Raw genomic sequence first — 121896 nt, forward strand, 5'->3', positions numbered from 1 at the left:
CAGATAACGAACATTTATGCCCGTTTTAACAACGCATTCCACGTAATCCTGTGTCTGTATCAGATAACACGCCATGAATAACGGGGAAAACATACTGATATATGGTGATCCCTTCCAAGTCCGTGTCTCCAACGCTGTTGCCTCTAGATATACATCATCATATTGTCACAGTGTACATTGTGAATGATTCTAGCGGGCCAGGTAAACAACGGATATCACATTCACACCATAAAGACATTGGCGGCTGTTATTCAGCTGAAACACAATGAAAAAGCATATGATAATCACCTTTAAATCGACATCAGAAAAGATGTGTTTATGTGCTCAAATCCATTTCCAAACACATGGAATGCGATTCGAATCCTAACGACGACATTGTTGTGTTTGATAATTTGGGGCCTAAATATACACCCAGAACAACTAAATTTCACTTTTTGAGCAATTATGCGAAATATTGCCCAAAATCGAACATGCGTTCTCACCGTCACTTCGCCTGTGCGCTGTGGTACCTGAGCGGTAGGTCCGGGGTTCGATCCCCGGCCGCGTCATACCAAATGATTAAAAGATGGTACTTGTTGTTACCCTGCCTGGCGTTGTGCAGCATTAAGGGGACACAACAAGGGGAGATCAAGCATCCTCCCTTCTGGCAGTGTATCATGGAATAATCTGTAACCATGCCTACCAAGGACACGTGTTCTATCGTTCTTTATTAAAGTCGCATACGACCCTAGCGACCTTCCCGGGGTGTCGGTTGACACTATGAGCACCTGGTGCCGCCATGCACTGTATGGGTTGGCCTTTGTTGTTTCTAGACCACGTTAATCTGAGTTTGAATGTTTTGGGGTATTGGCGTTTGAATTGTGTATATTGGAACGGCTTTCCAGTTAAGACCTTGGGTTGATTACATCTATGAAAAAAGAGTAATTTGTCTCCCTGGCGTGACTAACGGTTTACCTTATACACAAGGCAACCAAAATTCCACAAACCTGCAAAAACAATTGAGCCTTTTATCACCCTGATTCCTTTCGAACCGGTTATCATGAGTATTATAACAAGGGGATTTAAACTAATTTCAATAACAAGCAAACCGTCTCAAGATCACAAACCCCCATCACCCTCTCCGTGTGGCAGGGTTCGCAAACTAGAGGAATTCCAAAACCAATATGACTGGTGATGGAAACAAAGCGCGTAGGTTACCAAGAAGGACGATGCTAAATGATGACAAAGAGCCATTGTCTGAGGGCTTTTCCCACAACAAATATGGCGCACTTGGCGAGATACTTCTCTCGCTGCGAGTGCCAGAATCTACTTTGAAGTTCCCCTGGGGCGGAGAAGAGGAAATACCTGTGATTTGACTGGAGAGGAAGCGAAACGGTCATTCCGCTATCATCCTTGGACAACTGGTCAGTGGGTTCCGCGTCGAGGGGGATTTTGTTAGTGGAATATGTTTCCGGAACGGCTTCTTCTGAAGTTTGTTCTTTAATATCGTTGGATTTACAGTAAATACTGAGATCGCCGTTAAGGATAGGCTGTTACTTTGGCTAATGTGTTGTTTACTATTTGTTTATTGCTCAACGATAAATCTGCTGTTTACTGTCATATTTTTTGTACTTTTTTCAGATCAACAGAGCTTATCTCTGTTGCTGGTGCTTTAACGTTAAAAGTTCAACTGTGATTAATTAGTTGGCAAAATCGTTATATCGGGAAACACTTTTATCTGAGAAAAGCCCAAAAGAAATATAAAAACGCATGATCAGTAAACGATCTTTTCTTCAGGGGTATATTTAGGATCTTTAACTGCCTTGCAACCCCAAAGTTGAAAATAAACTGTAAAAAAATTCTTTGGTATTATGTAAGCCAATGTTTCCAGTGTCAGGTGTATTGAATGAATGGACTCCCTTTCATTGTGCCAAGCTATGCTAAACATCATCAGTTTGACTGGCAGCTGTCATTTACATTCTTCTGTCGTTGACCTTGACATTGCCACATCGCTAGACCTTGATCAGCGCAATGTCCAGCTGGCGTCCTACGCTGTTGACCACAGTGTACTGGCCTTGAATTAACGGAATTACTACAGGCCATGTTGACATAGAATAGTAAATCTACACTTCCGACCTGCAGGTTCTATTTCTGATTTTAAAAATGCATCCACAAAATACAAAGTAATTGTCTGGTTTTCTAACGTCAATGTGAAAAGATTGTTTTACATATCATCTTAAAATATGAAGAAAGAAGAGATTTAACGCGCGATTCTTGCTTAAAACTAACTTAACATACATATTCAGGCTTTTTTTCAACTAATTGACTAGATGAGCGTCATTTATCACCGTCATAAAAGTACCTTGCATGGACAGCAATGTCCGTTTGTAACTGAGTTTCAAAATTATATTTTAAAAACCAATGTTGACAAAGAGGTTCAGTTACATTTACTTTTTAACAAAGTTAATATTGGTATAAATATGCAAAACAAAATATTGTTATGATTACGCTAAAACGATAATGGAACTGTATTGGCAAGAAAACAAATTGGTAATACTGTGGAGCCTCTTTAATTCGGAAAACTCTCCTCCCGACCGGCGGATTACTGTTTGTCAAACCACATACAGAAGAACACGGCACTATACACGTGATTCGTACATCCGGTTGCCGACAGGAGATTATAGTCACGTGCTCCATTGTGCGTCAAAAGGCAGTTGCTGTGACAGCTAGAAGATATCTATCTCTGTATATAGTCTATCCCAGGTGATGGAAAGAGCTAAACACCTGCTAATGTCGGTTATTCAGGAGTTGTCTGTCTTCTGATCCTTAGTATATCATCAAATGACGTTACCTTACATTTATCTCCGTAAAGAACGAAGTTGGATATTAAGGGTGAAAATTCGGGCAGAATTAATATTACATGATAAAAGTTTGGCAATGACGAAGCTGGACAGAATGAATATTACATTATAAAAGTTTGGCAATGACGAAGCTGGACAGAATTAATATTACATGATGATAATGTGTTAATGACAATATCGGACAGAATGAATATTACATGATAAAAGTTTGGCAATGACGAAGCTGAACAGAATTAATATTACATGATGATAATGTGTTAATGACAATATCGGACAGAATGAATATTACATGATAAAGGTTTGGCAATGACGAAGCTGAACAGAATTAATATTACATGATGAAAATGTGTTAATGACGATGTCGGGCAGAATGAATATTATATGATAAAAGTTTGGCAATGACGAAGCTGGACAGAATTAATATTACATGATGATAATGTGTTAATGACAATATCGGGCAGAATGAATAGTACGTGATAAAAGCTTGGTAATGACGAAGCTGGACAGAATTAATATCACATGATGAAAATATGTTAATGACAATATCGGACAGAATGAATATTACATGATAAAAGTTTGGCAATGACGAAGCTGAACAGAATTAATATTACATGATGAAAATGTGTTAATGACAATATCGGGCAGAATGAAAAGTACGTGATAAAAGCTTGGCAATGACGAAGCTGGACAGAATTAATATTACATGATGAAAATGTGTTAATGACAATATCGGACAGAATGAATATTACGTGATAAAAGTTTGGCAATGACGAAGCTGGACTGGATTGATATTACATGATAAAAATGTGTTAATGACAATATCGGACAGAATGAATATTACGTGATAAAAGTTTGGCAATGACGAAGCTGGACAGGATTAATATTACATGATGAAAATGTGTTAATGACAATATCGGACAGAATGAATATTACGTGATAAAAGTTTGGCAATGACGAAGCTGAACAGAATTAATATTACATGATGAAAATGTGTTAATGACAATATCGGACAGAAAGAATATTACGTGATAAAAGTTTGGCAATGACGAAGCTGGACAGAATTAATAATATATGACGACACTGTGGTTACAGCCACGTCAAACAGAATGAATATCATATGACATAGAAGTGGGCAGAGTGGACATTACACGGCGAAACTGTAGTAATGACGGAGGTAGACGGTGTGAAACTCGTGTATAATGTCAACCCTTGAGAGAAACCTCACTGAGCAAACCTACAGACTGATGAGACTCACTGTTATCATTTTGTGACGTCATCAACAAAGGATCACGTCGTAGATCAATATACAGTTACACCGCGACGTGGTAGCGACATGTGGGAAAGAGTACAACGTTACGTAGGTTTAGACAATTTACCATTTTGATGAAACCCTTGAGAACGGACATGGTGCTGACAAACCATGGATCACATTGAGGGCACATCTGGAATGGAACCTGCGACTAGGACAGTAGAGTACCCATGCAGCTATTGAACACCCTCAGAGGTGCTGAGTCTTAGACCACGCAGCCCCATGCCCACGTGAATGGACATTGATTGACCTATCTAGTACAAATTATTTCAGGATTGAAAAAGTGTAGCCTTTGTAATGTTGTCATAAGCAGAGATCCATGATGTAATTGATCTTTACAATGTTGTGAGTGAGTGAGTGAGTGAGTGAGTGTGTAAACGTTCTATCAGACATATCGCATCAAGTTCACATTATTTCACACGCAATAATGTTATGGAATGTTTAGTATTTGGGTTTTAATTGTTATATTCTTTATTTATTAAGGTCACGTGGTTTCATGTCCATCAAAACCAAAATCTTGATTAATAAAACGGACACTTTGTGTTTATTAAACCATACACTAAGTGCAGCATCCCTACACATTTCAACTATTACCGTAGATCTATCAATAACATTCATCACTGCAACCATAACAAGATTTTACACGTATGTGACAGGGTTGAATTACCGGTTACTTGTTAAGACGACACTCATGTAAAAAAACTACATCATCATATGAGGAAGGAAACGTTCCCTGTGTTGACAGATAGATGTATCGTTAAGTGTTTAAGAGAATCAGATCTTATCAATATTCTCCAGGTGGCCACAGATCAGGTAAAGATAATAGACATTATGGCTGATGTTTTTGCACTATAGTGATGGATTATCTATACGATTAATGACATTCTGAGTTCGCAGAGTAATATACATGACCCTGAAAATTATGACTCATGAACATAGCTTGTTTTTGTACACTTTCTCCTTTGCATTACAAAAAAAGTATTTCTTCCAAATTAGCTTTTTTAGATCATGTCTGCTACCCTAAATGTTCATTATTAAGACACGATAAAGTATGAAATTAGTCTCTCTGTAAGAACAAAATATATGAGCATTGAATTTTTAAAAAAACATAGCATCACTAATATCTACTAATCACGAATGAAGGAAAAATCAGATTTCGAAAATATGTCCTTTTGACAAAACAAATCAGAACAAATATTTGTTGTCACCCAAAACATGTTATAAAACCTTGTCCTTCTCTTTCAGATATGTATAAATGTTCTCTGTTTACAAATATGTTTATCATGGAATGTCAATGAATCATGAAATTCTTATCTCATTACATTAATAGATACCGAAAGAGCAACCGGATTCTTCGCCCTACCGTACTCCATTCTGAGAGTACATATGGCGTAAACCCGGAAACTACTTCCACCCTTTAACTGCAGGGGATGGAACACATGTTGCTGTCCCAATACTGAACATTGTACACTGATGACCGTGGTTAGATAGCGTGTGGTGTGTACACGGAGGTCATATTGTGACCTGTGACTGGTCCAGGACCTCTAGATCACGTCATCAGCAACAGGTGCAGCAGGGATGTGCTTATTTCCTTATATGTTGATAATGTTTAACGTAATTTCCTTTTGGGTGATGGGACATAGTGTTGTGAACTGTATCAAGACGTTGATCACATGGTGATTTAAGTACATATTGACTCGTTTTCCGGTGTTATGACACAGTTCTCTATTCATAAAATTATACTTCTCCAAAACAGGAAAAACATTTAAAAAACGTATATACCAAGCCATGTTTACATTTCGTATTTACCATTTTGTTTCTCAAAAATAAAGACGAATCTGTAGTTTATCACGTTATCCATGATTATCAAGGGTTGTATATTTCAATTCTGTTAGGGGCGGTAGGGAAGCCTAGTGGTTAAAGCGTTCGCCCGTCGCGCCGAAGACCCGGGTTCCAGAAACCCTTTTCTGGTGTCCCCCGCCATGATATTGCTGGAATATTGCTAAAAGCGGTGTAAATTTATACACACTCACTCACTCTATTCTGTTATTCATAGCTTCATTTCGGAAGTGACGTCACCAACCGTTTTACATCTTCCCGAGGCAAGAGCGTTAACTGACTATAAAAGTCCAGTTTCCACCCTTGCCGAACTAGGCTGGTATTATGGAGTTACGTTTTGGCTGGACTAACGAGTCTATGCATAGCCCAATCAAAATCGTGCAACGAAATCGAATCCGGTAAGTAAACTGCCGTGCAGATTTCGGTCGATTGCAGGATTTGTAAAGCATGTGCACTGCCAACTCGTTGTCAACAGAAATTTTGAAAGTCTTTTCATGATCTAGGTGCTCATGTGATTTTATGTAAGACCCGTTTTATCACAATATAGATCTTGATTATCGATCAGATCGCCTTGACTGGGCTCCGCCATATTGTTTGAAACAAATGTAAGTGATAAGAGATGTGGAATCTGATTGGTCCATAAGAGAGGCTTAGAAGGGACATAACTCGTAATAACCACTCGTGGCGCTACAATCGATCGCAGGAATACCAGCCTAGTTCGGCAAGGGTGGAAACTGGACTTTAAAGTCAGTTAACTCCCTTGCCTCGGGAAGATGACCGTTTTATTATCTTAGCTCAGAATTTCTCTCGCTCTCGCCTAAAAGTGCAATTTGATTGGACGGCTATTTTTAGCGTTGTGTCATTCGGATCGGACGAAGCTATGGTAACACCTGGGTCCAGAGTATTTCAATAATAGAAAAGAGACAAAAGACACTGGAATTGTCTCCCAGTAGGATGGGATGGTGACTGTTAACCTTCTAGCGCCTCACAGGCAGCTTGGTATGTATACTCCCCAGGGAGATGAGAATGAAAATTGCATAATATAAATGGACAAAGTATAAGTGTTTAACATCATATGATCCACATCCATGCCTTAAACTGTTTACAATATATACTACTCAAAAGAAGTTAAAGAATATCTGATTCTTTCTTATTACTATAGTTGATCTGTCATAGCATGACAAATTGACTATAGTAATGTGAAAGAAACGGGTGTTCTATATGACAGAGTAATTAAAGTAATATTAAAGAATCGGATGTTCTTTAACTTTATTTGATTAGTATAACTTTTTTGAGTAAGCGTTCAGATGAATGCTGAGTATTTCATCTGTTTCAGTGTTGCCAATTAACAAATGAATTGTCTCCAAAGTGACCGACTCTCACACATGGAGAAAATAGGGCAAACGCTTAATGTCGTCATTGTGGTATCCTATCACAATACTGCGGCCACCATATTATGAACCGTCATTTAAATTCAGACATTCTCGTCGTCACACGCGGTGATATGTCCGTCGACCTAATTTACGACATCATCAACGCCGCATGATACGACATAGACGGCCCCAGAATATGACCTAAACGTACATTTAACATTTTGTGTGGAATTATTGTGATAAGTTGACAGGAAAGACGCACGACCCTGTGGTCCCTGGTCTATTATCATGAGGATATGTGTGATTGTCAACGATTAACCTACCAATGGGGGGAGCGTTAGAACTGCTTTAGGCTACATGAATCACATGGGATGACTGATAGTAATACGAGGATCTGTCAACTGGGTAAGATCGATTGCAGATTATACATAACACATTCATTCGTATCTGCATTTTAAAGAATTTTATTTCCATTTTTATTCATATTACAACCCATTCCCACATTAATATTGTATAAGCATTACGTATGTTATTTGCATGCATAACATGGCTTCAGCTGTTTATCAACCCTTTGTTTACACCCCATCGTATGTGATGACGACACTTTGTTTATCTTCCCTTCACTCTTGCTTTGAGTTGCAATCATTTATAAACAACACTGGCACATACAACGGGCAGAAATTCCTAAATAACATATTTGGAATGCACGCACACGTGAAACTAAGACTCCAATTGATCTTGACAACGTTATTTACATGTTTATCATCGAGAATAATAACAATAAATATCTGGGGTTAAAATTGTAATATTCAAAAAGTAGAGTTATTTTTGTGTGAAAAATGATTGTATACTGCAAGTGAGTGAGTGAGTGAGTTTGGTATTACGCCGCTTTAAGCAATATTCCCGCAATATCACGACGGGGGACACCAGAAATGGGCTTCACACATTGTACCCATGTCGGGATTCGAAACCGGGTCTTCGGCGTGACGAAAGAACGCTTTAACCACAAGGCTACCCGACCGCCCCGTATACTACAAACAAATAAGCTTGCTATTTGAAGCATTGTATTAACGGTTCTTGTGGAGCGATGTGTGTTGAGTATGACTTTGCAGTTGCACCTACCAGGAAACTTCCTCTTTTTGTTCTCAAACTTTTGTAATTGCATAATCCCGGCAGAATACTTATCGGCACTTCGCTTGTCTCGAACTACGGATAACTCGAGGTCTAATGTTATGGATGTTTTAATGTACAATGGTTACTATTCGGGGAACGTTTACTTCTGAATCTGGTGGTTAAATTAATTATGACAAAGGATATTAAGTTCACTCGCGGTACGCCTCATTGTGATTGGGTTCAAGGCCGCTTTATGCAATGTGTCACAGAAAGCCCGTTCATCCGGACTGATACACTAGAAACTTGGATTAATGAGTCTTGATATCAAATATTTCTTTAATAATACATAGACATTAACAAAGGTAAGTATTCTTAAAGGCGGAGTTTCCGGGCTGACCGTGGGGTGAGAGATGACATGGGGTTTAAAGTCCCGTTAACGAGTATTGCACTCATATAGCTACGTGCATGCACGTGTGTGTGTGTGTGTGTGTGTCCGTGGCTGTGGCTGCTTGTAAGGGCCCACTGAGATACCATGCCGCAGTTTAACATGGATACACGTCCTTGTTTTAGCCCAATTATGTCGAATGCCAGGCAGGGTAACAATACGTACCATCTTTTAACGTGTGTTGGTAAGACGCGGCAAAGGGCTCCAACCATCGACCTTCCTCACTCCGGGCAGACGCTCTGCCCACCAGACCACGGGGTCCTACTGTAGATTTATATCATAATTAAGATATCTTTTAAAACATCCCCTATTGGCAAATCAAATGTCGCTCTCCTTGTAATGTGAAAACGAGTGTATAGGTTGATGATAAAACGGAACTTTCGAGTCACGATTGGTCAGTAAAACCGTAGTTTGTTCTAGAAACAATAATTTGCATAAGAAACGTGAGAAGACGACACTAACTCCCTATAACGTTTTCTCCTCATAAATCATCCTGTAAGGACAGTGTCAGGAGCTGGTGCGGGACAGCTGGGGGCTGTTAGTGTTGATATTTCATCACAAGCCCACGCTATTTGTAGCATGTAATTAAGGCTAACGCTTGTCATGTCCGATTGTGTTGATCGTTAGCTTCATCATCACTGCTAACCTACACACATTAGATGGATCGCTCGGTTCACCTTGCTTCAAAGGTCTGAAGCAAGGTCAGCTCGCGGCGGTGACATTACACTTTTTTGACAGAGCTAACATTTCCAGCGTCACATTTGAGAGAAAGTATGAGAAGATGTAATACAAAGGGCAACATAAGCGCCAAATAAATAGATTACATTAGGATAAATGGCTGCCATTCGGAACATCAAAGTATACAGGCAGAGTCAAGGTCGTCCGCTCAATCCAACAGGTGGCGGGCCCGTGATGGTGCTGGTTTTGCATAAAGCATGCATGTCATGCTCAATATTTTTCATGTGAGTTATGCAAGAAACGTTTGAGTCGTCGTTACTTTGTGTCATGCATTTAGGTTCACTCTGAAAGGTCAACATACATCTGTCTGTGATGGCAAAAACCTACGATGAAGAAAATCGGATCAGCATGCAAACAAGAATTGAAATGACTTTTCACGAGGCGCGATGTCCTCCGTAAATGTTTGCATGGTCGGCATCTTCTCTGGGATCATCATGTCTACGGGACTGAACTCTTGCATTCATGATCACAGCTATTGTGTTATTAAACCTTCAATACCGAATTCCGACCGGATGGATATTTGAGACAAAAAAACAGCCTCAGTGACAGACGTGTTAGTTATGAAATTTATGGTCCATTAATGCATGAATACGTGTGTGAATAACATATATGTCAAAGGGGATTGTCACACATTTCTTCTGAAATAGTCCTGCACCATGACTGGAATATATATATTTTCTGAAAACAAAACCTGTCTAGATATCAATACAAAAGCTCATCTAGCCAGCTCCAGCTAGCTCTATTCCACATATGTACTCAGCAGCAGGAAATTAATTGTATTAATTTTAGAGAAGAGAAGTGTTTTATGTAATATAAGATTTTATAGACTGTATGTCAGTCTACTTCTGAAACAACAGGGTCAGTGACGTGGAACATGAGAGGGACGATCCCTGCAGTCATCATATTTCACCATTAATCCTGAATGGGACTATTGCGGTAAAATTACATAATTTGATAATTAATTTCCCCGAACTGCTCCACATAGTAAGCCACCAGCCAGTGAATCTCAGCAAAGATGTCATGAAACAATGTTCATTCGTTGACATGATAATTTATTTCAAATTATTTAAGATGATTTTGGAAATATTCCACTGTGCAGGAGGACCGTGAATGTATTGGTCGGGCGTACATGTTTATGTCATCTTGATTATATTTTCCATGTGTGATAATAATGTGCATATTTATAATACGCCAAATCCGCTCCCTAGAGCATGCTCAAAGCGCTGTTACCCTGGTCAATGGATCAGTAGGCACTCGATTTGCATTCTCAACTCCCTAAGGAATATACAACCCAAGCAAATTGTGAGGCACTGGAACATCCTACCGGGTACCCATTCACTGCTAGGTGAACAAGCATATTTCGAAAAGGTCAATTATCTGAGAAGACGCCACATGCACCACACGTGTTTTCAGTGTGGGTCCCTGGCGCAGCCCTAGGCATGAGGAAAAAGCAGCTGAGTGAAAGACGATTTGAAAAGTTTGTCATATTGTGTTACAATGTGCTTGTTGGACTACAAATCATGATGTCACCACTGGATTGTCTAGTCCAGACTCGATTATTTACAGACCGCCGTCATATAGCTGGAATAGTGCTGAGTGTGGCGTTAAACAACAAACCAACCAACCTTACAATTCATCAATATGTTGTGGCTTTAATTTCAACCAAGAACTTTAAAAACCCAAGATCAGTCACATTTCTGCTTCAGCCCTGTCAATAACAACTCTGTCATCCCCCATGACAGAAGGGTAATGTACATATCGTGTCAACGTCTCATAAATCAACGGGATATGACACACAACACATGTTATCAATTTCTTGTTTGAGTTGCACAAATATTTCGGGCATTTTTTTGTTTGTGCTTCTCCAAGGAATCATCAATGTTACTTAACCAATAACCAATATTTATAAGTCTGACCAAGGTAGCAATTTGCAAGACATTATGCAATGTAATCCACCTTACCGGGTGGGGTGAGGGGTTTGCTGTCAAAATGCTCAGATTTGTGTCATTTCATATGTTAACGCATGTAATCCACTGACTAAATGAATTATGTCACCAGCCGACACGTGTTACGTTTATGCCGGCCCGAGGCGATGGAAGGCATAACGTGTTTTGTGCGGACTTTGATGTTAAGTGTTTGCTGTTGCTGTGGAATTCTGTGATGGCCATAGGTTGGGAGGGGGTCTGGCTGGGATGAAAGACATATGCTGACGTCATATTATGAGGATTTCGAAATGTGAAGCGGGCTTAGTATAATATATGCAACATTCCTTGTAAGGCTGTAAACACTATTCTCCAGACATATATCTCATTTCCAGGGTGGGAATCAGTATGTCTCACAGTACTAGAACCATATTATTTCCCCTTCTGCACAACCCTTACTGTGACGCAATAACCCTGAACATATAAATGAAGCAAATCAATGTTTTCCACAGGTACCACAGTTTGAATCTCCCATCTGACTGGGGCTCCATTTCAACTTATATGGAGTTGTTTGTTTCCATCAAAATCATAGATCTTTAGTTTTACCCTTACCTTTACTTATACAGTAAACTACGGTTAAAACGAACTCTACGAACGAAGGGACTACTAATTTTAGTTATAAAAGCGTGTTCGTTATAACCGTAATTTACTGTATAGCGAATAAATGCTTTACTATTTGATAAAGTTCGCAGTGTGGAGTTAGAACTGGTTACTGTACTGTTGGTAACATATTCGTATCCCAGGGTTTAGTACAAAGGTATCTGTCTAAGACTTACGGCTGCTTTTACCTTGTATTTGTAGACTTTAGAAAAGCATTTAACTCTGAGACTACAAATAGAAAAATTCTTTGGTATATGGTATCATAGAAATGCACTCATGGTTGGTAAAAAAGTTTTATTGGAATCTGTAAAACACATAATTCTATTTCTCATTACTTTGACACTCCTAGGGGTGTAAAACAGGGTTGTGTTATTAGTCCTTTATCCTCATCCTCTCTTTGTAGTGGAGTGGGGAGCTATGAAAAGGAGGCCTCACACAGGCACCATAAGCTTGCAAACAGGTTGGCAAAGGGTTTTCCAACTTGTGTTTTCACACGACAAATATGTTGTCGTTACTTAGTTCCTCTTCACTTCGGGGGCGGTGGTGTAGCCTAGTGGTTAAAGCCTTAGCTCGTCACGCCAAAGTCCGCGTTCGATTCCCCATATGGGTATAATGTGTGAAGTCCATCTCTGGTGTCCGCCGCCGTGATAGGGCTGGAATATTGCTAAAAGCGGCGTAAAACCATACTCACTCACTCACTCCTCTTCACTTCTCTCAGATGCCTGCGCAATTTCGCATTAGACGTAAGTATAAAACATGTGATATCTTTGCAGTGTCTGAATGGTTGTTAGCGACCAACAACTGTTTGATAAACATTCACATGCCAAGATGAGTTTGAAAACACTATAAACTGTTGACCAAAATATTGGTGAGAATAGGGACCGATTTTATTTCTCGCCAACAATTTGTCAAACTTCACAAACTAGTTTTCGCAATGCGAACACACAAGTTAAGCTCAAGTGAGTTTGGTTCACGCCGTTTTTGACAGTAGTTATATGTGGGATGAAAGCCATGTGCTATGCAGGTCTTTGACGTTTACCAATTTTAAACCCACGAGCGTGGTGCTGACATAAACATAAACATAAAGTTGGGATTCGAACCAACGATCTTAGAATTCTTGCAAGCCCATGGGAAGCAACTCTGTACGGCGGATTTTGTTGCCACCGGAGTCTCTACATTTGAAATGAGATTGTTGCAAGTCACAAACAGTTCCCAACAAGCTTCCGTCGGAACACCATTTGAGTTGGTCCCACGAATAGTCGATCATGACCAACAAAGTAATGTTCGTGTCAATAACGAACTTAGCACATAACGAGCTTGTGGGTTCGACATGTCTCCCGATATCTCGGTGTGTAGGAATATATAAAACCCGTGAACACCCGGGGTAGAATAGGTCTTCAGCAACCCATGCCTACTGCAAAAGGTGACCATGCGTGTCGTAAGAGGCGACTAACGGGATCGGGTGGTCAGGCTCGCTGACATGGTTTATGCATGTCATCGTATCCTAATTGCGCAGAGCGATGCTCATGATGTCAATCACTGGATAATTGTCCGATCCAGACTCGATTATTTACAAAAAGGAATATATAAACTCCCTGGTTATAAGGAATGAGTGGAAGAAACGAATAATAGGAATAGTGAAACTTTAGCTTCAAGTCCTTTATATTCCCATTGAGTTTCTCGAAGTTCGAGACCAGCGTAATTCCGAGACTGTCTATAACGAGATTTCATTACAGTTACAAATAATATCTTCGGGTAAGTGCTTGACCTTACAAGGACGGTATGACGTAAAACAGGACAATTTCATTATCTTCTTGCGTCTTATCACATTTTATTATGATACGTAAGCGTAATCACGTTCATGAAGAAACACGCAATAATATCACCTGGACCGGTTCGTGAGCGTGGCTGTATTAGTCATAAGAAAGGTGGGCAAAATATCCGAAGGCACAACATCCTGGGGCGTTAATGGAGAAAGTATAGGAAAGGCGTGTTATTTATGCGTGTCACTTTACGCCTATCATGCCGTCACTGACATTCTTACCGCCATGGTCAATGCCACACCAGACAGCCCCATGTCGGGCAATGAACGTAACTCAGATACTTCAGACAGACTGAGCTGGGAATGAATCGCAGGATACGCTTACCTTTTCGCGACACCAGTATCATCACTGTTTGGTTGTGATTGTGATATACAGTAGTTGGAATGGTACAATTATCTCTGCTTTTAGTTTAGATTTATTATGATAATGGGAATAGTTTTGTCGTTTTCAATAAAGCAACTGTCAATTATCGATCCTGGACCAGCCAAACCAGAGATCGATAGTGTGATCGATAGGGGCACGATAGTTGACAGTTGTGATATTGCTGAACTTTCAAGTTATATTGCATAATTAAAACGAGTCACGCTACTGATAGTCCGACTAGGTCTCAGATATGGCATTTCTGGGCCCCGTTTCATATTGATTTAAATGTGTAGGATTAACAACCACCAAGTTCCATTGTTGTTTGTTGTTTAACGTCGCGACGAATTATTCGAGCCACTTGACGGCGGCATGTAAATAATCGAGTCTGGACCAGACAGTCCATTGATTGACTTCATGAGCATCAACCTACTTAATTGGAGCACGATAACATGCATCAACCAAGTCAGCGAGCCTGACCACCCGATCCCGTTAGTCGCCTCTTACGACCAAGTCGCGATTTATGGAGAGCATGGATTGCTGAAAACCTTTTCTGAGCCGGGCCCAAGGGCCCAAATCCCACTGACTTACGACAGTCGTGGTGTTAGGATACAGTGAGTAAGTGAATGTTGTAATACGCCACAGTTAGCAATGGTTCAGCTTTAAATGATTGATCCTGGACAAAGCGAACCTGTGATCGACAGTGTGGGCAAGGAGACATGTCGTTGGTTGTATGACGACCTAGTCTCACATTAGATTTGGTATTTCTGATCCTAGGTGAGTGTGTGAGAGAGTAAGTGAGAGTGACTGGGTGTTTTTTACGCCGCATTCAGCAGTATCAGGACGGCCAACAGCCATCTTCAGTCGGCTCCGACGCTAACATGGATACTGGGGAACTAATCTGCTCTGGAATCCTCGCGGGACTTTTTATTCTGATGGTTATCCATTTAAATATTCAAATATCCGAGCGGTTGGGATTGGACATCAATCATCCTGACAACCACGTCCCCAACACGTTACAGTACTGATAGACCAGTGATCCTGAACAGGACATATGGAAAGAAAATTCCTCAAATACTCGTTTACATGGTTTTCTCAAACAGGCCGTGAAATTACTGGGACGTGTTGACATATAACTACCGTATATGACAACAGATAAGCCGAGGTATTAACTTGACCATTGAAATACGAAAGAAAATGATATGACCCGCAGATAAGCCGAACCAGGAAGTGAAAAGCAAAAAACACTGCGAAGTCGGACTGCAAGACATGTGCCGGTACTCGCAGATATTCAATAATATAAGATGAAAAACGTTGTAATTATATTGAAAAAGTCATTATTATTTCTAATAAAGATTTAACAAACCAGTCATCCACTTTCATAATGTGGGAAGCTGTTTCTCTTGTCTTTTTTTAATCTCATAATGATCGTTATATGTTGCCATCAACAACGAAGCGCCATTTTGTGAATCAGTGTATATACAATTATGAACCCGTGAGAAAATATATCGGCTAGAGCGACGACTCGCAGTTTGAATGCTGCATCGTAAGCATGGCGTTTTCGTTTCAAACTCATGATGAGAATGTCAGTCAGTAAAAACATACCAACTTTTATACCCCCCTTTATACGACTATTGTATGTTAATCCAATTGAATTAAATAAACTATGAACACATTGAAAGACCATCACTTACTCACAGGCTTCTCCAGTTTATTAAACTAATCTCTCGAAAACAAAGGAATTAAGACCCTTCTCTCTAAGCACCCACAACTTGAAAGTGTTTGTGTAACCCAGTGATCTTCTTTGAGTGTCATTTAGAAGTTGGTGTGATGAAGTAAGACGAGTTCTATGGATGAACAACTTCTTTATTACAATTGGTGCGACGTTTCGGTGTAGATCCTAACACCTTTATCAAGCAAGTGATGGATAGGGATACTTTACTAAACCAGTGATGTCCCATGTATTGTGAGGGAGCGAAATAGCAGAGTGGTCCCGGGTGCTCTGAACGTACACATCCAATCGTTGTTGTGTACCGCCGCAACCAGCAATATTCGAACTATTTGAGACGGTATGAACATAATCGAATCTTTGACCTATAAACCAGTGATTGATGTTATGAGCAACTGTCCGCGACTTGAGGTTACGATGACACGCAGACCACCAGGTCACCGAATCAGCCCGCTCCATTAGGTAACCTCGCCCGACAAGCGCAACGACCAGTTCTAATCGGGAGTCCCCCCGAGAGATGTGGATGACAGTCACAGAATTTCGGCACTAAAGTGATGTTCTGGCTGTGCTAGTGTGACATCAGACCCATAGGAATTAGCTTTTATCCCATGTCGGGATTCCTGGACATGACAGGATCCCAGTACCTCATGACTGTAGCAGGCGGACTGAAATCTCCGGGAAAGTCCACTGACATGCTTGATTGCGTCAAATGCAGCCCCAAGGCATTAATCGTTGGTCAATCTTTCGTCGCTGGTTTGTCTGATCCTGACTCGATTGCTTGCATGCCACTGTTATACTGGAATACTGCTGTCTGCAGAATTAAACAACTTTCCCTCACTCACTTCTACATCTACTGGCCTCAAGGCCATCTGTCAAATCAAACCACTTCGTAGCGTTTCCTTTTACAGTAACTGTGGAGTCAGTGGTTGGACCAAGGGAGGCTACTCTTACAACATTAGTGTCGAGGTCATTTTCGATAATCTTGAGAGAACTGAAAACCAGGTTCAAATCCACATGAACATTACACAGCATTGTAATACACGCTGTTTGTGTTATTTAACAGCTGTTAACAAAGGACGCACAAACACTAATGTCCCATCAATGAACAACATGGTTAAAAGTATATCTAAAATCAATCATAACAGACAACATTTATCAGGAATATGGTCTATATTTTTTTTTAAAAACTATATATAACATATAACTATATTTGTTGAATAAAACCAAATATATATATAAAACATGTAACTAAAACACTAACAGCAAATGCTGGTAATACAATTGTCACGAGTCTTCTTTGACGGAGACCCCGAGGATGCAGCTGGACAGTTTATTGATGTGAAGAAACAGCATTCTGGTGTAGTATTGCTGCTGTTCATGCGTTTTTGGGGTGAGGTGAGGTGAGGTGAGGTGAGGTGAGGTGAGGTGAGGTGAGGTGAAATGGAGGTCAACATCGCTTTCAAGATTATTAAATAGCAAAGTGTGTGAATGTGTGTGTAGCTGCTTGTACTATTCCGGACTAATGCTGGTTTTATGGTGCTAGCCCACTGATACCATGCACCAGTTCAACATGGATACCCCTAGGGCTTGGACAGGTATCTCGGGTACTCAGGTCCTGAGTAGGACCCGGGTACCCACAGGACACGTGGTTAGTCAAAACTCCATGGCTACACAAGGCCCTTCATGTTCACATTCCTTTCTAACTACGCACACATTCTTCTTTACTTTTATTTCTTTGAGTAAAGATAAAGCTTCTGTCAATTCATTGTATGCATGAGTAGGTTGTTTTATGCGTGTATCTAAGCAGCTTTTGCCAGGATTCCATTAAAACTTGAGACCTACAGCGGGTACCTGGGTAGTGTCGGGTAATAGGGGGTCAGGTACCCGGATGGTAAATTTCGAGTCGTCCCAGCCTAGATACCTGACTCAGACACAGTGTACTGACTCCGAGCCGACCAGCTCGTTTTATCCCCATTGTAGAGGACCAGGCAGAGTAACAACAATTACCATCTGTAAATATCTTTGGGTAGGATGCGGTCAGGATAAAATCAACGACCTTCTCAGAGCTCCAGATAAGCTTTTGGTGCTGTGGGTATTTTGCCCATGCATTTTAAAATCATTGGATATCAGTAATTCTATCTGGGTATTCAAATTTCTGTTACCCACTAGTTTTTACACATGTGGGTACCGGTATTTAAGTTAAATAATTAAAAACACTATTCATCTAGTCCCTGCAAACTGGTGTCTTGTGGGTTCGAGGGCTTTATGGGACTCAAAAATACCACGATACTTCCACAAGAAAGTGTGATGGCAAATGATTGTGATGTAACTGTCATCGTGGAGTTTGACAAGTTTGACGGAATGCCCCTTTATAATTTCAAAATAAGTTGCTGATTTGCTAATCGAATACACAGGGTTACTTCACAATATTTTGTAGAATTTTCCTATTCGGAATATTCTATAAGTAATACGTTACCACTGTTATACCGAGGCTGTTGTCTCCCACAACTGCTGCTATAGCGAAATCTACCACAGAGATCTCAATTACCTCATGCAGCACGTGCGTAGCCACCTAGCTGCCATGTGACACCCTTCACTCTTGTCTCCTGCGAGAGCAAGTGCTCGGGGGACGGACGGGCGGGCAGCAGCCCAGTGGTAACGTATTACTTATAGAATATTCCGAATAGGAAAATTCTACAAATTACATTAAGTAATACGTTACCACTGTTATACCGAGGCTGACTACCACAGTAGGCGGTGGGGAGCACCTACAACCCGAATCCTGACTGCTAGCGTTCCTTCCGACCAGCGGAAGTAAACACCAAGGCGGAAGCACTCGATGCGCATGCACCTAGCTAGGCGTTACCCTATAGGAATACCAAAGCACTGTCAAGCGCATACCGTAAGGCTCAATCGTCATTGCCAAAACGATTGGTGACTCCAAACGGCCCCACTGGATAGGTATTTCATCGCCGCAGCGGATGAGAACACTGTATCCGCGTGAGCTGAATCTTAGATCAGGTTAAACAGTCGAAAAGAGGGAAATTAATTTCCTTCAGACCGTATATCCCAGAGCAAGCCTACTTAAAGTATGCATTAGGCGCGTGACCTAATTCCAGTATTCGTAAGCAGGTATCACAAGGTTGGAATACACGACAGACAATTAAATGAATAATTGTCAAAATACAAATAAGGATAAAACACACAAAAAGCCGCCTCACCTGTGGTGTGAGTGCGCTGGTTTGCAGGACCCCCACTCCTGTACCCACGGCGTGGGAACATTGGAGACGACCCAGATTGACCACCGTGCAAGGACTGACGACTGCGGAGTTTGGAATTGCGCTGGACACACCCCCTAGATGACCGCTTGTGCCGCGATCAGCGGCCCAAGACGGTGCACCCCCTCCACGTCTTCATCAGAAACCTTTCTGAGGTAATGATTGGCAAAAACCGAGTCAGAACGCCAGTAACAACCTCGTAATATTCTGTGAACAGAGATATTCGAGTGTAGGGCAAATGTTGCCGCTAGCGCCCTGATCTCGTGCGGGTTTGACCCCGCTACCGGTAACCCCCGAGACCGGTACGCCAGATTGATGACAGAACGAAGCCACAACGCAATCGAGTTGCGAGTTATGTCAACCGTGCGATTAGGGTTACACGATATGAACAGACGGTCACGCCCTTGTCTACGTTCATTCGAAGCCTTAAGATAATACTTAAGGGCCCTAACCGGACACAGCGCTCTGTCCTCAGTATCAGCAGGATGTAAGATTTCTTTGAGGGATCTTACAGTGAATTCTCTCTCCGTTTGCCCGACTCTCTGATTCTTGGCGACGAAGCCCATGAGCAGGCCCAGGCGGACCGCTCCTTCGTCACCCCTATCGAATCGTACCTTGGCGACATCGAGTGCATGAATTTCGGATACACGTGCCGCCGTGGCAAAGGAGAGGAGAAATGCTGTTTTCCAAGTCACATGCCGGAACGAAGCACTATGCAAGGGTTCATACGGAGCTTCCGTAAGTGATTGCAACACTAGGGAAAGATCCCAGGCCGGTGCCCGAAGGCGGCCCTTCTTAAGATCGTGCTGTTTGAAACCCTTGATAAATATAGAATACTAAACGAGCTCCCGTGTAATACCAATTTTATGAAACGAGTGAATAGTTCTGGTATCTGACGAGCGAAAGCGAGTCAGATACCACAACTATTCACGAGTTTCATAAAATTGGTTTTACACGAGAGCGAGTTTAGTATTTTATTTATTACTTGTCATTTATAATGTTTTTAGAATTATACTGTTGAGTGTAAATAGGCTGACACCTACACGATCCTAATGGCATAATCCAATTGAGTTTAACAGAATAATACTTCAAACACGTCAAAAGTTGAAACGTATGAATTTAATATCATACAATGGTCCACCTTTAGGATTCAGGCGTTCGTCCCACAAACGTATCGTAGCGCTAAGGCTATCACAACTCACATAATTTAACTTAGACCAACGACTGTCGTTGCGCTACCGCACGATCGCCTTGTGGAACGGGGCCTTGCACCTCAAAGTTTACATTGACGTCACAATACCCGATGACGTAATTTGTGGAATTTTGTTGCACGATCCATCGGCGAAACAATGCCATGTGACGTCAGCCTAGCAACAAGGTTGCTGGGGTCATCGAGTGTGCATAAGCTCCTCCCAGTGATCTATCATCTCCACATACAATGTCGTTGAATACGCCAGGGGATGTTGAGAGCTTTCAATATTTGTTCGTGAAACGTGTTCCGAGAGTACATAAGCACGCGTTTTGGTATTACACAATGTGTAATAAAGCTGTATGTTTATTAAACGGGTGATCTCTTCACGGGCAAGTAATAATACCCCGTATCACCGGCTCTTTGGAGAGACTGGTACCCATAGCAACGTCCCGTACCGTAGCAACGGACGAAACATAGTTGGCAATGGAACCCCCGGAGAGTTTCCGGGTCTCTCGCAAGTGAGACATGAAACGAGCAATATCCTGCACAGATACCTTATCTGGCGAATGAATGTGATGTTTACAACACCACTTCGTGAAAATAACCCAACGTGCATTATACACCTTCTGGGTAGAATCACGATGCATACTAACGTATGCCCGAGACGCCCGGCGAGAAAAACCTTTACTCCTCAGACGCTCGGTGACAACATCCACGCGTGCAGATTGAACTGCCCTGCGTTTGGATGAAGCTGACGGGTGTGAGGGTGGATCAAGAGATCCGGTCTCACAGGCAGTGGAAGTGGCGACTGCGTGACCTGGGTCAGCAAGTCGGGGTACCACGATCTGTTCGGCCACATGGGCGCGATCAGTAACATTCGACAGCGAACTCCTCGAAGCCGGCTTAGAATGTGTGGTATCAACGCTGTCGGCGGGTAAGCATAAGCGTCCAAGCCCGTCCAGTCTAACGCGAGAGCATCGTGATCGATGGCCCTCGGGTCCGGGACTGGTGATACAAACAACGGGAGTTGATTGTTGAACCGTGTTGCGAACAGGTCGACCATCGGACGACCCAAACGTTCGCACAGCCACTGAAACACTACTGGGTTCAGCATCCACTCTGTGGGGCTCGGTTCCTGAGGCCTCGATAGAGCATCGGCCAGTACGTTCCGCACACCTGGGATGTGACGGGCGCGTATCTGGCACGGGACACTGTCCACCAGAGCGTAAAACTCGAACGTGAGATCGAGTAGCGAGTGACTGTGGGTTCCCCCCAGTTTGTTCACATAGGACACTACCGTCGTGTTGTCGGTCGCCAGCATGAGCCGGGCGTCGACGAGACGATGCTTCCAGTGATTGACTGCGTTGATCACTGCCTTGAACTCGAGACAATTGATGTGAAGACCTAGTTCGTCTACGCACCACAGCCCCGAGCTCACCTCCCCCTCTAGATGGGCGCCCCAGCCCACTAGAGAGGCGTCTGTATACAGGTTCAACGTGGCCCGGTAGGGCCGCATAGAGACTCCTGATAAGACATTGTAAGGGAGCGTCCACCACTCCAGATGCGGTCGGAGCCGATCCGGGAGGGCGACGGTCGCACTGTTCACCTCCGTTGCTAACAACTGGATTAAAAACCGTTGCAGCGGGCGGAGTTGGAGACGACCCCGTTCGGTGCAGTCCTGGGCTGATACAAGTAGCCCTAACAGCTGTTCCCAAAAGTGAACAGTCTGTTGCACCGCTAAGACTTTGGCAATCATCGCCTGAATTTTGTGCCACCGGTCTGGGGGGACAAATAGGCGATGGGACACCGTGTTGAACCGACCTCCGATGAACTGCAAATTCTGAGAAGGGGTTAACTCGCTCTTGGGGAGATTGACAATCCACCCCAATTGCTCCAAGAGCCGACGTGCGAAAACGAGATGGCGTGACAGGGTGTCCGTCATTCGATTTGCTACTAGCGAGTCGTCCAGGTACGCGAAGTACCGGACACCCCTCCGGTGGAGGAACCCCACTATGGGGGTGGTTAACCGGGTGAACAGCCAGGGAGCGGATGAAAGACCGAATGGGAGTACAACCCACTCGTAGTGCCTGCCTTGAAAGACAAACCTGAGATACTTGTGATGATCCGAGTGAATCGGAACATGTAGATAAGCATCCTTCAGGTCGATCGAAGCTAGCCAGTCGGCCGGCATGATCAGTGCTTTCAGGTCCGTCAAGCTCAACATTCTGAACTTGGGCGGCTTGCGCAGGTAGAACTCGTTGAACGATTTCAAGTTGTGAATCATTCTGAGTTCGGCACTGTCCTTCTTGGGAACGAGAAATATCCTGGAGTAAAACCCCGGTGTTATTTCTGGTAGAGCTAACTCCCGAACTGCCCTCTTCTCCACCAACCTGCCGATGGCATCGGCGAGGAAGGGAAGATCGGTTTCCGAATAGAAACCTGCCGACGGGGCAACGGTGAGCGGCGGATTCGCTTCGAGATCGAGCCGATAGCCGTACCGAATCGTGTTGACCACCCACGGGTCGTCGAACACTTGTTCCCAATTCTCCCAATAAGTCTGGAGTCTGGCTCCCACTGGGGACAGAGAGGGGGGCCGGACGGGCTGCGGCAGGCGCAACTGTCCAGGGCCAAGTGACTCGGGTTCGCCTACGGGCCAACCGAAGTTGGCGCTGTCGGCATACGAACCCCTCCAATGAGAGTCACCTGGAGGGGCCCTTGCCGTCCTTAGACGACTTGGGCTTCCCCCAGTTCCCCTTCTTCCCGCGAAAGGGCTGCTGAGAACCCTTACCGGAGCCCTCAGAGCGGGGCTTCTTCCCGGAGGAAGAAGGACCCGACCCCTTAGGCCTGCCGGACGCAGCATCCTGGGGCGCGCTCCGCTTCGGAGCGGCACCCAGGCGCCTATGCAAGGACCCCACAAGATCCAGTGTGTGCCGAGAGGCCTCGGCAGACACAGCGGCCTGTTGTTCCTTCAGAACCCCAGGGATCTTGTTATTAAACAGGGTCCGAGCAGACCAAGGCTGCGAAAGGAGCACCTCCTGATTGGCAGCGTCCAACCCTGAAGCAGCCAGATACGACTGGCGCCGAAGAAAATGGCACGTGCCGGAAACAAAGGCCGAAGCCCCGGCAACGTACTCCAGGGAAGCATTCAAACCGAGCAAGCAGTTGTAAATGCGCTGGTCTCGGTCCGTGGGAGAACCTTCGACCAGACTGGCCGCTGCAGCCAGGTATGTGTCTCCGTGAGACAATGCCAGCATGGAGTGTCGAGCGAGGGTGTCCAGCTGTTGCAAGGTACCTTGTGGTACCGTGGCAACCGGTGGGGCACGGACCCCCAAACGCTCCACATGGGCTTCCGCAGAAGGACCAGCCTCGGGAAAGGCAAGGTCATGTACTGGGAAAGACCCTTTTCTCCACGACGGGGGAGGTAACGGGAGACCCCGACCGGAGGCAGCCGTGAAGGCCTTCTCCAAAGAAGGCTTAATCCCGCGCAGCAAGGTTGATGCCGGGAAAGCCTTGTCGGACGTCTCGTCGTATACCTCGGAGTAACCCACGGAACCGTGGATTCCCCGCGGTATCGGCAGGGGCTTTGGCATGTCCTCGAAGAGGTCATACACCATGGCCACGCGGTCCTTAACCGATAGCGGAAGCAACGGTTCGGGGGAAGGACCGGTAACCACGGCAGCCGCCGCCGTACCGGTGGACCCCGCGTCCGAACCCGCGGCCACCGAAGAGGCCGGGGACGGAACAGCCAGCGGCCTATCTTGCGATAAGGCCGCCAGCTTGGAGTCCACAAGTTTCGACAACAATGCGGCGACGGAATCCCCAGACAGCCCGAGGGCCGCAAGGGGATCCGCCGCAGCCGAGGAGGTGGTACCCGCACGGGGACCCCGACCGGACGAACCAGCCACCACAGGGGTGGAGACGGACTGTACGTACAGCCGGTACCGCTCAAACTCCGCAGGCCCCAGACCTTCGCACAGGGTGCACCGGGTGTCCCCGCAAGGAACCCTGCACCGCGGGCAACGATCGTGGGGATCCCGGGACGACAAAAACTTTCTGCACACCCCACAACTCCGAGGAGCAGGGGTAGAGGGGGTGGATACTGGGGACATATCCATGTCAGACATTGATTGTTTGCTATAAACAAAGAACAAAACATGGTTACAACGCACGCACCACAATGATTCACAAACGAGCATTTTCACAAGAAAATAAACGAGCAATGTGAACATATAACATACACATATAACTTTTATTAAAGAAATAAGTTATGTTAACCCCCAAAACATACAAGAACAGGGGAAACGTAAAACACAACGTGCATACGCGAACCCCGCATGTATATAGAAAAAAGGGCGGGAAAAATTTTCCGTTTGGCGGGAAAATTATAACCAAGCGTAGCTACCGCAACGCCCCATAAAAGCACAGTTTATTAGAGAATAAACTATAATAAATATCACCAAATCTTCAGGAACGCTTCAGCAGGAGAAAAAACACGTCTTGCTTAGCAGACGAAAGAGACAAGAGTGAAGGGTGTCACATGGCAGCTAGGTGGCTACGCACGTGCTGCATGAGGTAATTGAGATCTCTGTGGTAGATTTCGCTATAGCAGCAGTTGTGGGAGACAACAGCCTCGGTATAACAGTGGTAACGTATTACTTAATGTAATTTGATGATACACACAAGTTTTATTTTTGTAGCTTATCTGTAATGTTCGTTGCGTATTTGATACGCTTGGATTTTATTTTACTGCATATTTCTGCATTTCTGATGCGTATTTGATGCAGATACGCAGCTTATCTGGAGCTCTGCTTCTGCTCTCCATGCAGACTCTTAGTTTTTTGGCTTGAAGAAGGAGTTGATAGACATCTGTTTCTTCTTATCACTTGGATCATCTCCAGAAGATTCCCTTTTCCTCTTGGTAACCTGAATCACATTGGTATTACACATTATGAAATCTAGCAGTCATGAACCTGCTTCCATTTTGTTTTGTCAAATCAGTTTTTAAAATCCTGGCTCAAATACAGGATCTGTGGCTATAATATTGAGTTCAAGTACCGGGGTATAACATCTCTGCCTCCAATCATTGTTTCACCAACTTAATGGATAACTATCAAAATATTGACTGTGGCATGGAGGAGTTACTTCCCTTTATTACAACTTCAGGAACCATTTGTCTTGTTTTGTTAACTTAATGGCCACATGATAATGATGTGTCAACATGTTCAAGTGACTGAAGATTACAGATTATAACGGGGACAACTGTGAAAAATTTAATATCTTTACATTTGGGTAAACAAAGAATTAAAAACTTTATCATCCTAAATATTTCCTCACCTTCTTTTTACTGTCATCTAAGGATTTCTCATATGCTTTGAAAATCTACAACAGAAATAAATAAATGCAATTAGATAGTGAAATATGGCCTTTTCAAGACAACTGCTGGGATTTCACAGCTGACAGTAAGACTGTGTACTTCCAAACAGATTTACGTGAACTTTCTTGGTTTCATTGTCACAACAGCTCCATTTGTTGTCCAAAACATTTTGAAACTATCCAAGTCTACTCTTCAATGTTTAAATATTACTTATGAACTGAGTTAGCAACTAATCCTTTGCTTTCTGTCATCATGAATAATTAGAGAAAACAAATTTAATATGTTCATATATAAGATAGCTATGAGATAAATCGCAAAGAACAGTGAAGAACGAAGCGTGGTTTATTTCACGATAAAACATTGTTCTATCATGACGTCATTTCTGGGGATTTGAACATGCGCTTGCAACTTGATGATGTTGAAAATTGCACGACGTTACTTTTAAGAGGGAAGTGGACTGTGAGTTGTTCCCCATAGTTGTAGCTGGGAGAGATATGACAATCACTATTACTATTAAGAGAAAAAGTACAGATAATCGGCGTGAAAATTGTTAGAATATTTGGGAAATACCATTCTAGTAACCAACTTAAAGCCCTTCCAAGGTAGATACAGTGAAAAGACCATTTCAAGGCCAGACTGCCAAATTCAGGGCCATGTCAAGCCTGTGCAAACCTTGGTAATCTATGGCTAATAATTCAGAACTAATATCACAACAATAAAACATTATCAGTAACAATGTCTGCACCTTCTTCATCGCCGTGGAGACAGCAGCCTCCAGGAACTCCTCCTTGGTCACCCATCTCTTCTCCTCGGACTCCGTCTCCTCCTCCACCTTCTCCTCCAGCACTGTCACAGCCTCCACGCTGTACGTCTGATGGATGTGTGAGAAGATGTGGACCACCTGGGTATGAAGGGGGAGTGTTCATCAAATGGAATCCCTTGTATTATTTTACTTGTTTGTTGCCACAGTCAGCAATATTTCAACTATATCCTGTCAGCCAGCAATAAATGTGTCTGGCTTTATGCCTCTTTGAACAAAATTCCACATACGAGATAGTGACCAAGTTGGGTACGCTTTGAACAGTATTCCAGTTATATCATGGCGTGTCAGTAGGAGTAAGGCCCGAAGTGATACAGGTTTTAGATGCTTACCACTTTGGTGAAACCAACAAGCACGAGTGTGACGTTGACAAACCTAGTAACATATTCAGGGTGATTCCGGGATTCACGTTCATAGGTTTGTGGCCTGGCTAAGGGATAGAAGACTGGACCACCTGTGCCCTCAGTAAATAAATGAATTGGTAAGCCAAAACAGGTCAAGAGCATGATCATGCCATCAAGTATGGCCAAACACAATCAACCAAGTCTCACACCACCTGATCACCATCACGACCGGCTCCTAGACAAGTACCCAGAATTAGAGTCCTGTCAGGATCTGTAAAATTGGTCTTAACCAACCCATGCTTCTCGTAAGCAAACAAACAGGTGGTCAGGCTAACCGACTTGTAGATCGATGCTCACATTCACTGGATTGTCTGGTCCAGACTTGATTATTTACAGACCGCCGTCACATAGCTGGAATATTGTTGAGTGTAGCGTTAAACAACAAACAAACAAACAATACCATGTGCAAGGGGCATGACCCGAAATCCCCACAAGGGGAAACAGCAGTCAAAGAGTCAAGACCAGATATGTTTCAGATCTTAGACTTGTCGTCTCTTCACAGAAAAGTCCCAGAGATTTATTATCTCCATTTTATGTGAACAAATCGGAGACACATCTTTACAAGCTCCAAAAGCGTCAGACTTCAACAGTTCTCGACTTGTAGAAGTAGTGTTAAGTTGATGGAGAGACGAGGCACAAACTCGACATGTCATAACATGAAAGGCTCAGTTCCTGGTGAGCTAACAAAAGTGTTACAGCGTGGAATGGTGTCTCACCTCCCCAACACTGTGTTTCTCCTGCACCGCCTCGATGCTTGTGTTATACTTGGAGTCGATGATGTCCAGCATGTCCGGGGCTTTCATGTCTTCCTCCATCGTCTGACTGGGAAACTCCCACAAGCCGGCAAGTAAACCTGGAAAAGAAATAACATCAAGTTTGTTTGTTTCTTGTTTAAAGCCTCACTCAGCAATACACAATATATATTTTAGCCTCAAACACTTCTATTGCATATCAAATAGACAAACACGAAAATAAGTTCATTTTTTTCGGGAACATGCAACATGCGTCCATGTCTGCTTGGACTAGTCTGAACTACTGCCGGTTTCATAGTGCTAGCAGATACCATGCCACAGTCTAACATGAATACCCCACTAAGACACAGTATACTGATTCCGGGCCGACCAGTCCCTGTTTTATATCCTGAATGCCAAGGGCCAGGCAGGGTAAAAACAAATACTGCCTTTAACGTCTTTAAGTACGACGTGACTGGGAGTCGACGTCTCACACATGTAATCCAATACATCATGAACTCATACGTTGAACACTTTGGTGTTCATTGATATTCTGGGCTGCTGGTCAGGATAATGATTCAATACCTCATACCAGGACCACTTCTGGCGTCCACAGCCATTATGTTGATGGAGTATTGGTAAAATTAGCTTACAACCATACGCACTCCCTCAGTTATTGATACGGCAACGTGGAGTTGCCACACACAAACGGTGTCAAATCTATTGTTAGAAATATGTCGAAGGTTGAAATCCTTGTCACGTAATAAATCAAGAATAACAGTGACCATGATTTCAGATTACAAATTAACCATTGAGCAAGTAAAAGGTTTGATGATATGACAGCCGAGTTATGAATATTACTTTCCCAATTCTAGGAAGTAAGCTGGAAATACACGAGTGTTACCCACCTTTCTTTGGCCTCTGTACTATCAGGAACCTGTGCTTGTCATCAGAACACTTCTTACACAGCACGCACACCCTGGCGTTCTCTTGTCGTGGAGGTTTCTTCTTGCCCTTGCGTGGGTAGTTCATCACACCGAGGCTGACACAATCCGAAGCATACCGGTACTTAGAGATCGACCAGTCAATATTATAGGAGGGCCAGGGACTACAGTAGATATGTATAAGTCACTGCTTCAAGACATACCATTTTATACTTTGAAAGGTGGAGTAATTTTTTAAAATAATTTTACCAAACAATTTGGACATCAAGGATGCCCAGGACAAGCTTCATAAATTTTGTAAAACCTGACACAAAATGTCTTTTTAGGGAACATTCTCATAACAGACCTCTAACAGCACATGTCCTAATTAAGTTGTCCATAATCTTTTGACATTGTCTGAGCATTACGAGGATATAAAATACAATACCTGCTGTCCCAGGGCTCTTCTTTGTCAAAACATAATTTACAGTTATCAGCACCTGTGACAAGACAAGAAGTTTAATACAAGCAACTTGACCATAGAAATAAAGGGAAATCAATAAGAAAATATTTAATTTTCAAATTCAACATATACATACATCATACAAGATAAGATTTTCGTTTTTCTTCTCTTTGTACATTTTCTCAGTCAATATGCCAGGATGTAGGTAATAAACTTAAAAATAAATGTGAGTATTGATTTGAAATTAACTAAAAAAATCCTCTTGAATTAAGTTATGATAAATACAAACAACAGGATGTTCATAATAAGTGTATTTTTAACCAAACAGTATTAAATGGTTGTTTTTAGCTTCTATCTAATTTGGTGAAATAAGCTAATCACTTATCTTGTATCCTAGCAACAAGAGGTGAGGTGAGGTGAAATGGGGTTTAACGTCGCCTCCAAGATTATTGCACTTATATAGCGACGTTCATGCACGTGTGTGTGGCTGCTTGTACTAGTCCGGACTGATGCCGATTTATAATGCTAGCTCACTGAGATACCATGCCGCAGTTTAACATGAATACCCCACTCAGACACAGTATACTGACTCCGAGCCGACCAGTCCTTGTTTTAGCCCCTTAATGCCAAGCGCCAGGCAGGGTAAGAACAAGTACATCTTTTGGTATGACGCGGCCGTGGATCAAACCCCGGACCTTCCTCTCTCCAGGCAGGGACTCTACCACTAGACCAAGGAGGTGGCCCCTAGCAACAAGAAGACTTACAACATTCAATGTCAAGTAGAGTCTCAGTCTCCTCCTTTTTGACCACCTTTTCCACCAGTTTACTTGCCGACATCTGCCTCTCTCGCTCGACCTGCAGCAGTATGTATAAAGAAATGAACCAGTAAAATACAGTGTAGGCCACACTTAGTGTTTTACTTGCTTTATGGATCCGCCGACTGTAAATTTTGATGAATTAGAAAAAAAAAAAATTCAGAATTTGCTTTTTCTTTCCCTGCCAATATGCTGATAGCATATTGCACTCAAAAATATTTTCTAAACAAGGACCCACTGAAGTTGACATATATCTTAAACATGGAAATCAAAATAAAGTTTGTTGTTGTTCCTGAAACTGATAGGATGCATAGATACACAACAGCATTTCCACATGATTCGTCAGGTTTGCATTGCTTAAAACAACAGCTGTGTTGCAGGCTCCCCTCCCACATTAAACCATTTTCACTTTTTTACAACCGCCAACCTGTAGTGGAGCAGAAAAAATTGAATTGCTTCCTCCACCCCATACTGACAGGTATTTTCCTGTGAAAAAACTGTAAAGCAAGTATAAAAAGTGTGGCCTAACTTTAATTATCAGATTTTTGTCACAAAACCCATCATGTTGGAGATCGAAATACCGACAACAATAAATGTCTGAAAAGATTTTTTAAAAGTGATTTCCTACCCAAATGTTTGCAGCGGGATAGAATAAATTAAGAAATGGAGAAATGACAGTTCATTTTTGGTCTATGAAGCCAAACAGTTACTTCTCTTCCAACCTTGATCTACTTTGGAGGATTTTAAAACTGAAGTAATTAAGTTCATATGTTGGGGAGAACTCATTCCACATTTGTGACATTTTGAGTTGGTGGATCTGTAAACCAGGCAAGTTTTACACTGATGTACTGAGCAAGGCAGGCATATTAATGGATGCACATGTAAAATCATGAAGACAACAACCATGTCTCTCGATATCATTAACTTTGTTGTTTTTCTCATGAACACATATCAACATTAACTACAATTAGTTTGATAACATAGATTCCACAATACACAGATGAATTTCAGATCAGAGTGGCTTGAATGTAATGCATTAGTTTTCAAATGTCAGTTCTGTCAAGGGTTCAGTGGCTGACAGTATGGTTGCTGGAGTTACCTCCCCTACCTGACAGAGGGCCCTGCACTGTTGTCGGAGTGGACAGGAAGAACAGTCGGGGGACTTAGGCGTGCACACCGTAGCACCCAGCTCCATCACACTCTGGTTGTAGTCTCCCGGGCGATCTGGGTCCACCAACATGTTTGCATGTGACCTGCACGAGAAACAGCTTCCAGCATCAACTTTACAACAAGAGCGTGGTACACAATCAGCTCCACACACTGATGCAAGGCATCACAGGAACAGCGGTCTTTGGGGTGGTAACCCTCAAGCTTTGAGCAACTAATTGAAAGGGAATAAGATGATAAAAGATAGCAAGGGAGATCATAGCCATTCATTTAATATTATACTCTCCCACAGAAAAGATTACTGGTCAAAATTCAAATGGTAAAGCATATCCAGAGGGCTCTACCCCCCATTTTTGAAAAACCAAACGTAGTATGTTGTCGGCAGTAAAATTATCTGAGAGAAGATTTTGATATTTTGGACCCCTCCCTTTTAAATATGCTTTTAAAATATTTTCTTCGGGATACCAAACAAAATGTGATCACGACAACTGTTTATCACTATTAATCTTGATTTTGTAATAAATTTACCATTCACACATTCTGACATGGTGCTCTCTCTTGTCAATCATATTTTGTCAAAATGTCTGCACAGGATGTTCATTAAAAACATGAAATGGCATAAACATGATAAAAAGTGATTTATCTAAAGTTGAAAAACTGTCATTTCGAAATATTACATCCTCTGGTAAAGAAACTGAATTCTTAATTATCAAAAGCGTTTAAGAACATGTCTTGTGTGAGAAAACGCAGCTCCAATAATTTGTCACATCGCCATATACATAAGCAGATAAGGAGAAATGTTTCAATACTAGGTTGGACACTGGATTTCCACGAGAACATTGAACTGTAGTATTACCAGAAAGTATCCATGGTGTGTTGATTGGTGCTGTCGGCGCCAATCTGTCGGAGTCGAGCCAAGACTCGAATCACATTCCCATCAACCAGTCCAGTAGCCTATAATACAGGGACAATCAAATTTGAAGGCATACAGGCTAATAGAGTGAGTGAGTGAGTTGGGTTTAATACTGCTCTGATGAATATGCCAGTCATATCACAGCATGTCAGCTTGATGTTGGAGGAAAGCCTGAAGTGATGCAGGTTTCAGACGTTTACCACGTGGTGCTGACAAACCTAGAGGCTAATAGAAAATACACATTAACAAGACTAGGCGAAGTTATAACTTCAGAATATTGTCCTTTAAACTTCATGGTCTATGTTATAACTTTGCAATGCCTTATGGACCCTGCAGTGTAACAGCTTATATCACAGTCAAGAATGTCAGCTACCGGTAGCTTAATGCCACTTTGAACAGTATTTTACTTATATCACAGTCTATCTATTTGATGTGCGTAAGTCTTAGACATTTACCATTTTAGTGAAACCCATGAGCACAGGTCTGGTTCTGACAAACCTAGAAATATAATCTTGGTGAACTGGGATTCAAACCCGCAATCATAGGTTTCTGGCACTCCCAAGGGACGCAACTTTGCACAGGAAATGTTGGCGCCTTAGACGACTTGGCCACCCGTGCCCCTTGTCTATTGATGATATACCTTGTTATATGCTATAGTAGCTAATAATAGCCTCTTTCAAGGCCCCAGCAGTGTAGCGGCCTGTACCATGGTCTAAATACTATCTTCACTGTATGCTATAGATGCTATGGCCTACATCATGGTCTGAATACTAACCTCACTGTATGCTATAGATGACATGGCCTACATCATGGTCTGAATACTAACCTCACTGTATGCTATAGATGCCATGGCCTACATCATGGTCTGAATACTAACCTCACTGTATGCCATAGATGTTATGGCCTACATCATGGTCTGAATACTAACCTCACTGTATGCTATAGATGCTATGGCCTACATCATGGTCTGAATACTAACTTCACTGTATGCCATAGATGTTATGGCCTACATCATGGTCTGAATACTAACCTCACTGTATGCTATAGATGACATGGCCTACATCATGGTCTGAATACTAACCTCACTGTATGCTACAGATGTTATGGCCTACATCATGGTCTGAATACTAACTTCACTGTATGCCATAGATGTTATGGCCTACATCATGGTCTGAATACTAACTTCACTGTATGCCATAGATGTTATGGCCTACATCATGGTCTGAATACCAACCTCACTGTATGCTATAGATGTTATGGCCTACATCATGGTCTGAATACTAACCTCACTGTATGCTATAGATGCCATGGCCTACATCATGGTCTGAATACTAACTTCACTGTATGCTATAGATGTTATGGCCTACATCATGGTATGAATACTAACCTCACTGTATGCTATAAATGCCATGGCCTACATCATGGTCTGAATACTAACCTCACTGTATGCTATAGATGCTATGGCCTACACCATGGTCTAAATACTAACTTCACTGTATGCTATAGATGCCATGGCCTACATCATGTTCTAAATACTAACCTCACTGTATGCTATAGATGCTATGGCCTACACCATGGTCTGAATACTAACCTCACTGTATGCTATAGATGCTATGGCCTACACCATGGTCTGAATACTAACCTCACTGTATGCTATAGATGTTATGGCCTACATCATGGTCTGAATACTAACCTAGCTATGCTATAGATGTTATGGCCTACATCATGGTCTAGGAATACTAACCTCACTGTATGCTATAGATGCTATGGCCCCAGCAGTGTAGCGGCCTACACCAGGCAGTTCCTTCAGGAGGGTCGCCGCTGTCTTTGGCATCTCACCATCCAAATCATCTACCACCTGAAAACACAAAAGCAAAAACACTTCAGATGTTGTTACATACTTACACAAAGCCAGGTTATGAACAAAAGTAAGAGGAAGTTTAAGGGTATCTTCTTCATAAATACATCCCAAAAAGTAATTTAACTAATTCAGCAGTAAACACTTTAATCTTATCAATGTTCTGCTAGCAGCAAAAGTTCATAAAAAATAAGTAACATTCTCCTAGAAATAGTGATTATCCAGGGGATGATATCTAGATTCTATTACGGTTAATACCCTGACAACCTAACCACCATAGCTTCAGTTCAACAGTGAGGCCACTACATCTTCTTGTCACTAACTTAGCAAAACACTTCTTCACAAGCATGTTCAGCACAGATCTACATTCAAAAGCACAGTCTGTACTTTAAAAAAATAAAATAAAGTAAACATTTTTGGAGGTTAGTGGCAAATGAAGCAATCTCATTAAAATCAGATCTTAGTTTTCACTACCGCTAAACAAAGATCTCAGGACATCCCATAATGGGTCACATCAGAACGACCTTTCGCGAATTTTGACCTACCAATGAAATGACGACAAGAAATCGACATTAGCCAATCAGAAGGCAGCTTTCTCGTGCTTTACGACACTAGTTTCAAACTGGCGACTACGCTTCGAAACATATTTTGACGCATTCTCGATTAAAAAAAATTAAAACTGATAAGAAGAACATTCTGGAATGGCTAATAGATGGCCTAGGTTGTATGGATATAATCATAAAACCTGTAACTGTCGTTTGGAATATCCCGTGTTAAATATTTTGTGATTGCATGATTAGAAAACACATTCCAACTGTCACTTTCATGATCTAGTAAGCCTCGCTCTGATTGGTTGGATGAAAGGACGATCTGACGTGACGTAATGGGATGTCCTCAGATATTTGTTTAGCGATAGCGAGAACTAAGATCTGATTTTAATGAGATTGCAAATGAAGAGAAAGGAATAAGGTTCTTAAACCTTTCGATGGTTTGTAGCTAAAGAGATGTGCTGTAGATCCTACACATTGACAGACTCTAATAATGTGTTGATCTGCAGTCACCAGTCGTGACATAGAACGAAGAGGGGATAGCAGGTAACCCCACTCCATACTTGTCAGAAGGTTCAGCAAGGCAGCCAGTGCTAGTGTTAGTTACAGTGAAACTGCCTCTCCTGACAACGACACAGTGCATATATACACCTCACCTTCTGTGCTCCCTCGTGGAGTCTGCGACCTCGGGAATAGTACCCCAGACCGGACCACATCTCGTTCACTTCCTGCAACATGACATAACATTACTGAGCTTGCTTTATATCAAAGTCTGGGCCAAAAGAAGTTAAGTCTACAAGCCGTAACTAATAGTTTATTTTTGTAAAGCACAAATGTGTTGGGGTGATAATGTAAATTTGCAGTCAGCGGTATAAGCAATTTTTTGCTTTTCAAACTAGTCATGTATTTTATTTCACTTTTTTAAGAGTTGGTATTAAAAGTTTTCCCATAGTGGTAGAAGTTGAAGCCAGAGAGCCAATTGTCATGTAAACTGTTAGAACATACAAGTTAGAGTGCAACAGTAGAATCACTGGGCGGCTATTTGAACTTACCTCGAGCGTGGCCTTGGCTAAATCTTGAAGAGTTGGCCATTTCTGAAACATCATAAAGTGATTCACTATTAATCTTAATCTAACCCTTATTTGTAACTTGGTAAATACAAAATACCAAAATTCAGATGGGGTGAATAAATTCTGCTCTTACATAGAAATAAGACTGATTACGTTCCAAAAGCTGACCATCATGTGACTGTGAGAGATTATCATATCATGATGTACATGTAGCGGCCATAAAATTTCCGAGTCCCGTGATGGGATTCGAACCACGGACCTTCTGATCCGAGGTCGGACGCCTTGTCCTCATGAACAAAGAGGTTAACCCCGTCAGCAAGCTGACAAGGTAAGGATGTCATCTGTAGGATGACTCCACGCCCTGCTACATACTTCCCCGTCAACAGAAGGCACGTCCCGGGCCACATAGTAAGATACTGAGGCTTATTTTGCTCAAATTTAATATGAACGTGCTCAGCCCCACGTTGGGCGCCAATGTAGCGGCCATAAAATTTCCGAGTCCTGTGATGGGATTCGAACCACGGACCTTCTGATCCGAGGTTGGACGCCTTGTCCACATGACCAAAGAGGTTAACCCTGTCAGCAAGCTGACAAGGTAAGGATGTCATCTGTAGGATGACTCCACGCCCTGCTACATAAAGGATCACAGTGAGAAGTTACAGAGGCAGCGGTTACCTTCATCCACTTGTTGTAGTAGTCGATGACAGTAGCGACTTGTGTCTGTTGTAACATCACCTCCGACACCCACACTACAACAACACAATGGAACGTCCTATACTCTGTCTCATCACTGTTCTCATTGGAATAGGTTTCTCAACAACAATTTGGGAACCCTCAATTTTTTCATCTCTGTATCTGGGAGATATTGCTAGAAATGTACTGGTTTAATGGCTTTTACTGAGGAAAGTTGTCCAACTGTTTCCTATTTCTCGCTTTGCACTGCTTGTATTCTCACATGATTCTGTTTCTTATCCAGAATAGTATTACAGTCAACAACTGTTAGGTCAAATATCAAATTTATCATTCTGTAAATCTTAAAAGTACATAACATGATAGCATTTCATATTTACCTGCATATGCCCTTTGGTTCAAATCTGATCTGGTTGCCTGAAATCAGATGTCAAGAATAGTGTTGATGAAATAAACTATGTTACAAACTAAGCAGCAATCAGTGTACCACAAGCACACAAGCATGAAATGGGATTTAATGTCCCGTTGAAGATTATTACAGTTATATAGCGATGTGCATGCAAATTTGAGCGTTCTAGCCCACCGCCCCCATCAGTCAATAGCCAACATAAAAAATAAAAAATAAACTTACTGGAGGTGAGATTTGCATTTACCGCAATTTCTATTGTCTATGCTCCATTGTGTCTATGGTGTACAGGCCCATAATCTGATAAGAGAAACATTCTGTCACCCACTCAATCTGTGATAGAGCTGGCTTTCAAAGAACTGTTTTGGTATGAGAATCCCATAGCTCTGTACAGCATTATTTGAATACCTACCAGTACAAAAGAGTTTTTTCAGGTAGCTAACAGGACCAGAGTTAAAGAAAAAAGTATACTTCTGGATATCACCTCATGAGGTGAGGTGAGGTGAGGTGAAATGGGGTTTAACGTCGCGTCCAAGATTATTGCACTTATATAGCGACGTGCATGCACGTGTGTGTGTGTGTGTGTGAGTGTCTGCTTGTACTAGTCCGGACAGATGCCGATTTATAGTGCTAGCTCACTGAGATACCATGCCGCAGTTTAACATGAGTACCCCACTCAGACACAGTTTACTGACTCCGAGCCAAACAGTCCTGTTTTAGCCCCTTAATGCCGAGCGCCAGACAGGGTTACAACAAGTACCATCTTTTAACGTCTTTAACGTATGATGCGGTCGGGAATCGAACCCCGGACCTTCCGCTCTCTGGGCGGACACTCTACCATAAGACCACGGAGGCGGTATATCACCTCATGAAGTTTGAAGACAAGATGTGTCTGGTCAAATACAAGCATAAATTACCATTTTCCTCCATGGTAGATCTCTCTTGTTTGCATCATACCAAGACAGAAGATTCTCTCGAACTGCAGAGATCTCTTCCACTTTGAAGTCATGGACAGGTGGGATCTTCATGTCATCTGTTTCACCTAGTGTCATCAACAGGTCACTTAATTCTTTGACCTTGTACATAAGTTATCCTTCAACAAACTGTAAATTAAATGTCTATTTTTGATGTTGAAGACTACTTTGACTACAAAGAACATTATATTCATCAGAATATGAAAGAGGAGAAGAAGATTGGAGGTGGTAGGAGTATGGGATGGGTTGGGGAGGGGTGTGAAAGAGTGGATGGAGACAAAAATAATTGCCATAAATGATGAAACATTACACAGTCAGTTCTCTTGTTCACATGTATTCATCTCTTGGGTATGACACTAAGTCCCCAAATAAGTGGCTAAATTTTTAAAGATCAGGTGATAAAAATGTGTGAACTGTCTGATTGTGTGTCACCATGCCCCAGTGCACAGATTGTGGAGTATGCTATCAACTTTCAAACATTCAAATGCTTGTTTATCTGACCAAGATTTGATTAATAGTACGTAATGTAACCGAAACATTGCTGATTGTGACATAAAACAAAACATTCCCTCAGTCACTCCATCAAATGGCTGGTGATATATTACATTCATTCAAGATATCAAGAGATGTGTTAGGACCACAATGAATATTCATAATTGGCAGCAGAGCAAACTTTTTCAGGGATAAAATATGGCATAGCACAACAGGTGAATGTGTTTTTAAAGTCTTAACAGCTACGAGTATTCAGAATATGTAAAAAATTACAGGAAATAATGTCCACAGAAGCCTGGTAGCAGTCCTCATGAGCATGATGCGAGTGACAGGTGTGTACATTGGGCACAGCCACAGGTAAACTACCTGTCAAACATGACACCCCCTTAAAGAGTACATTTAACAAATGCAAGTATCTATATCTTCAACACATCTAATACCAGTAGTGATTCCACTTCACATATTCAATCATAACTACCACACACATATATCATAATATATGTTTATTGTTCAATATATACCTTTCACTTTGGCATGTTTGGATGAATTTTCTTTTCCTTTTTTTACTGTCTTCTTTCCAGAGAGTGATCGGTTCCTGGCCATCCTGGAGATTATTACAGTTGGTAGTTTTCGAAGTATGATCTATATTGGAGCTGCAAAATTATCCAGAAATAAAATACAAAATGGATGGATGAAAAAAATCCATACGTTCCTCACTGTGCCAGTGATGGAATGAGAGTCAACACAACAGGTTTTAGAATACAACTCTTTGGTTAACGAAGACTTTGAGGAGTTGCACAACCTAGACCCTAGCTCTGTAAGTACATTGTGACCCTAGCCCTGTTAGTACATTGTGACCCTAGCTCTGTTAGTACATTCTAACTGCAACTTTAAGTGAGGCTGATGTGCATCTCGACAACGGACCCCTGAAGCAGGATCGTTGTATTACTGAAACACCTGTGATCTAGGCCTAGACATGATTTCTTTCCGACAATACCCAACTGTCATAAGTATTTTGACACACCATCAGTTAACCTATGTCCCACGGTACAAGGATAACAATAAATCAGTTCCCGATTACGGTTAATGTCATACCTGCTAGCTTCGAAGCACTTCCAAATTGTATAACTCAAATACGGCGGGAAAGCAGACTACACCGGAAGTTAAGGGATCAGTAATTATCTTGTGTTTACACGTACACGTAATCGCCTCTTTTCGAAATATTACGAGTTTTTGAAGGACAGTTATCCCTTCTTTCATTGTTGAATGTTTTAATAATGACACGACTAGCAGGACAAAGGAAACATTTTACTTTACAATCACCATTACTTGGACTGACAATGGCTGCTCTTTGGAGGTGTGGCAAGGTCACGGTCATAAGAATGAGAGAGTTTGGCCGAGAAATTTCGCTGGATGTCTCAGGCCAAACGTTATGTAAACATAAATCCATTTGATCAGGATAATAAGACAGTACTTTTCATTGCATAGTACAGAATAGTTCTGTTAAATGTCACTAACTGACGAAGAGTTTTTGAGAAGTTAAGTGTGCTTAAGGTAAGTAGATCTAGTCCACATCAAACTAAAGGGTCAGGTCAAGATAAGAACTTAAATTAGGCCTTGAACTGTTGAATGGAGTTTGCATTAGGAGTAAGTAAAGATTTAGAGTTTTAAATGAAGTTTACATAAGATGCATAATTCATGATAATGTTCCATTTTATAGCATAGGTTTGTATATCAACATACCATAAAACAAATAGTAAAAGACGATCAACTTATCAGCCACTTGCTATTTTGATTCGTTAAATAGTTCAAGTTTAAAGGACAATTTACGGCAAAATTGAATACAGATCTATTTTGAGATACTGGTACCCCTAATTAATTAAATGTATCTACAATGCTCCTGTCACCTCTTTCTCCAGTATTCAGTGAGTGAGTTATTATGGCTTTGTGCCACTTTTAGCAATATTTCAGCAATATCACAGCAGTGGACACCAGAAATGGGCTTCACACATTGTATCCATGTGGAGAATTGAACCCAGGTCTTCGGCATGACGAGCGATTGCTTAAACCACTAGGCTACCCACTGCCCCTACTGTATTCAGAGGAACATACTGTATATTTTATGTCATGTCTGTGCAGATACTTTTCTATGATTGCTACATGAGGTAGCTTTATTGTTTGAGAACCAAATTATGAAAATCTGAAGAAAGATTGACTAAACATCAATACAGGAATCACAATTTGTGGTAACAGGTAGCAGAAAATGACAGATGGAAAGCTGGTTTGCTATATGCACTACGCTGCTACACAGAGCTACTGATTGTTCCATAGTGTTTTCCTAATTCATGCCCAATTTGGAATATTACACTCTAACAACCCTGCCACAATGTACATGAATCGTAAACCCACGAAAACTGCAATACTTAAAACACTTGCCTTCAAATATATGTTCTTATATTTTTGATCATGCAAGCTAGGTCTCATTGAGAGGGTACAGATTTATGGTTATACCAGGTATAATATTTGGTAGTAGATTTCTTCCATTTACTAATTTGACCAAAAGATCTGGTGACTTGTCGCTTCATTTCTAATGACTTCTATTATCGCTGCCTAAGCTCATAGTTACCCTGATCACTAGTTAATCCTCATTCCAAATAATATTGTCAACATGTTTTTATGTTTATTTACTTTTGTTGCAGAAAGAAGGAGAAGACAAATATTCTCTGAAAATGAATTATGCAAGATTCTTGAATGCCACCAGCCTGGCAAGAAAGCCATCTCCAATTAGAGTTCTTAGTAAGCAATAAATTATTATATATTAGTCATGCTAGTTATCATTTCATTTCCAACCATTGTATTTCTGGATTTAAAGATCATTTGAAGTAAATTGTGGTAGATAAGATTAATAAGTCTAGAGAATCAAATGCCTCATGATATCAAAGTTTCAAGGCTTTTTTTCAAGATTCTCATTAATGACACTTCTTAGTAGATGTCTGATTGTAATAAAAACATCATTTGAACAATTGTTTATTGTGGTCACATAAACTCTTTTTTACCTGAAGCATGCAGAGAGATCAGTTAATACTTCAATTCATCCCCAAAATAATGTATTCTGTGGCCTACCTGTCAAATTGTTTTCAGAATCTTGCCTGTGTTTTATATGTGCGCTTGTCCAGAGACCTAAAAAATAATTCACATGTGGGTCTTTCTTTAAGAAATTTAAATCTACATCAGCATAGACTGTTTTCACCTGGATTTTAACCCCCCAAAATTTATCTTTTCTTAGTATGACCCTCTAAATACTCTTGGATTTGCTTGACATATGAATTCAGAACATGTCTTACACATGGGCCTTCAGTGATTAATTATGTTATAACTAAGAATCAACCATAGACAAACATCAGAATTCTAGTTTTGTTTGTCAGTTTTGTGAGTTTTGAATCCCAAACACCTTCACGTCTATCTTTCAGCCAGCATTGTGCTTCAGTCTCCCCCCTCCCTCATCTCCATGGCCGGTGGTATGCCCAATGCTGAACTGTTTCCTATAAAGGAGGCTTCAATAACTCTCAGGTAATACAAACTGTCTGCTTGAATAATGCACTCAAGTGGATCACACTTGAAAAGTTAGGTTCCAAATGGATCCTTAGTTTGGTTAGGACGGACACTACAACTGGGACGGGTAACTCGGGTACTCGGGCCGGGTGGGTCCTGAGTAGGACCCGGGTACCCACAGGACTACCCGGACTCGTGATTAGTCACGTGATATATATTGTTTAATGACAAAAATTATTTAAAACTCTATGGTTACACTATAAGTCACTAATATTCCCATTTCTTTCTGACAGTGCAACCATTCCTTCTTAATTCTAATTTTTGAATAAAGATGAAACTTCATGCATTAAACTTCAGTGTATGCATGAGCGGATCGTTTTACAAGTGTATCTAAATACATTTTGCCAGGGCTATGGTCAAACTTTTCCAAATCGGACAGTTTGTACCTATTTCTAAATATCGTCAACGGGTATCCGGGTAGGGTCGGGTAATAGGGTGATGGGTACCCGGGTAGTAAATTTGGCCCCGTCCCAGCCCTAACGGACACATGGTATGTGGTCCGGTCCCTCACTCCATACATTACCGGTTAATATGTACAGTTTCACCCCAATCTTTATGATAGTGAAAAGTACTGAATAGATACATGTATATTCATTAAGAGAATCAGATTGATTGTGAGTGATGAAATTATTTTATATACAATGGCGAAGATGAGTCGTATTGCACTGTAGGGATTCAGGGTTACATTAGGTCACCAGTGATAAAATGGATCCGGTAGTCAGCCTCAGTGACTTGGTTTATTACGTATCATGGTACCACAACGGCGTGGGTCTTTGTTCACAATATTGATCACTGGATGTGTGGTCCAGAATCAATTATTTACAGGCTGGCATCATATAGCTGGAATACAGCCGAGTGACGCGATAAACAGCAAACAAACGAAACAAATATTATGAAGAACACGTTACCAAACAATATCCACAATAATTTATAATGATTATAATTGTTATTTTTGACAATATCCCCATCACCATTATCATGATCATCATTTTTTTCATTCTTTTTATTACATCTGCATTTTTCAGTGATGGGTCAAAAATCAACTTAAACGATGCCCTGCTGAAGAAAGGCTTACAGTACTCAGCCACACCAGGGTAATTTCTACAAGTCATTAGCAATATATTGTAAGCCAATTCTATTCTAATATTTGGACACATTTATTTCGGAGAGATCTGCAGTTGGGGTCAAAGTAACCACCTATACTCTACATAGCAACAATAAAGGTTGTCCCTGTCACCTACTTGACCCATGAAGATCTGGGATAGAGTAGGTCTTCAGTAGCCCATGCTTGCCATAAAAAGCGACTATGCTTGTCATAAAAGGCGACTAACGGGATCGGGTGGTCAGACTCGCTGACTTGGTTGATGCATGTCATCATATCCCAATTACGTGGATTGATGCAGATGATGTCAATCACTGGATTGCCTGGTCTGATTTGATTATTTACAGACAATTCTATGTTGTGACTTAGTTCAACCTGATGTTGTAGCCTACCTGAGATGCTGAAATGGCTGAAGGGCATACAGCAGAAGGTTCACAACCCCCCGACACTGGGCATCACTGACGACAACAAACAGCTGGACTTCCTCGTCACGAGCGGGAGCCAGGATGGACTGTGTAAGGTGAGCTATGCTACTCCATGGGACAAGCGTGTTGCAGCTGGGGTGATGTTTTGTCAGGGATTTATCTAAGATTCCAAACTAAGTGCACTTGGCAAACAAATTGGACAAAATCGTGAGACTTGGGGCCGAATATCGGCCTCTGAGCAAGTATATATAAATCCCTTCTTGTCCTGGCCTAGTTCCACAAAACCCGAAATTAGCTGCCACAAAACTTACATTGTTGCAATGCGTTTTTCTTGAAAAGATATTCAGGCTCATAGTTTTAATTAAGCATATATCTGGTAGCTGATAAAATATTTAAACTCCAGACAAAGTTCCAGATGCCCCCCGACCCAGAATATCAAATGGTCGGTCCATAATGCCAAGTGCCAGACAGAGTAATGAGTACCATCTTGTAGTACAAGTTAACATCTTTTGGTATTACATGGCCAGGGGATTGAACCACCAACCTTCTGCTCTCCAGGCAGATGCACTGTCTACTAGACCAGGTGGTTTATTCCTCCTATGTAACTGCAGCATGTGCTCAGTAGTATGTATGTTGATGTATTCACCCTCATATTCTGGTGGTGTAGGTGTTTGAGGCATTTGTGAGTCCGGGAGACAATTTGCTGATGGAGAAACCTGCATACCCTGGCACCCTGGCTATAGTAAGTACAACAAAATCTACATACCAGAATTTGTCTGCTGGTTTCTGTGTGGTGTTTTTTTTTAGCAATATTCCAGCAATATAACAGTAGGGGACACCACTAATGGGTTTCACACATTGTACCAATGTGGGGAATCGAACCTGCTGGGCCTTCAGCATGACTAGCACACACTTTAACCACAAGGCCCTGCAGGCTGTGTGTGTGTTGAGAGGGTTGGGCTGTCAAGTGCAGTTTAGACATCACTCTACTCAACTCTTATGACTCTGATAAAAGGGCATTCTAATATCGGAAACAACAGTGTTTTTTCTCCTGGATGCGAAGATTGTATCATACGGGTCAGTGTTCGTGAATCATGGAAACATAAAAAAAAAAAAGGCTGTGTTGTCTCATCATTTTAGGCCAAACCCAAAAGACCAGAAACATTATACTTTTGTGTTTGACCATGGAATCACTTACCAACATAAGTACATGTTCAGGGTTAGACACAGCCACTACCCTGCTCGTCCGAAACTAGTATAAATATGGTCAGACTAACCTTTTTGTTCAGCATATATGGATTTTAGCTTCTTTTTATTCAGATACTAGCATCCTTCTCCTGTCTTCATTGAAAACCTACTCCCTCACCCTTCTCATGTTCAGGTTCGACCACTGAGAGCAAACATCTTAGGTGTCGAGTCAGACAAAGATGGCATTATTCCGGAGAGTCTTCGAAACTGTCTGTCTAAATGGTCTCCATCGGATGCCCAGGACCCAGCCAGTGACATCCCGAAAGTATTATACTGTATTCCCAACGGAGGCAACCCAACAGGTAGTGGGCTGACGCTGGACAGGAAGCGGGAGATCTACAGCATCGCCCAGGAATATGATCTCGTCATCATGGAGGATGATCCATACTTTTATCTTCAGTTTGCCAAGGTATGTTTGCTGTAAGAGATTGTACCTGTACAGAATAAAGGCTGAGTGAGTGAGTTTGCTTTTACGCCACTGTTAGCAATATTCCAAAAAAAGCCATAATGGTCCAAGCAGATTCCTTTGAGCACATTGCATCATCAGCGAGTAACATCAGCAGTTTGTTTGCCTCAGACTATGGATAACTTGACATATGTCTGACTGTCTCCATGACCCTCATAACTTTCACTGTACTAACAGACGGAAGACCTGTATGGTACTGGGGCTACTCCCCTTCTATCACATGCTTGCAAGCTCGTTCCTGATGTGTGACACCCTCATAACTTTCACTGTACTAACAGACGGAAGACCTGTATGGTACTGGGGCTACTCCCCTTCTATCACATGCTTGCAAGCTCGTTCCTGATGTGTGACACCCTCATAACTTTCACTGTACTAACAGACGGAAGACTTGTATGGTACTGGAGCTACTCCCCTTCTATCACATGCTTGCAAGCTCGTTCCTGATGTGTGACACCCTCATAACTTTCACTGTACTAACAGCCGGAAGGCCTGTATGGTACTGGGGCTACTCCCCTTCTATCACATGCTTGCAAGCTCGTTCCTGATGTGTGACACCCTCATAACTTTCACTGTACTAACAGACGGAAGACCTGTATGGTACTGGGGCTACTCCCCTTCTATCACATGCTTGCAAGCTCGTTCCTGATGTGTGACACCCTCATAACTTTCACTGTACTAACAGACGGAAGGCCTGTATGGTACTGGGGCTACTCCCCTTCTATCACATGCTTGCAAGCTCGTTCCTGATGTGTGACACCCTCATAACTTTCACTGTACTAACAGACGGAAGGCCTGTATGGTACTGGGGCTACTCCCCTTCTATCACATGCTTGCAAGCTCGTTCCTGATGTGTGACACCCTCATAACTTTCACTGTACTAACAGACGGAAGGCCTGTATGGTACTGGGGCTACTCCCCTTCTATCACATGCTTGCAAGCTCGTTCCTGATGTGTGACACCCTCATAACTTTCACTGTACTAACAGATGGAAGGCCTGTATGGTACTGGGGCTACTCCCCTTCTATCACATGCTTGCAAGCTCGTTCCTGATGTGTGACACCCTCATAACTTTCACTGTACTAACAGACGGAAGACCTGTATGGTACTGGGGCTACTCCCCTTCTATCACATGCTTGCAAGCTCGTTCCTGATGTGTGACACCCTTATAACTTTCACTGTACTAACAGACGGAAGGCCTGTATGGTACTGGGGCTACTCCCCTTCTATCACATGCTTGCAAGCTCGTTCCTGATGTGTGACACCCTCATAACTTTCACTGTACTAACAGATGGAAGGCCTGTATGGTACTGGGGCTACTCCCCTTCTATCACATGCTTGCAAGCTCGTTCCTGATGTGTGACACCCTCATAACTTTCACTGTACTAACAGACGGAAGGCCTGTATGATACTGGGGCTACTCCCCTTCTATCACATGCTTGCAAGCTCGTTCCTGATGTGTGACACCCTCATAACTTTCACTGTACTAACAGATGGAAGGCCTGTATGGTACAGGGGCTACTCCCCTTCTATCACATGCTTGCAAGCTCGTTCCCGGTGTGTGACACCCTCATAACTTTCACTGTACTAACAGACGGAAGACCTGTATGGTACTGGGGCTACTCCCCTTCTATCACATGCTTGCAAGCTCGTTCCTGATGTGTGACACCCTCATAACTTTCACTGTACTAACAGATGGAAGGCCTGTATGGTACTGGGGCTACTCCCCTTCTATCACATGCTTGCAAGCTCGTTTCTGATGTGTGACACCCTCATAACTTTCACTGTACTAACAGACGGAAGGCCTGTATGGTACTGGGGCTACTCCCCTTCTATCACATGCTTGCAAGCTCGTTCCCGGTGTGTGACACCCTCATAACTTTCACTGTACTAACAGACGGAAGACCTGTATGGTACTGGGGCTACTCCCCTTCTATCACATGCTTGCAAGCTCGTTCCTGATGTGTGACACCCTCATAACTTTCACTGTACTAACAGCCGGAAGGCCTGTATGGTACTGGGGCTACTCCCCTTCTATCACATGCTTGCAAGCTCGTTCCCGGTGTGTGACACCCTACATTCACAGAACCGTCGCTGCCATCAGGGTGCAAGTGGCCAGTACAGGGATCTAAATATACTTATAATGTAATCACATTTATATTTTTGAGTTTGTCTTTTGGGAATGCCATTGTGAATTTTTAAAAGGTTTGCATCTGACTTAATATTTCCCAGATGAATTTGCGTTTTGTTTATTGAGATTGGTTGAAGATTGCAGAATACAGGAAAAGCACCTAACTTCGCCCTTATATTCTTACTGCAGCAACATGATAGATGAAATGAGATAGAAATTCAATTTGGGGAGCTGTGACTGGTGGCAGCGATAGTATAAGAGAGCTTGACATGCTGGCTGCCATGTTAACTATTACCAGTCGACATTAACCTGTCACACCATCACAACATAACACAGTGCTTACAACCAGGTTTAGATACCGTATCCTGAAAAACACATCTTCCTGAGACAAGGGAGTTAACTGACTATGAAAGTCAAGTTTCAACCTTTGCGGAACTAGGCTGGAAATATGGAGTTATATTTTGGCTGGACTAACGAGTCTATGCTTAGTCCAATCAAAATCGTGTAACCAACTCAACATTTGGTTCGTAAACTGCCGTGCAGATTTCGGTCGATTGCAGGATTTGCAAAGCATGTGTACTTAGCGTCAATAGATATTTTCCAAATCTTTTCAGGTTTTTAATCAAGGTGCTCACGTGCTTTGACGCACTTCGCATCACAATATAGATCTTGATTATCAGTCAGATCGTCTTCACTTGGCACCACCATTTTGTTTGAAGGAAATGCAAATGATTTGAAAGGTGGAAACTGATTGGTCAATAAGAGGGACATAGAAGGGACATAAAAGGGACATAACTTGTAATAGCCACTGGTCGCGCTACGATCAGACCCAGAAATTCCAGTCTAGTTCGGCAAGGGTGGAAACTGGACTTTTACAGTCAGCTAAATCCCTTGTCTCAGGAAGCTGGATAAGCATGACAATGTTATGAATAAGATCATGAACATAGCAAGCATCTTGCTTATTTGATCTGAACTATCTGTCTTCCTTCTAGCCTTACATCCCAAGTTTCCTGTCCATGGATGTTGATGGTCGGGTAATGAGATTTGACTCCCTCTCCAAACTTCTGTCTTCAGGGTGAGTCATTATAACTTGATGTAATGAAATAAGCCATATAATTTTTAGCTAAATTCTTTCTTTACCTGAAATAACTCAATAACTGAAATGATGCTGAAACAATGGTTATTACAAAGGGAATACATGTAATGAGAGTTTCTAGCTCATACTTTATACTTGCAGTGTCCGGGTGGGCTTCTTGAGTGGGCCTAAGATGCTCGTCAACAGAATAGCTCTACACATGCAGGTGTCAGTGGTCCATGTTAGTGGCATGTCACAGGTGTGTCATTCAAATGTCTCCACTTATTAGAATGAATATGTAGTACATTTTGATTCAATGTCTGCTTCTGAACAAAGACCATTGTAAGCCTATGTTAAAGTATTGGATTTAAGATCACCTTAGCACTAAGATCACTTTGTGCAAGTGGGCCCTGGTCAGTTTCGTGGACAGATGAATATGCAATGGTAGACATCTGCACAAAAAATAGGCATCCAACAGTTGCACATGTGTGTCATTCTGATGTCTCATCTCATAAAAATGAATATCAAATGGACGACATTTGCACAGAAAAATATACAGAATTCCATCGGTGTCCAACAGTTGCACTTGGGGAGATCTCCCTTGCACTATCAAACCCTATGTGTTTGAAATGTGTCAAATAGTGCTTATTACATGTATAAGGCTTAAAAAAAAAAATAGGTTTGGTTCTGCCGCATCTTTTGATTTATTTCAATTTTTTAAAAACAACACACGATATAGCCTGCAGTTTATACACAATTTTGCGTAAATTAATGCAAACAAAATTGAATGAAATCTTGGATAAAAGTAATATAAAGGATTACAGACATAGGTCCTGATACAGGATGAACACTCTTATAATGTGAATAGTGTGATAACAGGACTAACTTGCGTACTTCTGTACAGATTTGTTGACATACTTTTTCCGGTGTTGTGTGCTCACGATACTGTCTTCGCATTGTGAAATAAATTCAAAGCTCATTGTATGCATGAATTATGCACACACTGGTAGCCAAACGGTAGTCCATTACTGCATTCCAGTCTTTTACTCATCAAGGAATACATTTATGTTTGGCGGCCCTTTCCCAGGTTGTACACAAAACAAAAAAAAACATCACCAGCCCACACAATATTTTCAAAAGCCATTGCCTGAGAACCAATTGTTTTATATTTTTAAGCCTAAAGTAAGTTTTTTTCTTCAGGCTCTCCTGGTACCGATTTTGGAAACTATGGGCTATGATGGTTTCTTGAAGCATGCCCAAGATGTGGCCGACTTTTATGAGAAGAAGAGGGACATGTGTCTCACTGCTGCTGAAAAACATCTCAAAGGTAGACAGGTTACACACACTCCCCAATTTATTTCTTATATGAAATATCTTCATTATCTCCAGCCTCTTTAAAGATGATGATAAAATGTACAAGCTTTTTAATAATGCATGTCAACTAACATTGTATTGAGGAGCTACATTCAATGTGCGCTCAGTTGTGTTTGTTGGAATTCCTGGCAGAGATACATAAGGGGCATTCCTCCCTCATCGATTGTGTTTTCACAAAAAAAGTCCTACTTCCCTCCACATTTTTAGGGATTTAGTCTAATAACTACAAACACAATGAACATATTTATATTGTTAAATGTGATATCCCTGCCTGCAGGTCTAGCCGAGTGGTCTGTTCCGTCCGGTGGGATGTTTCTGTGGCTCAAGTTGCCAGGTATCCGTGACACGTTCAAGATGATCACAGAGAAGGCGAGGGAGAAGGAAGTTCTCTTTGTGCCTGGGAACGCCTTCATGCCGGACGACACGGCACCTTGTCAGTATGTACGTGCGTCATACTCATTGGTGTCCCCAGATGATATGGACAAGGTAGGACTGGGCCGTTCAGTTAGCTTATTCAAATATCTGTGAGCTTGATCTCCATTTTGCTCTAAGAATAGTATCTGTTGAACAACATTTTTTTTTTGCTTTTTAGTAGGGGTCTAAATTATTTTTTGACTTAGGTTGTACCTTTAAAAAAAGAAGCCCTTTAAAGTATGTCTCTAAAAGTGATGTCACAATTTGAGATATATACTATTTTGGCATCACATTCAGGTGAAATGGTACTGAAATTTTGTTTTAACATTCAGTCAAACACCATTTTGTCAAACTTATATGTGTCGAACTTATGGTTGTCTCAAAGTATAAACTTTGTCCCTGCATATTCCATCTTTATTCATCAGTTTTCGGTTGTATCAAACCTTGGCTAACTTAAATGTATCTACATAGGTCCATTCAAGTTCGCGACACAACGGTGTTTGACTGTATATAACCTTTAATAATTTATAGATTAACTCAAACTTGTCAAGGGAGGATTTGTGTCATGTGACTTGATAAAAGACTGTCAGGGTTTGACACCATTTGTGAAAGGTATTAATGCTTAAGACAGGAATTAAATGATTGTTAGTTTTTCATTATGTATGTCTAAAGTGATGTGTATCGCTTGAATTCATGTATAATATACTTCCCCCACTTTAATTCCAGGCTTTCGAGAGACTCGCAGCCTTGATTCGTGAAGAGCAGTCCTAACTCACCATCATCTCACAGAGTCGTGGAAAAGTCCAGTATTATTATTCAGAGCTTGTCATTTGGTTCTTGACATATACTGGTTTACATGGTTACAATGTAACTGGTATCAATCACCGACATCAGAAACATGAAAGAAAATTGCCTATTTTTCCACAACAAACTTGATCAGTATGGTGTTGAAAATTGTGAACATTCATTTTAATCATAAAATGGATTTTGTTGTTGAATTTTTTGAAGATATATGGTACTCAGTTCTTTAATTTGGTGTTTGATTTCTGTAATACTTTTGTAACATCAAGCAGTTATCAAGCAAAATGGCAGTTAATAGTGCTCTCTACTTTATTCGTCCTCTTCAGAGTTAATATTTTACCAGACTGTTTTATGGACTGGCAAAATTATATCTCTTAATTCACTTTCCTTTTTCAAAATATTGTTTTCAGTACCAGTGTCAAAACAATTATATTATTGTGATTTTAGTTTGGATTACAATTTACACAATGCAAACATAACAGAACAGGGTACACAACTGTCCAATCTATAAGACTGTTAGAAAGATGATTTTCTAGCTCTTTTCATATGCTGAGATTTTCTAAGGTGTCACTTGCTGGAAAAGAGCTTGCACATATAATGGGAAAGGGAGACCACTCTGCTACATGGATTGGGCAAGGGGGAACAACTCTGCTGCATTGATATGGCAAGGCGGAATGACTGCTACATGGATTGGGCAAGGGGGAGCGACTACTACATGGATTGGGAAGGGGGGAACGACTCTGCTACATGGATTGGGCAAGGGGGAACGACTCTGCTACATGGATTGGGCAAGAGGGAACGACTCTGCTGTATGGATTGGGCAAGGGTGACCACTCTGCTACATGGATTGGGCAAGGGTGACCACTCTGCTACATGGATTGGGCAAGGGGGAACGACTCTGTTACATGGATTGAGAAAGGGGGCTTCTCTCCTACATATATTGGGAGGGAAAGGGGCATGTATACTGTTGCCCAGGAGGTCTAGCAGAGATAAAGGGCATTGGTTAGAAGGAGGCTGCTCCGAAACATTGGAGGTGAATTTGTTTGTTTTGGTTTTCAAGGTTTACAAAGTTCCTGACAACATCAGTGAACTTACATTTTTGTGATCACACACTGTAGTGTGTAGCTATTTTTTCATATACATACTGTTTACTCAGATTGTGATAAGCTGTGCTTTGTATACTTCATTTGTTAATGTGACTCAAATATTCAGATATGCAATAAATGAGTACAATTACATGTTTTTATTCCTGATTTGAAGATAAATAAAGGATGAGTGAGTGAGTGAGTTTGGTTTTACGCAGCTTTTAGCAATATTCCAGCAATATCATGGCGGGGGACACCAGAAATGGGCTTCACACATTGTACCCATGTCGGCAATTGAACCTGGGTCCTCGGCGTGTGGTTGATGTTTTTGTTTTAAGTCTTCCACTGCCTTGGCAACATCAATTGTGTGCTGTGACTGTTTCAAACACACAACTTAATTCACAGAAAATGTCTGGCCATAAATGCATCAGATTTGTTACAATTACTGGTTTAAGCTCTAACTTTAATTTATGCAGAGAAAAAAAAGAACACTTTAGTACCTGATGAACAGATGTTCTCGATAATGGTATGACATACACCATTTACACTTGATTGTCAAAAGTATTACCACAACAGCGTTCCTGACTTTCACTTAACTCGTTTGATAGTTCTGAAAAGATAATGATATCTGCTTGATTTTCACACAATCAAAACTTCATTGTAAATATGCAGCTTAAAAATTTACCTTTGATGTTCAAATATTGTATGAGTGCTTCAAATAATATTAAACAGATTTCCATAATGAATAGAATACATTACTGAAGCTGTACTGAGTATACGTTATATTTTTATTAATGCAAGTTAGATGTATAGATACAGAGTGTTTATACACAAGTGACGACAGATGTATGTGCACACAGCAGGTCATGATGACTTCTTGGAGTCTTCTTCATCCTCCAACGTGGGCGGATGCTCCAGAACGGAGTCGATCAACCCAAACTCCTTCGCTTCATACGGGTCCATGAACCGGTCCCTCTCCATACTGTCCTCTGAAAACACATTAGCTTACATTGAGGTGAGGGGAAGTCATGTGTTGGGGTGAGTGAGTGAGTTTAACATAAACCCGTCCCTCTCCATACTGTCCTCTGAAAACACAGTAGCTTACATTGAGGTGAGGGGCAGTCAGGTGTTGGGGTGAGTGAGTGAGTTTAACATAAACCCGTCCCCCTCCATACTGTCCTCTGAAAACACAGTAGCTTACATTGAGGTGAGGGGAAGTCAGGTGTTGGGGTGAGTGAGTGAGTTTAACATAAACCCGTCCCTCTCCATACTGTCCTCTGAAAACACAGTAGCTTACATTGAGGTGAGGGGAAGTCAGGTGTTGGGGTGAGTGAGTGAGTTTAACATAAACCCGTCCCCCTCCATACTGTCCTCTGAAAACACAGTAGCTTACATTGAGGTGAGGGGAAGTCAGGTGTTGGGGTGAGTGAGTGAGTTTAACATAAACCCGTCCCTCTCCATACTGTCCTCTGAAAACACAGTAGCTTACATTGAGGTGAGGGGAAGTCAGGTGTTGGGGTGAGTGAGTGAGTTTAACATAAACCCGTCCCTCTCCACACTCTCCTCTGAAAACACAGTAGCTTACATTGAGGTGAGGGGAAGTCAGGTGTTGGGGTGAGTGAGTGAGTTTAACATTAACCCGTCCCCCTCCACACTCTCCTCTGAAAACACAGTAGCTTACATTGAGGTAGCTTACAGGAGGAGGTGAGGTGAAATGGGGTTTAATGTTGCGTCCAAGACAATTGCACTTATTTTGTGACCTGCATGCACGCATGTGTGTGTGGCTGTTTGTACTAGTCCAGACTGATGCCGATTTATAGTGCTAGCCCACTGGGATGACACAGAACAGTACCATCTTAAAACGTCTTTTGGTATACTCAGCCAGAGATCGAACCCCGGACCGTCCGCTCTCTGGTGGACAATCTACCCCTAGACCACGGAGGCAGTCCATGTACCTGGTCGAACTGAAACCAACCCCTTGACATCACACCTACTTTGGATATGTATTCAAATAACACTAACTAGTGATGTAAAACATGCATGACCAGATGTTACTATTTCTTCATGAATACTGACTGCAAGAAATATGGGGGAGGGCATAAAGACTGACGTGACATCGCCAATGTGCCCAATGTGATTAGACCTGCAGTATATATTCACACACCACGTCAAGCTCTGCCTATATTTAAGAGTTCTCACGCAAGTATTGACATGTATGTGCCTCTGTTTACCCAGTGTGAATGGGTACCAGTAGGACGAGATGGCAGTGTCGTTGTTAACCCTACACAACTCAACAGGCAGCTTGGGTTGTATACTCCCCAGGGAGCTGAGAATGATTGTTGAGTGCACACCGATCCAGTGACCGGGACAATTATCGCTCTTTAAGCATGCCCCTGTGTGGTGTAGAAATCTGTGCAATATTAATGGCCTATTATTATTATCATTACAATGTATTTGTAAGTATGTCACACTAACTCCAAACAAAAGCCTCACAAAAGTCTGACAAACTCAAGGCTACAGTCAGGTAAACTGGATACAAACATCTGACAAACACTAGACAAAAGGTACAAGCTTACAAGAGAAGAGGTCAATGTTGGTGTGGAAAGTGTCATGTTCTCACCAACGCACAACATCATACTGACCTATAACCTGGAGAGGCTGCTTCGTGTGTTTAACATAGAGTCTGTTGATCTGCTTCTTCAGTTTAAGAATTTCTTCTGCTTGGATCTGGATGTCTGTGGCCTGACCCTGGAATGGTTAAGCAAGTGAGTGTGGTTTAATGCCTTCACTTACCCGGTTGATCAATATGTTTTATTAGTTTGTCAGCTGGCCTAGACAATCCAGTGCCTCTCTTGTCACTGCATGTGTAAAATTCTACTTACCGGTAACGTAAGCAATTTAGTGTGTGAGTGAGTGAATATGATTTTATGCTGCTTTTAGCACTATTCCAGCAATATCACGGCAGGGACACCAGAAATGGGCTTCACACATTGTACCCATGTCAGGAATCGAACCCGGGTCTTTTGTGTGGCAAGAAAACTCTTTAACCACTCAGCTACCCGACCGCCCCAAGGCAATTTTACTTACCAGGTTTTGAAAGTCAGACAGGGCAATTACACATACCACTGCAACTACATCACATTTCAAGAGTTCACTCACCAACCAATGCCTCTACAGAGTTCATTCAATGCTGAGGGTGACGTACCGATGCCTGTCCTGATGGCTGGTGAACCATGATTCTGGAGTTGGGTAGCGAGTGCCTCATCCCTGATTCTCCTGCACACATCAGCAGTGACGCCATGCTGCATGCCTGACCCACACACCAGGTGGCGATAGGGGGCTGGATGTACTGCATGGTGTCGTAGATACCCAGCCCTGCTGTCACGGAGCCCCCTGTGGAACACACACTGCACTGTGACAAGAGCCTTACTACGGCTGCACCATACACTCTTGCATTCGATGATTTGGTCGTGATGAGATACATGATACATCAAATCTACACACCTGCACAAAGAGTTTTATTCCCTCCTTAAGGCGAAGGAAAGAGACCCAACCAAAACATATTAAGGACACAATTTAATGAAGAAATTACTTCAATATATTTTGCATTTATGCAGCTGTAAACATATAAATCTCGTATATATGAGCATTCTAATATAATCAGGTTTGGACCTGACAAACCAGTGACTGTAAACATGATCGTCGATTCATGACATTGGGGCTCAATGTTTGTTCTGTTTGGTGATTAACGCTTCACGTGTCAGTATTCTAAGCCAGAATCCCAACAGGGGCAAGCAGAATGGCATCAAGGAAGATCAAGACACATAGCCTCACCACATGATTCACCATAGTCGCCCCTTACACCCAGCAACAGTGTGTGGGGGATATTTTCAAAAACGGCTGCTGACCTGGGCTGTTGATGTACATGTGAACCGCCTTCTTGTTGCTCTCTGACTGTAGGAATAGCAGCTGGGCCACCACCAAACTGGACAAGTCATCAGTTATCTGTGCAGGGAAACATGGATGCACTGAACACATGATAGTTATCATATATAGCTCTGGATCCCGTCTCACAAAGCAATCTAGTGCCATGCTCATCATAACTTCCATTCTGTAACACCGACTTACGACAGTCAAAGCGCTAACATCGCTTTGTGGAACATGGCGCTGTACCAGGGTTCCCCCTCGACGCAAATATTTGAGAGTCACCTCGACTCAGCCTATGCATTTTTTGGAGTTTAAATATTTTTTGAGAGTCAAATGTTTAATTGTATGATAAATGAAATTTAAAGTGTTCACTGTTAGTTTTACACTTAAAGTTAAGTGTCTTTTAAATATTACATGTCTTTAGTTTATGTTAACAAGTGCTAATCAGTGTACTGTACTACAGAGAAATAAAGGATATACGAACGAAAAATAAAGTTTGTTGGTTTTATTTTTTTCACTATCTTTAATTATTTTGCAGATCATAAAACAATTTACAGTAACACTAATACAATTCTGAATCATGGATGGATATTTAAATACATTTCATCATGTTCATGCTAAATTATGATTTAATATCACCAACTCATTCAGTGAACAGTGAAGTTGGACTGAACTTGTGAAGCATTATCTCAGAAACACATTTGTGTCAAATAGTGTTCAGTAGTACTTAACTACTACATGTAGTACTAGTATCTTAGTCTACTTTCTCCTTTCTCTAGTTTGAAATAGTTTGACAGCTTTTCCAAAGTCAAATTGTGTCACTTGTGGCGGGCCTTGTAATCTTATGAACATAAGTCTATTAACAGCTGTTTGGAATAATCTCTGGGCCTTGTTCCACAGAGTGATCGTAACACTATGAATTTCATTAAGTTCATCTTAGAACTAAGATCACTTCACCATTGTTCACTTTTTGGAATGTGACCCAGATATCTAAAATTCTCTGACTTGAAGTTGAATACAAATTGTTCTGTTTTCCATGTTTTTCATAGCAGGTTAGATGGCTATTATTTGGAACAAAGGTTTTGTTTGTTTGTTTGTTGTTTAACGCTGCACTCAGCAAATATTCCAGCTAAATGACGGCAGTCTGTAAATAATCGAGTCTGGACCTGACAATCCAGTGATTGACATCATGAGCCTCGATGTACGCAATTGGGATATCAAATCAACCAAGTCAGCGAGTCTGACCACCCGATCCCGTTAGTCGCCTCCTACGACAAACATGGGTTGCTGAAGACCTACTCTACCCTGGATCTTCAAGGGTCTGGAAAAAAAGTTAAATGAGAAAAAACAATGTTTACTTACTGGACCCATGACGCAGATGATTCTTTCCTTGAGGAGTCTGGAGTAGATGTCGTATGCCCTCTCGCCTCGCCCTGTTTGTTCTATAACAATCGGCACCATGGGAATGTGTCTCACACATGATGTCTGGAGGCCCCGAACAGCCGCTGGACTGCTGCATACTCGCAACAGTGCCTGAATTCATTAAAATCAAAACAGAGTTCGAAAGTGAGAATAACAAGGGTCATCAAGAGATGACACATACCCCCAGTCTGGTGCAATTCGAAAATTTGTTCTGTGAAGAAAAAATTAATACTGTTCAGTATTTTCCAAAAGGCACCAAAGTGAGAGAGTCATGTCGGAGTCACACATTGTATCCATGTGGGGAATCGAACCCACTTCTACGCCGTGACGAGCGAACGCTTTAACTACTAGGCTTCCAATTAACCATTAAAGAAATCGCATCTAGGCCAATATCATCACATAGTCGCGACTGAAAATACATGTATCACAAATTTCGCATTACGTAACACCTTCAGGTGTGCCCGTGTTCTTCTCTAATTGCTGAATCGATCTTCTGCTAGTAAGGCAGTAAGTATACTGACACTGAGTGTTCACGACCAGCTGAGACTGACCTACCACTTGTAATTCACCTTCATGCACTTTCTTAAGTTTTGACGGAAATGAACAACTAGTAATTGAATAAATGACATGGATGTTTTAATGATGCAAGCCTGCTTACCTTCACACCATTCATCTCGATAAGTTTGCTCTAAGGGTCGACACTTGTGACAGAAATAAAGTCGCAAGTAACACGTGCATTCTACTTCCGCAATAAACACGCACTTGTTCTACTTCCGGTAAAATGGCGGAATGACAACGACCGCAGCCTTTACGCTGAATTATATTAGATGATTTATGATCAATCCTGAATTGTTGGGGTATTTAAAAAATGGCAACTAGTTTAAGAAGAAACACATTTACTCTTAAAGGGTATGAACCATTGATTTGAACTTTGTTCACTCGTATATCAAAGGATGCACTTGACATTGATTTGTTTACAGCTGTCAAATGCTGTCTGCTCCAGTTGCTAGGCAAGCGAACAAGTCCTCTTGTCCGCCCTGCCGTATTCCAATGCATTTTCATTATTGACATTTGATAAATAAATAGGAATATGCTTATGCTTATTTGTATGTTCAACCTTAATTGACTCTAGCAGTATAATTTAGGAACGTTCCTGTATAAGGCTATTGTAATAACAATCAAATAACCAGCTTTTTACTTTCGTTTGTTTTGCTTCTTTCACAAGAGAAATTCTTATAATAGATAACGAATAAAATGTCCTGATTCAGTTTCAGGAAAATATTCCAAGGCATTGTGTGCTGTGAAGAAGAAAAATTATAAACAAAATAATAACTTTAATACATTTCCGACAATTTATTCCATTAATCCCATTTAATCACTTTGTCAGTGAGGCTTAAGTTGCATTATGCATTTTGTTTGGATATGTCATTACATGAAAACTATTCATTATATTGGGTTGATATATATCACAAATCAGTGATCGATGACATAGTCATGGCATTCCAATCTATCAATGACCGCTTACAGTTACACATTTCACATCTAAAAAAAAACAGGGTTAGAAACTAACAGTTTTTGCCCACTAATGATAATATATAGCAAAACCCTTAAAAAGGGCAAATTTCTACTAGTCCTTATGATACCTTTACCATTGGGCACTTTGGCAAGGACTATAGGACTAGTGCCAATTTGTAACGCTGTTAAAACTGGGACATGATGAATGTTCACCACACTTAAAGGAAAGCAAAAGTTTAAAAAACCTATTCTTTATTTGCTTAGATCTGATCTTCCACCATCTCTTCAACCAACATCAGGGATGGATCGTCAGAATATCATGAGACTGAAGGTGAACAGAATTGCAATTGTACAGGAGCTGAAGGTTGAGCACATCCTGGACCAGCTGTGTGATGCCAGGATCCTCAACCTGAAAGACAGGAAGAAGATAGAGAAGGGAACAACCCCAAGTGACAGAGCACGAATCCTCATTGACATCCTTCCAACAAAACCTAAAGATTCTGACTGGTACAAGTGTTTCAGAGAATCTTTGCAGAATCCAGATGCAAATGTTGAATTTCGAAAAAGGTACAGAGATCTGGTTGAGTTTCTTGACAACACAGTCATCCATCGGCCTGCCTCCCAGGCGAGTCGTTTCAGTGATATTGATAAAAAGGTAGTCAGTCTTCAGTACCCGAAATACGAACCACTGCCAGCTATCACCGAAAAGCTAGGAACACAGAATATTTTATACCTTGAAGGAACAAATACAAGCAGTGTCTTGACCGAGAGTGGGAAGGGGACTCAAGACAGCAATTTAAGTAAACCTGAAGCAGAAGCAGAAGATAAGACGTCTGTGTGGAGTGAGGACAGTCCAGAGTCTATGACACTTATCAAAGGTTTCTTCCATCAATGGGTTCCAATTCCGGAAAACTTCCATTCCTTGATTGAAATTCCAAGAGAACAGGTAAAAGAACTGACAGAGTCAAGTGAGCCAGAGGATCAGGAGCTGCTTGAGACAGAAAAAAGAGCCTGTCAGAAGATGAGGAAGCTCGAAGTTGTTGCTGCACTGAACAGAAGAAAACAGCTGCCATTAGGATTTGAAATTGGCATGTGTGATGCTTTTCAGGAATTGCTGGCTGAGCCAGAATTGTATCCCTTTTATCTTAAATATTTCAGACATATCAATATGAGTGGTGTGAATATAATTCGAGATATTGCAAATTCGTACCACTCAGTGCTTGAAGCGTTGGAGGTAGCAAAAAGCACAGAAGCCACTAAACAGGTTATAAGTACAGGATTCAAGATAGTCGACCTGTTCATTGACTTCAACTGCCTTGCTGAGGCTGAGGAGGTGATGAGTGGTCTGATTCGCTTCCTCAACACAAACCCCTGTATCGAAACATGGATGGCAAAGTACAAGGGCTATGTTAAGTTGATGCACCTGCGGAACAAAAACTATGATTTTAATGGCAGCCAGCAGGCGTACTTCTGGTCAACTGAGGTCACATGGGCCATCAAGATGATGTCATTCGGACAGGATTTTATTGATGAGTCGGAGACATTTGTTGGACTTAGCTTCATGCTGTTGGAAACTGGTTCTTTGACACCTGCAAGTGGGTGGGCAAACAAGGCATTGAAGGTAAATCACTGGAGATTTCGGAGTTGCTTTTCTATTATTTTGAAACTCTGGTATTGCGTCAGCATCAGCCTTAGAACACTCACAGTCAGTTGGTCAAGCGGGTATTCGTCCAAGACTGTAAATAGATATGACACAGATATCAAACATGAAATATCGGGGAGGAAAATTCAATCAATTGCAACATTTCCACAGTGAGTGAGTGAGTGAGTATGGTTTTACGCCGCTTTTAGCAATATTCCAGCAATATCACGGCGGGGGTCACCAGAAATGGGCTTCACACATTGTACCCATGTCGGGAATCGAACCCGGGTCTTCGGCGTGACGAGCGAACGCTTTAACCACTAGGCTACCCGACCGCCCTCCACAGTGTGATTTGTGACTTGGTACCTTAATTCAAGAGGATGAAAGGACTAATTATTTATTACAGGGGGTTCAGAGCTTTTTGATGCACTAATATTCTGAATATAATTACCCTCCTGAAAGCTTGTCATATTTGTTTATGACCCTCCCCTTGTTCTTGTACACTTTTTGTACATGTCCTCCCCAAATAGGTGTAATATTTTTTTATGACCCCCCCCCTTCGAATCTCATATGTTTTAGTGACCCTAATTCCATTTGACCTGCCGCCCCTATAATAAATGACCTGTCCCTAGGCTCTGTCAGTCGTACAAAAAGGATTCAAGTCTCTTAACACTGTTTTTATATTTGTTTTTTTTTATCAATCTATCAGTTAAGGATTATCCTTCTTACACTGAGACAGTTTCTCAATTTCACATTTCCGAAACAAGGAGCTCGTTTCCAAGAAATAACATAACAATGCAGATTATTATTTAAAAAAATACCTGTTGTGTACAATTCACACATACAACCCCTACCCGGGTGAGCTAAATATGGTTATGGCCTAAAAAGTAATTGCCTTCAAAACAGTCCTGACCGTGTGAAATAGGAACTGAAACATTTCCATTTGTCTGTTGTTGTACTGAAGTGTTGTACTGATGGTGTTCACATTGTTCCCCCAGGAAGTGGAGCCTGACAACACGTCCCAGGTGATAGAGTGTCTCTGTAATGCTGTGATGGTATGCTGTGCCTCGTGGCAGGTCAACAAGGCGGAGATGCTGGCAGTGCAGGCTGTGCAGATGGCGAGGTAGTGCATGCTTCTGTGCAGTATGCCTTGGTGCATCAAACTTCACACATTGCTTTACAGCCGCTGCAACAAACAGGAGTTTTTTAAAATAATATTGAACTTAAAGTTTAAAAAATTGTGTGCTGTCTTTTTAATTGTTAAAAACAAAGTAAACCTGTCTTGTCCATATATAGCATGGTATATGCTAGCCCTTCAGAACTGGTTGTATGAGTATTTTGTCTGGTGTTTAACGCTAAAATTGAATAAGAAATTAGGTCCCCCTTTTTATTTATTTATTTATTTGTTTTAGTTATTTTCATAAAATACAACCAGTTCTAAAGGGCTAACATATAAGGTAAGTTAATGCAAGCATGAAATTAACGCACACAATGTGAGAGTCCCTTGATCACATTAATAAAGTGATGCCATTTTAACTATTGGAGTATATTGTCATGTCAGGTTCACTGCACATGGGAGGAAACATGGACATACTAGTACTTGGTGCTGGGTATGTTGTTTATGTTATTATTGTACTGCTAAGTATCAAACAGTTCTAGAAAGGGGGATATTCTTGTCGGGCTTAACACCACCGTGTACTGCTTTCTCCCGTTTGTTTGTCAGTACAATGTTAAATGACTTTCCATTGTCCATGACACGGTATGATTGTTGTGAATAATCAGGTAAGAAGACTATCTGTTATATACAAGCTACATGTATGTATGTCATGATTTGGAGGCAGATTGTTAGGAGATTTTGTTGTCTTGTCAGATTCCTATTGCTTGAAATAGAGACATCCCATATTCATGCAGGGATTGACCTGGGACAAGTAATGGGGGTCCCATCTTCCTGGGACAAGGGTGTGAACTGACTATAAAAGTCCAGTTTCGATCTTTGCCGAATCATGCTGAAATTCTGGAATTACAGTTTGGTTTGACTGACGAGTCTATACATAGTCTGATCAAAATCGTGTAATCAACTGCATGATTTGTAAAGCATGTGTACTGTCAACTGGGTGTCGACAGATATTTTGCAAATCTTTTCATGTTTTTAATTAAGGTGCTCAAGTGATTTTATGTGCTTCACAGGGTAAGACCTATTTTATTACAATATAGTTCTTGATTATCAATTAGATCGTCTTGACTGGGTGTCGCCATTTTTAATAAAGCAAATACAAGTGATATGAGAGATGGAATCTGATTGGTCAATAGGAGGGACGTAGAAGGGATATAAGTCATAATAGCCACTGATGGCGCTCTGATCGAGCCTTGAAATTCCAGCCTAGATCAGCAAGGGTGGAAACTGGACTTTCATAGTCAGTTAACACCCTTGCCTCGGGAAGATGAGGGGGTCGCAAAGTGACCACAATACTAACAGTAAAGAAAATGTAAAATGTGTGTGTGATGTCGTATGCTTAAAGAAAATATATTTCCTTGTCTGAATAAAACATTTAGTGATTGAGTAAAGAAAATCTGACATGGACTGCCCAAACATTGATTATATTTCTTATCAGAACAGATATATTAGATACATCTAACATACTAGTGTAACCCAGAAAATGTCATTAGTAATATTACTAAGGTTGGTGAATGTATAATGTCATAAATAATGTTTATGCTTAGAAGTCTGCTGTTATAGCTTATGTTCCCTGTATGGACTGACATGTATTGTTGCAGGTCAGTGTTTGGCAAATACCATCTCCTCTACCTGAAGGCGTTGCTCCACTACTGTCATCTGTCTAGTGAGTTCCTGCATGGAGAGGAGGGACTGCAGGCAGCTAAGGTATATGTCACAACCTTATAACAGAACAGACAGCTTCTGTGGCCTAGTGGATACAGGAGCTGCCCAGAGAGTGGAATGTCGGTGGTTCAATCCCCCGTCGTGTCATCCGAAAAGGTGTCAAAAGATGGCGCTTGTTGTTACCCTGCCTGACTCTCGGCATTAAGGGGATAAAATCAGTATACATACTGTGTCTGAGTAGGATGTCCATGTTAAACTGGACCCGTGAAGATTCCGGGGTAGAATAGGTCTTCAGCAACCCATGCTTGCCATAAAAGGTGACTATGCTTGTTGTAAAAGGCGACTAACGGGATCGGGTGGTCAGGCTCGCTGACTTGGTTGATGCATGTCATCGATCCCAATTGCGTGGATCGATGCTAATGACATTAATCACTTGATTGTCTGGTCCAGACTTGTATTATACAGACCGCCCTCATATAGCTGGAATATTGCTGAGTGCGACGTTAAACAACAAACCAACCAACCAAACCAACCATGTTAAACTGAGGCATGACATCTCAGTTAGCTAGCACCTTAAACCCAGCGTTAGCCGGACAGTACAAGCAGACACTGGTGCATGTAAGATGGTACATTAGTGCAATAATCTCGAACACTACGTTAAACCCCATTTCACCTCCCATCTAACAGAACAATTGTAGATGCATGGAAACAGTGTATTCTCATTGTTCTTCCAAAAATTTCATCATCTAGAATATATTTGATGAGCTTGATTTGGTGTTGTCCTGATATTTATATTTGATGTTCCAAACTTGTCAGACATAAGAATCTGTTCAGTTTGTAATTTCTAAACAAATTAAGAGACATTGTGTTTGGTATTCCTCAATCAGCAGTTGGTGTCCAGAAGCTGATGTGTTTTCTTGTGTTTTGTTATGGCCCTGTACTCTGAGGCACTGCTAATTTACTGTTCAGAGTTGCTTCCCTTTGTCATGTAAGTATCTTTTGGTTTGGGGTTTGATTCCCAGATCTTTGGTTGTCAATACTATACCCAATCTCACAGGTTTCTCCAAAGTGGCAAATGTCTGCAACCTGTATTACTCAATTCTATCTGCTGAGGTGAGGTGAAATGGGGTTTAACGTCATGACCAAGACTATTGCACTTATATGCATCTACGTGTGAGTGTGTGTGGCTGCTTGTACAAGTCCGGACTGATGCTGATTTTACAATTCTAGACCACTGAGATGCCATGCCACAGTTTAACATGAATACCCCACTCAGACACAGCCGCCAACCAGTCCTTGTTTTAGCCAGAACGCCAGGCAGGGTAACAACAAGTACCATGCTTTAACATCTTTTGTTATGACATGACCGGGGATCAAACCGCGGACCTTCCACTCTCTGGGCAGACACTCTACCATTAAACCACAGATATCATTCACTTATATCATCGCATGTCAATTTCAAGTGGGAGGAAAGTCCCACGTGATGCAAGTCTTAGATGTTTATCACTTTGGTAAATTAGCATAGGCATGGTGCTGATAAACCAAAAAACATAATCTTGTCAAGCCGGAATTGAACCAATGATCACAGGTTTCTGGTATGCCTAAGGGATGCAACTCTAAACAGCAAATTGTGACGCCCTCGACAACTGGGCCAACCGTGCCCCATTATGCTGAGACACTGAGATGTTACTCATATGCTGTTAGAAACAGCAAACAATCATTCACTCACTTCATATACTCCTAGGAATGTTTAACCATCGCTATGAGGATCTACAGCTGTGAGACAATCCAGATCGCGCTGGCACACCGTGCTGTGAGTCGGGCTCTCATGGCCACCCAGAGGTTTGATACTGATGATTTCTACTTCCACTCCATGGAGGCGATCCGCATCGCTCGGAGTCAACTGCCACAGGGACATCCCATGCTTCAAATGTTCCTCATTACATTTGGTGAGTATAGGACAGAACAGACCTGTTCCTCATTACATTTGGTGAGTATAGGACAGACTATACTTGTTCCTCATTACATTTGGTGAGTAAAGGACAGTATATCTGTTTCTCTATACATTTGGTGAGTATAGGACAGACTATACTTGTTTCTCTATACATTTGGTGAGTATAGGACAGACTATACTTGTTCCTCATTACATTTGGTGAGTATAGGACAAAATAGACATGTTTCTCTATACATTTGGTAAGTATAGGACAGACTATACTTGTTCCTCATTACATTTAGTGAGTATAGGACAAAATAGACATGTTTCTCTATACATTTGGTAAGTATAGGACAGACTATACTTGTTCCTCATTACATTTGGTGAGTATAGGACAGTATATCTGTTCCTCTATACATTTGGTAAGTGTAGGACAGACTACGCCTGTTCTTCATTACATTTGGTGAGTATAGGACAGTATATCTGTTTCTCTGTTATCTGACTTTGTAAAATAATTAAAACAAATTCAAAATTGATAGAAAACAGCTGTTCGACTGAGCTGAGGATAACTTGTGCTTTGTCACGTGATTTTCATTTCTCAGAAAAAGCATGCAGCATTTTGTTTAAAACTGGGGTATAAGGGATTTATTCTGCCTGTCAGAAATCCACGTGCAGCCTGACTCACTCGTGATGGGGTATTAGAGATTTATTCCCCCGCTGAGAAATTTATTCCCTCCAAGGCGGGTTACACAGTATTTTATCAATCAATTTATACCCATCAGAACTCATCATTCTGACATGGAGGTATGATAAAAAGACTTGTATGGATAGGAAGAGTTTTGATAAAGGCCCATTTTGTCCCACTTTTGTCACATTTGGGAAGTTTAGATATGTGAATGGAGTTTCAAGATAATACAGGTGACACCATTTCTTGCCACAGCTTCCTGTGATTCTACTGATAAATGTACCTGCATCACCAGCAACAGTAAACAATAAACCACCAGCTTTTCTCAGAACTCTCAACATGCAGATAATAACAACAAATTTGTAAACTACTGAGGAAAAGTTATCAGATGTAAACATAAAATGCAAGGGGTCCTTGTCATTACTCGAATGTAAACAGTTAAAGATTTAGAGGGTCCCGAGATTCAAATACCACAGGAGCAAAACTCAGGGGCCCCGGGACCACCCTTGACTTTGACTCGGACCTGCAATAAGAAATCTCTACTCGCCCAAATATACCATTAACATGGGCCGATTGTTTACAGCCTGTGCCTACTTTTTGACTGCAGCAATATTCAACTCTCTGTGTGTGTTCCTCAGCCTCAGCACTGCAGTGGAAATCTCTGAACTGTTCCAAGGATGAGCAGGACTCCACACTGAGGTGGGCCGAGGCTGAAGCTAAGCAGGCCCTGGTGATCGTGTCCACCAACTACGGAGAGATCAGTCTGAGGTCCGCTCAGGTGTACTCCCTCCTGGGGCAGATATACTCCAAGATGAACAGGTAGGGGCTGAATCTGGGGTTGATATATGAATATGAACAGGTCAAGACTGTAACAATATACTGGGGCAGATATACTCCAAGATGAACAGGTCGAGACTGTAACAATGTACTGGGGCAGATATGCTCCAATATGAACAGGTCGAGTCTGTCACAATATACTGGGGCAGATATACTCCAAGACCAAAAGGTAGGGGCTGTAACAATATACTGGGGCAGATATATTCCAAGATGAGCAGGTCGAGTCTGTCACAATATACTGGGGCAGATATACTCCAAGATGAACAGGTCGAGACTGTAACAATATACTGGGGCAGATATACTCCAAGATCAAAAGGTAGGGGCTGTAACAATGTACTGGGGCAGATATATTCCAAGATGAACAGGTCGAGACTGTCACAATATACTTGGGCAGATATACTCCAAGATGAACAGGTCGAGACTGTCACAATATACTGGGGCAGATATACTCCAAGATGAACAGGTCGAGACTGTCACAATATACTGGGGCAGATATACTCCAAGATGAACAGGTCGAGACTGTCACAATATACTGGGGCAGATATACTCCAAGATGAACAGGTCGAGACTGTCACAATATACTGGGGCAGATATACTCCAAGATGAACAGGTCGAGACTGTCACAATATACTGGGGCAGATATACTCCAAGTTGAACAGGTCGAGACTGTAACATTATACTGGGACAGATATACTCAATAATACATGAACCTTTTGCGATGAAATATAGTTTATGAGTTTTTGCTATATAGTAAACTACGGATACAAAGAACTCTAAGGGACCACTAATCTTAGATTGTTATAACCATAGTTCATTATAAGCATATATACAGCATATATACAACAAATGTCCGGGACTAAAAAATAAGTTTGTTATATCGGTCAGTTCGTTATAAGCGTATGTCCACAAAGTAATCTTTCTATAAATGTGTCACTGCTCACCAGTGGCATGAAATATTTTGATTTCTTTCGGGACTTTCCTGTTTGCTTAAAGTTACTTCTACTACATTTTAGCGATAACTGATCGATATTTGGTTAGGGATTATCTCTATAAGTTATATTGATAGCCAGTCCTACTAAAAGCAGTTGCTGAAACACTGACAACAACACGGTCCAAAACAACTATGATATCCGTATCAGATACATCTCCATCAAATATCCATTTCTTGTTTGTTTCATTTTTAGCCACTGTCACACATGGGTTTATACTTTCTTTTGTCCTGATTCCACATCTCTGCTTTATTATTTCTGTCAAGGATCTAGTTAAGAATGGATGTGTCAAATTATTTTATACCGAGCAATATGACATTAACTTATAATATTAGCAATAATGTGCATATTTATGATGCGCCAAATCTCTAAAGCATGCTCCAAGTGCTACATTATTACTTATATTGCAAGATTATCTCAGTTGATGTGTGAAATGATAGTAATGTGGATTTATTTTGCTCTTATTTCTAACAAGGCGTTTTTTAATCTGATGAAACTGGTTTGACAACATTTCTTGTATTGACAGTTAAATGTACTGTGTTTTTTAAGTCATCCCGACTTGGATGCAGATTTGTGAGTACCGGAATCTACACATAGCTGATGTAAAGCAGTAGATAGATGTCTTGGATATATTTATTATATATATAATCATGTTCAGTACTGCATATTTAGCATGCTTTTATATATCATTTACACATGTTTTACCTGTATGCATGCATAAAGAATAGATGAAGATTTTGATTTGCTGCAATTCTTGCACAAAGTAACGTAAGAGCTACTTTTATTATGCGAGTCAATATCTTGATATTTTACTGCAAAGTTTGTCTTTCTTTCGAATGTGGCAGTAAACACATCTGAGTTTGTAGACAGGAGTAGACAGACACCACTAGTCATATACAATTAGTCCTAGAGTTTAGGAGTTTGGGAGAAGACTAGTCTGTATGGAGTTTCACTAGTCTTGGACTAATGGACTAGTGACCGCATCTATCACTGTACTCTCTGCTCCAAGAAAGAATTAAGAGATTTTATTGAAACCATTCAATGCTCTTATTTTTCACATCTTAGCACATTTCAGTTAAATTTCAAGAATATCAGTCGCACCACAATGTACCAGTGACATTTCAAGACATTAATAATTGTGAAAACATATTTTAATGTCTTCATAGTACAGATGGTTGATAGAAGAATTGATAGGAATATTTGCGGCCTGTGCATGATTTTGAAGATGCCAATGTCTAGACATACCACTTCCTTTATTAACTTTTATTCATTCAGAATGTGCTTTTGCTTATCAAAGTAGCTCTGTTATCATTTTCATTTTGATTATGTTATATTTTTAAAGGATGTTTTACTTTTTATTAGAATTAATGTGATAACCTGTAATGCATGTATGTGTTTATAACAAATTGTTGTGAAAATATCACTATTTACCAGATGCAATGCTCTGTTATTTGAAACAAGTACAAATTCTCCAAGGGGAAAACTCAGAAGTATTAATTACTTTGATGGTTGAAAGATAGTGTTGTTACATTCTGGTATTTGTACTTGTAAATGTTAGCAATTCGCAGATCTGTTTGGTCAGTTGAAGCAATATGATGTCATACTGATGCATTTTTGGTTGGTTTATTGTTTAACGCCGCACTCAGCAATATTCCAGCTATATGACTGCGGTCTGTAAATAATCGAGTCTGGACCAGACAATCCAGTGATTAATCTCATGAGCATCGATCCACACAATTGGGATCGATGACATGCATCAACCAAGTCAACGAGCCTGACCACCTGATCCCGTTAGTCCCCTTTTACGACAAGCATAGTCACCTTTTACGGCAAGCCTGGGTTGTTGAAGACCTACTCTACCCCGGAATCTTCACGGGGGTCTGATGCATTTTGAAGAAACAAACAATAGGGTGTAATCCATACTGCATGACATTACAAATGAGATACCACTTCATCTGAACTGCATGTTGATTTCAGTGAAGTTCCATTCATTAGTTTCTTCATTTTCTTTCTCAAAATGATAATGGGTAAAATATAGAAACATCTTCTGGAAGGTTAGAATTCTTTCAAGAATTAATGCTGTAAGCATCTTGCCCAGTTCATCTAACGTCACCCACTGAATCCCATTAGGACCTTGTTTGTTATTCTCTCCATCTCTTCTCCAGACTGGATGAGGCGGAGAAGCACCTGGAGCTGAGCATGTCGTACATGCGTCTGTGTCAGAGCCCCGGCAGCAACTACCTCCTCCTTGCCATGGCAACACTGGCCACCTTCTACAAGATCGTCAACAAGCCCACCCAGGCTGTGCCCCTACTGCAGCAGGTCATTGCAGCAGTCGGTAAGTAGCGGAGTGAGTGAGTGGATGTTGTCTAACGCCAAGGTCAGCAATATTTCAACTATATCCCACCTGCCTGTAAATAATGAGTCTGGATCAGGCAAACCTGTGGTTGTAGCATATTAAACGTACCATACCGTATGATGACACACAATTTTGTTTGTTGTTTAAGGCCACAGTGTATATACTCAAGCTAACCATCCCATGCCTTCTTGCCCCATGGGGATTCCGGGTTAGAATAGGTCTCCAAAAACCTATGCTGGAGATGGTGCCTATTCTAACCCGAATAGGTGTCCAAAAACCTATGCTGACCTGTGAAGATCCGGGGTAGAGTAGGTCTTCAGCAACCCATACTTGTCGTAAAAGGTGACTATGCTTGTCATAAGAGGCGACTAACAGGATCGGGGTGTCAGGCTCGCTGACTTGGTTGATGCATGTCATCGTATTCCAATTGTGTGGATCGATGTTCATGATGTCAATCACTGGATTGTCTGGTCCAGACTCTTATTTACAGACTGCCGTCATATAGCTGAAATATTGCTGAGTGCGGCGTCAAACAACAAATAAACAAAACTAAAGAAACCGAAAACCTATGCTGGTCGTCAGAGGTGACCAAATGGATTGGACGGTCAGGTCAGTGATTTGGTTGATAGGGTGTCATCGTACCCTGATGGTGTGGAACATTGCTTACAATATGAATCACTGGATCATCTGGTCTCAACTCAGTTATTTACAGGCCGCTATCATATAGCCAGAATATTGCTAGATATGAGACAACAAACAAAGAAACACTGCTTCTAGAGAGCCCATCACCCATGGATGCGGTTACATCTCTCGTTACAGAGTCGCCCGGGTTCTACCTCCGCTGGGTACACATGTGTTACGACAACTTGGTGAAACTGCTCCAGTCTGGGGGACAGAACAAGCAGGCGGATGACGTGCAGAAGTCTCTGTCCCACTGGCTACAGGAGAACCCAGCCCTGGACAAGCCGGTCAGTCTGGACACTCTCCGACAGAAGCCGCCCCTGTACAAGGAGTTCCTGGAGAAGTATGACAAGTGGGGCGCCACTGTGAAGAAAGCCCTGCTGGGATTTACTGCAGGAGATGGCAACTAGAGATATCAGGCAACATAAGGAGGCAGCAGTTGTTCTGTCCATCCCCATGTCACCGCAGTGGATCGATGTTAGACAATTATGAAGAATGACCGTTTGATACTTACCTATTTTTCCTTCTATATAATATATACAACTCCAATTTTGATAGGAATTGATATACAAAACTGATTTTCATAATACGTCAAATGTATATTTAATAGAATGACTTATCTGATTATCCCTAACAAAAGTTGAGTAGCATGTATAGTGAGAATTCTTAAGAAAATTGGATTATTGTCCTAATTATTGATCATTCATTATTTGTTATTTTGATATTTAAAAAAAATATTTTCGGGGGTATTTGTTTTCCTCACTATATGACTCCAAGTCAGTGGAAATATTTTATGCAAAGTTCATTGATTTGCAGCTTGAAGTCAATTGCAGGGTTAGAAATTGGCACTAGTCCTGTAGTCCTTGCCAAACTGCCCAATGGTAAAGGTATCATAAGGACTAGTAGAAAATTGCCATTTTTAAGGGTTTTGCTATATGTTATCATTATTAGGACTAGTGGACGAAAACTGTTAGTTTCTAACGCTGCAATTGTACACAAAAATACAAGCATCGTCAGCAACAGACATTGTATCAAAGTTGTTTTGTTTGTTGAAATTGTATTAATGCATTGAGTTTGTTTTGATTATTTATATTTGCAGTATGTGTGTTGTCATAGATCCTGTTTAGAGGGAAGTCATCCCACATTGTGATATACAGGAAATATATAACACAAGGACAGAAATGATTTTATCATTATGCAGTCAGTATGTAAATACATGTAGACACATTATGAGGACTATGTACATGACGCTATCTTTCCGTACAGATGTAGCTTTGTCTGAGCCCCCGGGACAAGAGCAGTTTGATGATGATCTCCTCGCTGTGTCAGTGTTATGTGTATAGCATTATAAATACACTGAAACCCCGTTAACCTGGACACCTCAGTTTCCAGACAATTACAGTTGAGTGTCTACTTATGTCAGTGTTATGTGTATAGCATTATAAATACACTGAAACCCCATTAACCTGGACACCTCAGTTTCCAGACAATTACAGTTGAGTGTCTACTTATGTCAGTGTTATGTGTTTAGCATTATAAATACACTGAAACCCCATTAACCTGGACACCTCTGTTTCCAGACAATTACAGTTGAGTGTCTACTTATGTCAGTGTTATGTGTATAGCATTATAAATACACTGAAACCCCATTAACCTGGACACCTCAGTTTCCAGACAATTACAGTTGAGTGTCTACTTATGTCAGTGTTGTGTATAGCGTTAGAAGTAAACTAAAACCCCATTAACCTGGACACCTCAGTTTCCAGGCAATTACAGTTGGGTGTCTACATGTGTCAGTGTTATGTGTTTAGCATTATAAATACACTGAAACCCCATTAACCTGGACACCTCTGTTTCCAAACAATTACAGTTGAGTGTCTACTTATGTCAGTGTTATGTGTATAGCATTATAAATACACTGAAACCCCATTAACCTGGACACCTCAGTTTCCAGACAATTACAGTTGAGTGTCTACTTATGTCAGTGTTATGTGTATAGCGTTAGAAGTAAACTAAAACCCAATTAACCTGGACACCTCAGTTTCCAGACAATTACAGTTAAGTGTCTACTTCTATGATGGCCAATACTCCATAGCAGTGATTCATTAAGCCAAACATTTTGTCCAGATTTCAGGGGAAGTGGTACTGTCCTGATTATCAAGGTTCCGCTGTGGACATCAGTGTTACAGATCTCTTCTTGTATCATATGTAACATCCTGTCTCCTTGACAACCAAATGTCAAGTCTTCTGCTTCTCTTTGTTGAAGAAATGCAACACCTGAACACTGATGCTGGTCCTTTCTACAGAACAGTCTTTATTTTGTGGCACTGGACAATATAGTCCACTATAAAAAAACACTTTTTATATACATATCAGTGTACAAAGTGCCTGCTGTGTGAGAAAATTTCATCCCTGTGACTTTGTGACTTTTTCAAAAAAAATTATTTGTTTGGCTCAAATGCAAAATTTTGAAAGAATATGAAATCCCTCATCACATATAGTTACGAACTTACCCCAAAACATATTCGCACAATGAAGACAATATAAAGTCAATATTAACACATTTGCTCAATCTGTGTACCTATGTTAGTAATTTCAAATACTGAAAACGTACCAAGTATTTTCCTATGTAACCTACACAGCTGAGACAATATACGTACATGTAATCTGTACATGACGGCATCCTTGTGTAGACGTCCTTGTTGACCAGAGTCCAGTACCCACTGGTATTGCTTTAATGTGATATTAGACTGTTTGTTATATGCACCCTTAATAATGGGCAATTAAATCCTTGAAAATATATCTGTCGTGTATAATACGCACAGACTTCTTTTGTATCATTTAAGGCTGTCAGGATAAACGGTGGCAATTTTTCCATTAGAACTTTTTTACTCACCAAAATTAATTTCTAATAAGATCCCCCTATTTCTAATTTTGAGAGCGACCTGGGCGCTTATTACGTCAAATATGGTACATACACTCCATGAGATGCATGTATTTGCAGATTTCTTGTCGGCATGCACGATTCGGTGCATATGTGATATGCGTCTGACAATACAAAACAGGATATGCTTACTGATGTATCATCTCATATTTTAGAAAATTCTAATGAGAATAAATGACCTGATTACAAACAACACTTCCTTAATCTGCCTGGGTGCTGTTCTACAAAACAACCATAGCGCTATGACTGTCATAAGTCTATGTTAAGGTATGGGAGTTACGATTACCTTAGCGCTCAGATTGCTTTGTACAACGCTGCCCTGACCAATACTTTGTAGTTTCCTGTCTGACAAGAAGTCAGTGCTATTAACCAGTTTGTGTTGGCTTGCATGATTGGTTAATTTAGGCAAGAATATGTTAACTAATAATGCAAGCCAGCACAAACTGGTTAATAGCAACAGCCTTTTGTCAGACACACTACAAGGAACATGGAAAATTCCATCCAAAATGCACCATATCACCACAGTGTATTGTAAAGGTGGTGTATTGGGGGATACCCTGAACTTCTTAGTCGTTACTTCTGTGATACCTGTTTGCAGACAGGCTTTTGTTCTACAAATTTGAAAATATATTCATTGCACCTATAAACATTCCATATGAATTTGAGCTACATTTCCGGAGTGAGAAAGCACTTGTTTGATGGATGTACATTCCGTCCTAATTGTGTACAGCACCTGCATCCTGTGATTACGAGCAGTAAAATTGTTAAACCTCAAATAATACACTGGTTTTATGATTTATTGATACAGGCTCATCTTCAAATAGTGTAAATATTCATAATGAACATGTTATGACAACTGTAAGTATAGTCACCCAGTTGTCATGGATACTATCCCATGCACCTGTTGCAGTGGAGGTTTCACTTGGAGGATTTCCAGAAAATGCCATGTGAGTCATGGATGTATTTGATGAAAGAGTTCAATTTTTCAACCTTCGTTGGTTGGTTTAACTTCAGTGGACAAGCTAAATAACTGCTCAGAACACAAAACACTTGTGAGCAAAAAAAGGATCATAAGCTCTCATGAATTAACTTGCCGATTACATCACTAGAACTAGGGCTGGGACATGTGACTAAGGTACACAGAACTACCCGGACCTATGGTTAGTCACCTAATATTGTTTCACAACAAAAATTCACTCGATTGTATCTAAATAGTTTTTGCCAGGGCTGCGCCAAAACAATCCCCAATCAGACATTTTGTTCCCTACTCTTGAGCCCTATAGCGGGTACCCGGGTGGGATCGGGTAATAGGGGTCAGGTACTTGGGTAGTAAATTTGGACTCATCACAGCCCTAATGAGGACGTATGGTCCATTGCAGCAAGTTATGATGTCGCCTTCTTTGTTGCCTACAACGTGCACATGCAGAGAGTATATAGTTCACTATTGAGTCACATTTGTTGAATCACAGCATTCTTGTTGTCAGCTTGATTGGACCCTGTTGAAGCATATCAACAGTGGAACCAGTTTCTGTCTTAGCGTGTCACCTAGCATTCCTGGCGTCTGCTGACAAAGAGTTAGTTTGAAAGTTTCAGTAATTATATGAATAAAGATCATTGTTTGACTAACATCTAGTCTCTGAAATGAACTTATTTTACTAAAAAAAGGTTGTTAAATTATGGTTTTAAAATATAACCAAAAAGAGACTGACCCTTTTTTTAGTTTCAGACTCGCCAAAGATTATAGACTTACCATGGGCTGTATTGGATAAATTTGTTTCAGGGTCGGTATGACAGACTAGGATCATTGTATACTGTGATGTTTGATATCCAGATTTCTTACTTCATGTTATTGTCAATGGTCAGTATAGATTGTGCAAATTTTACAAAGTGTGATTGTTGATAATTTTTACAAAGTATTGACAACATTAGTGATGTCAGTTCGACAGATTATTGCCATAAATAAATATATTTATAAATGAAAATGGGTAAGTTCTTTGTCAACTCATTAATATTCACTACTGCTTGAATCTACAATACTACAAACACAAACACCTGTATTCCCCATGGTTTGTTTGTTTGTTTGTTTGTTTAATACCGCACTCAGCAATGTTCCAGCTATATGACAGTTGTCTGTATGTGATCGAGTCTGGAACAGACAATCTAGTGATTGACATCATGAGCATTGATTGGGATACGATGACATGCACCAAGTCAGCGAGTCTGACCACCTGATCCCGTTAGTCGCCTCTTACGACAAGCATAGTCGCTGTTTACAGCAAGCATGGGTTGCTGAAGACCTATTCTACCCAAGATCTTCACGGGTATATTGCCCAGATCTCTGTGATGAAAAGACTGATAGATGTCTTTTCTTGCCTAACAATAAAACACATGAACATGTGTTGTTGGGCTATATGTATCTCAGTTATCATGTGAGTGAGTGGGTTGGGTTTAAAGCCATTCCATTAAACAGTATTCCAGTAATATCACGGCATGTCAGCTTCATAGAGAAGGAGACCCGTGAAGATTCCAGGGAGGAACAGGTCTTCAGCAACCTATACTTGCTGTAAAAGGCGACTATGCTTGTCGTAAAAGGCGACTAACAGGATCGGGTGGTCAGGCTCGCCGACTTGGTTGATACATGTCATCGATCCCAATTGCGTGGATCGATGCTCATGATATTAATCACTGGATTGTCTGGTCCAGACTTGATTATTTACAGACTGCCGTCATATAGCTGGAATATTGCTGAGTGCTGCGTTAAACAACAAACCAACCAACCAATCATAAAGAAGGAAAGCCTGAAGTGATGCAAGACGTTTACGACATTGGTGAAACCCACAAGCATGGGTATGGTGTTGCGAACCTAGAATCATGATCAGGGTGAACCAGGATTCAAACCCACTATATAAGGTTATTGGCATACCTAAGGGATGCAACTCTGCACAGCGAATTGTGGCACCTTAGCCAACTGGGCCACCCATGGCCTCCTCATCCCCTAAGTCATGGTTGAGTAGCAAAACACACAAGTACTGGTAAGTAACAGGTTTATTCATGACGAAAGTAGAAAATATATCTGAAGTAGCAAACCCCTAGATAATGCCATAACTGAGCAGACTTCACTAACAACACAGTGAAAAAATATTTTTTTAAATATTGCAAGACATTCAAATTTGGGCAAACACAACAGCCCTTTACATCGATGGACCTCTTGAGCATCTAGAGTAATGAGACTAACTGTAGATGAATGTATACATTATCCTGGATAATCAGTCAATTTATTTTGCAATTATACTTCTGTTTCTTAGGCTTAAGGCCTGGTTCTCAGGCAATGTTTATTTGAAAATAAAGTGTGGGCGGTGTCTTTTAAAAATACTGGAAAACAGTATTTGACTACTGTTGGACTTTTAGTAAAATGGAATAAAAACGAAACGTTTAGCAAATTTTATGATGATGTGGGCAGTGCCTGAGAACCAAGACTATTACTTTTTTTAGCCTCACAATTTATTTTTACAGCAGATAACTCCTTGTACTAGATTTGCTCATTATCTTAACCAAAACATGAAGCATTACCAAATTTCCCTCCTAGCCCCTGCCCTAATGCGAGAGTCGGCTAGATATGGATACATCATTGACATAGTGTCAGCTATAAATATTAGCATGTTAACAAATTTCTTATTTTGATACACAAATTAATTTTGGCAGCTTGAGGGCTATCAACATGATCAAAGTCAAACAGAGCAAGAATATGTTCAATTGTATCTCTCGTCACTGATAATCAGCAACACCAACTGTGTACGGTTCAACGAAACATCGGATAGCACTTTTCAATATCACAGGAACCACATCATAGTCATTCGTTTGCATAATTTACAAGGCATATTTATTACTTGACACAAACATAGAAACTACAAAATAATCAAGGCAGTATCTGCACATATAGGTAGTGATAACACATCTAGAAACAATATACCATGACCAAATGGAAAGCCGGTGAAAACACGCAATTATAATGGCCCCAGTCAAACTATGTTACATACATATGAAGTATACATGCTCAAACACCATTGTTCTTACTATAAAAACAAGTAACCCTTGTACATTACAATCAATATAATCAATTGGTAGAATTTCCTGAAAAACAAACTTCAATTTCATTTAAATGTGTCCAAATGAATATTGCCATACCATTCTTTGTCCCATGTGTTAAAGGGAGATAACTCATGTTACAATCCTACTGCGGAGGTACTCCATGACAGCAGGAGTGCCCTTGGCAAGTATTGCTGGTCGAGGATTGCGACAAGGGTTCCCTGCAAGTTGCAGTGATCTGAAATCGACAATAATTGTAATATTTTCATTTAATTATTTCAACATGTTAGTAGTGCATGCAAAACATGTTTGGAATTGATATAAATATTTTTCTGGATGCTTATGCCAAAAAAAAATTGGAAGCAAAATCTAAAACTGAATAAAGTGAAAGTACTAAGGCCAAAAAAATAATAGGCACTGCTGCATTATCATAAAGTCTGCTACACATTTTGTTTTTATTTCCATTTTCAAAAAATATATAAATCCTAATACTTAAACACAATGCACACAAAAATTTAAAATGGAAACAAAGCCGAAACTTACAATAAACTTTATGAGTGAGTGAGTGAGTGAGTTGGGTTTAACGCCACTTTTAACAGTATTCCAGTTATATCGCGGCATGTCAGCTTAATGTGGGAGGAAAGCCCGAAGTGATGCAGGTCTTAGACGTTTACCACTTCGTTGAAACCCACGAGCACGGGTATGGTGCTGACAAACCTAGAAACATAATCGGGGCGAATGGGGATTCGAACCCACAATCATAGGTTTCTGGCGTGCCCAAGGGACGCAACTCTGCACAGCGAATCGCGGCGCCTTAGACGACTGGGCCACCCGTGCCCCCATAAACTTTATGATGATGCAGACATGTCTGAGAATCAACACTACCTTTGCTGAAGACCAATTCTAACCCAGATCTTCACCGGTCCAGGGCCCAAAGTGATGCTAGCTCTGTCGTATGTCACAGCAATTCAATATGTCCCCGTCTATTTTCACAATGCACTAAATCAGTTTCAGTTTGGTTGCAGTATGTACAACATGCTCCAAGTGTGCTGTTTACCAAATACACTACAACCATGGCGCTGTTAACATTACCACACTGGGGTACATTTGCGCACACAGAAAGGTCCTGGGGCACATTTCTGTTGTCTGACCACAACAGCGAGTGTTAGGGCTAGGATTGCTTTGTGGAATGGAGTCCTGGATGAGAGGCTGGTAGTGTGAGAAACAAACTGAGGCCCTACCAGTGTCTCATCTGTGTCATGTATACACTGCTGTATATCGCTGTGTATAAGGCAAGTTTTTCGCAACTAGAATTAGGGGGCTTTCAAGGGGGGTGGGGGGTCGTCTAAAACACAGGGTTGAAGAGTTTTGATGGGTTTTTTCCACCAACACAAAGACATTACTCTGAGCACCGGCAATACATGTCAACAAATCTGTACTGAAGTATGCAAATTAATCATGTAATTAAACTGTCTGGTTATAAAAAGCATTCATTGTTTATCTGTAGTTGTGTTTGTAATCTATTTTATTAATTTTATTCAAAATTTAATTCAATATTGATCACATTCATTTCAGCGAAATCGTGTGTGAAGTGATCAGTAGATCGCAGTATTTGCAGCAACCACAGTCAGATTACCACTTTTGACGCCTTGAAATGAACTTTAGTGGATAGAAAATGGATATATATATATCATAAATGCCATACATTGACTTGTTGAAAGTCCTATATGTAATCAATGTGGGCAAAGCTGTATGGGGAACGAGGCACTCACCTGATGGACTCACAGTTACCCAGCTCGGGGAACGAGGCGCTAACCTGATGGACTCACAGTTACCCAGCTTGATGAATGAGGTACTCACCTGATTGACTCACAGTTACCCAGCTCGGGGAACAAGGTACTCACCTGATTGACTCACAGTTACACATGCTCGGGGAACGAGGCGTCACCTGATGAACTCACAGTTACCCAGCTCGGGGAATGAGGTACTCACCTGATGAACTCACAGTTACCCAGCTTGATGAACGAGGCACTCACCTGATTGACTCACAGTTACCCAGCTCGGGGAACGAGGCACTCACCTGATGGACTCACAGTTACCCAGCTCAGGTGGGAACTGGGTACAGTTGTTATTCTGTAGATCAAGAGTCGCCAGCATTGTCATCTTCATCAGACTGGCAGCATCAATCACTTCAATCTTGTTGTCACTGGCTAACAGGATCTCTAACTTTGGCAGTTGATACAACACTGGAGGAACTTGGGTAAACCTGTCAGGAATCAAACAGAGATGGAAAAACAATCCATTCAAACATACACCTCTGACTGGGTGCGTACCACACTCTTGATAGATCCTACATCTCTGACCAGGGTGTACATCACTCTTGAGAGATCCTACATCTCTGACCAAGGTGTACAACACTCTTGATAGATCCTACATCTCTGACCAGGGTGTACAACACTCTTGAGAGATCCTATACTATAACTGGAGGTGTACAACACTCTTAAGAGATCCTACATCTCTGACCATGGTGTACAACACTCTTGAGAGATCCTACATATCTGACCAAGGTGTTCAACACTCTTGAGAGATCCTACATCTCTGACCAAGGTGTACAACACTCTTGAGAGTTCCTACATCTCTGACCAAGGTGTACAACGCTCTTGAGAGATCCTGCATCTCTGACCATGGTGTACAACACTTTTGAGAGATCCTACATCTCTGACCAAGGTGTTCAACACTCTTGAGAGATCCTACATCTCTTACCAAGGTGTACCACACTCTTGAGAGATCCTACATCTCTGACCAAGGTGTACAACCTCTTGATAGATCCTACATATCTGACCAAGGTGTTCAACACTCTTGAGAGATCCTACATCTCTGACCAAGGTGTTCCACACTCTTGAGAGATCCTACATATCTGACCAAGGTGTACAACACTCTTGAGAGATCCTACATCTCTGACCTGGGTGTACAACACTCTTGAGAGATCCTACATCTCTGACCAAGGTGTACCACACTCTTGAGAAATCCTACATCCCTGACCAAGGTATACCACACTCTTGAGATCCTACATTTCTGACCACAGTGAACAACACTCTTGAGAGATGCTACTGACTCTACATTCATAAATAATTTATTTGAACATTTCATGAACACAATAAAGCTACAACTAACACTGTACATTGTACTACACATATAATTATAACTGGAAACCTATCTTCTTCTCAGACATGACATTCACAGGTTACAAATTACTTCCTCACCTGTTATTCGACAGAATGACCTCCCTTATATTCTGTAATGAGGTCATCTCCCCTGGCAGGTCTGACAGGGCATTGCACCTGAAGGGAAACAGATACTAAAGTGAACAGATGTACCAGAGTGAGGGAGCAGTTCCATCATTACATGGCATGCATTGCCGATAATGCCTTCATCGGATCAACAGTGTTGTTCTTTCTGATGCACGTCGCACCTTCCTGCCCGGCATCCCAACACAGTACTATTATATAATACCTGGACATTTCCATGCTACTCTGGTAATGCCCCAAGGATGATTTGCAGAAACAGCTTTCCTGAACACACTTCTTAATAAACCTATAGTCTTCTGAATTGGTCTATATACAAAACAGACTGGACATTCTACAAACACATCTGACAGAAGCTTTCCAGTAAATAACGTGTACTGAAAATTAGCAGATTAAATAACATATAGAGCAAATCTATAAATAACCTCAAACTAACAATTCCCAGCATGCATCCTGTCCTGGAATACGTTACTTGGGATTGAGAGTGGTCATAAAGGGAAGTGCTTCAGTCCCCTACCTGAGGTCGAGAGTGGTCATGCTGGAGATGATTTAGCCACCTACCTGAGGTCGAGAGTGGTCATGCTGGAGATGATTTAGCCACCTACCTGAGGTCGAGGGTGGTCAGCTGCAGAAACAGACCAATGTCCGAGTTAAGGGCCGTCAGTTTGTTGAAGCCCATGTTGAGTTCCTTCAGGGAGTTGCTCAACAGCGTTAGCCTGGAACAGACATACCTTGTACATACTTTCACATGATATAGATGGAATTTGGCTACTGAATCACAAAATCACGTCAAACATACATGCTCTACATAACACAAGTAGTAAGTAATAATTGTGTTACAGCTGTATATTCTTGCAACACATCTGTTCACCCACAACTCATATCAGTACATAGAGATTAAGTTTGTTGGAAAAAAAATAATTTTACATATTATAATTTAATATTAGCATGATTTAGTAGGATTTAAAATACAATAGGTTAACGTTTTCAGAAAGCCATCATCTGGTCAAGATGGCCAAAACCCCCTTACTATAGGGTTCGAAAAGGTCCCTTGCAACCTATGCTGGTCATAAACGGCAACCTAATGAATTGGGTGGTCAAGCTCAGTGACTCGGTGATAGCGTGTCATCGTACCCCAATGGATAATTATGCATTTTATCAATCATTGGATCGTGAGGTCCGTCATATAGCTGGAACATAGCTGAGTGCGGCGTTAAACAACAAACAAACAATCAAACAAACAAACAAACTGTGAGAAGAAACATGATTAAAGCCACCTTTTGACAGGAACATGTCCAGAGAAAAGCTGACATGAGACAATAGACATTCTGTAGAAATATACCTTGCCAATCAAGGTCACAGTATAGGTACCACAAAACCATTCCTGGGATTCAAACTGTGGGTTTCAAGGTGGGATGCCTTGTCCACACACAACCAAAAACGGTCAGCTACGTAGCAAGCAGTGTGAAGTTTGTTAGATCTTACTTGTCAGGTATTTGGGTGAAAGTATTCTTGCTGAGGTTCACCGAGTTGACTTCAGCTTTCGAAGCTGCTTCCCACACATCTAGCGGTACCTCGTTCACTTTCTTGTTGCTGCAAAAATAATTTAGTCAATATCTTTATTTTATTTTCACAGCAACTAAGCTGAAGTAAGAGCAGGGTAGCATGTATTGTTTTTTCCGTACAAGTATTCCTGAAAACACGAACCCCTGCTACTGTATACATTTCATGACATTTCATGGTTTAGTTCTTACAGTATGCTTCGTAGGCAAGCAGTTTAACCCTGAACAACATTTTTCATTTTTCAAAAGCCTCTTTGATATATTTCAAAAATTGAGTCAAAAAAAGAAGAGGAAAACAGGGACCTGTAAACACACTTTCGGAATCTTTGTATATCTCGGGAATGATTTAGCAGGTTTAGGGTGTGGTTTAAGATTCTTCTCTCAGAAATATTCAAATCCTTTCACTAAATTAATTCCAGTGAGAGAAAATATTCCCTCACAGACTTGTCACATCAAAAGCATTTGAAAACCATTGCAATGGGAACAAACATAGAGATCTCTTCAAATTGTTTCATATTATCACAACCATAGAGGATTTCATCCCATACCCTCTCAGAGCCAGAAGGAAACCAGGACTGACCTATAGTCAAGATTCTTAAACTGATGCAGATCGTGCGCCTTGACGCCGTCATCCCCCGCCCCCAGCACTCCAGCGCCTCCTGTTGACAGGCCTGAACTGCCGTTCTGCTTCACTGGCTCTGCCTCCTCGATACGACTACTCAGGTATTTCTTCAACTGCATCGTGCCCCTCTGTTGAAATACAACTCATTCACAGCAACCATCAACCATCAACCATCTTGTACTTCACACAACCATCACACTGCAATGTAGGATGGAGGGAGTCAACTACTCTTTGCAGCCAATGTTACAACGTGGGAAACAGTGGCAGTGTAGGTTCGAATCGCGGATGGGACTGAACCCCCAAAAGTACTTATATCTGTACTTTACTAAGAAAGTGTTATCCCAAATATAACATTTGTTACTTCTGACCACTTTCTAAATGGCATTGCGTTTATAGCTTGCGGCCATGGTAGCTGTGCCAATTAACACTTGTCAGAGGGGTACACAAAGTACCTGATCTAGACTACCTGTTGTAGGACTTTCATTTTGCGAAAGCCTCAGAGGCTGAGTGGGTTAGATCACTGACTTTGTGTGCTGTCGACTCTGGCACTCTGGGTTCGAATCCTGGATGGGACTGAACCCCCAAAAGTACTAGAATCTGTACTTTACTAAGAAAGTGGGACACCCATGGCCACACAAATAGGCCCAAAACAGTCACAAATGTTTTTATTCTGGAATGAGTACTTGAATTTTGTTTCACATGAGGAAGAAGCATTCCCGCTATATCACAGTGGCCTGTAAATAATCAGATCTGGGTCAGGCAACCAGTGGTTGACAGCATGAGCACCAATTTCTAATCATCATGGCAGGACACACAAATAGCCTGGAGACTCATTCTCTGGATCCTTATAAAACAACTCATGTGAAAAGCAATAGCTTCTACTGACCTATTCTGACACTGAACCCAATACTCGGATCTGAGGTGTGCACATGTGTGTGTGTGCATGATGCTGGTCTGCTTGTACTAGTCTGGACTAAAACCAGATTTATAGTGCTAGCCCAAGCAGATACCATGCCGCAGTTTAACAAGGATACCCCACTCAGACACAATAAACAGATTCCCTGTCGTCCAGTCCTTGTTTTATCCTTTTAATGCCAAGCAAGGAACAAGTATCATCTTTAAACGTCTTTTGGTATGACGGGGTCGGGCATTGAACCACGGACCTCCCACTCTCCGGGCAGATGCTCTATCCACTAGACCACAGAGGCGGTACACAGGTCCTGAAGTGGGTGGGTGGGTGCAGGTGTTTCCCCCTCCCCCTTTAAAGCACATTATACATTAAGGAATTTTACAGGTGTATGGGTATACTAATGGTCAAACTATAACAACATGATTCACTCACTTAGGGATATAACTCCAACAAAAATGCATGACTATTGAAAGTGAATTGCCAAATAACAAAATGAACCCTTCCATTTTCAAACAGCTGTATCAGTGCTTGGAGTGAGTGAGAGTGAGTATGGTTTTACGCAGGGGTCTGGAAAATTTAAAATCCCAAACGGACATTTGCATTTAGGCCACGCCCCCTTCAAATAGCGTCTTTTCGTACGACACCAGAAATGGGCTTCACAATCTGTGCTTGGAATCCCTATAAACATTATGTGGATTGTTTGTTGTTAACGCCTCACTCTGCAATATTCCAGCTGTATGACAGGCAGCCTGTAAATAATTGTATTTGAACAATGATCCATTCCGTCAGGGTACGAGAACAAGCTATGAACCAAGTCACTGATCCTGACCACCTGATTCATGTGGTCGCCTCTTACAACCAGCTTAGGTTGCTGGGGACCTAATCTAACCTGGAATCCCATGGGGTTTCAGACATGTGTAAATTTGTTTCTCGATGACGTTAATACAATCTCACCATGATGATGTCTCGCCGGATCCCCTTCATGGGGTTGCCGTCCAGGACAAGTGACTTGAGGGAGTTGATTGTGCCCAGGCCGTAGGGGAGGCTGCATGTAAAGATACACAGATTGAAACTGCTGTACTAAAAAACACAATTTGCATCGCACACAACTCAAACTTGGACAGAGGCAGCGGAGTCTGTGTTTAACTCTGCCTTGAACAATGTATCAGTTAATTCAATGTCAGTGAGCCCACAGTGACACAGGTTGTAGCATACAAAGAGAGTAAACTTGCACATGTTTACCATTCTATTTGAGGCGAAATGGGGTTTAATGTCGCGTCCAAGATTATTGCACTAATATAGTGACGCGTATGCATGTGTGTGTGTGGCTGCTTGTACTAGTCTGGACTGACGCCGATTTCATAGTGCTAGCTCACTGAGATACCATCCATCAGTTTAACATGAATATCCCCCTTAGACACAGTATACTGACTCTGAGGCGACCAGTCCTTGTTTAAACCCCTTAATGCCAAGCACGAGACAGGGTAACAACAAGTACCATATTTTAATGTCTTTTGGTACGACAAGGCCAGGGATTGAACCCCGGACCCTCCACTCTCTCCGGGAGGACACTCTACCACTAGACCATGACAGCAGTCTCTAACTGTGAAATCCACGAGTATATGTACGGTGCTGACAGACCAAGGGTTATCATCAGGGAAAATCTCAAATTCCAACTCGCAAACAGCGGATCCTGGCACAACAAAGAGACACAACTCATGGTTATGATTACAATTACATGAAACCCTTACGGTAAAGTGAAAATGTACAAGCATTCTCATCAACCACATGGTCATCTGAAAACCCACACCATACTTCTTGAGTCAAGTGTTCATGAGTCATATGTTGTATTGTATAAAAATAAAGTGCATCCTGACCATGTCGACTGAGTATCCAGCATGTACAGAGTGCTAATCATGGTAGTAGCAGCTCTACACCATACAAGGAAAAGACCTGCATCTTGACCACCTTGGTCTAGAGGACAAGAGCGTCTGCACAGAGAGCGCAGGTCGATGGTTCTATCCCTGGTCATATCATACCAAAAGACGTTAAGCAAAAAAAAGGACTGGTCGTTGACTCAGAGTCAGTACAATGTATCTGAGCGGGGTATCCATGTCAAACTAGGGAATGATATCTCAGTGTGCAGCACTAAAAAAACGACATTGGTCCTTACTAGTACAAGCAGCTACACACACACGCACCACACACATGCATGCAGTTCGCTATATAAGTGCAGCATGTCACACTAGGTAATGATATCTCAGTGTGCAGCACTATAAAACTGACATTGGTCCTTACTAGTACAAGCAGCCACACACACAGACACACACACACACATGCATGCACTTTGCTATATAAGTGCAATAAGTCAAACTATGGAATGATATCTCAGTGTGTAGCACTATAAAACCGACATTGGTCCCGTACTAGTACAAGCAGCCACACACACATGCATGCACTTCACTATATATAAGTGCAATATGTCACACACACAGACACACACACATGCATGCACTTCGCTATATATAAGTGCAATATGTCACACACACAGACACACACACATGCATGCACTTCGCTATATATAAGAGCAATATGTCACACACACAGACACACACACATGCATGCACTTCGCTATATATAAGTGCAATATGTCACACACACAGACACACACACATGCATGCACTTCGCTATATATAAGTGCAATATGTCACACACACAGACACACACACATGCATGCACTTCGCTATATATAAGTGCAATATGTCACACACACAGACACACACACATGCATGCACTTCGCTATATAAATACAAAGATCTTGAACACGACATTAAACCCTGTTTCACCTCGCCCCTTCTCTTTCCCAGCTTCCTTGTCTTCCATGCTACAGAAGCACAACAACTACATCTCACTGTTACACCTGTGACATGACATCACTCTGGGGCCCTTCAGCCACACAATCCATAGCCCCTCAATGCAGACAACATAAACACCACAACGTACCCACTCAAGTCGTTATTGGTCTTGTAGACCTCTGCGGCTTGAAACCTTTTCCACAAATTAAAATAGTTGATTTGGACGAAATATGTTTGAATTGTTACCTTGTTTCGTTTTGTCGCTGTGTGTACATCCAATTGCACTTCTTAACGTTATGACAGGACACACCGACTGTCAACAACGTCTGAACGTCGCCGTGACATCCCATAGACTAGGGTTAGAGTAGCTTCCCTTTGACAAGGGGCAGTTACTCTAGCGGACAGACCGATGGATTGCCGCGAAATGCAAGCAAAAGACAATTGTTGTTTTGCGTACATGTTGCTTCGCCAGTGTATAAGAAACAGATTTCAGTTGGAACAATATTTGCTACTGTCACTGTCTGACTGACACATCACGTACCCACTCAAGTCGTTATTGGTCAGGTCGAGCCTCTGTAGCCCCTGGAGTAACGTGATCTCATCGGGCAGCACTGCAATCTTGTTGTCTCGGAGGTCCAGGATGTTGATGGTCGTCAGATGCTGTAGATGTTCGGCTGTCAAACCCTTGATGTCGTTGTTCCCTACGTGCAATTCCTGGCAACAGATTTAGTCATGTGTGAACAATCACAGAAGACAGAGATACAAATACCAATCTGAGGCAATTAAGAGGATCTGGACTAGAAATAATAATTAAACAAATTAATAGAAATCATCATTGACATTATTGACTTTATTCTTTTGAACTGGGGATTCGAACCCATGGTCATAGGTTTCTGGGTCACCCAAGGGATGCAACTCTGCACAGCAAACTGGTGTTTTAGAAGTCATGAGGGCTGACCTTGAGGTCATTGACATTACTGACTTTATTCTTTTGAACTGGGGATTCGAACCCATGGTCATAGGTTTCTGGGTCACCCAACGGATGCAACTCTGCACAACTAACTGGTGTTTTAGAAGTCATGAGGGCTGACCTTGAGGTTAACGCAGTTCTCTAGCACAGGGAGGTAAGGAAGCTTGTTGTGACGGAGATACAGCTGTTCGAGGTGACGCAGGTTCCCGAACTCATCCGGCAGGCGGACCAGCTGGTTGTGTGTGGCTTCAAAATACTTCAACCCTGAAGCAATATTTCTTGTCTTCAGTTTGGACATAATCTAATACACATGACACTGCAGCTTGCACTGCCAGTGTTATTAGAACTGGTTTGCGTATATAAATACAGAGATGGAAATCAGTTTTGTTAATGTCAAAGGTATCCTTTAGGCTTTACAGTTTCAAACATTTTGGAGCGTTGGGGTGTGTGTGTGTTGAGAATGGGTGGTGGGTGGGGCAGCATTGCCATATGTTTTCACAAGTTGTTTTTTATTTATTTCCATCCCTGCCAATGTTTTTGGCTATTTCTGTATGCACAGTTATAAGAGCTTAGAATTGATAAGGGGGCACTTATAAACACATCACACAAGTCAAATTTGTTTTCAGAGTTGTAGTGAACAAGCTTAGTTCAAACGTTGATGAAACTACAACTTTTTCTGTGATAGTTACTTGGCAATACTATTCTCCTTCTACACTGCTGTTTCTTTGTAAGAAATCTGTAACATACACAATGATATACAGACTGTCAGTTTCAGCAGGGGCCCCGAGGCAAGGGAGTTTACTGACCATAAAAGTCCAGTTTCCACCCTTACCAAACCAGGTGGGAATAATGGCATTATATTTTAGCTGGACTAACGAGTCTATGCATAGTCCAATCAAAATAGCGAAACAAAATCAACATTGGGTTCATAAACAACATGGGCACTGCCGGGCAGATTTCGGTCGATTGCAGGATTCGCAAAGCATGTGCACTGTCAACTGATGTTCTCCACACGATTTCATGTCATTAGTCAAGGTGCTCAAGTGATTTGATGTTCTTCACAAGGTAAGACCCATTTTATAACAATAAAGATCTTGATTATAGATCAGATCATCTGGATTGGGCGCTGTCATTTTGTTTGAAGCCAATGCAAGTGAAAGGGGAGGTAGAATCTGATTGGTCAATAGGAGGGTCATAGAAGGGACATACCTCGTAACTGCCGCTGGTTGCGCTACAATCAAACCATGAAATTCCCACCTCATTCTGCAAGGCTGGAAACTGGACTTTTATAGTTAGTTAACTCCCTTGCCTCGGGAAGATGGGGGCATTTACAAAGACTATACTTACAAACTGATGTAGAATTTGGTCAGGGGCATTCTTTGAGCAAAGAGCTTATAATATGGTGAATACGGTAATTGTACCTTATTTCATAGATGAAGAATTTACAACAAAACTTTAACGTTGTGTTAATAGATTTACCATCCATGCAGCCGATATCTGGAGGAAGGTTTGTCAGCTTGTTCTGCGACACATTGAGACGCAGAAGGCGACTAAGATGGCCGATGGAACGAGGCAGTGTCATCAGTTGATTGTTGGACACATCCTGCAAGTACATCCTCATAAATACAGAAATAGACTTTTTATTAAACATGAGGTGCCTGAGAAACAACAATGTATCTATTTAACTAGGAGCTCATCTTAATTTGTGTTTTTTTTATTAAATAAATAAGGAAGTCTGCACATTTAAGAGAAACAATTTACAACAATATTACCACCTTGGTTATGCCAGTGTTTTTGTCTTCAAAATACAGGTACTGTTACATGTACTTATTGAACATGAAACTGAACTGAACATGGTACTGTTTGCTTCCTCTCATAACAAACGAATATTTTATGATAAAAATATCATTTATTCTTATCCTGACTCATACAAATTTGCTTATCTCTGCATATTCACAACATCTCACCCAAACGCACCCCTCTCAGACACAAGCGCCCCAAACATGTGACTAACCAATCTGATTCACCACTCCTTATTCTATGGGATGAGTGAATATCCAAAGAGCCAAAAGAGAAAACTCCCTTGACAAAATTAAAAAATAAGCATTGCATATGATGAAGGAATGTTTCAGAAAGGTAACACAAGCCAAAATTTTAATCAGAAAAGCCCAGATGAGTAAAGATGGTTTGGATTACCAGAGCACAAGAAAAATGACCAACCAGATAGCTTAATATGTGAGAAAATAAGTGAGTGATGAGTTAGACTGTTTGGTCACGTGTTTCCGGTGCACTTGCACATGAGAGGGGTGCGTTTGGGTGAGGTGTTTCCACTACGTTTCAACAATAAGAGGAGGTAAACAAATTATCATGAGACAGGATAAGGTAAAATAGTGTTTTTTTTACACTAAAAGACCCACTAGCAACTTTTCCAGCGCAAAGGTTGGACAAAAATGAAAAAGATAACATGTCTGTGTCAGAACAAATACCATTTGTTTTGTTACTTAACCATAACAGTTGATGTGTTCACACTGGTGCTTGTTCATATTTGTATGCTGAGTGAGAAAGAACTGCAAAGTTCCAGATTTATCAGGTGTTTATCATATCGCCCTGGAATAGATTAAGTCTGCTACCTCTGATGTTCTTCCCGTGGCATGAGAGTTAACGGACTATAAAAGTCTAGTTCCCAGGCTTGCCGAACTAGGCTTGAATTATGGAGTTACATTTTGGCTGGACTAATGAGTCTATTCAAAATCCAATCAAAATCGTTTAACGAAATTGATATCCGGTTCATAAACGACGTGGTGAGTGTAGTCGATTGCAGGATTTGCAGAGATTGTGTACCATCAACTGGTACCATCGACAGATACTTTCCAAATCTGTTCATGTTTTTAATCAAGGTGCTCAAGTGATTTGATTCACATCGCGAGAAAAGACCCATTTTATTACAAAAAAGATCTTGTTTATCAATCAGATTGTCTTGACTGGACACCGCCATTTTGTTTGAAGCAAATGCAACTAATATGAGATGTGGAATCTGATTGGTCAATTGAAGCGACATAGACGGGACATAACATAATAGCCACTGGAGCCACGTAAATTCCAGCCAAGTTCTGCAAGGATGGAAAATGTGCTTTTACAGTCAGTTAACTGCCTTGCCTCGCGAAGACGGTCTGTGACAGGCAAGCGAGTGATTGAGAGTATGATCAATGTCAAATGCTGATGGTACGATGACACACAATCAGTCAAGCCTGACCACTCAATAACTATTTCAGTCATCTCTTAAGACAAGCGTGTGAAATCCTGAGAACATACTCTGACCCACAATCCACACTATTAAATAAAAACTCTTACCAAATCCTCCAGTTTGTGTAGGTATTTGATCTCATCACAAAGCTCCGTGACTTCATTGTGCTCTATATGTAGGCTGACCAGGCTCTTCAACTGGCACACACACAGAGGCAGGGTCTTCAGTTTGTTACGACTGAAATGCAGGGATTCAGAGAAGTTTAGTTTCCACGAGACAGATTTATTGGTTTCCAAAATGTCCTCAAGATGTTACAAAATTTGGTCATGACATAGAAGCTCCTACTAAAATGTTGAAAAAACCCTGAAAATGTCCAAAGGCTATTTGTCTCCAGCAAAATCACTGACATGGGCAAATATTTTAAAACCATACAACGATGACAATGGTGAAAAAGATTACAGATGCATTGATGCACAAGCCAGGGCATACATTGTATGGGGGCACAGGTGGCAAAGTCATCTAAGGCGCTGCAATTCACTGTGCAGAGTTGCGTCCCTTGGGCATGCCTGGAACCTATTATCATTGGTTCGAATCCCGGTTTGCCCCGATTATGTTTCTAGGTTTGTCAGCACTATGCCCATGCTCGCGGGTTTCATCAAAGTGGTAAACGTCTGAGACCTGAATCACTTATTGCATTCCTCCCCATTAAGCTGACACGCTGTGATACAAATGGAATACTGTTTAATTCGTTCATACTGTTCATACATTGTACATGTTGTAGGTGAAGTTGAAATGGGGTTTCACATTGCATTCAAGTGTATTGCATTTATATAGGAACTACATGCACATGTGTATGTGGCTGCTTGTACTAGTCCAGACTTATGCCGGTGTTACAGTGCTCGCCTACTGGGTTACCATGCAGTTTAACATGGACATTCCACTCAAACACATGATACTGACATAGATGGCCAGTCTTTGTCTTATCCCCTTCATGATGACTGCCAGGCAGGGTAAGAACAAGTGCCATCTTTTAATTTCTGACCTTCTACTTCAAGTGCCATCTTTTAATTTCTGACCTTCTACTTCAAGTGCCATCTTTTAATTTCTGACCTTCTACTTCCCTGGCAAACACAATATCCACTACATCAAACATTGTAACCTTTGTCTCTTCAGTTTAGTCTGACAATAAGGGCTGGGATGAGTCAAAATTTATGCCCTGGGTACCCAACCCCCTATTACCCAACCCTATCCTGTTAGGACCCGTGAGATAGGTACAAAATGTCCAATTAGGAAACATTTGACTGTACTCCTTGCAAACCATATTTAGATGCACGAATAAAACGATCTGGTCATGCATACACTGAAGTTGATTTTATCTTTATGCAAACATATTAATTTAGAAGGAATGTGTGCATAGTCAGAAAGAAATGTAAACATTTGTCACTTAAAGTGTAACCATAGAGTCCTAGATAATTTTTGCCATTAAACAATATAATCATATGCCTAACCACAGGTCTGGGTAGTCCCGTGGGTACCCAGGTGCTACTTAGTACCCACCTGGCCCGAGTACCCAAGTTACTCATCCCAGGCCTACTGACAACTAATATGAGCTACTGGAAAGCTATTCTGCCTATCCTGTACCTGACGTCAAGCTTTGTGAGGCACTCCAGCTGCCCCAAGGCCTGAGGTAAAGACTCCAATCTGTTGTCATGGACCTGAAAATACAGGACATCTCTCCTCATTAGTTTTAGTGTTGTTTCATCCACAACAGTGACTTTAATTGGTATAACATAAACAGAAAATTAAACAAAATATGTATCATAATTTAAATAGGTAAAAGCAGACACAGACAGACTGACAGACACATACAAGCACACACACTCTCACACACACCCACACTCGCTCGCACACACACACACACACACACACACACACACAGAGACAGACAGCACAGTGTTTATTCATAGGAAGCCTGTGTCTGTGACTCCTTACATCGAGGACAGTGAGAGCGGGGAAGTTGACAATGTCCTCGGAGAGTTCTGTCAGGAGGTTGGACACCAGGAGCAGCTTGGTGAGGTCCACCTGTTCCCACCACCTGTCCTCCGAGTTGTCCAGAGACACGTTCTTAGCTTCCTCTGGAACATCCAGGTTCAGTCTCCATACTTTATCCGGTACTGAAGCGAGTAAACAATTGGCTCGAAGGTTTTAATCAACATTGATCAAGCAGATAGGCAAGGGAGATAACTCTGCAGTACACACAAAAAACATGGTATAATTTTACTCATGAAAGGGGCTGTCTTTTTACGTGCTCTGGCACGGTCCAGGAACTATGTAAGTGGAAAATAACCTATCAGTTCCCTCAGATGTCCCAGACTTGGTGCCACTGGTAACAATGGTTGATTTCCTTTCTTGTTTTGTAGTTTATCAACTATTTGAAATATTGCAGCAGATGACAAAGTTCAAAATATTTTTATCAAATGCTTTCATCACAGTGACACTCCTCCCCACTATTGAATTTTACTTTAACTTAATGTGACCATGGATCAATGACTGAGGATCGGGGGATGCTGCCAAGGGAAGAGACCTCGAGATGTACATTGAGTTGGCCGTCATTCATCAACAAATTTCAGCTGAGTTAACTTTTATTTGGTAGTGGATATTGTAATTTAGTTAGTTTATATATGAGTAGTTTAACACCACACTGAGCCATATTCTTATCTAAAATGGAAAAGTCCATTGATAATTAAGTCTGGATCAGACAAACCAGCGACTTGAATTGTAACAATGACCCACGTTGGGCACCTTGACAATCAACCAAGTCATGAAGACTGAGCACGCAATTCAAAATGACCTAACTATTGGCACTGTACATCATTCATATTGTTCAATGGAACAGTTTCTGTGTTCTGACAGGGAGGTCGAGGAACTAATTTTCCACTGATGAAGTGCTTTTTAATGGACCAGCATGGTTAGAGGACATTCTAACATACCCAAGAAGATTTGTTTAAATTCCAAATGAACATGTTCTGTACTTGTGAGGATATTTGCTTATGACCATGACATTGAATGCAGATACAGATGAGGTGAGGTGAGGTGAGGTGAAGTGAGGTGAGGTGAAATTGGGTTTAACGTCGTGTCCAAGATTATTGCACTTGTGTGCACGTGTGTGTGTGTGTGTGTGTGTGTGTGTGTGTGTGCTTGTACTAGTCCGGACGGATGCCGATTTATAGTGCTAGCTCACATAGATACCATGCCAGAGTTTAACATGAATACGCCACTCAGACACAGTTTTCTGACTCTGAGCCAACCAGTCTTTGTTTCAGCCACTAATGCCAAGCACCAGACAGGGGAACAACAAGTACCATCTTTTAACATCTTTTGGTATGATGCGGCCGGGCATTGAACCCCGGACCTTCCGTTCTCTGGGCAGACGCTCTACCTCTACACCACGGAGGCGGTCTCATGCATTTGTGGTTTTATTACATACAGTGCGACAAGATTTTTTACAAAAATGGAAACGGACAATTTTTAGAGAGGACTTAGACTTCTACAGCATGAAGTGTGAGTACAAAGACACAGTATTTGGAAAAGTTAGGCACTTTTCAATGTTGATGCATTGAGGACCCTAAAAAAATTTATTTAAATAAAATTAATTCTTTATTTCCAAAATAATGTAGATTGGATAGTAATAGTGTACACTGCAGTGAAGCAGGTCTCTGAGTGAAGAGACCAAATAATTTTTAAACCTAAGAAAGTTTATCTTGCAATGGGTCTCTTTAAAGGTACTGGTGTTAAATAAGTTACTTTGTGTTTTGTGAGCACCTGTAACTCTACTTTCGTATTGAAAGGAATAAATGTCACACCTGCTTCAAGACCCCTGCCTGAGAGATTGAGCTGTCCACTTTGCCGCGCCTGTTTCAAAATCTGTGCGTGAACACCTTCGCGTGACTCATTTCCTTGCTGCTTACGAAATCCCGCCTTTGTGTCAAATGGAACTCTTTTGCCCCTTCCTCTAGTTGCCATTTTAATTCAAGAGTCACAGAACAAGCACCTGTTCAGCGATTCATTTCCTTTCAAACTTGGTTAATTTTGACAACTTACTGATCCTAATAGCATTCTAAGAATGATCCAAGGGAAGTGACTCCCATTATGTGAAGTAAGTAAATCTGAGTTGTCTGTTCTTTCAAGCACCCGTAAAATACCTAGCTATCCCTTCATTGACGTCGTAGCGTCACAAAAATCCTGTACGTCTGTCATGTTTATTGCCAATAAAAAATATTTGTCAAATTCCCCTTGTCATGTGAAGCACACCCTATTACCCATGTTTGACAGCTGAAGAGCACTGAATGTGTGTAGTGGTAGCGCCCACTTAAACTGATTTTCATCAAGTTGCAGTTGCTATGCTTGGTAGGAAAACTATATAAAGTGTCCTCTAATGCACTGCAATTTGCTGTGCAGAGTTGGGCACGCCAGAAATTACCATGATTGTGGGTTCGAATCCAGGTTCGCCCCATTATGTTTCTAGGTTTGTCAGCACCATACCCGTGCTCGTTGGTTTCACCAAAGCGGTAAACATTTGAGACCTGCATCAGCTCGGACTTTCCCCTACATATTAAGCTGGCACGCCGTGATATACATGTAACTGTAATTCTGTTAAAGCGGCGTTAAACCATCTCACTCACTCACACTTTTGAGAACATAGTTTGCGAGAAACATTTAATTTGTTTTATGCAGCCTTAGTTTTGCACCATGACTTGAATATCTGTATTTAACGTTATCAAAACCAATCTTGGTCGTAAATTTAAGCACATCAAGCCTGCTCTATTCCCCGAAATCAACTTTAGAACAAAGAGAGAATAAGAGATTCCATAGACTATATGTCAATGTAGTCATGAGTATACTGTGATGACCTATTGAACGATTGTATTCCCTTTTTATACCGTGTTTCTATTCTACATTCAGCGTATCATACTTGGCAAAATGAATAGCAATTAACCGATGCATCGGCCTATATTAATTGTCACATCCCATTCCGAGGATTCCTCAGTGGACAAGTGCATAGTGTGAGGCGACAAATAAGTGATGTGGCATGACACTTGTGTCACATATAGATGTATCTTGTACCCGCCATCATCCTAAAGCACTCGGTTCAAAATTTAAATACGACGTATCTACTCTACAGTGGGACTACGTCAAATTTCGAAACACGGTAGGTTTATCTCTTAAATGTTGGTAAAATTAATATCGGGCGGGTAGATCAACACATTGATGGCATACTGCTGATTAACTAGCTTATGGTTGCCCTTGGTATTGTGATGGTTTCATCTTGGGGAATCATCCCTTGATCGGGCACCACCTTCAAAGAAACCAAACAAAGTGTCTATGGCCAGCTCCTTTATTTGGGATATCTTAACAGTGAGGTATATATATAAATATATACTCTTGACACCTTGAATGGTCACGAATTTACTGCATGTTTAACTATCTGCTTGATAAGATAATTTGCGTTCGTGCGCCGAGAAAATGGATGGAGCGGCTTTCCTACGAAGTTTGGTCAAGTGGTCTCCTCAGAAGTTGAATAATAATTGATGAGTATTCCGAAAATATTTATATAAGTTAGGCGTACCAGCAAACATGTGCCAAGCGGTCATTGGGCCACGTGCAGATAGATATTACTGACCATGCTCCAAGGATGTTATACAATGTTCTAGACAGCAGCGACCTTCACATGTGAGACTGACTGAATACAGCAATTTACGTTTACCTACATTTAACACAATAAAGACTATCACCACGGTTAACTTTCATATAAATATTGACGAAAAAATGACTAATTTTAGCACCATGACAGTATTGCCCGCCCTTCCGCCTGAAGAGCTACACAATCCTGGGACACGTTGGCGGGTGCTGGGTCTCCTCACCTGAGAACATTCCACAGACGCCCTATTGGGGATATGTCAGTGGGCCAGTCCAGTGTCCGTATGCCTTCTCGTCGGAGATAATCGGAGACGATCTGGACATGCTGTGGTCTGGCATTGCCATCTTGCAGTTCAAAATTTCTGCTTATAATTTTAACGAATGGATCAATATCAGGGCGCAAAATTTCGTCAACATATCGCTGGCCAGTCAAATGTCCATTCACAATAACCAAATCGACTCCTGAAGATCCTGGTTTGAACCCAGCTACCCGTGGTTGTGGTAAGAGGCAAGGGAGTTAGCTGACTACAAGAAAACTGGTCTTTTATAGTTGGTTAATTCTCTTGCATGGGGAAGATGCGCAAGAGGGGACGGTGCTTGTCGCAAGATGCGACTAACGGGATCGGATGCTGAGACATACTGACTTGGTTGATGCATGTGACCGTATCCCAATTGCGAAGATCGCAAGGTCTGAAATATGTTCTATTGTTAATGTGACCAACGTCTGCAACACGTTCTATTGTTTGTGTGACCAACGTCTGCAACACGTTCTATTGTTTGTGTGACCAACGTCTGCAACACGTTCTATTGTTTGTGTGACAAACCTCTACAACACGTTCTATTGTTTGTGTGACCAACGTCTGCAACACGTTCTATTGTTTGTGTGACCAACGTCTGCAACACGTTCTATTGTGTGTGTGACCAACGTCTGCAACACGTTCTATTGTTTGTGTGACCAACGTCTGCAACACGTTCTATTGTTTGTGTGACCAACGTCTGCAACACGTTCTATTGTTTGTGTGACCAACCTCTGCAACACGTTCTATTGTTTGTGTGACCAACGTCTGCAACACGTTCTATTGTTTGTGTGACCAACGTCTGCAACACGTTCTATTGTTTGTGTGACAAACCTCTACAACACGTTCTATTGTTTGTGTGACCAACGTCTGCAACACGTTCTATTGTTTGTGTGACCAACGTCTGCAACACGTTCTATTGTGTGTGTGACCAACCTCTGCAACACGTTCTATTGTTTGTGACCAACGTCTGCAACACGTTCTATTGTTTGTGTGACCAACGTCTGCAACACGTTCTATTGTGTGTGTGACCAACCTCTGCAACACGATCTATTGTTTATGTGACCAACGTCTGCAACACGTTCTATTGTTTGTGTGACCAACCTCTACAACACGTTCTATTGTTTGTGACCAACGTCTGCAACACGTTCTATTGTGTGTGTGACCAACCTCTGCAACAGATTCTATTGTTTGTGTGACCAACGTCTGCAACACGTTCTATTGTTTGTGTGACCAACGTCTGCAACACGTTCTATTGTTTGTGTGACCAACGTCTGCAACACGTTCTATTGTTGGTGTGACCAAGTCTACAATACATTCTACTGTCTGTGTGACCAGCATCTGCAAAACGTTCTATTAAATGTGTGACCAACGTCTGCAACACGTTCTATTGTGTGTGTGACCAACCTCTGCAACACGTTCTATTAATTGTGCGACCAACGTCTGCAACACGTTCTCTGGTTTGTGTGACCAACATCTGCAGCACTGTCCTTTGGTTAAGTGTCCAACGTCTGTAACACATTCTGTTGTTTAGATGACCAACATCTGCAACAAGTTCTCTGGTTTGTGTGAAAAGCTGTATAAAATCCAACTCACTCTAATTCATTCACTCACTCAATTCACTGGGATATTGAACCTGTTGAATGATCATTGAACACATCTTTGAACAAGTATTTGACTTAACATTTATATACATTGCTGCCCATCAGTTGATGCAAAAATCAAGCACTCAAATCCACATTGTGTTGATGGACCCATCGGGATGCTGACTCTGTGAAGTCCAATAGGAACATCATTGAGGATATTGCATTCTGTTTCAGCATATCGGCCAATGATGAATAGTTTAACAGATTCAACTTGAAACACTTTCATTTACATCACAGCATGTCAGGTTAATGAGGGAGAATGGTCAAAGGGAGGTTTAAAAACAAATCCTTATTTTCACCAGTCTGCAAACAAGCTGCTACAGAGCTGCCATCTACCTGATGGTAAAAGTAGGAGCCCATTAGAAATGTCATGGGTCTTTCCAGAATTTTACTGGTCTCGAACTGCTGGACTAATTGATTCCGAACCCTTTAAAGTTATACAAGTCAAAAGGCACATGATTATGGATATGGTACTAACAAACCAATCATCATTATCATATTAAAACCCCTGAGTGGCAGATCCTTCCATATCAAGGGGATGCAACTCTGACCTGCAATATTTCAAAGCCATAGACCACAGGGCCACAAATGTCTAGTCAGTGATGAATAATCTACATGCCATTACGCCATATCCTTTATGACAAACAATGATGGTCAAGTCATATCAGCATCGACCATCCCAACTTGCCACCACACACTCCAAGTCTCACATCTCTACTGATCTGGAACCGTTTCTTCCATTTTCACTGTGCTATTGTCCACACAGTATGCATGGTCACTTCTCACCATGGTCAAAACTTGACTATGGCCATGGGATTGATAATTTTCCACACTTTGTGGTGTTCTTTCCACAATTCTTTTGTCTCTGCAGGAATATGCATGATCATAATTATCGAAATATCTACTTTTCGATCTTCCTTTTTTCAGTATTTTCCTACTGTCTGCAGTTTTGTCTCGACAAAGATAGGTATGGTCATTTATCACCGTTTCCATAATTTCTAAACGTTTCTCCAGACAGTGAGGTGTGTTATCATGGTCTTGATAACAATATGTATGATAGCTGTTATCCATTTGCACACTTTCTGGAGTTTCATCTTGAAAGTAACAATGATCACCAAGGACAAAAGGTAGTTTCTTACCATGCTTCTTTTTAGATGAAAAAGATTCTGGTGAAATGTCCCATTTTAAAACTGTCTTATTTTCTGAAGAGTTTTCTGTCGATTGGCTGTCCTTGTCATCCTCCATGTCAACATCCTTGCCAGGATGAAGCTTTTCAGATGAGGTAATCTTAGGCGAAATGGTTGGTGAAATGTCCCATGTTAAAACCATATTTTTTTCTGAAGACTTTTCTTCTGATTGGCTGTCCTTGTCATCTTCCATGTCAACATCCTTGCCAGGATGAAGCTTTTTAGATGGTGTAATTTCTGGTGAAACGGTTGGTGAAATGTCCCATGTTAAAAGTATATTTTTTTCTGAAGACTTTTCTTCTGATTGCATGTCCTTGTCATCCTCCATGTCAACAACCTTGCCAGGATGAAGCTTTTCAGATGAGGTATTTTCTGGTGAAACAGTTGGTGAAATGTCCCATGTTAAAACTATATTTTTTTCTGAAGACTTTTCTCCTGATTGGCTGTCCTTGTCATCTTCCATGCCAACATCCTTGCCAGGATGAAGCTTTTCAGATGAGGTAATTTCTGGTGAAATGATTGGTGAAATGTCCCATGTTAAAACCACATTTTTTTCTGAAGTCTTTTCTTCTGATTGGCTGTCCTTGTCATCGTCCATTTCAACATCTTTGCCCGTATGGAGTAAGGAAATTGTCTTATGAAGAGTATTAACGCTGACCTGGGGGGCAGACCAACTGTTATCACCTGGTCCTGCTGGAGCGTCAACATCCATCACATTATGAGAAGGTCCAGCGCATCTCTGCAGAGTCTCCAGAGGCAGGGGTGTTGACTGATTGAAGTTGACAGAGTCCGTTGATCTGCTGCAGGAGGAGACACTATCCAGACCTGTCCGACTGATCACAGCTCTATCAACAGAACAGCTGCCAAGTTCATCTTGGTGACTGTAGTTATTGCTTGACATTGACAGGTCATCACCAAAGGAACCGCTAATTTGCATATCCAAATGAATTGAACCTCTTTTTTGCCTATCCTCAATGTTGGTGAGCACATCTTCGGTGTTTGAGTCATCAATGTCTTCTGCTACTGCGTCTGCTCCTGCGTCTGCTCCTGCGTCTGCTCCTGCATCTGCTCCTGTGTCTGCTCTGGTTTCTGCACCTGCATCGGATTCTGCATCTGATGATTCTGATTCTAAAGACTCCTCCTCACTCTGTGGTTCAGGAAGTTGGAATGGATCACGGATGTCCTTCATATCCACATCAGCAGATTCACCCTCACCAGCCACATTGAACTGGCTGAGGACATCACACACCACTACCACATCCTTCACTCCCTTTGACATCAACCAGGAGTCTGAGCTCTTCAGATTGCTCTGAACATGCTGAAGGATGAAGTACCTGGACTTTAGACGGTTAATTTTTTCTAAAAAGAAACTAAGCGTCTGGTACTTTGGGTCAGGAAGGTCGATCAAGGGCGAAAGACAGCAATACATTAAATTAAACCATTGTGTCACTGCTGTACAAAGTTTAGCAGTTGTGATTACGGTTTGGTAAGCAATGTCCTTCATCTTGATCCCCAGTCTGAGTTTGATCAAGGTGAGAACGAACAACTCGAAGGGGTCAGGGCCTTGTTGGGTGAGGTGACACATGTGAGGTAATAAAGAATCAAACAGTCCCATCAAAGTCTCAAAATTAGAAAACCCAGTGTAAAACTGCACCTTTTCTTGGTTACTTTGAAAGGAAGCCATTGTGTATGACCTTGAAACGACCTTGTCATGGAGTTGTAGCATCTCCTCTACCAAAGTTAGTCTTTCTGCTTCCATCATCACCTGAGCTTTGCAACCTCTCACGTCAGTCTGGGTAGAAACATCTTTCAAACATTTTCTCCTTTTGACAACATTTTGTCCAAAAACAACCCGGTATTCATATTTATAAACTGGGTTTGAAGAAGTGTCAATACATGTCTGACTGGAGCAAAGCATTGCATTTGATGATATGGTATATGACTTTGAGATATGAATCTCCATTGGCCTGTTCAGACCATTATGATGGTATGCATGATCCATTGCCGATGTGTACTGAATCTGATCACAATCTGGTCCTATCTCCTTCACTGTTAATATTTTCCCACTTTCTTCTCCAGCACATGCTGATGTGTTCGTCTCTTCTCTCTGGCCAGCATGATCATAATCTGTCTGTGCACATTTATCAATACCATTTTCCATTACACTATATGGAGGTTCATTTCCAGTTTGAAAACTATCTGAATTCTTTGGAATTAGTCCACATGCATGATGACTTATAGCTTCAGTTGAATCAGCTGCTGCTGACACAGATTTGTCCACAGATGATGCTTCATCCTCAGCTTCTCTGACAGAGTTTTTAGTATATCCAGCACAAGCCTCTACCTGTGAAGACCCTTCCTGAACAGTTGCCAAACTTTTTTTGCCTTCTACAAGTCTAACATGAGATAACTCCTCTGGACTGTTATTGTAAGGAGCATCTAAATATGCATCAACTTGAATACACTTATCTTTCTTCACTGGTATGACAGGCACTTTTAGTTTTGGAGTCTCGTTCGTATTATCAAGTAAACTGACATACTGGTATATGCCATCCTTCATTGAGGCTCTGATGTCCCGCCCAGCTTGAGTTGGAGGTGTAGTAGACACATATTTGACAGGGCGGGACAGACGAACCACCATTTTCCTCTGACCGAATCCTCTATCAAGGACTAGAAACTCATCTGGTGCCTTCTGATTTGTAGGTGAATGCATAAAATTTAACAGACTATAGTCTTTTGGGGGCTGTGGTTGGGTAAGAGTGTTGGTCAAAGGGTTTGGCGTGTATGTTTGGATGGGGTTGTGTGATTTGGGACTTGTATCATCCGAGAACAACTTGTTGATGGAGTCTTGTTTCCATCCCTTTTCCAGCCACAATTGATTCACAGCCTGAAGATCACTGGAAGCTGCTGACAGAGATTTTTCTTGCTTTTTCCGAAACCTAGGAATATGAACAGATATTGGTTAAAATGTTTTAAAGATGTTGCAAAACACTGATGTTTTATTAAGGCAATGACACATCATATCAACACAATAATAATGCAATATCTGATTTCAAAGATTTTAAATATCAATATTCCACATTACAGTGAGAAATCATATGCCATTTACACCCCAAAAAATTATAAGCCAACAATTTACAAACCTCATTAAAATCAGACTTTTTACTCTGATATGATCATGATGATGTCATTATTCATGTAGATCTGACAATCTCTACAGAAGACTGCGCCAGGTGACTCCTCAGTTTAAATGAAGGAAACATGGATTCTTGTGCCAAACAGATGTCAACTCTCTAAAATGATTCTGCTTCCTCTCTTTACTACCTAGATTCAGAATTGTTTATCCTTAACAAAGAAAAACTACACAAAACACAAACATTCCCCGATTGTGATTACTTTGGATGTTAGATGCTAGATGTATATAAATTATCCAAGAGGCAGATGTTGCCTTACCTATTTCCATTTGGAACTGTCCATTTATCTATGTTTTCAAGAAACAGAAATCAGATATGCTACTCTGAATGCTTTAACAGAGAATTTAGAAGGCTTGACTAACTGGATGATTATAAGGTTCTCCTGATGCAACCTCCTATGGAAGTAGTGAATATAAGATTTGAATGAGACTGTACTGCTTTTCCTATGTACTACAGGTGATATTTCCACCAACAAACTCACAAGGTGTATTGGTCCTTGAGAAGCTGATGTTCTTGAGTAGTTGTTGCTGGGAAGAGAGATGGAACATGGTCCGGATGGTTGGGATCACTGCTCCTCATTCCTGTCAACAAGGGATAGACATTTTTTTCAAGTGAGTGAGTGAGTGAGTGAGTGAGTGAGTGAGTGAGTGAGTGAGTGAGTGAGTGAGTGAGTGAGTGAGTGAGTGAGTGAGTGAGTGAGTGAGCGAGCGAGTGAGTTTGATTTGACACCAGTTTTTGCAATATTCCAGAAATGGGCTTCATGCGTTGTAAGCATGTTTTCCGAATACTCTACTTCTCATCAGTCCCTCAACCACAAGCGCTGTCTGGATGGCCACTCTACACATCAGCAACCAATGAACAAATCGGAAAATCGGACCAATTAGTGTCGCAGCATCTGATACAGTTAATAATGGCTTACATATAGGGTGTAAGTTTTTCGTGTACGCTCTTGCGTGGACCGCCCACACACAATGAAGTTAGAAATGGCCCAAGCAAAACCCCTTTTTCTAAAAAAAATTTTTTTAGCATCTTCATTCTGGATGTTAAAAAAAACAGCACATAATTTTGTGTAAAAAAACCATCACCTTCATGTGCTTGAAGACTAAAACAATTTTAAACAATCGGTTACGACAGTGGTGTGATCAAAATAATATTATTCATGAGACACAAGCAGGATTCAGATCAAATTATTCCAGTGCTGATCATATATTTTTCACTCCATGCAATAATCCAGAAATATGCCTGCAAAAAGAAAGGTAGATTCTACTGTGTGTTTATTGATTTTTCCAAAGCTTTTGATACTGTCAAACATGATGTATTACTGTCAAGCCTTAAAAATGTGGGTACAAATGGGAAAATCTTCAATATTCTTTCATCAATGTATTCACAGCTATCAGCCTGTGTAAGAACTTCAAATGGATTGTCTAGTTACTTCCATTGTAATGTTGGTACTCGTCAAGGGTGCATCTTGAGTCTCAAGATGTTTATTATTTTCACCAATCACCTTATTATTATGATGGAAGAATATGGCGGACAAGGTATATATATATATATATATATATATATATATATATCTCCTGATGCAAATAATCTATTTGCTCTTACAAAAAGAGATAATTGGTTTGGAATTTTTTTGTGAATTAACTGGTATGAAAGTAAATTTGAAAAAGACAAAGGTTATGGTGTTTCGTAACAGCGGCCCACTGTGACACTATGAGAATTGGTCTCTTCACGGCCAGAAGCTTGATCTGGTGTCATTTTATAGATATTTAGGTATAGTATTTACACCCAGACTTGTTTGGACTTAGGCACAGCCCTTCCTTGCATCACAAGCAAATTATGCCATAATACTATAGGTATCAATAGAGAGTAGGTAATATTAATTGTACTGATCTTTTCAGGATTTTTGATGACATGGTTACTCCAATATTGTGCTATGGGTCAGAAATCTGGGGAACAACATATTGTAAAACTACTGAAAATGTTCCGATAAGAATGTCCAAATATTTCCTGAATGTTGGTAAAAGTACATGCAATAGTATGGTATTGGGTGAATGTGGTAGAGCTCCATTTCAGCTAACATACATGTCACATCAGTCAAGTACTGGTGTAGACTAATCACTCTAGATAGAAATAGGCTACCTCATCAATGTTATTTAATGTTAAAGTATCTTGATGATGCTGGCAGAGTCACATGGGCTACACATATCAAACATATTCTATTTCAATTTGGGTTTGGTTTTGCATGGATTAGCCAGGATGTTGGAAATAGTAACATTTTTATCAGATTATCTAAAATAAGACTTCTTGGATAATTTTAAACAAAACTGGTATTCTACACTACACTCTTCTCATAAATGTGCTAACTGCGCATTATATAAGACACTTTTACATGTGGAAACGTACTTATGCATTGATATTCCTTTACATTTGAGACTCTGTTTCACAAGATTTAGATGTGGCAATTTTAGACTTATGACAGAAACAGGAAGACTATGTAGGCTAAATGACAAAATGTACTTAGAAGACGAGATTCATGTTTTACTTGTATGTGATGCATATACCTATATTAGAAAAAAGTATATTTGTAAATACATCTGAAATGACAGTGCAGTAAACATATTCATAAATATTATGAACACTCAAAATACACAAACAGTAAGTGACCTCTGTTTATACTTATTCAATGTGCAAAAAAATAAGAAATATGTTAAATACCACTTAATATACCTATTTTCCCAGAATGCTAAATACGATACGATACGTGTGCATGTGTGTGTGCATGTGTGTGTGTGTGCATGTGTGCATGTGTGTGTGTGTGTGTGTGTGTGTGCGTGCGTGCGTGCGTGCGTGCGTGCGTGCGTGCGTGCGTGTGTGTGTGTGGATGTAAAAAACCGCTAAGAAATGAAACCTTTATATGTCTGTATTTTGGGTCACTGGCCTCTATACTGAATAAATTTGTCTTGTCTGTGCCATCTATCACTGTCTTCATAAAATAACAGCTTCACTTCACCTTGATAATGACGCAGGAATCAACCTCGAAACTGTTTACATATCAAGCTAAATGCAATAAACCAGAAGTTGTTATCAAGAAAGTTGCATGTTTTCCGAATACTCTACTTCTCATCAGTCCCTCAACCACAAGCGCTGTCTGGATGGCCACTCTACACATCAGCAACCAATGAACAAATCGAACCAATTAGTGTCGCAGCATCTGATACAGTTAATAATGGTTTACATATAGTGTGTAATTTTTGTGTGTATGCCCTTGGGTGGACCACCCACTTGCACACACAATGAAGTTACAAATGGCCCAAGTAAAACCCCTTTTTCTAAAATAATTTTTTTAGCATCTTCATTCTGGATGTTAAAAAAACCAGCACATATTTTTGTGTTAAAAAAACATTACCTTTACGTACACGAAAATTAAAAAGTCACAGCCTCAATAAAAAATATTTCGACCTCAATATGGCTGTCCTCATCAATACAGTTTTTCGTGAGCAAAGCCGTAATCTTTGACATAGAGACATGGGTATGAGAGACAGTATTCCTGTAACACTTATGAATAAATAATCATTTCAACCCTTCCATTTCAAAAGGCCATATATATTTGATATATTTCATTGAATAATGAGGAAACTTTAAAATCTTTCCAAAGGTTGAATTTGAAATGTGACTGGAATAAATCTCAGAACTCTTATAGAATCTACAAAGAAAAAACACTCTGCCCCTAAAAACTGAGGAATAGAGGGGGGTCTAATAATCAGATGTCCGTCCTTTTACACATGCTGTTATCCGGTGGCGCCTCCTGCCTCTTGCTTCACCTATATTACACTTAACTTGAAAGCAATATACCACATCTATTGCTGAAGCAAAAGGATAATTAACATTTTTCACTAGTTTTTATTAAGTGTATTCTGTAAACTTATGGTAATGACTTCGTTCACATTATTAAATGTTTTTAATTACAGAAATGACAGGTGGCAATTGCTAAATGATGAAGCTGATGTGACAGATGTACCTGTGATGAAATGATCCCCACAAATACGGCTGTAATTGCTTGGTGTTAGGTTTGCATCTTTGAATATTGCAAGTGTCCATTTCGTTCTTGTTTCAAGATCACAAGGAATCCTGTAAAATTCTCGGCTTGACACCTTATTGAACCTGTTCGTGCATCCGGGAACACAACACGTTGTTACCATCGTCAAACGTTAGACTGACATTTTGAACAGAATAATATTTAAAAGTGATATTGATGACGTTCTCGCTGAACTAGTGCCAACCAGTAAATGCGCATGCGTTTATATCTGAGGGATGCGTCATCCGTCAGTATGGCATATTTGTCCCAAACTCCGCACATGGTCTTCGAATGCTTCTGGAAAAGGAACACGCGTCGGATGTTGCGATATGGAGTTGAAATACCCAGTACACCGCGCCAACGAGTCGCATATCGCTTGAGACCCATGCCCTGGTAATGTTGCGAGTTTGTACATTTCCGTGTCTATATTTAGAAACAAAATACGATACTCAAGCTTGGCACCGTCTCCAGATAACTGAAATAGACGCCCCGCTAAGAGCTCAGGAAACCAGTTTTCAAGCAAACATGATTTGTTAGGGGCATTAAATACATGAAATTGAGGCGTGCCAGCTACAATGGAACCACCAATACATTGCCTCTACAAAAAATGCAAATATACAGATAAAACAGCAGCTGATGACGATATTTCGTTAGTACCATTTCCGAAACCTTTGACTCCAAGAGTCCGCACACGAGTAGAGAAATGGTTGTATGCATGTGGAAGAAGCGACATCCCTGTCAGTTTTGTGGAGAAACATTACGACAGATGTTACGTGTGCTGTACCCATTTCATTGGCGGTGATGGTCCGACCAAGCTGTGCCCAGACCCCATATGTTTCCTAAGAGATGAACCTTCAGAGGTAAAAAAAGAAAGAACAAAAAGCATAAATATCAGCCTTTTTTGTCCAACGAAAGATACACACTAAATATGCTTAGCCCAGCAAATGACATGCTAAGATAACAACAAGTGCCTACGCCACCCCTCAAGGCACCCTCTCATTTGTCATGGCATCCCATTGGCTAGCCGAGAGCCACGATGGGGTCCTACAGGCATGAGATCCCAAGAGGGTGTCCTAGGAGACCACACACACACACATTTTTTAAAACCAAATGTAGTATTTTGGAGGATTATAATATTTTGGACCCATCCCCATTGAAACTGCTGGATCTGCCCTTGCCTCCAATTTAAGAATTCTTGAGTCATATCAGTGTACGCAGCTGGTACTTGTAAATTGATTGGAAATTTCACCAAGAATGCATTTATAACCATATGCCTGCTATGCATGGGGTTAAGTATTTTATTGATTTGTCACTCCTCACAAGAAAAAAAAATTTCAAAATAAATTTCAGCACTAAAGTGTTTACATCCACGTACCAGATAAACATTTCATGGCATCCAGTGTACTGCACCACAGCCCCCGAAATACCAAAAGCTGGTTGGCACCCTCATTATAGTACAGGTGGAACCATATAGGGCTAAGAGAGTAGACTAGGTGAACAACTGGTAAACTGGGAAGAAATGGGCAGGCCATTGTATTTTGTCAAATCTGACACTTGACCTTGCAAAGTACTTTCTTTAACTAAAGCTTTTTTCCAGCTTTGATGTCACCTGTAGGATATTGATGAAAAAATACAAAACATTCATACTTGACATAATAACTTAAGGAAGTACCACCAGGATCAATTTGCCGAATGTGGTACAAGAATTGGAAAGTACATGTCTAAATGGAATACTTATACAATTGCCCTAAAGGCCCAAATGATTGTGGAAAAGTTGATTTATACAGGAGCAGGCTAAAACGGCTCCTCAGCAGAACAACACTAATTTCATTAGGGGAACACAAGCTTTACCTTGCCTGGTAAACTACAAATTATTCACTGATTTTATTCATCATGTTAATTCCTTTTTTTGAGGTCCTTGATGTTTTTGTTGTACATACATCAGTCACAAAACATAGTGGGAAAAATGTAAAACATTGGTGTTTTTTCTAAATGTTCAATGGCCCTATGATTCTAAGGCATACAATTTTGCTTTACAGAGTTGTGTCCCTTAGGCCTGCAATACTCTTATGACCATGGGTTTGAATCGCAGGTTTGCCCTGTTTATCATTCTTGGTTTGTCAGCAACTATGCTCTGGTTTCCACCAATGTGGTAAATATCAATGACCTGTATTCATGGTATCATTCGGACATTCTTTCATATTAAACTGACATGCTTTGATACAAGTGGAATATTGTTCAAAGCAGCATTAGACCCTTATTGCTCACTCAATAAATCTCACAGAGGAGTTACTATGCTCCAACCAATCTCATTAAAATCATATCTTAGTTCTCGCTACCGCTAAACAAAGATCTGAGGACATCCCATTAAGGTTCACGTCAGACCGACCTTGCGCAAACTTTGACCGACCAATGGAATGACCAATCAGGAGGAAGCTTTCAGGAAGGCACTAATTTCAAATTGACGACTACGCTTCGAAACATATTTTGACAAATTCTCGATTACAAATTTGAAAGCTAAACATAAGAACATTCTGGAATGGCTAATAGATGTCTAGATTGTATGGATTCAGTCGTTAAACCCGTAACCATCGTTCGGAATACCCCGTGTTCAAGTTTTCAAAATTGCATGATTAGAAATCACATTCCGACTGTCACTTTCATAATCACAGCCGACAATGCAGGACCATAAATATGACACCTCAACCTGGTCTAGACGTGAATACCCCCAGCAAGAAAATGATATCCTGCGAATTTTGCGATTTTTCCATCTTTTCACCCAATTGACTGCAGTACCTCATTCTTTACACACGAATCAATCCCCATTCATACAGAAATGACCAATTCATTTGTGGTATTAATTGTGTATGGATTGGGGCAACAGTCTTGTCAGATATTTACGATTATACTACTCTTGCGTTTCATTTTTTGCAGAGTATAGTTGTACTTTTAATAAGATTATATTCTAGTTAGCTTATTAACCCACATGATGATGATTGGAAATGAATATTGATCATTCTTATAACTTATTAAATAATTGACAACTTTCTTCATACAAGGATGTCCACAGTGATGAAGAAGGCCCCATCAATGAGGACCAGGCTAACCCAGTATCTGTCGGCAGGGTAATGTATACTGATTGTTAATCCTTCATTGTGTATTTTGATTGAGAACATGGTACTATCAAGGGGAGCTCACTTCTCACTTTCATTGTTCATTTACCTGTTCCTGTCACCTTTGGTATATTGGTAGGGGGGCACGGGTGGCCCAGTCGTCTATGGCGCCCCGATTCGCTGTGCAGAGTTGTGTCCCTTAGGCACGCCAGAAACCTATGATTGTTGGTTCGAATCCCGGTTCACCCCAATTATGTTTCTAGGTTTGTCAGCACCTTACCCATGCTCGTGGGTTTCACCGAAGTGGTAAACATCTGAGACCTGCATCACTTCGGGCTTCCCTCCCACATTAAGCTGACACGCTGTGATATAATTGGAATACTGTTAAAAGCGGTGTTAAACCCAACTCACTCACTCACTCACTCACTCACTCACTCACTCACTCACTCACTCACTCACTCTCACTCACTCACTCACTCACTCACTCACTCACTCACTCGTATATTGGTGCATAGATTCAGTTTGTTGAGGTTGATATATGGGTTATCCACAAAATATTTGGTCCTGCTTACAAGTGTTTCTTTTGTGAACAGTGCAGTCTGTGCCCAAACCTTTTAAGTCCTGATGACCGCCTCCGTGGTCTGGTGGTAGAGCGTCTGCCTGGAGAGCGGAAGGTCCAAATTTTAATCCCCTGCTGTGTCATAAAAAAAGACATTAAAAGATGGTACCTGTTGTTACCCTGCCTGGCACTTAGCATTAAGGGGCTAAAACAAGGACTGGCCGGCTCAGAGTCAGTATACTATGTCTGAGTGGAGTATTCATGTTAAACTGCGGCATGGCATCTCAGTGGGCTAGTGCTATAAATCGGCATCAGTCCGGACTAGTACAAGCAGCCACTCACATACACTTGCATGCACGTCGCTATATAAGTGCAATAATCTTGGATGCAATGTTAAACCCCATTTCACCTCACCTGTCCTGTCACTTAACATCATTTCCAGTAGATTTTTTGGGCAGTATAAAAATTTGAACGATCATCTTCAACACATGTTCATCAAGGTCATAAAAGCAGAAGTGCAGATAGCATTCTTTTTTATTCAGCTAGAGGCATGGGACTTATAGTTTTGAGGTTATAACAAAATGTTATGACTTCAGATTGTTACTTGACGACTTCATGTTAGACCATGGTCGCCTAGCATAGGATGTGGCCATTTGGCAACCAAAGTGGTCATCAGGTAAAGAAGTGAAAAATTAAATGTCCAAATTTGATAGTCAGGTTTAATGTTTTCGACATTAAGCATCAGCCTGGAGAGCGGAAGGCCAATGGCTTGATCCCAGACCACGTCATACCAACAGATGTTAAAAGATGGTAGTTGTTGTTACCCTGCCTGGTGGTAGGCATTTAACTTAATGGTATGCTGTTCAACACTGTGTCCAATGGCGATGTGCATGCATGTGTAGCGGCCATAAAATTTCCGAGCTCTGTGATGGAATTTGAACCACGGACCTTCTGATCCGAGGTCGGACGCCTTGTCCACATGACCAAAGAGGTTAACCTTGTCAGCAAGCTGATAAGGTGAGGATGTCATCTTTGGAATGACTCCACACCTGCTACACATGCATGCACATCACTATTGGACACAGTGTTCAACTCAATTTCACCTCACCTATTCTCTGTTTTCAGGCGAGGAGAAGGTGTTGTGTCCCAGGATGCACCATGCAGGGACACAGGAAAGTTGAAGGTCACGGTGTGGTCTCCTACCATTCCTTTCCCACATTGTGCAGTGTACAAAGGAGGGTATGGGCCAGTAGAATTGGTAGAGAAGAAAAGGTTGTTATCTACATAGTCCTTTTGTCGATAATTGTCCACTAAACACATCAGAGCGACCAAATATGATGGAATCACTTTTAATTTATTATTTTCAGATGAACGATTCAGTGAAGGTCTGCTCTCTGCATTTCTCACCTGAAGTCTACGATCTGCGTGCCTCCCACAGGAGATGCTTGAAGAGGGGAGCTCTGCCCACGCTGTTGATGCCAACACCAAAATCGCAACCCTTGAAGTCAAGCCAAGCTCTTTTGGAAAGTGAAGGCAACATTTGTAATGCAATGGCTTCAACCACTGATGAAGATGGGGACGTACAGGTAAATGGCCAATAATTTTTTTATTTGAAGTTTACATGATATACGGCTTTTCCATTGGACGACAGGTCGGTCACATGACCGCGAAATTGACGTTCATAAGTGTATGAACAACACAATTTGACGTTCATACGTTTTTCACGAGGCCATGTTCTTGAAATGGCGTAAACACTGACGGACTACTTCCACATTCTTGGGGAAACCACTGGGAATTCCCTAGCACGAAAACATGCATAAGCATTCTTTCTGATCATTTAGAACCTTTATTCTTGGTCTCAGCCTTTCAGTATACATTGAGAAATGTCAGAGAGCATGACTGCATGATTGTTCACAAATATCCTCGCTACAGCCCATCCTAATGAATAAACGAGGAAATGCACATCTAAACTATCTTTATTCACCTTTCAATGATCGGCCAGTCCATCAAAGATGACTAACACATGTAACCGCCACAGGTTCATTAACAACTTCGGATATCTCTCCCGTCACGTTTATCGTGTCGGCCATTTTGACGTCTTGTACTTGATGTAAATGTATTACGACGCGCTGTCATTATGACTGACTTACTGAGGTAGTTCTTTACATACCTTTCTCATCTAATGAGGATATGTCTGTCAGTGTAAACATGAAGTCACACATTCTAAATAATATTGTGTTTAGATCTTGACCTACATCCTTTGAGGTAAGAAATTGTGATACAAAATTATAAGAATTGACCTGCACTTTGTGTGAGTTCATTGGAGTATGAACCTTCATAGAGTGAGGGCCAAACTGTATGAAGTCGGAGCTTGCGACAATTCTTAAGTACAGACTTAACTGTGGCATTCAATGCTGATTTTACAGAGAGAAAGATGAAGGGCAGGGGAAGAAGTGGAAATTTAAAATTAGATAAGCCAAACTTTTTAGAACAAAATAATGCTTCTGTTTGATTTTATTTGAAATTGACGGATGACAAAGTAGACACAATTTGTAGATAACAACTTCTTTAACATTTCGGTATAGGTCCCTATGTCAAGCAAAACTGACAATTACATGTAAGTGTTGTTTGACAACGGTATAAGAATCTATACCGAATACTCCGCTATAACAGTATTTTAAAGTAGTTGTTATCCAGAAATTGTGTCCACTGTGAAAATAATATTTTGATGAGTCAGAGTTTTCAGGTGATACAGAGTTTAATTTCTGGGAAGTAGACTGATTGGTTTACATATTGTTCTGAAGTTATTTTTCAAATTTAGTAAAATAGAAACATGTCCTTTCAAAGGTTGAAAAAGTCATGTAAATGTCCTGATACCATTTGTCTTTGACAAAATCACTTTGATACTATTAACGTTGATCAAGGATGGTGATTTTATATTGTTTGCAATTTTTTCTAATCAAATACTCTTCAAATGTGTTTCATAAAATGTAAGGTATCTCCTGGACCATTTTTGGAAAATGTAAATATGCATCTCAATGCCCAAAGTGATTCCACTGAAGAGGAGACTCAATGGTGATTCTGGGTTGGAATTGGTCTTCAGCAACCATGCATGTCATAAGAGGCGACTAACGGGACTGGGTGGTCAGGCTTGCTGACTTGGTATCGCATTTGTGCAGATTGATGCTCATGATATCAATCACTGGATTTTCTAGATTCAATTATTTACAGACCACTGTCATATAGCTGGAATATTGCTAAGTGTGGCATTAAACAACAAACAAACAAATCTGGTTTAGAGTAGGTTCCCAGAAGGTCGCCAGTCATAGACGACCAAATGGATTTGCCCGGGAATTTGGCTTGGATCGTTCCTCACAATTGATCACTGGATTGTCTGGTTCAGATTCCATTATTTACTGACCGCAGTCAGCTGGAATATTGCTGAGTGTGGCATTATACAGAAACAAAACTGATGAGTGTACTGTCGATTGAGGGTGTGAAAGGATGATAGTCTGATAATATTGACGAGGGGCGTTTCCTGATGTTATAGCATTTTTATCCCAAGGCAAGGTATCATTATGAATCTTTAGCTTGAATTTGTTGCTGACATGTAAACAGTTAACACACATATTCTAAGTGTCATGCCCCCACGAGGCATAATTTAGGTGCGCTTTGTTTACCTTAACTTTGCTGTTGTTACAATGTTTAGAAATTCCTTGTTTCCCTTTAGTCAATATTTTATGTACTCCTCTTTCAGACTGAATACCAGTGATAGATGTTAGATTAGAGTTATCCTTATTGGCTAAATACTTCCAGAAAAAGCACCTGTTTTATTATAATGTTTCTGCACCTAAAAGGATTCATCACCCTCAAATGGACAGGAACAGCAAGGCGGTAGGGGGGAATATTTGTACAAGTATCACTTGTCCCCAACTTGATTCCAATCACGGACCTATATAACGGTTATACAAGTCTGTGTTCCAATTAAACTGTTTTCTTTAAAAAAAAATTCTAGGGGGGTAACTGAGCACCTTGATTTAAAGCATGAAAAGATTTGGAAAAAATCTATTGACGCTAAGTACACATGTTTTGCAAATCCTGGAATTTTGAACACAATTTTGATTGGACTCTTCATAGACTCGTTATTCCAGCCAAAATATAACTCCATAATTCCAGGCTAGTTCGGCAAGGGTAGAAACTGGATTGTTATAGCTATAACTCTAAAGGGGGGCACCACGGTACTACTCAGGGAGTGTAGAGGAGGTGTTGTCAAACATGTCGTGCTTTAGGAAATGATTACATCATCTCAGCAAACAGTTAATGTCTTCATCACTGTTAAACCCATTGTGTTCAGTGAGTGGTGAAACCCCCGCACTAACAATAGAACCATAACCAGCAATGTCCAGAGTAGCAATGAACAGGTGTGCTACCAGTTGGGAAGAACATGCTTACCCTTTGTGCAAACACCTGGTGTCATCACTGATTCAATAATCCATTCATTTATTTCTCACCTCTGTTTTGCCTTATACACCCAATATAATCTGTTTTGGCAGGAAATAAACACTAATTATTCTCTGGCATTGACGTTATAATGGTTTCAGGATTTGTACTAGGATAGCTAGGTAATGTGACTGTTGAACATCTATATGGAATTTGGAAATTACTCCAACTGGGCCATTTCAAGATTGGATATTTACACAACATAGCAAGCCTATTATCATATATATATTGTAACTTCTTTCATTAAACTGTGGGGGCACAGGGGCACATTGTGTGCCACAATTCGCTGTGCAGAGTTGCGTTCCTTGGGCATGCCAGGAACCTGTGACTGTGGGTTTCACCAAAGTGGTAGAGACCTGCATCACTTCAGGTTTTCCTCCCACATTAAGCTGACACATTGTGATATGACTGGAGTACTGTTCAAAACGGTTAAACTCACTTGTTAATCTGTTCCAGAATGCTACGGTTTGCTGTGTGAAGGACTGTGGTTCTGTGTCTGGCCGAGACAGGTTGACCACCTTCTACCACATCCCCCAGGATGACGACCAGCTCCAGAAGCTGTGGAGAGATGCTCTGAAACTGGGGACAGGATTCCTTCCAGAGGATGGACACGTCTGCAGCAAGCACTTCATATCAGGTGAGGAAGCCTGTTACATTAGGCAACCAAATGCTTCAGCTGGTCAGGCTCGGTCACTTGGTTAGTGGAGTGTCTTTGTACCCTGAATGCATGAAATGTCAGTACATCAGTGTGGGCCAAATCACTGATCATTTTTTACAGAGAGTTTGTGTTTGTCTTTTCATTGTGGCATGGTATTATGGAGATAAACCAACTGTGTTTTCAATTTAGAGGTTTCAAACTTTGATTTGATACCTGTAAATATTTTAAATTTAAACCTTTACTGAATTTATTGAATCTATGTTCAAAACCTCTAAATTGAAAACATGAGGTTTATCTTCAAAATTCATGCTACATACTCTTTCATCAGTCGCCATGATCCCATAGCTTTGGTTGCTGTGGTTGCTGGTGGCTGATAGCCCATCTTTAAGTAGCACTGTTATGCTAAAATATGTCTGACAAATTTGCTTTTGAATGTAACTTTGATGTATATATATGTCATGCTTGCAGCAAAACATGTTCTCATCACTCTATGGCTGAAATGGGGGCACGGGTGGCGATGCGCTGTGCAGAGTTGCGTCCCTTGGGCATGCCAGAAAAATAATTGTGGGTTTAAATCCCGGTTCACACGATTATGTTTCTAGATTTGTTAGCACCATACCAGTGCTCGTCGGTTTCACCAAAGTGGTAAATGTCTAAGACCTGTATCACTTGGGGCTATCCTCCCACATTAAGTTGACATGCTGCGATAAAACTGGAATACTGTTAAAAGCGGCGTTAAACCCAACTCACTCACTATGGCTGAAATAACGCTGATATGACGTTTAATTTTACCTCACTCACTTCTCTTTCATCAACAGTGTTGGGGAGATTTATCTCTAGTTACCTGAAGTGTATTTTTTCAGGATTCAAGTCTGACTTCCCCCCGCACCCTGACTATACACCATCTATTCTCCCATCCTCATCTGTTGAGGAAGTAAAGGCGCTGAGAAATACTCTTCGAGAGTAAGTAAAAATTCCTGTGGTATTCAGACAGTGGGTACCCTTGTGCATTCGCTCTTCATGACAAAGATCTGGCTATGATTCCCTATATGGGAACAATATGTGAAAACCATTTCTGGTGTCCTCTGCTGTGATTTTTGGAATATTTCTAAAAGCAGGGTAAAACCATATTCACTCAATCACTCCTGTTGTATTCAGAGTGATTGTGAGTAGAAGCCATGTGGTATGGGTTGCCTGGTGATCCAAGACACTTCAACTCACTGCTTAGATTTGCATCCTGAAGTAGCAACCTACCGGGTAGTCTCAGAAATTTTATTTTTTTACATGACTAATCCAGATGCCTAGTGTAAACTTCCTTTCTCCGGTCTTCAGAGTTTGTACCTGATTGAACAAGAAAAAAAATGTTACCATTTTTTACATTTTCTGTCAATTTTATTCAGTTCCAATTTGAAGCAAAACGGGTTCAGAATCATAGCCCTCAAATGCTACTGGTCAACAAGGACGACTACCATTGACTTTTACTTGTCCTCAGCACAATTTAATAGTCTCAGGCTAGTTGACTAGCACTAATTTTGAATTTTGAGGTGCTTGAAGTGGCACTTCCCTGCCATGTTCAGTCAGGTATCCTAGTGGTTAAAGCGTTCGCTCGACAAGTTGAAGACCAAGGTTCAGTTCCCAGCAAGGCTACAATGAATAAAGCCCATTTCTGGTATCCCCTGCAGCGATATTGCTGAAAAAATTCAGAGAGCGTTGTAAAACCTCACTCACTCACTCACTCACTCACTCACTCACTCACTCACTCACTCACCCACCCACCCACCCACTCACTCACTCACTCACTCACTCACTCACTCACTCACTCACTCACCCACCCACCCACTCACTCACTCACTCACTCACCCACTCACTCACCCACTCACTCACTTGTATATCAATGTGTATGAAATACTGCATGAAGCCATACAATCCTGTGTCCACATATATGTTCATATATAAAATACAGTGGTAAAGTAAATGGATTGCAAGTTATTGGTTGGCTGACCATGCAAGTTTGTTTTTGTATACCTAAAACAATAGGCTATGCCCACTAATGAACTATTGCTTCCTGTCTTTTAATTTGTTGATGGATTCTTTCCAGTTTCGAGAGCGGCAATGCTGTGAGAAAGATGAAGTACAACTACAAATCTCTGCAACAACACTGGTTTGAATGTGGCTTCAACAGAGCCGATCTTAAACTGGGCATGAAAAGGGTTAAAGCTGTCAAACGTGCGCAAGAACGAATAAAACGCCAAGAACACCTGATATCAAAAGCAAAGAGACAGAAAATAAGATCTGAACATAAGAGGATTGAAGACCATGGATCGCAAGAGATTAAACAAGAACCCGATTCAGAATTCGAACAGAGGGATGAGGAATTTGTGATCGAGAATGAACGAGTGGAGGAATACGAGGAAGATTGTGATGACCTTGACCTTTCTGTCGTCAAGCAGGAACCCATGTCAGAACACAAGGTGGACATGAAAACAGAGGACAGCCAGAACTGGTTTTCACGGTCAGTTCCAGGTTCATCATGTCGTCGAGAGGAGGAGGACATGGAGGACCCCTGTTCCAAAGATGCCACTTGTGCCTTCACTGTGGTGAGAACAGATGGGAAAGTTATGATGTCAGAGAAGGCAATCAAGACTGAACCTGAGGATGAAGAGTATGAGAAAGCAGTGGCACCAGCTGCACACCAAAACAGTCAGGACTTCTGTGATGAGATGCTGACTGTTCATTTTGGTGGGCAGAAGAAGTTGAGACATAAAAATCTAGGAACTACTTCTTCTAAATCTGAACGTGAAACTGTCCACGTAAAGAAGAGGAGCAATGTTTGTGAACCAAATGTGAACAGTTCGAATCGAGTTGATGATGTACAGAATGATAGAAGTCAAGTATCAAGTATTCCAGTCAAGACAGTTGTGGCACTTAACCCTCAGACATTCAGATCTGGTGTCTCAACCAAAACAACTTTTGTGGTTCCAAGAGAAAATATCATCACACTTTTAATGGATAAACCTGGAAATCCATGTCAGGAACATGATGCAGTTGGTCCGGGTAAAACAAGCACTGAATTCACTGCAGAGACATGTAATCAACGAAACTCAACTTTGCAGGAATCTGACACTGTGGTTAAGAAGCACAAAGGGAATGCCACCAAGCGGGTAGATGAGAATGGATGTGATTTTGAAGATTTGAGCATTAGTTTGGATCAGAGACAAAGATGTTCTAATTCAGAAGTTGACAAGATGTCCCATATTTCAGATAGTGCTACATCAGATATGTTGATTCAAACTCAGGATGTGGGAGAGACACAGAAGGAAGAAGAACCTCCAGACCATGAAGTACCTCCTTCAGATGCTGTGTTAAAGAAACATACAATGGACAAGGAACAAAAGGACTTCATCTCGGCATCAGGAGGAGGTTCTGTTTCTGGGCTTCGAGCCAGTTCGGCATGTGTAGCAGCACCACACACAGAGGAAACTCCTGACACTCATGTAGGTGACACATCCACCACATCAGATCAGACATCAGCACTTCCAGAGCCCGAGGATCCAAACTCCAAAATGTGCCAGACCAAAAAATCCTTATCCAAAGAATATACTTTTGAAAAATTACTGAATAAAATGCAGATACAGGTAACGTCATCAGAAATGAAAAGCCTCCTTAAGGAGAAACTGGACCCACATGGGGTGTGTCCTTCATTTCAGAGAAGCGTCAGAATGATGGCCAATACTTCTGTTCAGTCACTTACAGATAAAGTGGTTCTTCATGACCTCAATGTGCAGTGTGTAAGATTAAACAAAGAAGTCAAGCAGCACAGAAAGAAACTGAAAAACCTAACCTACAATTTCCTGGACGATGGATCGAAAGTAACAAATGGAAACGTGTTGGGTCACACAGGCTGTTACACAGTTACCTCCCTTGTAGAGCTGTACGAGTATGTTTCAATATGCCTGGAGACACCTCCACTGGACGACATCTCAAACTCCCAGGAACTCATCTTGACTCTTATGAAACTAAGACTTGGTCTCCACAATTACGACCTAGCTTTTCGATTTCAGGTTGATCCCACTGCTGTTCCAAGAATTTTGAACAAGTGGATATCCATCCTCTTCAACACTCTTTCCCCACTGATCAAGTGGCCCGATGCTGAACCTGAAAGAACAGAACACAGAAACCAGCGATGGAGACTCCTGAAGCTGAGGTACGACCTCCTCATGGCTTATGATGGAATTGACAGCATGAAGGACACCTGGCTGATGGAGCAGGATGTGGATGACATTATCAAGATCTGTGATGTTCTCAACAGCTTCGTTGTCCCGGACCAGCCAGAGTCTGGATATGTTCCAATCCAGCCAGAAACGGCAACCTATTTCATTGAACAGGTGATTGGTGGAGACTATGGTGCAATGGAAAAATCCCAAGAAAAACAAGATTCTGGGACAAATGAAGACAATATCGGCAAGAATGAACCCAAGTGCCCCGAAAATCCAGACAAAGAAAAAGATGAAACTATTTCAGAAAAGACAAATGCAATTGAAGGGCATATCGATTGTGTTCCGATGCAGGAGACACAAATCAGAAAAGAGTCCAAATCCACCAAAGACCCTCCACAGAGAGTGGGTGATGATATTGACGGGGAATTTGAACCAGAGGAGGCCCCTGACAATGAAAGACTCCATCAAGACTCAGTCAAGGGCAGTAACTATGCACACCAGAAGGAAGTGGATATGTACAGAGAGATCCAATTTGATGTTTTGGGGAAGAAGAGTGGGTGTAAGATAATAACATCACTGATCGCTGTATCTAAGAGTGGGGGAATCCTGATAGGGCCTCCTAGTGTGGAAGTGGAGGTTGAGACACAACCCTCAGAGGAGAGGCCGACGACTCTCGACTTTGAGAAGGTCTGTAGCATTATCACGGATGATGAAAGTGACTGCATGGACTGAAAATGAGAATTGCTGAAATGACTTCTACCTCAGGTTGTTTGGAATGCTGCTTTGATCTTGAGACACAGGTCCTTCTGAAGTGCTGCTCTGAAGGGTTGTGTCCCTTAGGGACCGACCGTTTCTGAGTGTGGTGTGAGTGAGTGAGTTATATCACGGAGTGTCAGCTTAATGTGGGAGGAAAGCCCGAAGTAATGCAGGTCTAATATGTTTACCACTTCGGTGAAACCCACGAGCACAGGTATGGTGCTAACAAACCTAGAAACATAATTTGGCCGAACCGGGATTCGAACCCATAATCATAGGTTTCTGGCGTGCCTAAGGAATGCAACTCTGCACAGCGAATCGTGGCGCCCTAGACGACTGGGCCACCCGTGCCCCTTCTGAGTGTGGAGGAAGGGGGGGGGGGGGGTACCTGGGATTTTGTTTTGAGATCACATTTCTTTTCAGTTATGGCTACAAAACCAGATATTGTTTTATTTAATACTATGAGTCTGAATTAGAAAAACACATTGCAACAATGTATTTTTTTTGGCAGCCAATTTTTTTTTAACCGACTGAAACATAATTATCTTTTTCAAAAGATTTCTGGGACAATTTATTTTTTTAAATAAATTTCGAGTCACCCACTGACCCAGAATATCAAATTTGGTCTCTAAGTCTAGGATCCGCTCTTTGTGGGTTTGAATCCCACTT

The 121896-nt window shown here is 41.2% G+C and overlaps 8 protein-coding genes across 10 annotated transcripts; 3 read left to right on the forward strand and 5 right to left on the reverse strand.

Annotated features, from left to right (window-relative positions):
• Positions 1-23121: 23121 nt before the first annotated feature.
• Positions 23122-24235, reverse strand: LOC139480351 (uncharacterized). The gene has a single exon (XM_071263414.1). It carries the CDS (start codon positions 24233-24235, stop codon positions 23321-23323), a length of 915 nt encoding a protein of 304 aa, XP_071119515.1. The 3' UTR covers positions 23122-23320.
• A 1216-nt stretch (positions 24236-25451) lies between these two features.
• On the reverse strand, positions 25452-39404 carry LOC139479061 (adenine DNA glycosylase-like). Its single transcript, XM_071261811.1, has 17 exons — positions 39365-39404; positions 38791-38922; positions 37721-37845; positions 36778-36814; positions 36383-36456; positions 35690-35731; positions 35294-35365; positions 33976-34089; positions 32175-32272; positions 31260-31404; positions 30101-30191; positions 29322-29373; positions 28859-28992; positions 27936-28072; positions 26741-26896; positions 25956-26000; positions 25452-25544 (listed from the first exon to the last, which is right to left on the reverse strand). The coding sequence occupies exons 2-17, from the start codon at positions 38870-38872 to the stop codon at positions 25452-25454; spliced, it is 1497 nt and encodes a 498-aa protein (XP_071117912.1). The 5' UTR covers positions 38873-38922; positions 39365-39404.
• A 232-nt stretch (positions 39405-39636) lies between these two features.
• LOC139478820 (kynurenine/alpha-aminoadipate aminotransferase, mitochondrial-like) lies at positions 39637-52150 on the forward strand. The gene is made up of 12 exons (XM_071261479.1): positions 39637-39823; positions 40969-41065; positions 41740-41839; positions 42907-42975; positions 43371-43503; positions 44076-44150; positions 44790-45065; positions 48243-48325; positions 48488-48584; positions 49526-49652; positions 49977-50185; positions 50840-52150. Exons 2-12 carry the CDS (start codon positions 40999-41001, stop codon positions 50882-50884), a joined length of 1281 nt encoding a protein of 426 aa, XP_071117580.1. The 5' UTR covers positions 39637-39823; positions 40969-40998; the 3' UTR covers positions 50885-52150.
• A 629-nt stretch (positions 52151-52779) lies between these two features.
• On the reverse strand, positions 52780-58099 carry LOC139479819 (ATP-dependent Clp protease proteolytic subunit, mitochondrial-like). 2 transcript variants are annotated; one of them, XM_071262704.1, is made up of 6 exons: positions 58007-58099; positions 57289-57459; positions 55908-56004; positions 55205-55392; positions 54642-54747; positions 52780-52988 (listed from the first exon to the last, which is right to left on the reverse strand). In XM_071262704.1, exons 1-6 carry the CDS (start codon positions 58019-58021, stop codon positions 52864-52866), a joined length of 702 nt encoding a protein of 233 aa, XP_071118805.1. In that variant the 5' UTR covers positions 58022-58099; the 3' UTR covers positions 52780-52863. The 2 variants fall into 2 exon arrangements, with proteins under 2 accessions (XP_071118805.1, XP_071118806.1); XM_071262705.1 differs by lacking the exon at positions 52780-52988 and adding an exon at positions 53014-53468.
• Positions 58100-58137: 38 nt separating this feature from the next.
• LOC139479936 (uncharacterized) lies at positions 58138-75720 on the forward strand. The gene is made up of 9 exons (XM_071262872.1): positions 58138-58257; positions 59128-60484; positions 61504-61628; positions 63281-63386; positions 65089-65293; positions 66601-66781; positions 68338-68361; positions 69954-70126; positions 70967-75720. The coding sequence occupies exons 1-9, from the start codon at positions 58217-58219 to the stop codon at positions 71236-71238; spliced, it is 2484 nt and encodes an 827-aa protein (XP_071118973.1). The 5' UTR covers positions 58138-58216; the 3' UTR covers positions 71239-75720.
• Positions 75721-76817: 1097 nt separating this feature from the next.
• LOC139478702 (leucine-rich repeat-containing protein 40-like) lies at positions 76818-95445 on the reverse strand. 2 transcript variants are annotated; one of them, XM_071261289.1, is made up of 14 exons: positions 95190-95445; positions 93319-93461; positions 92968-93041; positions 91434-91563; positions 89562-89685; positions 88204-88346; positions 87654-87826; positions 85212-85302; positions 83306-83475; positions 82649-82756; positions 81769-81879; positions 81122-81199; positions 79939-80124; positions 76818-78096 (listed from the first exon to the last, which is right to left on the reverse strand). In XM_071261289.1, exons 1-14 carry the CDS (start codon positions 95347-95349, stop codon positions 77991-77993), a joined length of 1797 nt encoding a protein of 598 aa, XP_071117390.1. In that variant the 5' UTR covers positions 95350-95445; the 3' UTR covers positions 76818-77990. The 2 variants fall into 2 exon arrangements, with proteins under 2 accessions (XP_071117390.1, XP_071117389.1); XM_071261288.1 differs by having other exon boundaries at positions 93319-93500.
• A 3608-nt stretch (positions 95446-99053) lies between these two features.
• LOC139478968 (uncharacterized) lies at positions 99054-107605 on the reverse strand. Its single transcript, XM_071261685.1, has 3 exons — positions 107368-107605; positions 103828-103927; positions 99054-103091 (listed from the first exon to the last, which is right to left on the reverse strand). The coding sequence occupies exons 1-3, from the start codon at positions 107546-107548 to the stop codon at positions 99680-99682; spliced, it is 3693 nt and encodes a 1230-aa protein (XP_071117786.1). The 5' UTR covers positions 107549-107605; the 3' UTR covers positions 99054-99679.
• A 375-nt stretch (positions 107606-107980) lies between these two features.
• LOC139478959 (uncharacterized) lies at positions 107981-121555 on the forward strand. Its single transcript, XM_071261677.1, has 7 exons — positions 107981-108284; positions 110484-110549; positions 112222-112368; positions 112464-112682; positions 116053-116233; positions 117118-117217; positions 118353-121555. The coding sequence occupies exons 1-7, from the start codon at positions 108000-108002 to the stop codon at positions 121201-121203; spliced, it is 3849 nt and encodes a 1282-aa protein (XP_071117778.1). The 5' UTR covers positions 107981-107999; the 3' UTR covers positions 121204-121555.
• The last annotated feature ends 341 nt before the right edge of the window (positions 121556-121896 follow it).

This window comes from Haliotis cracherodii, unplaced genomic scaffold (genome assembly GCF_022045235.1).
Source record: "Haliotis cracherodii isolate W230 unplaced genomic scaffold, xgHalCrac1.p SCAF_4, whole genome shotgun sequence".
NCBI classification, from domain to species: domain Eukaryota; kingdom Metazoa; phylum Mollusca; class Gastropoda; order Lepetellida; family Haliotidae; genus Haliotis; species Haliotis cracherodii.

Coding starts and splice junctions, on each gene's coding strand:
- LOC139479061 (XM_071261811.1), bottom strand. CDS start 38,872: ATGGCCAGGAACCGATCACTCTCTGGAAAGAAGACAGTAAAAAAAGGA. Junction 34,090..35,293: donor TCCACGAGGGAGCACAGAAG/GTGAGGTGTATA, acceptor TTGTGTTTTCAG/GTGGTAGATGATTTGGATGG. Junction 30,192..31,259: donor AGTGCAGGGCCCTCTGTCAG/GTAGGGGAGGTA, acceptor ATACTGCTGCAG/GTCGAGCGAGAGAGGCAGAT.
- LOC139479819 (XM_071262704.1), bottom strand. Junction 55,393..55,907: donor CATGTACATCAACAGCCCAG/GTCAGCAGCCGT, acceptor TGTGTTCCACAG/GGGGCTCCGTGACAGCAGGG. Junction 52,989..54,641: donor GCAGCCTCTCCAGGTTATAG/GTCAGTATGATG, acceptor ATGTGTTTTCAG/AGGACAGTATGGAGAGGGAC.
- LOC139478702 (XM_071261288.1), bottom strand. CDS start 95,349: ATGGCAACTAGAGGAAGGGGCAAAAGAGTTCCATTTGACACAAAGGCG. Junction 87,827..88,203: donor AGAACTGCGTTAACCTCAAG/GTCAGCCCTCAT, acceptor ATCTGTTGCCAG/GAATTGCACGTAGGGAACAA. Junction 83,476..85,211: donor TCCGGCGAGACATCATCATG/GTGAGATTGTAT, acceptor GTATTTCAACAG/AGGGGCACGATGCAGTTGAA.
- LOC139479936 (XM_071262872.1), top strand. CDS start 58,217: ATGGCAACTAGTTTAAGAAGAAACACATTTACTCTTAAAGG. Junction 63,387..65,088: donor AGGGACTGCAGGCAGCTAAG/GTATATGTCACA, acceptor ATATACTCCTAG/GAATGTTTAACCATCGCTAT. Junction 66,782..68,337: donor ATATACTCCAAGATGAACAG/GTAGGGGCTGAA, acceptor GTGTTTTTTAAG/TCATCCCGACTTGGATGCAG.
- LOC139478959 (XM_071261677.1), top strand. CDS start 108,000: ATGGAACCACCAATACATTGCCTCTACAAAAAATGCAAATATACAGAT. Junction 110,550..112,221: donor ACCCAGTATCTGTCGGCAGG/GTAATGTATACT, acceptor CTCTGTTTTCAG/GCGAGGAGAAGGTGTTGTGT. Junction 112,369..112,463: donor GAATTGGTAGAGAAGAAAAG/GTTGTTATCTAC, acceptor TATTATTTTCAG/ATGAACGATTCAGTGAAGGT.
- LOC139480351 (XM_071263414.1), bottom strand. CDS start 24,235: ATGGTGTATGACCTCTTCGAGGACATGCCAAAGCCCCTGCCGATACCG.
- LOC139478968 (XM_071261685.1), bottom strand. CDS start 107,548: ATGGTAACAACGTGTTGTGTTCCCGGATGCACGAACAGGTTCAATAAG. Junction 103,928..107,367: donor TGGGGATCATTTCATCACAG/GTACATCTGTCA, acceptor CCTTGTTGACAG/GAATGAGGAGCAGTGATCCC. Junction 103,092..103,827: donor CTCAAGGACCAATACACCTT/GTGAGTTTGTTG, acceptor TCATATTCCTAG/GTTTCGGAAAAAGCAAGAAA.
- LOC139478820 (XM_071261479.1), top strand. CDS start 40,999: ATGAATTATGCAAGATTCTTGAATGCCACCAGCCTGGCAAGAAAGCCA. Junction 42,976..43,370: donor CAGTACTCAGCCACACCAGG/GTAATTTCTACA, acceptor CTGATGTTGTAG/CCTACCTGAGATGCTGAAAT. Junction 44,151..44,789: donor ACCCTGGCACCCTGGCTATA/GTAAGTACAACA, acceptor TCTCATGTTCAG/GTTCGACCACTGAGAGCAAA.